We start from the raw sequence: 144,179 nt of genomic DNA on the forward strand, positions 1-144,179 counted from the left end.
GCTGCTCAGTTTTTTCAGCCTTGTGACAAGCAGCTTGTGTCTTGGGTAGCTTCTAAAGCACCCACCAGAAAGTTACTTGCCGATTAGTATGACATATTTTTATTTTGCAAAATATATCAAAGAAAAAAGGAACAGCTGTGATAGTCAACCTTCATCCACAATATGGCTAAAAAAAAGAGACAATTGCATATATACTGAAAAAGCAGCACGTGAAAGAAATTGGGATTGTTTTGATCTTTTAAACCAAAATGAGAGTGCTGTATGACCTTCTCTGCTTCAAACTTGAACATTCAGAGAAAAAATTATTGAATTAGAAAGATATCTGGAGATTATATGGGATATGTAGTAATAGACAAGAAGTGAATGATGCCCTAAATGTTTGAACATACATTAATATTACTTAATTAATTAAGATATAATAGTGACTTGAGAGTAATTTATGAAGATATTAATATACCGACCAGAATTAAAACCAAGGCATAGAAATTCCAAAGAGACAAATGTAGGCTTGATGTAAAGAAAAACTTCCTAATAATTTAACTGCTCAAAATGGAAAAAATAAAACAACAAAAACTGCCTCTCAAGCTGGTGACTTCCTTTTTAGTGAGGCTCTTTAATTTCAAGGTAAAAGAACACTTTTAAGGTAATGTAATAAGGATTCTTTTTTTCAGGTGTAGGTTGGACTAAATGACTTTTCCACCATTAAAAACCAATGTCTATTAGTCCAATAAAATCATAGATCATAACTATACAAAGCTATACATATATTATATACACACATACATGCATATTTAATAGCTTAGAATAGAATTAATATAGTTCTTTAAGGTCTGCAAAATATTTTGCAAATATTACCTCATTTTCTAACTACAGTGATCCTGGCAAGTAGGTGCATTATTACTGCCATTTTACAGATGAAGATATTTAGGTAGACAAAAGTTTACTGATTTACTTAGGGTCATACTGCTTGTAAGTGCCTAAGAATTGATCTGAACTCAGGTCTTCCTGACTCTAGGCCCATCTCTCTATCTAATGCACCATATAGCAATCTGGGGATAGATAGATAGATAGATAGATAGATAGATAGATAGATAGATAGATAGTTGGATGGATAGATGGATGGATGGGTAGATGGATGGATGGATGGATGGATGGGTGGATGGGTGGATGGATGGATGGATGGATGGATGAAGTCTTTCCATTGTAGCAGAAGAGCAACTCATCTCTAACTAATATTCTTAAAGAGTTACATAATATACATTCATTTCAAAGAATATTCAGAGTATTCATTTTCTCATTTTAGGGGTGCAACATATTTCCAGGAGGCCTATATTTGAATATGAATATCAGCAAATATTTATGTGTTTTTATATCACATCAAAGTAGCCATTTTCAGTCAGTTTAATTCAGTGGAGGGAAAGGGTAGTAATCAATCAATACACTTTAGAAAAATATGGAATACTAAATTCTTGGCATTTTGTAGGCAAAGAGGAAAATACTTTTTTTAGATGGATGCAAGAGCAGCAAACAGAAACTCAGAGTCAGAATTCTGTCTCTCAGCACAAAGTTCAGTCTTATAAACAATGTCTTCTTGAACATAAAAAAGCAAAACAAAATAATTGCTTGATCTGCTATTTACTGATCAAATTAAACCCCAAGTTCACTGTTGAGTAAATATCTGGAGATAATGCTAGCAATTAAGTTACTGTTTTTAGAGTTGAGATTGTGTCTCTTTATGAATAAACAATATGTAACAAAGTATTATAAAAACAAATCACAGCCTTTCAATTAAAAAAAAAACTGCGATTTTTCCCTTCTGGTATTAAAAAGCTGTTCCAGATAACTACATACTACAGTTTGGAGGACACTGTTTTGATTTTGTTTTGTTTTTCAAATACATGTGTATGCATATGTATACATAGGTATACACACATATAGCCAACAAAAGAAAAAGCAAAACATTTCACCTGCTGTGAGAGAATCATATCTTTTATTATCATGCCTAATGGATACATGTAGATTCACTCAGCCTTTACTTTGTTGAAAATGAATGCAAAATAGGTGAGGGAAGAAGATAAAATTACAGGGATAGGGTAAAAAGAGAGGTTGAGAAAGAAAATAGTGAATAAAAGTAAGAGGGAGGCAAATTCACAAATACTGATTATAACTTTGAATATGACTATGATGTTTATAACAACTCTCTTTGTGGTGTCAAAAAACTGCAAAGATTCAGGGCTCCCCATCAACTGGGGAATGACTGAACGAGTTGTGGTGTATGGTTGTATTGGAATGCTATGATGCTATAAGAAATGATGAGTTCAATGATTTTAGAAAGGCATGGAAAGGTTTACACAAAATGGTAAAGAGCAAAGTGAGCAGAAGCAAGAGAACATTGTATACAGTAACAGCAATATTGTTTTAAGAAAGATTTTGAGTGACTAAGTCATTTTGACTATTATAAATGCACAGATTAAAAATAAAGGATATATGAAGAAAGACACTATGTGCATCTAGAGTAAGACCTGATAAATAGAAGTATGTATAGAATAACTTTACATATTCACACATGCAAACACATAAATATATACATATATGTGTGTAGGTATATACATACACATACACACACACACACTTATTTGTGTCTAATGGCAACCATCTCTAGGCTGAAGGGAGGGAGGGAAGAAAAAAAGGAAAAAGAAAAGAAATTTTTTATGAATATGAATGCTAAATGGAAATAAGCCATGGAAGCTTAAGGCAACTTGAAGATTAGGTCCTCATTCTTACAACCATCTTTGACCTTTGGGAGAAGGTTTGAATCTTTCTCTGTCTTTCTGTCTCTTTCTGTCTGTGTGTGTGTGTCTCTCTGTCTGTCTCTCTGTTTCTCTATCTCTGTCTTTGTCTCTGTCTCTGTCTGTCTCTGTCCCTGTCTCTCTGTCTTTACTTTGGATTTTATAGGCCATGGCATAGTATTATGTAGGAAATAACAAGAAGCTAGGCTAGAAACACTTTAATGTAATTGAAATCAATATGGCCGAGAAGTTTTGTGTTCCCAGGTATTTGGCAGAATTTTTATTTCCCTAATAAAGACAACATACTATTTGAAGTACATAAATGATTTTTTTCTATTCATAGAAATGTTTGTATTTTTACATTTTGAAGACCATGAATCATTCAAAAATGTTATCAAATTATTCTGTATAAGATAAAAGTTGTTGGAGTCTTCAAATAACATTTCAGTGACTACTATTTCACAGGTTGAGAAATATTTCTAGGAAAGGGATTTTTTAAAAGTTATCCTTAAAAATAGTATTCCCAAAAATGTACTTTCTATATTCTAGCAGCAGGTGATGCCACAGATCTATTATCTGAAACTTTCAATTGTTGGGATGACTGGTTCTGTCTAATGATATGCCAAAGGTCAAACAAGTTAACTAATGCCAGAGGCAGGACTTGAACGCCAATCCTCTGACTCCAAATAAAACACTATGTATTTTACCAAAGTCACCTGCATTTTGACCCTTTAATGTCTGTGGAAAGTATACTGTAGTATGAGTCACAGAAAGAGCTTTTTCACTTAACTCTATGAACTTGGTCAGACATGTCATTCGCTAGTCCTCAAGTTGCCCACTTATAAATTTATAAATTTCAACTAATTGATCTCTAAATTCTCTTCCATTTCTAAAACTATAAGATACATTCACAATCCCTTTTACTCCTATGAAGAAAGGTGAACACTTGTGAGATTAGCCTAGTTTACTTCATTCTACATAATCAGGAAACTAAATTTTCACCATGTAAATGTCACTGACTCACGCAAGGACTGTGCTAACAATACTGTGTAGCTTAAAAAAATGATTACTGGGACAGATAGAATTCCTAATAGAGATGTCGGGAAACCCACTATATTCTGGGAAATTTAAGAAAAATTTAAAAGAGAAAAAAATATTGTTGGAAGGCCACTATTACCTGATGCTGATCCCTTTTATAATGATGTATTTACTGATACTTTATTATCATAATAACTCATATTGTGGAACATTTAAGTTTTGCAAAGCACTTTCCTCACAACAACCCATTGCGGTAGCTAGTACATATACTATTATGCCAATTTATGGATGATGAAACTCTTCTTCTTGTATTTATTCATCTATTCAAATACTCTATCACCTAGTAAAATATAACAGCCTTGAGTAAGGATTGTTTTCAATTTTGCCTTCTCAAAGGTGTTTAGTAATAAATGCTTGTTGATGAACAAATGAGAGGTCAAATGACTTTGTAATAATCACACAACTAGTAAGAAAGCAGGATTTAAACCCAAACTTTCTTAATCCAAAAATAGTAATTTAAAATTTGTTTATAACCATTAAAGAAATTTGAGACAACACAATAAATAGTTTTTCATCCTTTAAACATATTTAGATTGAAGAGGAATCTTCCATTTCCAGCTTTCATTTCCTTATTCAGATTTTACTGGTCCTGGCACAGAATTTGATCCCAGTCAGTAAATAAACATGTATTAAGTTTCTTCTATGTGGCAGGCACTGTACTAAGCACTGGGTATGCATAGACAAACAAAAGACTTTTCCTGCTCTCAAAGAGCTCATATTCTAATTAACGAAGAAGAGAGCATACAAAAAACTACATACATTTACAATATATAAAATATAATATGGAGATTATTTTAGAGAGAATGAATCAGAATTAAATGGGATTAGGAAAAGTTTCTTCCAGAACATTTTTTCTATCTGGAACATGAAGAAAACCAGGGAAGTCAGGAGACAGAGATGAAGGCAGAGGGAATTCCAGGAATGAGAGACAGACAATGAAAATATATGGAGGTGAGAGATAAAATATCTTGTAAGAGGAACAGCAAGGAAGCCATTGTCACTGGAAAGCTAAGTACAATTTGGTGAGTAAGGAGTAAGAAAACTGGAAAGGAGGGGGCAATAGGTTATGAATATCAAATAGGTGATTTTATATAATATCCTGGAGGTGATAGGGAGCCAATGGCATTTACTGAATAGGGGTGTGACGGTGTGTGAAATTGTCAAACCTGTACTCTAGGAAAATCACTTTGAGAGCTGAGTGGAGTAGGAACTGGAGTAGAGAGGGAACTAAGACAGAAAGACCAATCAGCAGCCTATTGTAATAGCCTAAGCATGAGATGATAAGGGCTTGGACCAGGGTAGTGGCTGTGTCAGAGGAGAGAAAAAGGAGTCTATGAGAGATGTTATAAAAGTCAGATTATAGGACTGGGCAATAGATGGGACATGTTGAGTGAGAAAGAATTAAGATTCAAGAATGACATCTAAGTAGGAAGCCTAGGTGGCTGGGAATATAACAATATTCTCAATACTAATAGGAAAGTGAGAAAGAGGAGAGGATTTGGGGTGGGGAGAGGAGGGAGAGGTAATGCATTCAATTTTGGAGTTTAAGATGTCCATTGAACATACGATATAAAATTTCTAATATGCATTTGGAGATGTCAGACAAGAGATCAACAGAAAGTTTAGGACTGGATAAGCAGAGAATTATCAGCATAAAAATGATAACTAAATCCATGGGAACTAATGGCATCATCAAGTGTAGCATAGAGGGAGAAGAGAAGAAAGCCAAGGACTGAGCCCTGTGTACCACACATGGTTAGCGGCCATGACCTCTATACAAAAATCCAACAAATGAGACTGAGGGGGAGCTTCCAGAGAGTGAGAAAGGAAACCAGGATTAAGAATGCCCCCCTAAAAAAAAAGAAAGAAGAGACTATCAAGGAGAAGAGGGTGATGGAAAGTGGTAAAGTAAAGAGAGTTCAAGCAGGATGAGGATTGAGAAAAGACCATTAAATTTAGCAATTGAGATATCATAGATAACTTCGGAAAGAATAATTTCAGTTGAATAATACTAGACACCAGACTTAACATGTTAAGAAGATTGTGAAGGAAAGAAAGTAGAAGCACTTATCCTAAGACAGCCTTCTCAAGGAGTTTTGTCACAAAAGCAAGGAGAGACACAGTATATAGCTAATGGGGGTAGCTAATCTCTATAGAGATCAAGTTAGTATCTTGTTTTGTTTTTTTGAGAATATAAGGTAGATGAGCATGTTTCTAGGTAATAGTTAAGCAGTTAACAGACTGGGAAAGATTAAAGGTAAGTGAGAGTTGGAATAATGGAGAAGAAAGGATAGAATGGGATCATTTGTAAATGTGAAGGAATTTACCTTGGCAAGTAAAAATGGCACCTCATCATGTGAGACAGAGGTGAAGGCAAAGATAAAGGCAGAATGCATCTGAGCCATGTGAGATTAGAGAAAGGAAGAAGAGGAGGCTCTTGGCAAATGGTCTCATGTTTACTACCTGTGAAAACTTGAATAAGCCACTTAATATTGTTAGGCATCTATTTCTTCATTTGTAAAATGAGTGAGTTAAATGAGTTGGTTTTTAATATCCCTTCTAGTCTCACAGCAATGATCCTAGGAAGTTGGAAAATTTTAGGAAGACTTATATAAACTAAAGAAGAATCAGGAAACAATACACATATATAATACAATAATGCAAATACAAATCTATAATGTAAATATATGTAGTATAAATACAAGAAGTGAAATTAAATGCTGAATAATGATAGAGATTAAATTTTGCCTTGGTAAAGACATGAGACAGGATATCTTTCCTTTCAGGATTGATGTTTAGACTATCAATGTGGTTACTGAATTAGTTTTGCTTAAATATTCTCTTTATTGTAAAGGAGGACATATGTCAATTCGTATCTATGTTTGTAGTAGGTGGTGGCAGCATATCCAAAAAGCAATTGTGATTTAACAAGTAAGATCAGCAATAATTTTTTTTTAAAGAGAGCCTGTCCTTTGCTTTGGAGAAGGATCCCCTGTTTCTCAGAGTCCAGATCAAACTAGAAAGAAATTTTGGTTGAGGTGGATGAGTTTTGAAGAATGAAGAAAAGAAAGCTCATGACAGATCTCTATTTTCTTAGTAAAGTCATGGACAAGATCCTTTATTGAGAACAAGGTGGGAGAAGGGAGTTCTTTTACATACCTGCCATGGAAAGTATCACAGATTCAAACATTGAAGAATAAAATGGTTTCTAACAGTATAAGATTATTTTACATTAAATTTAAAAAAAAAAACCTTTGTAGGAAATTAAGTTAGTATTATCTTGTAACTCTCCAGTAATCCCAGCAACATACTTTGGATGTATTACTAATTTGACTGCCATTTGCATTCTGTACTTTGTCTCCTAGGTCTCATGTTTATACTATTAATCAAATTAATACTTCATTATCATCATTATCCAATACCCATTGAGTGATTACTGACATCCAATATCTAAACAAGATATATGAGTCACAACAAACACACACACACACACACACACACACACACTATAAGAGCTAAGCAATATCTGCCCCACAAAATATACAGTATTGGCAAATCAAGAGTTAATAAGATCCAGAATATTTGCAGGGTTTATGCTATAAAGTACAGAGGCCACTTAGTTGATATACAGTAAATATGTCTATTATGTGCAATACTGTCCTTTAAAATGAAAGCTGATGAAGAATTATAGAAATTAAAAGTATACAAATTTTATATGCCTCCCACTAACGAAATTTAATGACAACTTGTCTGCTGAATTAGCCTGTTCAGTGAATAAATCTGAAATGCACCCATTATGCAAACTCAATACAGTACATACAGTGAAATATTCATAAACAAGTACCTGCTGTGACAAAAGTTTTCTATCATTATTGGTGATGGTCCAAAGTCAATCTCACTTAGCAGTTTCTAGGAGGACAAATGCTGCCAGCTCCCCTTTCTGAGAACTTTCCCAACTCCCCTAAGGCAAGCTGACTGAGGAGATCAAGAGCTTAATTTGATTTTCACTTTTTATGTAAGTAAATTTGTTTAACAATAGCAAAAAAATGCCCCCAAGACCTCAGATGAAGGCAATTCTTGGCATTTAGGGTTTTTTGCATTTTCATGTGATAGTTTATGGAAACATTCAGAGGGAAGTAAAGAAGGAAAAGATCAAGCACCTATAATATTCCAGTTACTCTACAAATACTATCTCATTTCATCCATCAGTGGAGTAATAAGTAAACCCATGAAACTGAGAGTAAGGACACCTGGATTCCATTTTTGACTCTGTCATTAATAGACAGAATTGTCTTCCCCCATTAGAATGTCAACTCCATAAGAGTAGAGACTGACTTTCTTTTTTGCTTGTATTTATATTCCGCCCTTAGCACAGTGTGTGGCACATAGAAAGCTTTTGATAAATGGTCATTGGATTGATTATATTTGACTAGAAATGTGAACTTGGGAAAAAGTCTTAAGTTTTTTTCATCTATAGTTTCCTCAGCTATAAAATTAGTGATTGAATAAGTTGATCTCTTAGTTCTTAAAATTATTTTTTCTAATGGTAATTTACATATGCATACAAGATTTGAAGGTTTACAAAACCTTCTTCAGACAACAATCCCATAAGGTAGTTAATATAATTATCCCCATTTCACAGACAAGGTGACAGGCCCAATGAGTTTAATTTACTTGCTCTTGGTCACATCATGACCCATATTTTCCATTGCAGGTATTCAAATTAATTCTCTCTTCCCACCCTTCACTCAGCAAAGAACCGTGCAGTAATTCAAACTCAGGTCATTTAACTCTGGAATATATTCTCTTCTCACTACACCAACAATAGGGACAGATGAAAACTGTTTTATTAGGTAGTAGATTAGCTGTATTGCTGTTAATCTGTGCAACCAAGAAGGCAGTGTTGACATATGGGTTCCCCAGCTGTTTGGAGTCAAGGCCCACTCCTTACTGTGAGAAGTTTCCCATGTATTGGCCAGTCATAAGAGCTAGGTGCCACAGACACCTGCCACATGAATAAAACCTGACTTAATTCCCTTACTAGTGAAATTTCTTGCTGGACAACTGTAATAATATTGCTAAGGAAACCAAGATGCCAATACTATTAGATACTTAACCACTTCCCATACCCAGAGAGTAAAAAGCATGAATATTAGACTCGTGTTTGGGCCCTCCCTGAATAGGATTTTCTTCTGCCAGAATTGTCTATTATAGGGCCCTACTAAGTCCTTTGTTTATGTTTTAATGACCTACACAGCCAGTCTCCAACAGATGTTCCTATACTCACTGCTCCTGAACTTTTCAGTTCTAACAAACTGACCTTCCACTGCCTAATTCCCCATATACAAGCCCTACGCAGTTCCTGCTTTGAGGGAGAGTTGATGAAGCAGTGTGCCAAATTAGAAAAAGCATACACTTCTAGCCATTTTGTTGTCACTAGATGTATGAGCTTGCACAAATCTTCTAACCTCAATGAGCCTGTTTCCTAATCTGTAAAATGGGAGCTTTATTGCTGTTAATTGTGGTTTTAATCAAATATGATAATGTATTAAGCAATTCAAAAAGAAAAAAAAACTAAAGCAGTACATAAAGGTGAATTTTTTTAAGTTAGCACACAACTTTTTAATAGGAGAATATAAAACACCAAATATACCTTATTAGAAAGAAACATGATAGGTAAGTGAGACAATAGATTTAGAGCAAAATAATATCTAGTCAATAAACAATGAATATGTATTAAGTACCTGCTCTGTGCCAAGCACTGTACTAAGCATTGGGCATACAAAAAATGGAAGAAAAAAAATTCAGACCTGGACCTTAAGCAACTCATGGTCTAATAGGGAAAAACAACATACAAAAGAAAGCTGAAAAGGGGTGAGAAGGGAAAGTGTCTAGCATGATGGGAATGTGAAAAAAAAATATCCGAAATGAGTACAGCCGGAGAAGCCAATGAAATCCAAATATGAGTGCAACTAAATGGGAAATGAGGAGATGTCTGACCTGTCCCACATCCATAAATGGAGGCTTAGGAATTCATGATTTTGTCCTCCAATCAGAGGGGCAGAGGGGAGTGTTGAGGTGTGAATAGTAAGGCTAATTGGAACTTGCAAGATGTTGAGATTTGTCAATGCTAAGTTTACTGTGTACTGGGGAAAAAATTCAAAGAAATGCAAAGTGAATGTCACTGTAGAAGGTAAAGAAGTCTAAAAATGAGTGCAACCAAATGGGAAATAAGGAGACATGCCTTTGTTGCTGCTGTTTATTCATTTTTCAGTCATGTTTTACTCTTTGTGACCCCCTTTAGGGTTTTCTTGGCAAAGATACTGCTGTGGTTTGCCATTTTCCTTCTCCAGCTCATTTTACAGATGAGGAAACTGAGGCAAACAGGGTTAAATGAGTTGCCCAGGGTCACATAGCTAGGTGTCCAAGGGCAAATTCAAACTCACAAAGATGAGTCTTCCTGACTCCGGGCCTGGTTACTGCCATTTGACTTACTCTGGAGACCATCTAAACTACCAACCCCATTTACAGATAACAAAACTATATTAGCATAAAATATAGTATATTTGTATTTGTATCTAAGTGTATATGTATGTAAGGAAATAAGCAGGTAACAGACAAAGAATATAGAGTAAAAGTGTGGCGTAGTTATCTTAAAAAAGTGTCAAAAATTCTAAAGTCCAGAAAGAACTGAAATTGGCAAGTAAATTGAAGAAAAATTTTTAAAAGTTTTTTTTTAAGGTCTATTGGGACAATGAAAGGAAGATGAGGCTGCTGTTCTAGGACAGAATACTACCAAAAAAGATTGAGAAATATTAATTGTAGAAATAAGAGGAAATCAGAAATAAGTAGTGTCACAAATACTCAGAGAAAATATAATATCCAGGAAGAGGGGAACAACAGTGCTACATGCTGCAGAGAGAACAGGAAGGATGATGATTGAAAAAAGGACATTAAATAAGGAAATTAGGAGAGAGCTTTGGAGAGGTCAGTTTTAGGTGAGATTACAGAGTGTGCAGAAGAGAATGAGAGGACAGTATAAACACCTTTCTTAAGAATTTTAGCTATGAAGAGGAAGAGAGTTAAAGAATGAAAGCTGGGGGAGATGGTAGAAAAAAAGTTGAATTGTTTAGGAAGCAGGGAAGGAGAAGTCCAAAGGGAGGGAATGAAGATTAGAAGAAAGATTCAGATTTTTGATGAGTGCAATCTCCTAGAGAAGGCAGGAGAGAATAAAATCAAGGATTCATGAAAGGGGTCAGCCTTGACATCTAAGACAAGAGAGTAAAGGGAGATATAGGGGGAACCAGGGAGTGTGGAGTGGGAGGAGACGTGATGTGAGATTAGGAGGAGGGAAGAAGGAGGAGCTCTATGCAAATGGTCTCAGTGTTTTCAGTGAAGTATAGATAGACTCCAGTTCTTCTAATACCAGGGTAAAAGGATTGGGTACCACGGGAGACTTGAGGAGAGATTTGGATCAACTTCAGTAATCTTGACTCCTTGCTGCTCTTCACTGTCGTATGCAATCAGTCACAAGACCTTGCTGTTTTTATCTTCATATCTCTTTTATCCAAACCCTTCCCTCTATTCACACAGCTACTACGTTAGTTCAGGACCTCATTCCCTCTCCCTTATATTATTGCAAGGGCCTCTTGCTCTCCCTACTTTAAATGTCTTACCTCTCCACTCCATTCATTCACAAGCTGATGTCAAAATATCTGGATTTGACCATGTAATCCCCTCAATCAACTGCAGTGGTTTTCTGTTACCTCTACAATCAAATGTGAACTCCTCTGTTTAGATTTCAAAGATTTATATAACTTGGATCTAATCTATATTTCCAGCCTCAATGGATTTCATCCTATCCCTGTCTCATGATATATGCATTTTCAGGATAGCCAAACCCACCTTTTCTTAGTTACTCCTGCATAGCACTCCAGTCACCATCTATATACCTTTGCACTGGCCATCCCATATGCCTACCAAGCCTTTCCTCCATACTTTCAGCAGATTGAGTCACTTTCTTCCTTTAAGACATAGATCAAAAAACATTTTCTACATGAAGCCTTTCCCAATCCCCCCCCCAAAATTTCTTGTACCCTGCTTCCTAAACTATCCTGTATTTGATCACCTGGCATATATTTTCATTTATTCACATTCTATGTATGCTGTATACAGTTACATATGTCCCTATTGTCCCCTTGCACACCATTGAAACTCAGGCTCCTTGAAAGGAGAGATTGTTTTCATCGTTTCTCTCTGCATCCTTGTACCCAAGAATAAAGAGGAAAACAGACACAAAGCGGTTGCTTAATAAATGCTTCCTGATTGACTATCAATCAACTCATCATTCAGCAATTGATCATTAGTAAAAATGAATGCTTTTGTCTGCTTGATGAAAATGGAATATTGCAATTTTAGTTAGTTCTCAGGTGAGATTATACACCACATGAATTTTCAAACTTTTTTATTTCTTTCTGCTTCTAACATGTAATTGTTGTTGTTCACTTCTATCATAAGAAAAATCAAGAGCAGTCAAACTGAAACAGGTACATTTTCTAACTAATTTGTTTCACTGGTAAAGGATTGGTGATTGGAAAGAGGTATTAAACCAATAGAGCCAGCTAATTGTAAATATTTTCATCCTTTCTGCTCTTAAGCCACATCCAGTCTCCAATTCTTTTCTTTCCTTCAAATGAGGGGGGAAATACTCCATTCAGAATTTTTAGCGTCCTATTGAAGAAGTTTTAACAGCTCTCCTTTTACATTAGGTAACTCCTTAGTCTTTCCCAAAAGGTTCTGCACATTCTGGTAGCACTCCATTTTTTTCAGCATTGCTTCAGAATTGTTACCCATCTCCCTCTCAATATTCTAGACGGTTTAAGTCATTAGCTTTCTGCTCACCTGCTCCCCCCATGTCATCATGTAGGCTGTCCCCCCCATGTTTAAATGATTAGTACAGACTAGATACAACTCCCCTCATTAATCTTGCCATCTAAAAATTATCTCTCTCTGTCTCTCTCTTTGTCTCTCTGTCTCTGTCTCTCCCATCTAATTTCATGTAGTACTTGAAAATCTCTCCTTTTTTGTGATACTTATGTCCATGCATTAACACCCTCCCAAAACACACACGTACATAGACATACACACATGCACACAAGCTCCTTGTGCCTCTTTTATATTTTTTGTGTGCCTCATCACTTATCCATAGTGCTTTGCACATACAAATTGCTTGTTAGGTTGCACACAAATACTTTTGTTCAAATCTGGCCTCAAGCACACATTAGCTATGTGACCTTGGGCAAGTCATTTAACCTCAATTAGCCTCAGTTTCCTAACAGGATAGGGTTGTTGTGAAGATAAGATAATAATTGTAAAACACTTAGCATAGTACCTGGCACATATTATGTGATATATGAATATTGTTATTATTAATCATCATTATTATTATTAAATGCTTGTTAATTGAATTGAATATTGGTTTTCATGCAACTACATGGGTAAAATTTCTATCATTCTTGGCTTCAAAATATGCTGCCTTTCAAAAATAATAGATACTAGTAAAGATAACATAACATAGCTAAAAGAACATTATTTTTGGAATCAGATGAATTTTGACTTCAGTTTAGACTTTATCACTTGCTAATTGTATTATCTTGGGCAAATCATAACCTCTCTGTGCTTCAGTTTTCTCATGAATGCAATGAAGTGGTTAAATTCAATAGATAGTGACTAAGGTCCCTTCCAACTCTTAATATTATGTCTCTATGGCATATTGTGGGAGGATATGCAAGAAAGACTAATAATGAAAGAGAACAATGGTTATAAAAATGCAAACTACTTATTTGAATGCAAAAATATGCAAAATACTTTCTCTCAATAAATATTTTGTGCATGGTAATTTTTGGGGGGAGGGTAATGATTTAGATAGTATTTATTTTTTTTCCCTACCAAAGCAATTTCACTTAATGGGCACATCCAATATTTAGACCAATATGCCAATCAAGAGAACCTCATTCCAATATCTATTGTTATGAAACTATGACATTTCTGTCCTAAATTAAAGAGAACAGCGCAGAAGCAGTCTATTGACTCAGCTTAACAAATATCATCTCTTAGGTATAGCAACACCTCAATATGGCAGCAGAACAGCTGCTGGGAAATGAAGTGATATGTTAACTGCACAGGTGTGTAAATAACCTAATCACAGACTGAGGGTCAGAAGGGTCAGAAAGGACTAGTTGTTGTTTTTCTTCTTACATCAGACACCATTAGTACTACGATATATTAAAGTTCTAATTTGCCATGATATTTGGATCTATTAAAGAATGGGGGTTCCATTAAAGGCATCTGCCTTTTGTTTAAAGTCTACTGTATTTAAAATCTGAGCATTTAGGAAATTAGCAATGTAGGGAGATTTTCTAATGCTTACCCACCTCAAATTTAAACTCCCATACTTAGTGCTGTGGATTTTTCCCACATTTTAGTTTTTATGTCCCTTCATCTTTGATCTTTAGAATCGAGACGACCAGGTCCTGGGGGAATTAAATTACTCATTTTTGGAGCTCTCTGCCTAGGCTTAAATCAGTTGATTGTCGACCAAGTTACTCTAAGTTATCATACTTAGCCCTTCATTTCTACTAACTGGCCTTAGACTTCAGACCATGCTTTTGTTTTTCATCCTATACAGTCTTCCAGCCATGCAAACATACCAGATCATCTCATCATCTGCCTACTACAGGAGGAATTCTCTCTCTCCTTCCTCACCCTTTACATCTCTTTTTCTGGGAACTGAAGTCAAATTGATAATAGTTGAAATATAATAATAACATAATAATAATATATTATTTATAATATATTATATATATAATATATATTATATAATATAATATATATATATAATATAATAAAAATAATTGAAAAGGGGGTGGCATATACATAATGTCATCACTTCTGTTACTACACAGATCAAATCTCCATTTCCTGGATACCACTCTTCTATATATGCCTTGTGTTCCCCTATTATATTGTTAGTTTCGTGAGAGCAAAGACTATCTATCATTTTTTTATCTGCAGTCCTTAGCTCTGTACATGACACATAGTAAGGTTATGATTACTCCTTGTAAATTTATTCATTCTTTCATTCAGTTTGTAATCTGGATTCATCCTACTGGCCCAAGCTCGTTTCTCATTACCCCCCAATATGAGCCCCCTGCTCTAGTTACACTGGCTACCCCGTTTTCCTTTGACAACATCATATGCAAATCAGCCTTTATGCCTTTTCACCTGTTGCTTCCTCCACCTGTAATTCATCTATCCCTTCTTGCTTGTTTTCCTCCCTACCTTTAAAACCCGTATCAATCTGTCTAAGCTTTCTCACCTACTTCTTCCATGGAGTCTTTTCTGATAATGCCAAGGCACACTTTGCTCCATTTTCTTTATCTCCTTTCATTTTTACTCATACTTCTATTAAATAAAGAAATGAATTCCACATCACAATACACTCACATATGTTTGCATGTGTGTACATATATATGCACATATATATACATAAATGTGCATATAAATATGTGTATGGACATATATGTGTATGTTCATATGTATGATGCTACCTATCTCTTCCTGTGTTGCATAATTTAGCAATTGATTATACCATTATTCCATCAATACCATTACCTATAACATTATTGTTGCCCGTAAATTGTTTCTTGTCTGTATCTCTTACTGTTTTCTCTACCAGTATCATAGGATTTATATCTGGAATATATAAATATTATAGCAAATTAGGGATCAATTAGGCTAACTCTCTAATTATGTAGATGGAGAAACTGAGGCTCAGAAAGTTAAAGTGACTTCCCTATATTTAAGCAACTCAGAAATGGCAGAGCAAGTCAAACTCCAACACCATTTTTTAAAAATTCATTTTTTATATTATAGTGTCTAGTGTTATAAAAGGATATAAATCAAAGACTTTCAATAAATAGGGCTTTATTGTGTAGTAGTATTGGCATAATAATCATGATCTTTTTTTTTCCTCCTGAGGCAAAGTACCATACTGCTATTAATTTCCTGAAAGATCTGCTATTTTTTTTTAAAGCCTGTACAAATTGTAGCCTATGTCTATCATCGGTCAAGTGTCATCTTCTACATGAGACTTTTCCTAATCTGCCCAACAGCTTATACTGTCCCCTAAAAATAACTTGCATTTTGTAGGATCACACAGTTCTAACTAATGAGAAAGTTGATTCATTGAGGACTCCACCTCAAACTCTAATCAGTATTAATCAGTTCATTATGATTCCATAGGGGTAGTGATTATTAAGTTCTGTATATTTGGCCCCAGAGCTGTGAGTTGCAGATTTTAAGTTCATCTGCTTAATCATAGGAAGTTAACCAGAGGCCCTCCACCCTTGTCTTTCCTTGTTATGGTGACTAAGCCCAGTGTGGCAGAGGTGACTCAACTACATGGAAATTCCCCCAATTTATTTTTTGTGCCTCCAGACCATTCTCTCTTGTCCAGCATGAGCAGGTGTCCATCTTATGACTATATTATGACCACCTAGTCAGTGGAAATATTCCTTGCTTCACTCAACTCATAAACCTGCTGACAGATCATTTTTGCTTATCTATTACATGTCAACCAATAGAATTATTCTATATTTGCTATAGCCATTCTTGAATGTCTAGATTATTAACCCTATAAAAACAGGGCCCTGGAAGGAGGGGACATCTCAGATTATAAGGAAGATCTGAGATCCACTTCATTAGAAGGGATCACAGATCCTTTAATAAAGTGCCATTGGCTCAGAGCTCTGCCTCAGATTCTCTTATTGTAGGTTGAATAATTTTTATCTCCACACTAGAAGGAAGGAATGTTAAAATCCATCTAATGCAATCCCTTCATTTTAGAGGAAACTGAGGTACAAAGAGTTTATAAATGGCTTGCCCAAAGTCACACAAGTGACAAGAGGCCAAATTTATGTTTGTTTGTTAGTTTGCTTTTTATATATACTGTATATATGTGTGTACATATATGGGTATATGTATATCCATCCATGTTTGGTGTCTACTGGTCATCCAACTCTCCCTTGTGGATACAAGAAGCTAAAGCATGTGCAGTGGCCACACCTCAGTAAAAAACCATCTTAACAGGTGAGCTAAACCAGGTTGAGGGTAACTGACAGGTCTTAAACCCATCAGTGAGTTACAGGGATGTCTACACCAATTTGTCCCTGCAAAAAGGACCAATGAAAACAGTTTGCTACAATGACCATGAACATAGCTGAAGAAGGCACTGTGTAGTGCTTAGAGATTGATCAGACATTGAAGACATTAAGGTCATCCACTACACCCCAGGGCCATCATCAATTGTCCTGACTTTTGTCTCACCACTGAACTCTGGTGACTTTGGAAGAGAGAGTCAAGCTGACAGCTTTGTGCAACTCGCCCTCACTTAAATCAGATTCATGCAAAAGTCAAGATATCACACTATAATGCCTTTGGTCCTCTTTGGAGAAAAAATGTGAATAACAACAACAACAACAAAAACAAAAACAACAATAACAACAACGCACATGTAGAACACAAACTTCTTAAAACTAGAGACTGTTTCAGTTTTGTCTCTGTACCTTTTAATGCCTGCTCCAGCATCTGGAAAACAGTAGGCATATAATAATTGATTTATTGATTAAGGCAATTGGAATATACTTCCTATGCATTTTGGGGAAAGAAAATCCTGGTGCTGCCGCCTTCTTGAATCCCTCTTCGAAATTAAATGTATCTTCCTTAGCAATCTTTCACGACTTACACATTCATGACCCAACCACACAAAGAGCTTAACCGCATTGCTTGTGTTTTGCAAGTCATGTAAGATGTTACATTCTATGTTCTATGCCATATGTGTCTGGACTTGGAAGTTAGCAGAATTCTAGCCTAGAAGCTAGGAAATCTGGACTCAGATCCTAGCTCTACCACTATTCAGCTCCATGACACTTCACCAGTTGCCTTAATTATTTTCCTTTCACTCTTTCATTTGGAAAACCAGAGGGCCTGAATGCATATCTATAATTCCTTCCAGAGGTGTCTTGAACATATGTGTATAGCAGATTTCAGAAAATGACTGTAATGGAAGTGATGCTTTGAAAAACAAAATTTAAAATGATGTCTCCTGACATCTTTAGAGTTTAATGATAAGTAACTTCAACCCTTTGTATATCCACAGAAATATCTCCTTGTGACAACTGCTAAGATTTACTTTTCTAAGACTAGGTATGTAAGTAACAACAATACTTGTAGTTTGTGTTATATCCTGGGAATTTATAGACTGCTTCAATGACTTCTACATGATTTACTTCTACAGATTTGCTTCCAGTTTGTACATGTAAAAATAAGGAATATTTGTTTGTGTCATCTAGCTGGGAGCTGATTTACCATGGAAGACTGGTTAGCCAGGCAAGAAGCAACAATACAGTCATTCTGTTCCCTGTGAATAATTCAGGTCCCCAATAATGAATAGATGAAGAAAAGAACTTTATAAAGTACCAGACCCTTTTCTGGGGATACAAAGGCAGAAGTGAGATAGTTCCTTCCCTCAAGGAATTTGTATTACAATGGAAATAGTAGACAAGACATTCAGAGGAGTGGCATCCAGGAAACACTTTCCCTTGGGGAGTCACAGAAATTATGAGTGGAACTCTATTGTAGTTGATTGACATATCCTTTTCTCAAAGCCATGGTAGCATTGATTTAATTACTGTTCCCATAATAGGATAGAAAACAAAATCAGGAGTGTCTTATGAGATATGTGTGGTATGACACTGCAGGTGTCATAGGCTGTGTCTGAGTTCAAATGTAATGAAATGTCAAGTCCAGGGAAATCAGCTGAGGACATACTTTATAAGTAGTTTGTATATGCCATATCCAAAAATGGAATTTTATGTTTCCACTCCCACCAGGCACAGCCATGGAGTTAATATGTATAAGTTGAGGAAGAATAAAGAATGGCATTAGATCAAATCATCATTCAAATACAATATTATGCTCACAGATGACAAGAGCAGAATAAAGTACTGTACACAGTTCAGTGCACTGAATAGAAGCTCAATGAATATAATTGCTGATAAGGGCTTTCCAATATTTTTAGATGAATATATTTAGGGATGGTGACAGAGCGTCTTAATGTCTAAGTGAGATGTTTGAATGCTGATCATTTCCCTTTCAGCTTGATCTGTGAAGAAAGTTCAAATCACTGCTCTACTTGGATGGCAAAGGTAACCTGGATCTGGAGAGGGAGGACAAAAACTCAAATCCTGACTCTGTCACGGGCTAAATTTCTTTGTGATTCATTTTCCTTATCTATTATATAAGGAGGTTAGACTAGATGATTTCTAATGTCTTATCCAGTTAAAATATGATGTTGTTATCCTATGATCCTCCTTACTATAATTAAATGGAGTTTCCAAAGGTAAAAAAGACAAGAAAGAAAAAATGATCACCTGGTAGGAGATGCTCATATATCACATGAAATCTGGGGAAAAAAAGAAGAAGAAATCAATTTAAACAATATCTTTAGTTCAGGATGGCATGGTAGTTGTGAAGCTGATATTTTAACAGCTTTAATTAGGCCTCATCTCTAAAATAGCTTTCCTGCAAAGTAATAATTAAAGTACTGCAATGGCAGAGAAAGAATTTCATCTGATAAATGAAAATAGACAAGTGTTCCACTCCTGGAACAGATGCCTTCTGTCTCCTTTCCCTCAGACCTTGAGGTGTGTGTGGGAGGGAGGTGTGGAGGTAGGAGGGGTGGAGAGAGATGGGAGGTCATATGCTAATCCTCAGTCAAAGAAAGAATATGAAACCTGCCCCCATCTTAGTCTGAATAAAGACTTCTTTTCGGTCTTTTGGATGAAGGACTTCATTCTACCTTGCAATGGGCTATGAAAAACGGGAGAGAGACACACAATAATTTGCTATAAAAGCAAGAGACAGGTAGCAGTCAGATGTCAAGTCCATCTTTTCTGACTTCTTTAGCACTTGTCAACACAACTGTGAGAAAATGGACATGTTCATTTATCCCATATTAGCATCTGCTGCCACAGTCCACAGAAAAAGAAAAATCAGTTTGAGAAGTTGGGTGATTACATGCGACAACTTAGAAAATATTTGTCAACATTAGTCATTGTCCTCAAGAGTATCCATTTTGCAGTGCCTGAGTTCAAACATCAAATTACTTCTGATCAGAGACTCATGTACCTTTGAAGCGAATATAAACCAGGTGAGATAAAACAAATTTAAGTCTTGAAATGGCAAATGCAGTGAATAGAAACACAGAGTTTCTCATCTAAATGAACTAGAGCTGTTCTTAATAGCCCCATTCCTTTTTGAAGGCAGTCCTGGTGATCTGTACTGTTACAGTATTACCTCTCCTATCTGCTTACATGTATTCTTTAAGGAACAGAGAAAGAAGGAAAGTAGAGATTTATGTTGGCGGGTTCAGCCTGTCCTGAGGAAGATTCAGTTGCTGCTATTGTTAGAGCCAGACTAGATAAAATGCCCATTATATGACAGAGTTACAGATAACAGGCAATTTCAACATCAATGGAACTGAAAGCCATCGAGAGCTAGAATAGAGGGTCATTTCATTTAAATGTCTGGGACCATGGGGCCGCTGGTTTGGGTTTCTGAACCTTTGCCAGGATAGCCAATTTTTGTCAGGGAAAACTGATAAAAGAAACACTGCTCATACCACACAGGTGAATATGAAGAAAGCCAAAGTCAGAAAAACAAACATTGGCTGAATTGAACACATCACATTGATAGATTTCTGAATACCATTCAGATGTTCCCCTTTATGGGCCCATGTTGCTTCTACCCCTCCTTTGGAATTCTTTGTGCAAAATTTGTGGTCATTCATTTAGAAATATTTTCAGATAGTGATTCAAAAATACTGGCATTAGATAACATCAAAATAACTGGGAAGCTATCTTTTGAGCAATGGGAAAGCAAATTTGGTATGCTTTATTGTGGAAGAATGAGGTATCACCAAGGAGTTCTTGTGGGTAAATATATCACCCTACAGCCAAATTCAAAGAAGTGATTTCTTAATATTCTTAGAGATGAAGTAATACTATTAAGCATTTATTTCAATATGCACAATCTACCTTTACATGAATATATAATTATACTGAATTTCTGAAGTCCTTTACATCAGACCCATAGGATTATAGATTTAGAGATGGAAAGGACCATTAAAGTCATCTACTATAACTCCCTTATTTTATAATTAAGGAAACAGAAGCCTGGAATTAAGTATTAAAGGTCACACTGGTAGATAGCGGCAGAGCCATACTTGAAATCTGGTCCTCTGATACTGAACCAAACAGTGATCCTCCCCTCACAAAGAGATTTTTAAAAATTTATTTTGATCAATAAATCTTGCTTCAAGAAGAAAATAAAGATTTTTAATTTGAGTTTTTGTTTACTCTCTCATGTTCAGTTTAATTCATTTGACACTGAGCCTACACAACATTAACAAAAAATTTGTAGGACAATGAAAGTTTGATACTAACAGAGCTTATAAGCTGGTACAACCAATCCTCAACTTTCATGTGGTATCATTCCTACAAAATGGTGCAAAAGTAAAAAGAACCATCTATATCTAGCATGCATTATTCAGTTCTACACACCAGGGTTTCTGAAAAATAATTATAAGCTTGGGGAGGGGAGTACCAGAGTAAATCAATCAGAATCAATCAATCATTTATTCAATTGACAAGTATTTATGAGTTACTTATTAAATGTCAGACACTGTGCTAGGTATAAGAAATGCAGAATGAAACAATGTCTAATCTCAAGTAATTTACATTCTAATGGGAAGATAATAAGGTTTTATATATATATATACATATATGTGTGTATGTATATATGTATATATATGTGTATATATATGATACTTATTTTCAGAATAAATATAAGGTAGTTAAGGTAAATGAACATTAAAAATTAGGAGTCAAGAAAGGCTTTATGTAGAAGATGGATTTGAATTCATGCTATATCCATCAGTCACTTTGCTAAATTCTGGGGATACACAAACAGAAAAGAAAATGTCTTTCCTTCAAGGGGTTAATAAATTTATGAAGGAAATAATATGTAAGTATGTGTGGATAGATAGATAGATAGATAGATGACATACTCAATTCAAATACAAGTTAATACTAGAGAGGATGAAGCTCCTACTGGGGATGGGATTCAGAGAAAAGGTTCATGAAAAAGGTAGTGCTTGAGCTGAGTAAGAAGTAAGGCTGCTTCATCATGTGAAATAGGGGTGAAGGAAGAGAAAGTGGTGGAATGAATCTGAGTGATAGGAAATGAGGAAGAGGGCAGTAGAGGGAATTCACAGCAAATGGGCCCATTTTTTTTTCTGTAAAATATGAGACAAGGTTCTCTACTGAAAAGTGGAGGGAGAGGCAATCATGAGAGGCTTGAGGAGGGATGAAAACGCTTGGAAAAGCTACTGTAGAGAGTGGAATAGTGAGTTTTTAAGGAATGTATAGTAGTATTTCCTGGCAGTAATGAGGGCCCAGTTGAGGTTATATAACATACATTTGGACTTGGAACAGTTGTGTGACTTTCTCCACCTTCATTTAGCAGCACATGTATAGGTAGGAAGACATCAAATGGTGGGAGTGGTTCAAGACTGAGGTTGTCTAGGCATAATCTGCAATATGATAATGGTGCTAGGGATTCAAGATAGGAAGACAGCAGAGAATTGAAGTATTCCATCAGGAAGGCAAGATAGGGAGAAGAGAGAATGGCCAGAGCTGGAGAGATGGCCTGTGGGAGAATTGAGGGCTCATGGGATTGAAGGTCATGGTGCAAATGAAGAGTAGATTTATGTAAAGGAAAGCAGAGGGAGAGATGAAAAGCTAATTGATTATTGTCAGATAAAGATATTTCAGAATTTTTGACATGGAGGTGGTACATTTGTGGGTGATGGCAACATCAATGATATAACCATCTTTGTGTGTGACTGAGGTGAATTGGAGGAGTACCTTATGGGAGGAAAGTAGGTTAAGAAAATGAGGATACTTGAGGGAGAATCAACTTGTATATTGAAGTCCCCCAGTGTCAGGAGTTGGGGAGTGGAGAAAAATTAAAGCCATATATTAAACTCATTGAAGAAGGAAGAGAAATGACCTGGGCATCTGTAGACAACTGCTACCAGGAATTTTATTGGGTGGTAGATATGAATATCATGAAACTCAAAAGAAGAGAAGTAGTATTGACTGAAGGAGAAAAGAAGAGAATCTGGAAGTGGCAATGGGGAACAAGGCATATTCCAACTCCTGCGTCTTGACTAGTGAGCCAAAACTACTCAGGAAATGAGCTCATTTGAAAGGAATATGTTTCCTCTTTAATAGGGTTCTTTAAGCAAAAACAAAGTTATCATTAGATGTGGATGTTTGAGAGAATATTCTTATTTATATGGATTGGATAAGATGGTTTCTGAAGTCTCTGCCAATTCAGAGATTCTGTAATTCTGTAAAATTGACTTAGCATCTTCTTTCCCATTAGCTCAGCTTTCTTTATTCCCTTTCTAACTTTAAATCACTTCTAATATTTATCATTCTCATATATGTCCCTCCTCTTTCAAAAAAATGTTCTGTAACTCCATATTGTCTGTTGAATAAAATTCACATTTCTCTGCCCTCCAATGAAGGCACTCTACTACCTGGTGTCATTCAAATTTGGTAGCCTTTCCTCATACTGTTGCACTAAATGTACTTTGCTCCAACAAAACCAAACTGTTCTATACACTCAAATACACCATGCTTCGAGTCTGCCATTCCTTTGTTTCAGTTGTCTCTTATGCCTAGAATTTCCTCTTTCATTTTTCTTACCTTTTGAATTCCTCTCTGTCTTTAAAACTCATTTAAAGTTCCTTTTTCCTATATTAACCTTCCATGATTCCTTGACTAGTAAATGGTCTTGGCTCTCAACTCATAAATAACAATTTATGTTTTGATTCTAGTATACTTCTGAAAAATTACATATTATAATTGTTGAGTTTGGTATTTTCCTCCCCTCATATGCTTAAACCTCTTCAATGGCTGGGACTGTGATTTATTTAGAATTCTGTTTCCTTAATGATCTGTACACAATAAGTACTTAATAAATATTTGCTATATTCTTCTACCTGGGTGCTGCCACATATATACTCATTTTAGAAGAGAGTTTTATGAAGTATATCCCTGTAGACACTATAGCATGTATAAATATGATCTGTAGAATGTCAGTAGACAAAGATTAAGAAGAGGAAAAATGGTAAGAGAAGAATTAGAACTTCTCTGTTGCACTAGAGGGAAGGATTAAGACCAGTGCAGTAAAATTGTTGGAATGTTGTTTTAAATTAAATATAAGAAAAATGTAAGAACTTCAAAAATCCAAAGAGCTTCTATGTTTAGTAGTAAGTTCCCCATCAAATGTCATGTATATTGTAGAGAAATACTGCTTGGGTTGAAAGATTGGATTAATTATTTTTCAAGTTCTCTTTAGATGGTAAATGGCTTTTATAATATGTAACATTGGGAATTAGTGACTGAGCCAGGACTAGGACTTATTTCTCTTAGGTATAATAATGTTTTTGTTATGCTACCTTGACTCTATGTTAAGTATAGGAAAAGATTGTGTTTGTATCTCTTAATGAGCCAGGGAAGACTTTCAGGAAGAGGCGAATTCTATTCTGAATTTTGAAAATTAAGAAATAATAATCATAATTCACGGGATAGAGAAACGGATCAAAGGGGATGGAGGCTCAAAAAAGACAATGATTTGTTCAGAACACAATGATTGTGTTCTGTTACACTTATAAATAAACACTTAAAAATAAAGCTCAATTACCTAGGCTTAAAATGGTGCATATGACTTTCTTTTAATCGTTATGATCTCTGCACAATTAAAAAAACATCTATTGACGGAATATGGAAATTCACATAAGTAGGTTACCATCATAAATCCTGCAGACTGTTATAATGTTTTGGTGTTACTGCGAATGACTTCTGTAGATTGATGACATTCAGGTAGGATAAAAATGTTTCACATCAAGTGTGCTCTATTCATTTTTTAAATCATTGCTGCTTCCCAATCTCACTTTATGTATGTTCTCATTTGCTTTGTGAAAGCTATCTATAGTTGACTGGAAATGGACGAGAAATAACTCAAAGTTTGTCATGAATATCACATTTTAAATATGAGAGAGATTTTAAATTCCAATTCTGAGAAAACATTCTATGTAGAATATTCCAGAAAAATAACAAGATGCCTACACACATATGGCAATGACAAGGAAAGCACTTTGTATTATCCTGTATGTGAGGGGAAGATTGAGAGCTATGAGTCAAGTATCAAAGAGTAATGGTACAATAGTTATATTGCTCTACCGGATAAATGTATACAGCATTCTATATATTAATTCAGCTTTTAAATCTATACCATGAGTAACTTATTCAAAATAAATTTTTATCTAACTTGAATGAAGGCAGAGATGCCATGCTGATATGATTTGAAGATGGAACAAGGCAAGGAGTGGTAGCTAATACACTGGACAAGAGAATCAGGATCTAAAAAGATGTTAATAGAAAAGAAACAGTGGGCTGAGTCTAAGATGATGAAACAGAATAGGAGTAGGTATAAGAAGTGGCATTTGGGTTCAAAAAATCAACTATACAAGTCAAGACAGGGGAACACTATGTGGCTAAGAAAGAGTAAAAAGAAAGGAGTAAAAAGTTAAAGAACTTTGTGGTTAATTTGAGTCATTAGTGTGAAATAATAATAAAAAGAATCTAATGGTAAGCTGTATTCATTAGCAGAATTAGTGTGCAAAGTAGAGAAGGTGATAGACCTATCATACTGAACAATTGGGGGGAACAATAGGAGACGGATTAGAACTTCCTTGTGCTAGAAAGAAATATTAAGAACAGTGATGCAAAATTATTGGAATGTTGATTTAAATTAAATATAAGAAAAATGTAAGAACTTCAAAAATCCAATGAGTTACTATGTGGGGTAGTAAGTTCCCCATCACATGTCCTGTGTGTTATAGAGGACTTTGGTTGAGGGATGGTCATAGTCCTCTTAACTGCATAATATCTGGGGTACTCTGTCCAATTTTACATGCCACACTTTAGAACTGCTGACAAATTGAAGTTAATTCAAACAGAAATTACCAGCATGTTACTGTATAAGAATTAGTTGAAAAAAGAGCTGGTGTTCATCATGGGGAAATTGAAACTCAGGGAGATATGTAAAAGATATTTAAAAAATATTTAACAATTTGTCAGATGGAAGAAGTATTAGATGTTCTCTGCTTGATTCTGAAGGGCAGAAATAGGACCAGTTAGCAGTGATTAAAGTTACATAAATTGCAGTCAATAATTTTGAAAAAAAACTTCTTAACAATTAAAACTATCCACATGTGGAATGGTTTGCCTTGAAGACAATGAGTTCTTCCTCATCATGATCTTTAAGTAGAGACTGAATGGCAATATCTAGGAAATATTATAGATAAAATTTATGTTGTGAATATGTTGGTGGTGTTGGGGTGATAGAAGATTGAACTAAATAACCTCTGAGGTCCATTGCAACTTTGCAATTATAATGAGCCTAAAAATCCTATGTTTACACAGTGCTGCATACAGGGCAATAATAAATCAAAGAATAAGCAATAAAAGAAGAGAATTACTATCAACTGTGATTTTGAGACAAAGATTTCCAGATGTTTGTCTATTAGGTCAGTGGCAGTACAATAAGCTATGCCTTAGGCTAGCCTCTCCTTTTCATTAAAATTGACAAGAACAAAGGTAGCAAAGAGGTGGATTAATTTATTTCAATTACAGGCCAGGATAATAGTGACTGACATTTAGATAGCACATTGTATATTTTCCAAAGCACTTTCAAATTTATTATCTCCTCCTGGGTTGTTGCATTATTTAATAAAATTTACATATTTGCGTATTTGTAATTATTTTCCCCACACAAAACAAAAGCCATAAACTTTCTGAAGGTATTACATCAAATTTCTTTTTAAAAAAATACTTTCACATTTTTATTGCATAATGTGTTTTACCCTTCTGGCCAATTCTCTTCCTGGATTTTTTAATATTTATATACTTCCTGTATATCTTCTGTCCCAGAGAGTTCTTATTCCCAAGATTATGATTCTTTGCTCTCCTCTTCCCCTGCCTATAAACTCTTTCTTTGTAAACATAACTTCTCTATTCTATTTTTTTCCCTTCATCATCTTGGTTATCTCCAAGAGCAAAAGACTCCCACAATCCTTTATACTGATACATTCAAAGACTTAGTTTTTATGTGTCTCTTTCTCCCTAACATCCTTCTCTCTGGCAGGTTTCTCTGCCCTGGTACATTATTTTGGTTTTAACTTGTAGTTTGTTATTTGTGTAAGATGTGGCAAGAAGCCATGATGCAAGTCTTCTTCACCCTAGTTCTTCTTGCGTCTGTAACTTCTTTTATATAGTTTTATCATACCCCTATTTTTCCAGTTTTACATTATAAGTTTAAGCCTCCTTAGATGTTTCTAGATACACTATTTTCTTTTTAAGGTCTTGGTCTTTATCCTCCACTCTGCCATCTTCACATTCTTTCTCTTGCTTGAATGCTTTTGAAAATTCTTTTTTTACGGGAACAGTTTTGTTCCACTCTCAAGTGTGAGAAGTAAGAAATTATTATATTTCCATATAAGGAAATTGACAGAAAAGTAGCTCTGGGTCAGGAACTTCAAGAACCAGCTAAAATTGAGTGAAACTTCTTGTTTGATTAAAGAGGCTGGAACTAGGACAAAGGTGAAGCTTTACTTAGAGTGCACATGCTTGAAACTTACCAAGAGGAACATGTGGTGGGCATTTGGGGAAGTCTCCAACCTGTGCTGACTTCTACCAATGAAAGTCAGCTAGGAAGGACTTGTTGCCAGGAATAGGGGTATACATATTGCTCTCACTTCTGTAGTGTGTGTGCTCATCTCGAGTGTCATATTCGCCTCCTGCAGGAAGCCTATCAAAGGTTTCACTACTTCACTCATCCCGAGTCTATCTAACTTACTGTGCCTCTTTGGGCACCAGAGGTTATTTCAAACACCAGGGTCGGTGAAATTTGAAACTCCTTCCTCCTTATTACTCCTCCCCCAATTGTTATTACTTTCTGCCTTCTTAAAGTTAAACTATAGAACTATTAAACTGTATACCAATGCTGGGTTGATCCTACCTTGTCCCTTGTCTGGGGTATGGTTTGGTTAAGTGACTCCATTTCTCCACGGTGACTTCCCTTGTTTTCTAATGTTGCTGCCTAAATGTTCCTTGTTTATGGTCTTTTCTTTCTTTAATTTTTTTTCCCATTTTTTCCCCCTTCATCTTCTTGCCTGCCTGAGTATATGCCAAGAATTCTCACCATCTCATCCACTTCTTTTAGATCTTCAGTACTATCCTATCTGTCCTTTCCCTGATTTCTCTGTATTTATTTGTTGTTGACTCTTCTCTTAATTTTGGTAGTTGCGATATAGGTTTTAAATAATCTCATTTTTCTTTTTTTTTCTTTCACAGAATCATGTCTATGCATATAATTATTCTCCCCACTACTTTTTTCACTTTTACCATTTTCTTTTTAAATGAGAGGATTTCAGGCCATATGTATGGTGAGGAGTTAAGTCAACAGCCTTGCCTTCTTTTCTTATTCACTATGTATTGAAAATTTGTTACCTTGCTATGCTTATGTATGTCAGCAAGTGCAGCTTGTCTTAACAGTCAATAAGTGTCCTTTTTCTCCTGTTAAATAGAAGAGATAGAATAGTGAAGTGAGAGCCAGCCTCAGAGTCAGGATGGCCGGGGTTCAACTTCTACTTCTGACAAATGCTGGCAGAATGACACTAGGTGAATTTAACCTATCAATGCCCCAGGTAACTCTTTAAGATTATAGGTTAAACAGTCAATGATCTGCATAGCAGAGGAAGTCTCCACTTTGGGAATCCCTCACACCTATGTAATCAGAGGTCTAAACAAGTAAGCAAAAAAACAAAACAAAACATGGATATGTAAATATATATATATATATATATATACTATATATATTTATTTATATACACACACATATACATACATACATAGATTCATACATACATATATACATAGATCAATATATGTATATATGTGCTGTGAAAAATGATTTCCTTGGTAATCTGTGTTTTGGAGACTCAGAGCTCCACTTTGCCAGTCTTCTGTCCAAAGTTGATCAGAAGGACATCTCAGATAATTGAATCTTCTTATCTTGGTCAAACTACAACCCTGGTTGGAATTTATTTTTATCCTACTCCAGTTTGGGTGGAGACAGACATCTAAGACTAGGGGTGCTATTTCCTTTGGTGGCAACAATATTGGCCCCTGTGGACTGAGTTATACAAGGAACCCACCCACCCCCTAGTATGTTGACCAATCACAGTTGATTGACCCCCTTAGGGGGCCAGTTTTGGATTGAACTCCCATGCAGTGCATGTCAGGTCACTTTGAGAAATTAAACTGGACACATGCAGCCCAATTTCATTTGTCTCTTTCTTAGAGCAGACTCTGTTTCCGATTGGAGTTTGTGGGGTTTGGGGTTCAAAGTGTATATGTATGTGTGTATGTGTGTGTGTGTGTGTGTGTGTGTGTGTGTGTGTACGTAAACTCACTTTACTTAATACACAGGTGGACTTTAAGAAATCCTCTTATTAATTGGAAATTATATGGGAAAAAGTGACTAAATGTAAAAATTGGTTATAGATAGATAGACATAGAGGAGTGTGTGTGTGTAAAAGATCCTATGTCTCTGGTGCATTGACAGAGTGTTACATGACCATAATCTTGATTAGAGTATCCCACTGTAAGTCAGGTAGCCCAAGGGCATCAAAGACAAACACAAAGGTTCTCTGTATAACAAAATGTTCATGGCAATAATTTTGGGGTAGCATAGAACTAGAAAAAAATAGATATCCTTTGGGAAATTGCTAAGCAAATTGTATTATGTAAATATAATGTAATATTGCTGCAGTTTTAAATGTGAGAAATATGAAGAAATCAGAGAAGCAACAAAAGATTCATATAAACATGAAGAAAGAAGTAGTTATGATGAGGATGGGATGTGGACCCCAAAAAGAAAAACCCTGGACTTTCCCACAGGGCCAAATCTCTGGAGTTAGCCTGAAGCTATAATCCTATCAACTGGCCTTTCATTATCCAGCTGGCCCTTCATTATGGCCTACCCAATCTCCCAATTCTGTTACCTAGCCCTCCATTGTCTATTACCTCCAGATGGCCACTGGCCACTTCCCACCCGCAATCCTACAGAAACAGGTCCAGGTCCCTGGCTCTGTTCACCCTTGCTTACTGGCCACCCCCATGCAGATCTTCCTGAGACCCCTCCAGTCACCCCAAACTACTTGGCCACTCCTAGATCTCTCCCACAGTCTTTCTGTATATAAGGTCCATCTTGTCTCCATTAAAGTGCTCAGATTCTTAAAATCTAGCCACTACTCAGATTCTTATAATCTAGCCAACAAGGTCAGTAATGTTCAGATTCTTAAGGGTCAGGCCAATATAGCAGATGTTCTAATAAACCTTGTCTTTGGCTGAAAGAAGGCTTGGGTCAAATTCATTTGGGCAAGATTTGTATATTGTGATTTTGAGGACCAAAGTACCCTTAAATCCCTAAATCTCAACAGTTAGAATTAGGAAAAGAATACGCACAATAACCACAACAACATAAAAGTCATAGGAGAACTTTGCCTTGATCCACTCAAAATGGTGGACTTCAAGTGCACAAGTAAATTGATATTGGAGGAGGGCTATGTTTAGCAAAATATATTAACAAGTTATCTTGTTCTTCTCCTTGTTTTTTCTCTGCTCCAAAAGAAAACTCATAGTTCCTCTTTCATGTTTAGTAAAAGAGAAAGACAAAAGAAGAGGCAGCAGCAAACTTCCTCTGTTATTAGCCCCATTCCTCCTTAATTCATAAAAACAGAATCATAGATTTAGAGTTCAAAGGGACCTTGGAAGTTATCTAGTCATTACAACCTTCTCATTTTACAGACAAGCAAAGCAAGTTTCAAAAATATTAACTGGTTTGCCTAATGTCACAAAGGTAGATAGCAAGTGACAGAACCCATATTTTTTTCTCCTTCATATCTGTTGTTCAATTATTTCCTGATTCCTCATGATCCTGTTTTGGTTTTCTTGGCAAAGATATTGCAAATATTTGCCATTTCCTCATGCAGATCATTTTCCAGATGAGGAAAGGGAGGTAAACATGGTTAAGTAACTTGCCCATGGTTACACACTGTCTAAAGCCAGATTTGAACACAGGGAAAATGAGTCTTCCTTACTCCATGCATGACACTCTATCCACTTCAAAATCTAGCTGCCTGATCTAGTAATCATCGTTTCACTGCACTACGCTACCCCTCAGAACCAGAAGGGGCCACAGAGAGCACTGACTCCCATCCATGCCTGTACAATAATTATTGATAAAAATATCCACAAAGAGATCAACAAGCCTTCACCTGAACCTTGAGGAAACCAAGTTTCCCAGAGGTGAAATGACTTGTCCTTAGCTACATCGCTAGTAAGCATCATTGAGATTAGAAGCTAAGTATTCCTGACTCCAGGACTAGCCCAGAAGTCATCAAGTCACTATTTTCTTCAATGGCATGAGAGTAGATACTCAACAAGTAATTATACGAAGGTGACCATTCAATTGGGATAAACCAAAGGATTATATCTGCAATAGTTTAATTTCTAGTGAATAGAAAAAAAATATAATGAAGAATTTGAAATTAGCAAGAGAAAATGTATTGAGTGAGGAAGAACTTACTGTCTTACAAGGCAGCCAGTTCTGATCTTGAATAGTTCTGATTGTTAGAAAGTTGTTTGTTTGTTTGTTTGTTTTTAATATCAAACTTAAATTTGCCTTATTGAAGCATGTTAAGGAGAAAATAGGAGTTTATCAGATAAGGAACTTTTTTTTCTTATGCTAAGCTTGAGGAAAAAAAGTCTTCTTACCTTATATATATATATATAACTTTGGCATATATTATGATTTTTCTAACTACCTCCCCCCCACCATTACATTCCTAATAGCCTGTCCTTCACTAAAATCTTACTTCAATGATTCACTGTTGTGTAAAAGAGACCATGGATTTTAAAAGCTTTTGCCAGAAGAGTGCAAGATTTAGATGGTCCCACCAAGCTGGGAAGACTAAGAGCATAGGACTAATAAGATAAGACTTTCATCCAAGGAATAGTTTATGACTGAAGAAGAATAAGATCATTGAACTCTTTATAAATAACTAAGTATCCCAGACCCTCATCCTGTCTATGCATCACATCTTTTACTGTTTTTGACATACTTTATAACTAAAATATGATCCAAAATATAGGTTCTGACTTGAAGTGTAGCACCCTCTAGTTTTTAACATACTTATCATTACTCATTTTATTTTATGCTATTTCTTCATTTTCCATATGCCATGGAAAAGAAGTTCCCAAGTTGGGCATAGGAGCACATACCTGTTGTACATGCTACTAGGAAGGCTGAGGTTAGTGCATCATTTAAATTTCAGTAGAGCCAAAGCCTTTCAGGTGTTCATAATATATTTGAATCTCTATGAGAGAGGGGCCACCAGGCTGCCTGTGGAAGTCAGAACGATCCCAGGTCAAAAAAAAATGGAGATCAAAACTTCTGTGATAATCAACAGTGGATAGGCCATGAATGTCTACTACATTTTCAGCCTGGACAAGACAGCGTGACTTGGGCTCAAAAACAAACAAGAAAAAGAAAAATAAAGGAAGAAAGGAAAGAAGGAAAGTAGAAAGGAAGGGAAGGAGGGAAGGAGGGAAGGAGAGAGGGAGGGAGGAAGAGAGGGAGGAAGACAGAAAGAAAGGGGAAAAGAGAGGGAGAGAAAGGGGTAAAGAGAAAGGGTGGGCCACAGGATTACCCAGGTAGACTTGAAAAGCCTTGTAAACCTCAAAAGTGAGACCTTTAGAGGCAGGAACTAGTTCTCTACTGCAGCTTCATGATACAGCTCATTTCTTGACTTGTGAAGTCTGCCTTTTTTTTTTTAATTTTTTATTTTATTTTTTGGTTAGGCAATGGGGTTAAGCGACTTGTCCAGGGTCACACAGCTAGCAATATGTGTCTGAGCCTGGGTTTGAACCCAGGTCCTCCTGAATCCAGGGCTGTTGCTCTATCACTGTGCCACCTAGCTGCCCTGCTGTCTGCCATTTAGTGATTTATTTCTCTTTCTTTTGATTGGATGTCCTTAGACCCAGTACATAAGCTGCTTAGTTTTCTGGTGTTACTGTTTTCTTGATTTAAAAATTATTTCATAAATAACGCCTTATGTTTACATTCTCTTTAGCATTATTTAAATCTGACTTTTTATGCCTTTAGCACACCATCCCTTATTCTCTTTTTTAGGCATACTCTAAGAAAATATGTTGGTTGTACCCTAATTTTTGGTTGTTATCTTTCTAATGTCACCTGAAGTCTCTCTATACAGATTTCTTTTATTTGCTCACTGATAGTCCCTATTTTTCCTTCATTTTTTTCACCGATGTGTTTTCTTTCAATGCACTCCACTAAATGATTTTGTAGCTGCAAATATCTATGCTGATCTTTTAAGCCTTTGGCTTTACCACTTCTCCTGAAAGATTTCTTAATACATAATTCAATTCTACAAACATTTATTGAGTGTTTACTTGATGTAAAGCCCTGTGCTGGGTACAGGAGATACAAAGAAAAATAAGATATGATCAGTCCTTCACCAAGGAGCACAGAATCTAATTGAGGAGATGATAGGTAGAACCTTAATTGTAACACAAAAGAGAATACTTAAATTCCTAGAAGATGTATAAGATATTGTAAGATATGCAAGAAAAGTGTCGATAAAATACTTTTAAAAAAACACAAAGGAATTTTTTTTAAAAAAGGGCAGAAGGAGACATAAACAAATAGAACAATTTTGTTATTACCTTTTTAAATTTGATCCATATCATAAAAATGTATAACCGAAGTTCATAGTCTTATGTACTGTTCTTTTTCTTTAGCTTTGTGCTTGTTTATGTTTGCTAATGACTACTACATTCACAATAGAAATTAAACTAGAAAAGATAAACACAAGAAGGTAGTGATTACTTTTCATTAAGGGAATCGGGAAAGATTTCATTGAAGAGTTGGCAGCTGAACAAAAATGATTTATAGCACTTAATCTGCAACTAGTCTTATCACTCTTAAATCTTGGAAAGGGGACAGAGTTTCCCTACCTTTCACCACTCTTCTTACTGCATTTTAAGTTTCTTCATCTTAATTCCTTCTGTTGTAACAGATTTTTTTTTTGTTTTGTAATGTCAACTAACTAACTGGCGCAGCTGATAGAGTGTTGAGCCTGGAACATGGAAGACCAGGATTTGAAAATTTCTTCAGGCATTTTGATAGCAGAGTGATTCTGGCCTAGTTATGTTACCTCTTTCAGCTTCAGTATCATCTTCTGTAAAGAGATGATGATACTAAAACCTATCTTTTAGGGTTGCTGCAAGGTTCAAATACGACACACTTTGTAAATTTTAAGAAGCTACATCAATGTTAGTTATTATTATGGTGCTCCCATCTACCTGTGCTCAGTTCCCCAAAGTCTGAAGAATTAATTCTGATTATTACCAAAATAGGATGAAAAATGAAGTCTTTTTTGTGCTCACTTATTTTTTCTTACTTTTACTTTCCATCAATTTATATTGGTCTTACTTTGTTTGTTTGTTTGTTTGTTTTTCTTTTTTGAAACCACCCCCCCATCATTTCTTATACCACTATAGAATTTCATCATAATCATATACCGCAACTTGTTCAGCCATTCCCCAATTGATGAATATCACCTCAATTTCCAATTCTTTGCCACAACAAAAAGAGCTCCTATAAATATTTTTTGTGCATATAGGTCCTTTTCCTTTTTCTTTGATTTCATTGGAGGACAGACCTAGTAGTGGTTTTACTGGATTAAAGGGTGTGCATAGTCTTATAGTCCTTTGGGCATAGTTCTAAATTGTTCTTCAGAATGGTTGGGCCAGTTCACAACTTCACCAACAATTTATATGTACCTATTTTCCCTCATCCCTTTCAGTCTTTGTCATTTTTAATGGGTGTGAAGTTGTACGTCAGAGTTGTTTTAATTTGCCTTTCCCTCAATAGTGCTTTAGAATATTTTTTGTGTTGCTACTGATAGCTTTGATTTCTTCTTCTGAAATCTACCTGTTCATATCTTTTGACCATTTGTCAATTAAGGAATGACTTATATTCTTATAAATTTGACTCAGCTCCATATATGGTTGAGAAATAACACTTTTATCAGAGAAATTTGCTATATATATGTATGTATGTATGTATGTATGTATGTATTTACTTTATAGTCTATGGTCCCTTTTAGCAAAATATGGCTTCCTTGTCTGTCTTTTAATTAGGTCTGGTTTTGCCTTTATTTTGACCAAAATAACAATTTTTACCTCTTTATTTTTCACTTCAGCTGAAACACAATAGATTCTGCTCCAGCTCCTATTTTAACTTTGTGTGCATCTTTCTGTTTCGAGCATGTCTCTTGCAACAACATATTGTTGGATTCTGCTTTCAAATCCATTCTATTTCCTTTCTGGTAAGATAGATTTTTATACCCAACTGAATGTGTGTGCTTCTATACACACATGTATTTATATACATACATAGACATTATGTATATTACATATGTATGTATATTCTTCCCTCTTTGAACCAATTCTGATGAGAGTGAAGTTCAAGCATTGCCTGCCACCCCTTTATTTTTGCCTCCACTATAAAACATCTTATTTGAATATTTCTCCTGTGTGAGAAAATTTTCTCCATTCTACTTCTCCCATTTCCCCCTTCTTCCAGGGCATCTCTCTTTCTCATCTTTTCATTTATTTTTAGATCATCCCAACATAATTGACTCAAACTCGTGCCCTCTATCTATGTAGACTCTTTCAATTGGGCTAATAATAGTAAAATTCTTAGGAGTTACATGTAAAATCTTTACATAGGGGCAGCTAGGTGGTCCAGTGGAAAAAGCTCCGGCATTGGAGTCAGGAGGACCTGAGTTCAAATCCGGCCTCAGACACTTAACACCTACTAGCTGCATGACCCTGGGCAAGTCACTCAACCCTGATCACCTCACCAAAAAGAAAAAAAAAATCTTTACATATAGGAATGTTAAAAGTTTAAAATTTTTGAATCCCTTATGATTGCTTTTTCATGTTCACCTTCATATGCTTTTTGTGAATCTTGTGTTTAATGCCAAATTTTCTATTCAGCTCTGGTCTTTCATCAGGAATGCTTGAAAGTCCTCTATTTCATTAAATATCAATTTTTTTTTCCACAAGGGACTACACTTAGTTTTACTAGGTAGTTCATAATATTCCTGGGAGTTCTCATTTGGAAATCTCTTTCAGGAAGTTATTAGTGGATTCTTTCAATTTTTAATTTACCCTCTGTGTCAAAGATATTGGGGCAGTTTTCCTTTATATCTATATCTATATCTATCCATATCTATCTATCTATCTATCTATCTGTATATCTATATTTTAATATGCTATCTAGGCTCTTTTTTTGAACATGATTTTTAGGCAATCCAAAAATTCTTAAATTGTCTGTTTCTAATCTATTTTCCAGATCAGTTCTTTTTTCTATATTTCCAATTTTTTTCTATTTTTTCCATTCTTTTGATTTTGTTTTATTGTTTCTTGATGTCTCATGGAATCATTTGCTTCCACTTGCCCAATTATAATTTTTAAGGAGTTCTTTCCTTCAGAGCATTTTTGTGCTTCTTTTACCATTTGGCCAATTCATTTTTTTTAAGTTGCTTTTTTCTTTAGTATTTTTTTTTCTGACTCTTTTATCAAGCTGCTAATTTTATGTTTATTATTTTCTTGCATCACTTTCATTTCTTTTTCCAATTTTTCTTCTACCACTTTTATCTCTTTCTTCAACTATTCAAGGGATTCTTGTTGGGTTTTGGTCTGATTAACATTTTTCTTTGACGTTTTGTTTGTAGCTGTTTTCACATTGTTGTCTTCTTTTCATTTTATGTTTTAGTCTTTGCTGCCACATAGTAACTTTCGATGATCAAATTATTATTATTTTGTTGTTTTTGTTATTTTTCCATTTTTCTAACCAATTACTTGACTTTCAACTTTATGTTAAAGTTAGACTATGCTCACCTGGGGTAGGGAGGCACTGTCCCAAGTTTCTGGGACAGAAGTTTTTTCAGCTTTTTTGTGCTGGTGTTTTCAGACATTTTTCTGGGGGTCTGAAGGTTTTCAATGCTTCCAATGTGGTATGAACCAGGAAGAAGTGTCACTGCTCTCCTAGTTTGTGCTTCGGTGTTTTTCCTAGGAAGGCCCCTGCTCCCCTGCAACTGCAAGTGCTCGTACTCCCCATTGCCTTGGAGCTGTAACCACGGCCCTAGTCCCTTGTGACTAATCACAGGTACTTCTCTCTGCCCTGGAACTGTGACCCAGAACTGTATATAGGCAAGAGAACTGCCTATCATCACCAACGGTACCCAATGCCAGCAAAGGATCCCCTGTAATCTCAAGAGGTCCAGTTGCCTTACCATTTTTGGGATGAGAGCTCCCAACACTGCTGCTGATGCTGTTGCAACCACCTTTCAGGCCTGCAACTGGTGCTGCTCCCAAAAGTGGGTCAGTTCCCACCGTGGTGATACAGATCTCTCCTATTGACCTCCTAAGTTGTATTAAGCTAGAAAAATATCTCACCCTGACTTTTTGTTGGCTCTGTTATTCCAAAATTTCACCTGAGCAGTTATTTTTAAATTGTTTGGAGGGGATAGTTGAGGAAGTTCATCTGGGTTGCTCTCTCTGTTCTACCATCTTAGCTCCACCTCCCAGTGGTGTCTTTCAACTCAGATTTCATATGTTTTGAACTTGTGTAAATTATAAACAAAAAGCTTGTCTCGTGTGGATTCTTTACCTTATGCAGCTCTTAGCCCAGTGCCTGGCACATAGTAAGTGGAGTTTTGTTTGTTTTTAACTCCACAAGGGGGAAGAACCTCAAACCTAGGCTCTTGTGTGCAGTAAATTTCTTTCATCTTCACTCTTGTTTGTTTTGCTCAGCTCAAATTCTCTTTTCTTCTTTTTTGAAATTGACATTTTCTTTCCATCAGAGAAACATGAGCTATATTTTGAAACATGTTTTTTATGCTGTTTGTGATATATAAATAGATTTTTTTCTAATATAAGCTGTCCTTTCTTCCTTTAAGTGACTTGAATAAGTCTTTCATGAATTCTGTAGATTTCTATTTTCTCATTAATTCCTCTTTGGCTATTTTTTCCTCTCACTTCACAATTTCTTTATTCCTTTCTTTATTTGTTTGTTGGGATTATGGCTTTATCTTCAGTGGCCATATTACTCTCACTGCTTAGGACTTTTCCTCCACCAATTTGCTGCAACTTTCTTCCTCTCCTTTTTCACCCATCTGGACCTCTGACATTACTATTTCTTGTGTCAGTAGATTCAATTGTCTTTCCTCTACTAGAAAGACCTTGCTGCTCTTTTCTTTTTCACCTCTTGTGAATCCTTGTATTTGATCAATTTTCTTTCTGTTCCCCCCCCAGTCACAATTAGTCATCCACCTTGCCCCCTCTCCAATCTCTTCTTGATGTGGTGTCCTTTTCTTATTGCTCTGGGAGACTTCATTCATTTGGCATATGTTACCTGATCAGTTATTTTTTTCCTCTTTTGTTTTGGGCCTTTCATACTATTCAAGTAGTGTTTTATTCCTTTTTATTACCACTGACTCTTTTATTACCAATGGCTCTTAGTCATTTTGCATAGATGTACAATTTTTACATATATCTGTCTTTTAACAGGGGTCACTGCTGTGACCTCATTCTCCAGATATCAAGCACCTTTTTCTGATTTCATGTGGCCCTGAAATATATTTTTAAGCAATGGTGAATGACAGTGAAGAATAGTAGAAGGAACATAGGATTTGGAGACAGAATATCTTAGTTCAAGGCTTGGTTTGATACGTACTAGTTATGTGACCCACGGCAAGGCATTTGACCTCCATCCCAGAGTCTTATTTTCCTAACCTGCAAAATGGGAATCATAACAATTGTACTACTGCCTTCAAAAGGTAATTATGAGGAAAATGCTTTATAAACTTTAAAGGGCTCTATGATTTTTGGTTATCATTTGATATCATATATCATGCTATTTGTAGCATCACTTCAGTTACTTCAATTCTCAGTCCCTAAAGGAAAAGTCTCTGGAATTTGGTTAACTGCATTTCTTCTTGCGGTAGATTTCTGACTTTTTAACTTGTTACATCTGTGACTGTTGGTAAGTCATCTGATATCTCTGGACCTCAGTTTTCTCATCCATAAAATGAGGGGGTTGAGCTATTCCTAGATCTGCTGCCCTGCCTGGATTCAACTTCTAGGAACAAGATGGCCTTCCCTGGTTAAGCTCACAATTTCTAAACTCATCAGCATGCTGCCAAGTCTGTTTAGAGGGCTGGAGGGCATAGTATCAAACCTCTCCCAATGTTTTTCTTTATAGGTGGTTGAAATAGGACATTTTGGTTCACTTAACTTTGTATTTTCTACCTTTCTGTAGAGCACAGAACAAGATGCCTCTATGCTAGGTACACCTACGTATACCATTCCCCTACCCCCACCCTGCTTTCATTCCCTTTTTTGTGTTTTGTCCCCACTTTTTTGATTTGAAGCACCTTTAGGGCAGGAGCTGTCTTGCTTTTTTTTTTAATTGTATCCCCAGAACTTAGCACAATGCTTAATATATAGTAGGTGCTTAATAAATGTTTATTGGATTCGATTGGATATAAGATCCCTTATAGCTATAGATCTTAGGAATTATTTAAGGGAAGTAAGATACCTGGTACCTTTTCTTTCTTGCTTTCTTGCTCTTTTTTTTTAAACTGGTGTATTGTCAAAAAAATTCACTATCTATGGTAATCTCAAACTCATTGCTTACTTCTCAAAAAAAAATTCACTATGGTAATCTCAAGCTCATTGCTTACTTCTCAAAATTTAAATTATTGAAAATACATTCCTTTGGTTCATTCCATTTAAATGGAGAGATTCCCCTTCATAAAATTTTCTCTTTATGAAAATGTAATCTTTTGCCTTTGAGAGACAGAATGACATCACAAACAGTGTGCTGGATGCAGACTTAACTGTACCTTGGTTCAAATATCATTTCTGATATTTAACAGCTGTGTATCCATGATCAAGTAAAGTCTTTTTGCTGAGCCTCAGTTTTCTCATCTACAAAACAGGAATTGCAATAATCCCTGTAATACCTATTTCTTAAATTAAAGTGAGACTCTCTGGTTTGTCATGTGCCTGTCATGCACACACATCAGAAATCAAGCCAGGCCCTTGAAAATTTTACTTTTATATAATAATAGCTCACATTGATATAGCACTTTAAAGTTTGTAAAACACTTTACAAATATTATCTTGTTTAATACCCATGGCAATCCTGGGATAAGGTGCTATTATTATCCCCATTTTATAGATGAGGAAAATGAGGCAGAAAGAAATGACTAGTCCAGAGGATCACACTGATAGTATTTGAGTTAGATTTTAACTTCTCTTCCTAAATCGAGGTCCAGAATTCTATTCACTGAACCACCTAGCTTCTGGAATCTGGAATTCTTGCAATAGGAGTGTGGGTGGGATGGGATATGAACATTGCTGATTGATGATTACTTCAGTCACTCACTATATCCAGGACAAGCTCCAAATATTTCACTTCTCAGCCCTCCTAGCAATCCCATGCCTCCTTCTTTTCCCATCATCAAATCAATTCTGCCCTTACTACTGGAAAAAGTGAGACAGTAATCTTATGGTTCCACACTCCATTTTACCAACATTCAAAATTAAAATATATATCCCTACATGTGTTGTCTTCTGTTAGAATGTAAGTTCCTGGAAGACAGGTACTTCATTTGCTCTTGTATGTTTTTTTTTATCACCAGGACTTATTCCACTGCCTGGCACCTAGTAAATATTTAATGAATACTTTTATTCAATTAATTAAGTGAATGGCATAATAAAAAATATTAATTTGAAATGCTTCCTTACAACATTTTTTTCCTGTGAGGGCTCTTTCCACTAACCTTTTCTTCTTCCAGAAATAGTAGAGGTTGTCTTATATTTTCTCTTCCTTTTAAATTCCTCTCTTCTAGTAATCTTAAAGAGGACAAAATTGGCAAATCAAAAGTATCTGTTTTTTTCCCTTTTTCCCATTTTCTTTCTTTTCCTCTTATCTTCCACTTATTTTTCTATACTGCCCTAATTCTGTTTTTCACTGTATTATCTTCCGTCAACTCTATTTTCTGCTGATCGTGGACACTTGCTTTGTGCTTAGCTAGTGGGGTGAGAGATGGGCAAAATTCTGAACTTAGCATATGAAAACATCCATAACTCTGTTCTTGCAATTTGTTTTGCAATTTTATTTTATTCATCAAGCTATATGTGGCATTTGGCCACATGATATTCTCACTGTCCTTCCCTTCTCCTCATTTTAGTCTGTCTGTTTGAACTACTACAAATAGCTCCATGTCTTCCTTTGCTTCCTCAGTAACCCATGCTGACTTCTTCCCAGAAAGTCAGTCATCTCTACTTCTTTACCTGAGAGGTATATTGGTTACTCACAACAGAATAACAAAGCAGATTCACAGCACTTATTTCTAACAAGGACACTAGATATAGCATAGTCCAACTCTTTCAGTTTATGGATAAGTAAACTAAGTCACAGAAGAGTTAGTCTATAAAGCACATCTACTATAGAACTATATAAAAGCTAATAGCTTGGCATTTTATCTTTGAGGCAAAATCACAACTTTGTTCTTGGTATTGAAATGAGAAATTTCCACAATCAGCTTACAGTGTCCTTTCATGTTTCATGGCTATTCATTGGGTATTTTCATTCTTACATAGGCAATATTTTTAATGTTGGCAAATTCTTCTGTTAGAATACTAAGACACAAACTAATCATGTAATTTTAAATGATACTTGGATGGATCTATGACATCATTCATATTGGTACTCTTTTTAATATGCACAGCACAATCCAACCATGTTTCTTGTATCATGGGATATTTTCTCAGGGGCTCTTGTCCATGTCTCTCCAGACCCTTACAGGTCCCACTCAACAGACATGATGTCATGAGTTAATCAAAGAAGTCCCAGAGTAGTGTAGCCAGGTGAGAGATGAGAAGATGTCTAAGTTGAGTTTCCTTATTAAATTGATTTTGGGGATTTCATGGCTCCCCCATCCAATCAGAAGGATGGAAAGTATTGATGAGTTGAATACCAAAGTTGATGGGATATTGCAGGATGATGATTTTTTCCCCAAAATGAGCTCTCTGGGACATGGTGGAGAAGTCAAAGAAGTCCCAAAATAATGTAGACAGGTAAGAAATAAGATGTTTTGACTTGGACTGCCTCCTTAAATGTAAGTGTAGGAGTTCATGGCTCCACCCTACAATCAGAAGGACAGAGGATGGTGATAAAGTAAAGGCTGAAGGATGTTGAAGGTTGATGAGGTTTGCCCAAAAGTGAGCTTCCTGGGGCATGATATTAAAGGCAGATAAATTCCAGACAGCCAGTTGAAATGAGAACAGGTGGTCTACCTTCTACCCCTTGCTTTTGCCATAAGACTGGTTCACCTCCCTTTCTGATCATATAGTTTTCTGACAATATTCTTTACTCAAAGCTTTCTCTACAAGTCTTTACTGATAATAACCTGATGCCTTCTCTCACTAACCATCTACCTTTCTAATGATCCACACGTGACCCACAACTTCAATTCTCTGGAAAGTGTGGTAGTCCATGACTCAAATCACAGATTAAAGAGGATGGACTTTGTTTCCAGGGAAAAGTTTGGGGTTATTAAATGCAGTTTAAATAACTAAAGCAACAAAAATTCCAATAAAAATCTCTAGAATGATAAAAGTTAATTTCTGAATTAATAATTTGGGTAATTAATTCAATGGTCCTCACAGCAAAATGTGACAAAATGGTTAGTGTTTTGAAAAAAAACTGGTAAAGAAGGCTGCACAGAATAAAATGAGGACAAGGAAAATAGTAAAAGGCAGAAGAAAAAATGAAAACATTTAAAACAATAGGTGATACTCTATGACAATGCTTGGAGGTTTTGGTAGAAAGACAATGTGATAAAGGGAAGGGTCCCCATATTTGGAAATTTAAGAGTTCAGCCACTTGTCCCAGACAACATTTACAATAAGAGTTAAATATATATTTGTCAACTGATTCATAGACTTTTCTCCTTCCTCCTGGGAGAGCAGCTCCTCAGTTACTGCTATTATTCCACTTGGCATGCTCAGTAGAAAACAATAGAGGGGGGCAGTCAATGTGATTCACATGTAACCATGCTCCTCACCAGACAACCCTTGGTTTATGGCTCATGGCTTTATCCTTAGGGGCAGAAGTCCCACATATATCTTAAATTCTGCTTTGGGGACATTTGTCAATAGTTATTGATTAAAAAATGAAAACTACAATATCCTCTCACTCTTCTTTGGGGAGGGGAGGAAATAAACATTTATATAGTACCTGTTATACTACTGAGAACAATTTACATATATTATCTCATTTGATCTTCTCAACAGCCCTGTGAGGTAGCTGTTTTTATTATCTACATTTTATAGTTGAAGAAACTGAGGCAAACTCAGGTTAAGTGACTTGTCCAAGGTCAATTATCTAATATGTATCTGAGACCAGATTCATATTCAGTTCTATCTCCAGATTGAATGCTCTAGCCACTGTACCACATACTCATCCATTTACAGCTTAGAATCTCCCAAGCTAGAATTTTAAAAACAAAACCAAAACAAAATCTATCTATTTTAGAAAGAGGTTCAGACCTCTTTCCTTTTTGGTTTTTTGTACTATAGGTCATACACTTGGCTCCCTCTGCATGGAATTAATAATGGACATTGGTCACAGAGAAGTTATTACAATCCATTATTTTATGTGAGAAAATAAATCAGGAATTAGAAACAGCTTAAAGAAATAGAAAAATTGTAAAGTAAATCTGCCATCTGTGGGGAGAAGGAAAAGAGGGTAAATTAAAACTTAACCAGCATTTTGTAGATTTCAAGGAACACCAGTTCATTTATATTCAATCTGTTTCATCTGTATCAGGGGTTGTTTCTTTCCTTGCTTTTTTATATGTTTGTTTAAACAAGAGAGAAATCTTGGCCATTTGAGCCTAGTCTGATCTAAGAACTCAAATTTCAAAACACCTGTAGGGACTTCTCTTTCTACCTGGCCACTGGTCTGTTGCTCTTATGTCCGCCTCTTGCTAAATTAAAATCCAACTTCTTATGTAACTACCCAATCAGCTTGGTTTAACATTCACCCTATCCCCTTCCACTGCAGTAGTGGTGCTTATTTTCAAGACCACAATCCCAGAGGTACCCTTGAGACCTATGGTACTTCAACTTGTCATCATTTTTCCCCAATCCAAAGGCACTCAAATCACATTTGAAGAGCATTTTTTTAATTTTCTAAAGAAAAATTTTAAAAATGATATAGCATAATTTTATTCAACATTTGATTCAGGCAACTCCACCCCCTTCCCTGATTAATAAGAAATTTTCATTTATTTCTAGATTTATTTTATGTTGGCATGAAACATTTAACCTTACAGGATGCAAACTTGGTGTGGATATCAACTTTTCATTTTCTTTGCCCCCTGGATTTCTTCACTCTAAAAAGATTGTCCCTAATTTAATCCTCCAGTTATTGGACTATAAGTTGTTTTACCTCCATCTGATTAACTAAAGTTTGTTGGATTCAGCTTTGATAAGGAACACATGAATAGATTTAGGTTAAACTGCTGCTCCTTATTCTTTGGAGACAAATACATGTCAAGGAGGTAATCAAGGAACCTTGAATCTAACTAGCCAAGCAAGCTCCAAAACTTATGGAGGGTCTAGACATTGCAAATGTCTATGTGTAGAGGACCTGAGTATTGTATTGAATACAAAAGCAGCTGCATATATATGAGTGACCTATATTATGTGTAACTAAGCAGATTGTATTACTTCTCTGCTATGAAAGTGTTAAAATGATTTGGATTCCAAGAAGACTTAAATGTATGTGAAACAATTAAATCAATTCTAATTCCTTTCAGTCTAGCCTAAAATATAAGCGTTAAAAAATAAATGAAGAGTATAAAAAAGCTGGAGATTTCTTGAAATGCCAGTGCATATTTTGCAGATGACAGAATATTTGTGAGAAGTATGTGGAAAACACAGAACATAAAGTCCTTCAGTAAGTTTGATTCTATTCATGTACTACATTCAGCAGAAAGAGTGACAAACTTGGAAGCACACAATCTAAGACTTAACTCAGGCTCAGTCATTTCTCACCCCAAATGACTTTGGGAAAGTCATTTGACATCTCTGGGCTGCATCATTAGTAAAATGAAGTGGTTGAATTAGATGACTTCTGAGTTCCTTTCTACCTTTAGGTCTATGACCCTATAAATATTATTATTATCATCATCATCATCATCATTATTATTTATTCCAATTATGTGTAAAGATAGTTTTCAACATACTTTTTAATAAGATTTTGAATTCCAATTTTTTTTCTCCCTCCCTTCCTCCCATACTCTCTCCCCAAGGTGGCAAGCAATCTGATCCTATAAATGTTTTGCTACAATTTCAGAAACCACAAAACTGTTTTAACCTAGGGAATTATATTTATGAGGCAAATCATTACTGCAAATCCTCATTAATTATAATAGCATCAGAAATAGGTTCATTAAAATTAGTATACACATAACAAGAAATTGTAATAGTACCTGTGTTATGAGAGGTAACTTGACATAATGAAAAGAACACTTAGATGAGTGACCCTGGACAAATTACTTAACCTCTCTGACAAGTGTCAGAGCTATCAAATGAGAATAATAATTCTTGAACTTGACACCTAAAAAAGGATATGGTGAAGAAAATATCTCATAAATCTTAAAGCACTATATTGAAAATGAGTTGTTGATGTTACTGTCATTATGACAGTCTCCAAATGCAGCATAGGAAGAGAAGGATTAGCTTCGAGGAATAGGGAATTGATAGTCCTACTGAACTGCCCTGTTGTCAGATATGATACAAAGCACTAAAGCTATCCCTTCCATATCATGACTTTCCCTATCAGAGTTTTGATATATCGTGGGTCAGCATAAGAAATTAAATGGGAATTTTTAGGGAGTTTTGTGAAAGCCACAGACAACACATGAAGGCCAGTAGACAACACAGAAAAACTTTAGAAATTCAAAAATGCATACAATGTATGTATAGTATTATCTAAAATCAACACATTTTATCTTTTAATACTGTAAATATACATAATTTCTTTTTTAAGATTAAAAAAGTAAGAAGTTAAGGTTTGCAAAAAGAATGTGAAAGGCAGTGGACATAATTTTATACAAGTTCTCCAGATCACTGGGGTGGGAATGCAAGGAGTGGGGCATGCCCCTAGCCCCCATAATGTGGAAAGGATAACTACATTCAGATTCGGTTACTATAGGTTCTAAAGACCTTTGATGACCTTCATAGAGTGCAGAGGAGAAAAACTAGGATGGTCACAGGTCTTGAACCCACATCATATAAGGATTGATTGAAAGAACAATGGCTATTTATCTTGGATAAAAGAATACTAGGGATTGGGGGTTGGAATGGAAGCTATCTTCAAGTATTTGACGTGCTATTATGTGAAATCAGGATTGAATTTGTTCAATCTGGCTTCAGGTAGCAAAGCCATGAACAATGGATGGAAGTTATAAAGAGGAAAATTTAATCTCTGTATAATGAGAAAAACAAACAAACTTTCTAACATTTAGAATGATATAAAAGTAGAATAGACTGCTTTAAGAGGTGTTGGGATCTCCCAGTTAGGGAATTTTCAAACACGTATGGGTTAAACTGGACGGTTTTTCAAGCCCTTTCAAAATCTCAAATTCTGTGCTTCTGTGGAATTCAGTTTCTTTGAATCACCCATGCTGTCATGCCTTTGTTCATTCATTAGCTCATTCATTCAAAAAAAAAATCTTAAGTATTTAACATGAATAACCAAATGAGACTATTAGAATTAAATGTGATAACATTTAAAGTGTAAAGTGATTTTTAAACCTTAAAGTGTCTTGTAAAAATGATGATGATGATGATGATGATGATGATGATGATGATGATGATGATGAATGACAGTGTACACTCAGAATCTCAAGATAGAATGGAACCTGTGGGCCCTCTAGTAAAACCGTTCTTTGTACAGGAATACTATCGCCAACATTCCTAAGAAGGGAACATTTGGTCTCAACTTGCAGCAAAAGGGACTATTTCATCCATTCCATTTTGAGACATCTCTAATTGTGGGGACATTTTTTCATTACACTAAGTCCAAAGTTGTTCATTCATAATTTATACCCATTGTTTCTAGTTCTGTGCTCCGGGACTAAGCAGAACAAGGCTGGAATCACAGAAGCATATATTCAGTGAAGAAAAGACCTATGAATTCATCTAATCTAATCTCTTCATTTTGAAACTGACAAAACTGAGACCCAAAGAGGTTAAGATATTTTCTCTACGTCACTCAGCTAGTAAGATTTAGTGCCAGGATTTAAAATCAGGTCTGCTGAATACTAATCCAAAGTTCTTTCTATTACATCATACCAATCCCTCCTCACATGAAAGTTATCCAAATGTTTGAAGGCTATCATCATCCATCCTTTCACTTCTTTAAACTAAACAAGCAGTTATTTCACTTAATCATTATATGAAATTTATTTGAGATCTTTTATCATCTAATTTGCTATCTTTTAGGTATAATTCAGCTTATTGGTCTCTTTTCTAAAATGCAGTTTCCCAGAATTAAACATAATATTCTAGGTGTGTTCTAACCAGGGCAGGGACAACAGAATTATCTATCACCTCTGTCCTTCTGGCATTATATGATACAATACAGTATATATTTCTATTAACCCTTTTTGTAAGCCATGCTGTCTGTTGAATACTATTGAGCTTGTAGTTCACTTAAACTCAAAGATCTCTTTTATATGAACAGTTACTGTCTAGTTGTATGTTGCCTGACTTGACTTTGTGCAATTGAATTTTAGAGCTCATTAGTAGTACTTTACATTTATTTTTATTAAATGCCATTTGTATTAGATTAATCCCATCATTCAAGACTTTTAAGAACTTTTTGGTTCTCAATTATCATCTAAAATATTAGCTATCCCTGCCAGCTTTGTTACATATGTAAAGTTAATAGTCTTGCCATAAACTCCTTCATTCAAGTCTCATAAAAATGATAAAGAATTTAGAGTTAAAGACAGATCCCTTATATACTCTACTCCTTCCAAGCTTACACAGACATTAATGATGATCACTTTAATCTGGACATTTCAACTGGCCATCGGCCAGCTTTGAATTCACCTAAATATACTATTATCTCTCTGTGCTACATGTGAATAAATGAACAAATGAGTAAAGCATTTAATAAGCACTTACAATGTGCAAAGCACTGTGCTAAGTTCTGGGGATATAAACAGAGAAGTAAGCTCTTAAGGTTCTAACTTTCTAGTGGGGAAGATAACAATGTAGAAGGTTTCAGGTGCAAGTAAGATGCAACTATCTCATGGCCCTTAAGCTACAGAAGTAAAGGAAATGACAATGTCATTTGAACATTTAATTGCAAATTGCCTTGAATTGATTGATATATTTTTGTGACCAGTAGCATGTGATTGGATGTATATTTCATGATGGTGCCAAAGCTATAACTGCCCACGCTAAGATCATTCCCCTACTTTTTTTCAATATGCAGACAAGCAGGTTCTCATTTAATCCTGTAATGTCTCTCCCAGCATGAACTCTATGACTCTAGGAACTAATCAGCCAACTATGGAGTGTAGTATTTATTTTATCTGTTCTCAGACCACTAGCCCAGTTGCTATATCAGATGGCAGTCAGTGCACAGGCTTTCCCAAAATCTCCAGTATATCCTACTGCTCATCAAAATATACTCAGTTGATTTACTGATCACCTTCCACAGCATCAGTCCCAGGTGTCCCAAGCTTTTGGGTGCCATGACTAGTACATGGCTATATATAATACTAAGAACATGATCTAGTATATGCAAAAATAAGGGGGGAGAGAGAGAGACAGAGAGATAGAGAGAGAGGAAGGAAGGAAGGAAGGAAAATCTGTCAGTGTAAACACCCATCCCATTTTCTTCTACAACTCATAGACTTCACTCATAGAACTAAGGAAATTTGTTTTATTATGGTCACATGATTTTTTTTGGAGGGGTATTGTTTTGTTTTGTTTTGTGTTTTGAAATACAGTTAAGGTGACTATAAACAAGTCATAGTCTCCTTTGATCTTCCTGCTCTCCATACTCTGTCTACTCAGGGTCTGGGTAGAAATGTTATAGAAGGCATTACTAGTTTGAACCATTACTGACATTGGCAAACACTTGGAGGAGCTGAGAAGATCTTCTGGAGCTGGACATTATCTCTGCCTCAAATTTTACTAGAACTACAGGGTTGTAGGGCAATTGTCAGTCTCATCTATCTTCTACCATCTACTCATGGGTCCACTCTGATTGTCTCTGCTCTCAGATCCCTATTATGTATGCCTCAGATCTTCAGGACCATTCCTTCCTCTACTTTTGCTCTGTCCCACTAAAGCTTCAATAGTACTACAGGATGAGGCGTGCATGTGTGCTTGCTTGAGTGTGTGTGTGTGTGTGTGTAAAATAGGGGATGGAGTAACAGAGAATATAGTCAAATGGTTGCAGCCATTTTGACACCCAGGTGAGGGGGGCATCCTCTTAGAAGGATCTTCTTCTTTGTTTGTTTCAAGGAAAGAAAAAGGTACAATGGTGATTGGGCATCTTGTCGTTTCATGTCTGAACTCTGATGAAATGCCAGCTCTTATATTTATATTTATCTTTCCCCCAAAGAAGCCCAGGAATCCATTCCAAGGGGCAGAGCTTTACTTGAGTTCTGGAACCCCAAATCTCTGATGTTTCCTTAACTTTCAAGATCACTCATCCTAATCTCAATCTCGCATCCATGCTGGGGTGAGGAACAGAAAGTGAGGAATAGTTCTGAAAAGAGGAAAAGGAAAATGAGCATACTTCTTCCATTCAAATGCATCATGCGTGTCTAGAGTGAGGTATCCCCTACACTACGAACTGTACCCCTGGAAGAATCAAGATATGATTTTGCTTTTCATCCATCTGATCAAGTTCAGAAGGAATGTCCTAGTTCAGCTTCAGGTTGTTTCAGCCATCTGTTTAATGACAAATAAAAGCTTTGCTAATAACTTTTGATTAGTAGAACATGCATCTACATTATCAAAGAATGTTTTTTGGGTTTTTGTTTTTTTTTTTAAGAAATATTTCATTAGATGTATCCAAATTAAGCATTTAGGCCAGATCTAAAACAGCTAAATGAAATGGAGACCTGAATCAAGTTTCTGGAAGATTCAGGGGGAAATAAAAGACTTACTTCAATAATCAGATTTAATGTAGGAGAAAATATGGTTATTCTTGATTTACCTCCTTAATGATCTCAATTTTCCTTTTCTCTTTACATTTATAGATCCAGTTCAAGACACCCTTGATTGTACTTAGAAGTCTAGTACATATACCTTTTTACCAAAAATTTTAATACGCCATTCATAAACTTTGCCTCCAGTTGTCCTCCCTTGAATGTACAACCACAACTGCTCTCTCATCCCTCTGGGCTGGAAGGAAATTGATGCTTCAGCATGGTGTTAGCAGATACTTCGGATTTCAGAGATTCTGCATTCTGGAGGAGATAAAAGAAATGTCTTACCACTTGTGATCACTAAGGGCTAATCATATGTTAGACCCACATAGGCATATTAACCCCAGGATCCTGGCTACACTCCAACTTGGGCAATTACATTCTGCCTACCACAATTCCCCCTGCCATTTCAATTAATACATTGTTCTGCTTCATTTCCTGCCCTAAATTGTGGCACAGTGTTTAACAGCTGCCCTGCAATAGTGGCTTTGTTTTTATCCCTGAAGAGTCTGCACTCCATTGGTGCATTAAGTGAACCCTGAAAATCCACTCCTGAGGCTATAAAGGCTATCTTTCAAGATAAAAGTTCTTATTGCAGCACTTGTTGAGATAATCTCAAAAGTAGTCTGCTCTTGCAAGGAGCTCTTCTATCCTTCAAGACAGAGGAGTTTCTAAGGATGCCTTCATTAAGTGCAATTCTTAACTCTGCAGTCCTTTTTTTCTTTTAAACAGTATTCTCCCTCTTACTCTTCATAAGTTTGAACATAGCCTCTGTTTCTTACATGGCCTTCTCCCCAATATCCACTGCTAAAAAGAAAACTGACAAGATAAACTCTTGATGGCCCTTCTGTACATAAGGAATTTTTGTCAAGTTTGCTAATTCTGTAGGCATAGTTAAATGTTAGTAAATTGAATTAATTGGGTAGAAATCATTTGATTTAGTAGAAATCTTAAATATTCAAAAGAAATGAGTGTTATTGCTTTAAGCTTAACCCAGCAAAAATAAATCAAAAAGTCCAACAACAATTTTATTGAATACATAAAGAAAATTTATAATTTGAATACTTCTCTCTTCCCATGTTTTCCATTCCATGGAAGCACATAGTCAAAAGTTGCTCAAGCTGAATAGGTATAGATAATCCACATTGATGGAGGAGATTTCTAAATCTAAGGGATCAGATACACATTTGAGTATTCAAGCTTATTTTCTTAGCATCATAGACTTTGAATCAGATTAAGTAGGGGCACAGTGAGAGCAACATATGATTACCTTTGATGAGGTCAAGTGAACTACAAGTAAACCACATTCTGTACTGCAAGAACTGGTTCATAAGATTTTTAAGCCTCTGTCATTAATCTTTGGAAGGGAATAGAAAACAGGGAAGTGTAACAGGATTGGAGCTGGACAAATATTTACCCATTTTTCAAAAAATGGATAAGAACGAGGCCTTCAAACTATATGCAGTAAGTTTGACTTTCAATTCTGACAAGATCTAAAAATGTATCATAAAAACTTTTCATATAAAAATGCTTCCTTTTCTTTTCAATAGAAAAGGGAATCAGTGATCACAAAGAACCAGCACGACCTCAATGAGAATTGTCATGGCATACAATCATTAGTTTGGTAGAGTAGGGACTTTACTATAGAAATAACTTATCTAGATGCTAGTAAAATATTTTTTCAAAATGTCTCATGGTATTCTTCTTTTAAAAATGAACAGATATAAGCTAATAGTATGATTGATTGGACACAAAGATGTATGATTATCCAGATTTAAGTATGACTAAAAAATGGTTCAATGTCAACTTAGAAGGAGGGCTTCAGTGGAGTCCCTGGAGGAATCTGTGTTTGCCCTTGTGGTGCCTAACATTTTTATTCATTATTTGGATGGAAGCCTGATTATCAGAAGGCATGATTATCAGATCTGCAGATTAAACAAAGCCAGGAAGGATAGTTAACCCACTGGATGTCACAAAATCCCAAAAAGAAAAAAAAAAGATTTCAACATTCTTGAACACTAAGCAAAACACAACAGAGAAACATTTACAGAAATAATTGCAATATTTTAAACTGAATTAAAAAATATGACTTCACAAGTACAAAATAAGAAAGACATTGCTAAGAAAACAACTCAATGGTAAAAGATCTGGAGGTTTTATGGTCTGGAGCTTAATCTGAGGCAGCAGTTTGATATGGCCATAGCCAAAAAGGCTTTTGGAATATTAGAGTGCATTAGAGAAGCATGTGGTTAGAATCGTGGGTGGGTGGGGAGGGAATCCTAATTGTTTAAAATTCCTTTTTTGAAAACTCTTCATACCCTTTGACCACTTCTGTCTTAGGAAATAGGTTGGCAGTCATATATTGTCAGAACTCAAGTATGGATCACATGTTTAAAACATCTGTTCTGGACATAAATTGGCTATAAATTGCAGAAAAGGTGCTAGATTGAGTATTCTTACCTGGGAGTTTCCTATACCAAGGATAACATTGTTCCTTTACCTTACCTAGGTTATAAATTGGACTGTTAGGATTTGAACTCCATTTCTTAACCAAATGAGCCTAGTATTCTTTACATTAGATCAGTACTAAACATATAAATATAGCTATTTAAAATTCCCTCTCCCTTAATTGTCTTTAAGTCACCAATATACATCATTCTTTTAAATCACATAAGAGTAATGCTTACGTCAAATTAACTTTAACTTAAGCTAATAAGAATAAGCAATAATTTTGTTGTTGTTCCTTCTTGTTCTTGAAGAGGACCAATGACATAACCATTGTGATGTCTTGACTTGCATGTGAATTGGATTTAATTTAAGTGAGGCAGAGCTGCAATAAGTCCTCATTCTCACCCTCATCTCCAGTCATCAAAACCCACTAGTAAGACAAAGGTAAAGATGACTGGCCTAGGATGCAGTGGGTGACCTTGACCTTTCCAAATTAGGGTATTTTCCAGGTCTCTGTTTGTCTAAAGTCATGTCTATTCCATGAAAATGGGCTAGGTAAAAGTTGAGACAAAAGATGACTCAATTTACCATCACAAAGACATCAATCTGGGAGGGGAAGACTCTTAGAGTTTCTGGCCAGAACAGAAAACAATTGCTATTTACACTCATTGTAAGCATGAAGACCTAAAAAAAGATTCAGGGAGGCTTCAGCTGGGACTATTATTGGCCATTTAATGAAAGCCAAACTGATTTGTTTTTAAAGGTATAGTCAAGTAGCTCCATTTAAAACACAATGGGCTTTTTAAAAGCCTGTTTTTTAAGAGATATATTTCACGAAATCAAAAAAATGAAAACTGCACAAGATAAAAAGTAAATTGTCCCAGCTTTTGGGGAAAAAAAAATAAAGAAGATGGCACTAATGAAAGATTCAAGCCTTAAGTTTTTTTTTAATTAATTTCAAAGGTAGAGAAAGGTAACTACATTGATATTTATTTAGGTAAACCTTATTTATGCTTTAAGTAGACTTAATGTCCTAAATAGTTTAGCTATATCTATTTTGAAATCTGCAATCTACATTTGAACCAAAAATGCAATTAATATAATATATTCATAATACATGAGTGCTATTTCCATAAATAGGTAAGGACTATTTTACACATATAATACTTATTAAACTTGGGACATTGTAGAGTGTATATGTTAAATTCTATATAAAGAGGCTAAACCACTTGGAGATTAGTATATTTAACTATCAATAGGTGGATTGTCTTTGTTCAAATTCAAAGGATTATTCAGTACCTTTAAAAAAAGGCACAGATAGATTATTGAAATAGCTTCTAAATGAATCTATGAGCCTCCTTTCTCTTCCCCTTCTAATCTATTTATTCATTTTACTGCTAGACTAATTTTCCAAACATGCAGAACTGGTTATGTCACAGGAAAGTCTGCTGGAAAAGCTTTAATGTTTTGCTATTACTTGCCACAGAAATTGCCAACTCTTTTGCCTGGCATTCAAGGCTTACAATTATCAATACTACACTATTTTCAGCTTCACCTCATACTATTATTTTCCATATATTTCATCTTCCAGTCAAACCAGACTATTCTGTGTCCCCTAAAAACACTCTGTGCTTTCCTAACTCCAAGTTTTGCTTATAACATTTACCTCTGCCTTTTATGTCCTTCTGCCTCATCTTTCTTAACTGAATTATTGTTCGTCATTTAAAGCTAAATTCCATTCTTCATCTTCCGTGAAGCTTTCTCTGATCCTTCCTGATTGCAATGAACTTCTAATAATGCTTTGCTCTATACTTATCTTATCCATTTGTCCTGTAATATTGTATAATATAGTTATGTGTTTATGTCTTATCCCAGTATTAAAGTATAAGTTTTATCAAGACAGGGGCTGTTTCTTATCAATCTTTATATTTTCCACCTGCATATAGCACAATAGTCAGGACAAAATATATAAAATTCTATTAATGCTTGCTGAATTGAATTGAGACTGCTCACAAATAATCTAATATTTAATTTATTTTAGATCTGATTAAAATAGAACAAACAAATCCTTGTCAAAGACGAGCTAATTACCTTTTCTTTTATTGCCTTTTAAATCTTTTTATTTCATAAAAGTGAACTTCAAATGATTCCATTGTTTTGTATATTCATAGATAATAGAATGTAGTAGAATTCTAATCTTCTTCATGGATCTAGAACATACTGTGCTCAAATAACCTAGGCTTTGTAAAGCTTGTAAGGGAAACCAGAGGTCTTTTACTGACTTCCCTCCCCTTTCAAGAATCTCCTTTAGAAAAACTAAACCCCTTAGGTCAAGTTAGAGACAATTGCTATGCAAATGACAATGGATTTACTTTTTTATTTATTTTAGGTTTTATTGATGTGTTTTGTTTTTACATTACATTTACAAATTATTCCCACTTCCTGAGAGTCTCTTATATCAAAGTAATAGAATTAAGTAAAACTAATAATATAGTCACTTCATCTGAAAGTGTATATAACTCTTCACATTGGGCAGAACTGTTATAGCTATTCCCAAGTAGACATTACCATCTATAAACCACCATATATCCACAATGAATTGAACTGCCCTCACAACAAGCTTGACTACAATTAGAAAATATTATCTAGTCACTTTCCTTTAACTTAACCACAGGCAGTATTCAAAATGGATGATTTCCACATAATATTTCTGATTGGAAATAAAGCCATCCTAGTAAGATATTCCTTCCCACATCCCTAGGAATAAATTTGTTTTGTTCCTATTCTATTTTCCACAAGGACAGTCAGTGTCTTCCTCATCCCCAAAAGGTAAACGATTGATCTAATGTGCCATTTCTATTTCAAATCTACAAATGAGTAAGGTATCAATTCATACCATAGATCTAATTATATGAAGAGAATCTCTACTTAAAATATTATAAATAACAAGATAATTGTTACATTCGAAGAAAAATAGGCAGAGCTTAAATATACTTGAATCATTTCTAATGGTTGATGAAGAAAATAACTTAATGACAATACTGAACAATGAGCAAGTGGTAAAAAATATAGCAACTCAGCGTCATCAATAACTGCTCTAGCTAAGTTTGAAGGTAGTGAACAAAACATTGATGTTATTACGTCGAAGAAAGCATAGGGTTAGAAAATTTCTACAGCTGCCAAGACAAGGATTATTGGTGTGTTTTCTTCCCTATTCTTTAATTTAAAATTTTCAACATAAGTGTGCATAGAATATGGACTCAGTGATCCAGCATACTGTGTGGGTATATTTTTTTTCTCATTTCTTCTTTGATTTCCTAAGAAGGAATCCCTGCAAGGTCCCTTCCTAGGCACCCGTGGGAGGGACAAAAATGACACACTATGAGGATTAGAGACTATACTAAGAAACAGAGAATATACAGGCCTAATGGGAAATTCAAAGAAAAAAGAGAGGTACATGGGGAGTTCCTAAGAGATGTGTCAACACATTGGCCCATGTGCTATACTCACCTGTAATTTCCAAACATAAACAGTATAATCATTAAAGAAACATTTGAGTCATTCATCATTCAGTATGTAGTAAAGCAAAATTAAATTTACTAAAACTTATCTCCAAGGTCACAGTATGCCATTGGGAAAAATGGAATGTGTCAGCCTCCTGATGAAACAACAATGAAAGAAAATACAATGAACATAATAGCCATCATCAATCCATATGTGGGCTAGGTGATGGGGAAGAGCCAAGATAATGAAGTGATAGGAGGCAATGTAGTGAACTATTCTTCACAAACTCTTCCCAAAAGATCTAGAACAATGTACCAGGCTAAATCCTAATTGAGAAAAGTCACAATGAGTCCATTATCCAGACCAGTTTGGCATAGGGAGATGGACAGGGAAGCCTTCAGACACTTGTGGTGGGTTCTGCCAGGAGCATGATGAAATCAAAGCACATCAGATCCCAGTGGTAGTCTGTGCATCAGGGCAAGAGAGGATCTCAGACCCATACCAGGGCATCACCATACCCACACTGGGGCTCTGCAATGGAGATAGGTGCCAAGCATAGTGGAGTCAGAAGGATATCTGTGCACAGCAGTGACAGTGGTGTTTTGGGGTAGGGAGGCCTTGGGCCATGTAGACAGAAAGGAGCAAGATCCAAAGACAGCAGCAGTAGCCACAAGAGCAGACCTGAGGTGCAGGACAGGGTCTCACTTTTAAAGTCTAGCCCAGCCTTCAGATCAACAAGCAAGGCAGGAATACCAGACCAAAGAGGAGTCTACTATTCTGCCACTTTGAACCAACAAAGCTTTCCAAATGATCCATATGTTTTATGGGGGTACTTTTAACAGCAATCCAAAACTGAAAGGGATCATACATATTCATTTGAGGAAAGTATAGACAGAAGATTACCCTTTTGGGCAACATTTATTTTGTTTAAACATGTGGAAATGTCATATGAGGTTTAGGTGAAAGTAAATAAATCTAAGTTTAAATCATCATTTGGCCAAACTGAAACTCTGAAAGACACATTATAAGCAAGTAGGCCTATACTTGTTCAGTTTTTTTTCTTTTCCAAATTATTCATTTAAAATAATTCAGAATATTAAAGAAATGTAAGGTATATCTAGACACTATCCATTTATGCCTTCTCTATGTTCAAGAAAAAAAAAATAGATGGCTATAGGATAAAGGGAAAGTGGTTGGTTTTTTGTTTGTTTGCTTCTTTGTGTTCTTTAATATCTTTGTAGTTGGACTGGAAATAGTACAGGCTCCCCTAGTAGCACATTTCCATATTTTACCAGTATGCTAGTTTATATGATGTTCACTGTGTCTAACCAGAATTGCACCAGCTTTGATGTAAGCCCCATGTCCTTTCCTTCAGTCTCCTGTGGACATTCAGAATTGTTTAGAATCCTCCATAATTAAAACAAAACAAAAAAAAACAAAATCCTTTACAACCTTAAAGAGAGTAATTGGCATTCCTTTTTCTAGGCTAAAGAAGCAGGGTTACTTTGTTGTTCCTTGTGGAATTCAATTTCCATCCCATTGTTTCTCTCCTTTGAGTCTATTTTTTTTCTCCCACATGCCCTTTTAAGTATGTTGAACCAAAGGGGTCTAATGTAGAGATTTGACTAATATATATAACAGCAGGATTATCTCCTAGACCTTGCTTCTCATATATTATTGGATACATTCAATTCAACTGAACAAATCTGTATTAACAACAGATAGCTACTATGCACCAAGCACTGGACTATTAAGCTAAGGATTTAAAGAAATCAATTTGATCACCCTTCATTTCAAGGATCTTCTGCTTTCCTGGATGGGTATACGTGCACAGATGAGTAAATACATGGGAGTTTGAAGTGGATTAAAGGAAAAAAATAGCAGTTTATAATCCTAAGGCACTTTTCATTTTTTTTTTGTCTAGACTACAGACTTCATCATTGTGATGAACTATAAATGAGACTAATTCCTCCACCGGGATTTACCTATATCTTAGAGTCATGTGGGATACTGTCCGCTAAATGAGAACTTTAAACAAGCTTGAAATATAGAGGTCCAAGGAACAACTCACTTCATACCAGTATAAAATGTTACCCAAAGAAAGAATTCATTCTTTTTTTTCTTGACTGATTGATATTTGGAGTCAGGAACACATACATTATTTGAAAGAGGTTTGCTAAATTTCATCCACTTTACATATATCACTTCATTTGCTCTTTACAATCCACTTGTATATCACACCCATTTAGCCTACAGGTGACTATGCCTTCCAAAGTTTTTTGTTTATTTGTTTTTTATCTTGCTCTACTTGTGCCTAGTCATTCTTTTCTCATTCTGTTTTTTTTTTCCACTATTGGTCTTTTGCCTTTTGTCTTGAGTTGTTCCTACTGAATTAGTTTTTTTCAATTTGAACAGTAAAACAAGGATTCTTGATTTTATGAGAAGACCTGCAATGGGAACATAGGTTAGATCATATTCCTGAGAGCCACTTCTCATCTTTGTTTTGAAGAGAGATATTATCCATTTCCACAGGACTCATTTTGTATTTTCCTCCCATCTTCAAATAAATCTGAGATTAATATCCACCAAAGAATGTATAGAGTAGACTCTGATCCTATCATATTCAGTATAAATATGTATGTATATAAACTCAACCCCCCCAAAATGGGCTTTGCATATTTTCACAGGAATTATAACAATCAATACTCACAGCATTAATGCAATTGACCTCAATACCTATCTCACCTGCATATTTACCTCATGGGATCTTCACGAAGATCAAATAAGAATACATACAAAGAGTTTTATAACCAAAACAAATGTGAGTTGCTATTTTTAAATTTTAAGAATTGACCAGCAGTCATAGTGTTATTGCTTATAATTAAAATAATTATAATTTATCCCCTTTTAATTAATGAATTAAAGAAGACTTGTGCATGAGCATATCTTTCAAAAACATAGACATCCTTTTTTTTAAATTTGTTTGCTTGTTTTTTTGTAAGGCAATTGGGGTTGAGTGACTTGTCCAGGGTCACACAGCCAGCAAGTATCATGTGTCTGAGGTCAGAGGATTTAAACTCAGGTCCTCCTGACTCCAGGTCCAGTGCTCTATCTACTGTGCCAACTAGCTTCCCCATAGAGATCCTTTTTGAAGGAAATACAGAAGAAACATAACTTCTGTACCTCCAATTTCTCTATGAAATATATAGGGCAAAGAACCATGTCAAAAGAGACTAGATACCTTTAAAAAATCAGATAATAGTTGTTATAGATATACAAGGAATTGTTTAGGTACTTTGGCAATATCATTAATGCAATGACTTGAGTTTATTATTATTAATGAATAACACCTTCAGAAAGTAATGAACTTAACTTAATGCCTAAAAGTTTTTAGTTCAATCAGAATAATATAGTAAGTAAATTAATTGCTGTGCATTGTCCTGGGCCTTCTCTTCTGCTATACTACTTCACTTCATGATCACATCAGCTCCCATGGTTTTAATTATCATTTCTAGTCTGATGATTCTCATATTTACCTAATCTGCTTCAACCTCTCTGGTGACTTCCAATCTTGCTTCTCAAATTGTCTTAATCTCAAACTGAATGTCCAGGAGACATTTAAACTCATTATTTCCCACCCTAAATTCCATTCCCCTTCTTTTCTATTACTCTAGAGAACAAAATCATTCTCCCAGTCTCTCAAGCTTAAATCCTAGGAGTCACCCTGAACTTCTCACTCTCTCACCCACATAGCCAATCTGTTGCCAAGGTATGCTGATTTTATCTTTGCAATATCTCTTGTATATGGCCCCTTCTCTCCTCTGACACTGTTTCTACTCTAATATAAGTCCTTATTACCTCACTTCTGGATTGCACAAGGCTACTGGCGGGTCTGCCTTCCTCAAGTTCTCTCCCCACTCCAATCTATCCTTCCTTCATTCAACAAATAAAGTGATTTTTCCTAAAGCTTGGGTCAAATCATGTCACCTCCCCCCCCAACCCCTCACTATACTCCAGTGGCTCCCTGTTTACTCCAGGATCAAAGATAAAATACTATGGTTGATATTCAATGCCATTTGTAACCTAGCCCCCTTTTAGCTTCCTAGTTTTCATGCAATTTACTCCTCAAATTGCATTCTTTGAAATACTGACACTAGTCTCCTGGATGTTCAATGATCAAGACACTCCATCTTTCTTTTCTAGGAATTTTTTCTGACTGTCTTACACACCTGGAGTACCCTCCCTTTTCTACTCTAGTTATTATCCTCTCTAACTTCCTTTAAGTCTCAACTAAAATCCCGTCTTTTAATGGAATCCTTCCCCAACCCCTCTTCATTCTAGTGCCTTCATTAATTATTTCCTACTTATCCTGTATATAACTTGTCTTTACATATTTATTTGCATGTCATCTTCCCCCATTAGATTGCAAATTGCTTGAGGGTAGAGACTATCTTTTCCCTCTTTTTGTATCCCAAGTGGTTAGCATAGTGCTTGGCATGTTGCAGGCACTTAATGGATGTTTACTGATTAATTGATTGATGATCAGTTTTGGTAAACATACACTAGTGGAGGAACATGTCCAAAAAGGTGAGATGTTTCATTCAAATTGATTCTAATAGTCACATAAGTCCAAGAACCTCATTTCAGTAAGACCATATGGAATGTTCTATTTTACCTAAAGTTTTCCATGTTGACCAGGATAGTATCTGGTATTTCAAACTAAAAATAATGAAAGGCTTTTCTCTTATTCTTTTCAGTTACAGTGTCCTAGATATGACCTTTCTTTTTCAGTCTTTCTGCCTCAAAAGTTCTCCCTTCTTTCCAATGCCTCCATACACAAGTAAATGCATGCTGCACTCACAATCATTTAGTGACCATTTCTGTGATCTTTAAACAGGATTGAAACATACTTCCTCAGAGAAAGAATTCAGTCTATTGTCTAGAATATTTGATAGTTAATATCAGGAAGACACACCTTCTCTGAAAGAAGTGTAGTAAATTTCATCCAAAAATTCAAGCACATTCAGCAACCATTTTAAAGTACCTGCTATGTGTCAGACATCTTGTCAGTGTGGGGCAATATCAAGACAAGAAAAAAAAAGAAGAAATAGTTCCTTCCTTCAGGACAATTATTTTCCACTGAACTGGGGAGTGTGACAATAAGTACACAAGAGTATTCATGTGTAATTACTACAGCATAGGTATTTTATCTACTTGCCATAAATATAAGTGGATAGTGGGGGATTAGAGTAGTATATTTTGAGGAACAGCATCAGAACTTAAAATTAAATTCACCAATAAACATATTTAAGCCTCTAATTTTGGATAGAGAGATTAAAATATATGGTACAACTCACAAATTCTACATGTAGTAGGGGTAATAAAACAGATCTACAAATTAGATGTAAATTTTAAAGCAAATTAGAATTGTAATGCAAATTAAATTTTGGTAAGTGCATGGAAAAGTTATAAGGATATGTGAAACTCAAAGAGGAGGAAATTACTTTGAATGGGGATGAAAGAGAACTTTTCTGAGCTCTATTTTAAAGGTCTTTTTTTGGGGGGAGAGGGTGAAATGTGGGAAAAGTTTCAGACATTTTCATAACCAACAATCAGTGAACATCAATCATGGTTTGGCACCATTTTCTAGATGTAGCCAAATTTTTTACCCTGAAGTTAATTCTTCAAAAGCTTATTTATATTATGGAAATTAACTGTTAAAATCTAGTCATTATATAAGGTGCTTAAGGAACACTTTGAAAAAGGGGAAAAATTCAAGCAGAGGAGAATTGATATACAAAGAGGTTTAGACCCCCCTCTGCCCAAATGACCTTATTTTTAGCATCTTCCTCATGATAGGGAGGGAAAAAGAATAAAATTAACAGTATTTCCAACTCAATACAATTTTATACCATCTACATGGTCAATTAAAACCTCATTTTCATATTAATATGTAGTTTTAGGAACTTTGATAGCAATATGGTTTTTTTGTGAGGTTTTTACAAAAGGTTCCAAAAATGGTTAGGAAATGGTCAACACAAGAAAGTTTGTTAGGAGTTATAGCCAGGTCATCAACATGCAATGAAATAGCTAGGTGGTGCAGTGGATAGAGCATGAAACTTTGAATCAGGAAGACCTGAGTTCAAATCCTGCCTGAGGTGTTTACTAGGTGTGTGAACCTGGGCAAATCACAACCATTCCTTGCCAGAGTTTCTTCATCTGCAAAACAGGGTTAATAATGTCACTTTCTTCACAGAGTTGTTGTGGGAATTGAATGAGTTACATATAAAAAACTTTTTGCAAACCTTAAAGTGCTAATGAAATGATTGCTATTGTTATTAGTTATGCATAGCTACATAGAAGAGTCTATCTTGATGAAGATCATGAGACCGGAAGCAGATCTTAGTACTGTCATATATGTAATATCTGACTTCTAGAAGCTTTCTTCAGTGATTTAACTAGATAATCTCTAAGAAGACTTCTAATTCTAAAGGTAATATATTTCCATACATTTACAAAGGTATACATACACATATATTTATGTATATATACACTTGTAAGATGCTGTAATTAATGACACTCACTATTGATATTTGTGTATAAATAGAAAAGAACTTTTTCTGTCCCATCTGTTCTGTGAAAGGTAATGTTGTCATACTATGACCTTTTCAGTATTCTGTAATTTGATTCGCTTTCCGTGCTCATCATTTGATGTTTACAAACCCAGTAACCTATGATTAGAACCGACAACCAGTCAAAATGGAGAATGTTGAAAAGGTCAAAACAATAGTATGTACTATACCACTTTCTTCAGACATATGAGAGAATTTACCTTTTGAATTCTGTCTCTGTTCATAAACTTGCCCAAAAACATAAAAAAGGGCTGAATTGTGCCTATTTTGTGACAACAACTGTGTCAAACAAAGGAATATAAGATAACTGTGTAGTTAGGAGAAGCTGGATATGGTAACATTTAGCTTGTCAGGATCTGCCTTCTTGCTTGCCCACATTTCTCTGGATCATGAGTTAAATAAAGAACACAATACTCATTTAATTTCATTTTTTCCAACAGGCAATAAATTTAATAATGCATCTTTTTAAAGTTTACTGGACTTTAAATTATTTTTCTTCTCCATTTCATCTGAGTGAATAAGTAAATGAGGTGGGAGCTATACAGTCTATTAAGATATGTTTGTCAGGATGGGAAATCATTATACAGTTAATGCACAACATTTGCAGTGGCCACAGTCTCCATAATAAGGGTTTATAGCATCATATATTCATACTTGTCAAACAGCTCTAACTTACTTTCCACAATTGTATTTTCTGACTCACATATTTTTAAATTACATGACTGTATGCTGTACATTTTTAAACTCAGAAGCTTGGTTGAGGCGTATAGGTTTTAGTATAAATTTGTATAAAATTTCACTCATTCAATAGAAAGTTAAGTGCTTACTATAAGCAAGTTTCTATTTCTAGTTTCTATTGAAGATGCAAAAATGAATGACATAACTCCTGTCTTCAACCAGCCTAAAATGAAGTAGGGAAGTAGAGACTAGCATAGAAATAATTTTGATAAATGACTGGATTAGGAAATCATTCCCTAGAAGAAGTACAAATCACATGCAATGTGCTTTAGAGGAAGAAAAATAACATCCAATTGGTAGCATTGGAGAAAAATTAATGAAAAAGGAGTCATTTTCCAAGACTTATATAGTGCCCTACAGGTTCTATTACAACATGTCTTCTATGTGTTTAGCAAGATGATTCAGGATTCCTTGGAAGATATAACAATGAAAATAATCTTGTTCAATTACCCTCTGATAAGATCAGGTGAGGCATTAAAAACAAGAAGATTTATATTCACCAACAGTATTCTTCCCTGTGATGAAAGTGATCCAGTGCAAAATACAAATTGAGGAGGTATTCTCTGTGAGTGTTGATGTCTTCAACATGCTTTTCTTTTCATATGACATTGCATCAATTGTATTAAGCCCTAAGACATTGAAAAACCTGTTGAGAAAGATCTATAATCACTCAAAATAGTCTGGTTTGGATATCCATACAGGAAAGACAAATGGATGATGAATGTTTATTGCCCTAATTTTAATATTCATGTGAATGAACACCCTGTAGAGTTTATTAAGTAGTATGTTTATCTGGCTGCTGCCAATAACATGGATGTCCAATTATCTTGACCAAGAGTTTGAAAAGAGGACAACCTTGACTATTTTGGGGAAACTATCAAGCACTTTTGTTGAACACAAGCTTCCCAAAACTTTAAAGATTCACCTTTTCAATACACACATTTTACCTGTGATGCTATACGACAAAGAAACCTAGAATATCATTGTCTCCAAAGATGTATGTGTGTGTGTGTGTGTGTTTTCCTGTTTGCATTAATATATAGTTCTATAAAAACATTAGCATAGCAATAAGAGAAGAAAAAGAAATTATGAGAATAACCATAGGAAGAGGACAAAAAAATTACCTTTATTTACAAATGATATGATGATTTAGGTAAAGACCCCTAGAGATTTAGCTAAAATTAATTGAAACAATTGATAATTGTACTAAATAGTACAGTAATAGGATATAAAATTTCCATACATATCTGATAACATTAGACAATGTGACCAATATGTTGATTTGTTTTCCTTGAATATCCAGATATTTTAATGATGAAGGATTTCTACTGGGGTTATGAAAGTGGATTGGTGTGTAGTGATAAACACAAACAAAATAATAATAAGATATTAAATGTTACACAGAGGGAAAGCAAGAACAATGCAGAAAACAGCATAATTACAGTAATTTGTTACTACCTTACTAAGCCTATACATATACATTTTGTAGAACGAATAAGCTTGGTAGAAGAATTTAAGCTTTTTGAATAGTCTTCTTTCTTGTTCTCTACATCTCAAAATGTTTGTGAGTTTGTTAATTTGTGAATTCACCTCAAAAAAAGAGAATATTTTTAAAGATGAAAATTAAAAGTCAATCTGAAGTCATTCTGGAGTCATGGAGAATGTTTAATTCTGAGATAAGAAAGTTAGACATTTTTTTCTTTAGTCATAGAGAATCTCTTAATGGTTTTGAGGTAGAAAAGGATTATGAAAAAGAATTATCAAATATTGTACTATAAGAAATTATGAGCATGAAATTTCAGAAAAAAAAAACCTGGAAATACTTATATGAACTGATGCAAAGTTCAGTGAGCAGAACCAGGAAAATATAGTACACAGTAACACCAATATTGTATGATGATCAACTGTGAATGACTAAGCTATTCTCAGCAATACAAAGATCCATGACAATTCTGAAGAATTTATGATGAAAAAATGCTATCTGTCTCCAGAGAAAGAACTGAATAGGGTCTGAAGGAAGATCAAATCATACTATTCTTTACTTTATTTTTTCATGAGTTTTTTTGTCTGTGTTTTCTTTCATAACATGACTAACATGGAAATATGTTTTGCATGACTCCACGTGTATGACCTTTATTAAATTGCCAACCTGCTCAGCAAGGAGGAATAAAGAGAGAAAGACAATTTGGAACTCAAAATTAAAAAAATGTTTAAAATTATTTTACATGTAATTGGAAAAAATAAAATATTTCTTTAAAAAAGAGTTAATGATAATTTCAAGTTTTCAAGTCCATATCACTGAAAGAAAAAATTTTTTTAATGCAAACAGTATAATCAGGAGAAATTGTTTTTATGGGGAAGATTGATGACTTAGATTTATGGCAGTTTGAGTTACAGGCTGGGACAAGACAGTCAATTAGAGATATCCAGTCATCATTTGAAAATTATAGATAAGAATTAAGTATAGAAGTAAGTATTTGTGTAGAGATTTAGGAGTCATTCAGATAAAAGGAAAAGCTAAAGTCGCTGACCAGATACAATACCCAAAAGAGAGATTCTAGAAAATACCTGAGTAGTAAATATTAAAAGGGAGATTTGAACTTAACTAAATTGCTGAACCCAGTGCAGTGAGGGATGATTACCTTCAGAATGTACAAAGAGGCAGGAAGAGAGTAGTCAGAGATGAATGAGAATTAGAACATGACAGGAATAGGTGATGACACCCTAAATTTAAATTCAATTCTGTTTTTGACAGTTACCAGGTGAGGGATATGATGTAGATACAGTTTATCTAGATTTTAGTGATATATTACAAGAATTGTTTCAGGGTATTTTTTTCTTTTTCTCATTTTTTTCCAAGTTGAAGAGCAGAAAAAAGTACACATACATATATAGACATATTTCATGATGATTTTACCTTGTATTGGCATGATAGATTACTGAAAATAAAAGGATTGAAAATAGAGAGTTTCTTTTATAACATTAATTGAGTTTATTTGGTTGTGAATTATTTAACTGAATTATGAAATTATAACATTCAAGAATTTCTGTTTAACCTCTATGTTATAGACATTTCTTTGTTGTGTTTCCATAAGAGAGGGATATTTTTTGTTCCATTTTAATAAAATTAAATGATTTGTTATAACAGAAATACCTTTGATCATTTTACAAGGTTTAAGTGATTATTAGAGGAAAGTTAACTCTTTGCTTCCCCTCTTTTTTTTTCCTGAAGCTGTGATATGTAGGTTTTCTTTTTAATCAACTTTTACTTAATATCATCAATATACATTTTATTGTAGGAAAAATATTTTTATCAGGGTGTTTTAGAGATGAATATAGTATGTTTTTCAAACATATTCAAAAAATTATATTTTAAAAAATGATTGTAAGAATAAAAAAATGCATATATCCCACAGAAATATTTTGAATGTCATTTATGTAAAATGCTTTTAAACTATAATTTTGAAATTGAAAAGTGTGCCATCTTATTGTTAAATGAATGTAAAACAGTACTAATATTTTAAAATAAAATTTTATCTCAAATAATAATTTAGGGAAATTTAGAATGTTGACATTTTATAAAAGTCCTTTTTAATTGAATTAAAAAAGAGGGGAGAAAGGACTCATAGCTTTAAATATGTTTTCTGACTTGATGATTTAGCATCCTTAGTTAATACTTAGGTACCCTTGAAACTTTGATAACATTGTAGCTATACCTGTATTTAAATTTTTACTAATTTCTTATTTTCTAAAAGGCCATTCCATTAATTAGAAGCTCTTTCTGTATGGTAGAGGGTACAGGAAATCCTCACTGAAAGCATCATGGTATTCCATTGATTATGTTGTGCCACAGATTAAAAAGTTGAAGGTTTTAAAAATAATTTCTGTGGGAAAGCATTAAATAGAAATTTTACAATTAAGCTAAAATTGAAGTTGAAACCATAATTTTAGACTTAATAGAAATAATTGAATCTTTAAAACATGATAACTAGATTTCACAATCAGACTAATTTTACAACTATATGAGTGTTATAAATTTATGAATAATTTATCCTATATATGGAGGTTAACCATTGGTCATTTAGAACATACCTTAAAAAGTTAAGTGGAATGAGATTCAGATCAAGAATGAAAAAGGTTTATTAAATAACACATAAATAATTACTAATAAATAATTTAGTAATCATTCTAAATAACTGACCTCTACTTCTTTGCCTATTCAAATGATTATGTTTAGGCTTTTCTATTTTATTATGGTGCTTTTGAGAGTTATGGTTTTTTTGTTTGTTTTATCTTTCCCTCTTGCTCCCCTCCTCTTCTAGTCCCCTTTCATAGCAAGAATGATACACTGGACATTTAAAAACATTTTAGACACCATACCAGGAATAGATATGTTAGATTATATTTCCTGGATTGTTTAGATTTTGTAACTTTTGGAGTTAGCCATTAAAAAAAAATCTTGAATTCAAATCAGCACATACTTGGGTTATTAAACTCTGAACTCAATCATGTAGCTCTCTAACACGGTATAACTTTGCAAAACCAAATTTTCCTATGCAACAACAACAACAACAACAATACAACAGTTCAATATTAAAAAGATATTTTCACTGATAATTTGAATTAATAGAGATCTATAGTTGTAAATTGTTTCTATGTTTTATTTTACTTTCTAAATAGCCTGTCTTGAGCTTTATTTAGAGTTAAGTTCAGTTTGCATTAGGATTTGCTTTTCTAAATCAAGATGTGAGAACCCCAAAATTAAGATGTCTCAATGTAATGAGTGCCACAACCTCCCCTATATTTGTGAGTTCTGAATTGTTCTATTTGTTTTTGAGAAGCAACCCTTGTGTCTTGTATTATTAATGATAATGCAGCAACAACTACATTCCATCATGATGTATAAGCAATGAAATTTACTGTCTCTTGAGACTGTAAATTTAAGCTTTGTGCCAACTTTGATGTGAATAAAATTGTTTCTGCTGACACATTAGCAATCCACCATGCCAGCATAAATGCCAACAACCCCTATATGGTGTGATGCAAAGCACCAGCAAAGTGTCAATACAGTTATAGGAGGATATAAATTTCTGAGCAGATTAAGGTGCTGGCCCTGAAGATAATGGCAAGGCAATCCTATTTTCTCTCTCTATTGTCTTCTTTTTCTAAGGGAAAAAGTAAGCTTTCTACCTGTGGTATCTTGGTTGCGGCTATTAGTACTTTTGAGTAATGGGAAACAATACTACTCTATCAATACTCTACTTTTGCCTTTACAATTAAGATCAGTGAATGTCTTATAAAATCAACTTAGTCCCATAGTGATGGATATGGAGATAAAATCATTCTTTTGTAAAAAATCAACCATTTCTTAATTGTTTTATGGACTGAAGTTTAAGTAGTCCCTAAAGCACAACAATTTCAATTTTTGTTATGTTGTCCAGTTAAGGAATAATCCTAGTAAATCTTAGTCAAATAAATGACTCAGAGACCTCTAAGAGATTGTGCTAATTCTTGGACACTTTTGACCCATCCTTCCTTAAGTGTAATTTCTTACCCTTTGAACACCATGAGAAAATGAGCATGAAAACACACACATGTGTGTATATGTACATATGTGTGTACATATATATGCATATGCATATTTGTGTGTGTGAAAATAGTTGCTTTAAACTTTTTTTTATGTTGATGATATTTCTTGAACTTCTAAATTTATAATGTGAATTGTGAAATCTGCAAGGTAAAAGAAGTAACTGATTCCCCCACTATAAAGAGCACTTTTCAACATGCAGACCAATTTTTTTTTAAAGTCAACAGTGACTGTCCTGGAATGTATTTGTATGAATTCATAATTGTTGATTGATATTTATGAGAGACAAGAGTTTTTCTTGTTTCAAAAAAACAGATATTGTTAGAGTTACTACCATATGTTCAAGGAATTTATTGATATATTTTCTATCCCCCTCTATGTACAAGTAGTGACAGAGGTAGACCCTTAACAAAACAAGTTGTGAGAGAAATTACGATATTTTGCAGATTCAACAGCCTTCTCACTGGCTACTGCAACCTAATTTTGCAGGGTATGAGAATGAACAAATGTAATTCTTAAAAGGAATACAGTACTTTAAAATTAACCTTATTATAATGAGCATTCTATAATACTTGATGTCCATGTAAAAATTTTTCAATTTAAAATATACCACAAAAGATAATGTCTATAAAAATTGATATAACATGGGACATTGTTTCAGGGAGTCAGTTTAAGCCCTTCTGGTTCTTCCTATTCTTAAATCTGTTATCCTTTCTCCTAAATAGAACAGAATATGGCTTACAGGTAATATTAATCATGGATACAAGAGGATAACATCTAATTATATGGCTCTATTGGAAAGAAAAATACCCTAACTAGGTTTCTTAATCTCACAGAAACTTTCTCCAAAGATATCAGTATGTCATTTGGATTTAATAAGTATAATATTTTTAATATGTGTCCAGGAAAAATAGAAAGTGAAAGCTTTGTCTTTAAATCCACACGAATTAAACCAAGGAACTAAACTTTTAGTTGCAAATAACTTGTTCTTTTCCAGGCAAGCCATATTAAATATAAAGCTACTAAAGTTAATGTGATAGTAGCACAGGTCAAGAGACCTAATGGCATCTTGAAGTCAGACTCCTTAGGAATGACACATTTAGAGCAATTACCACCTATGCAATGACAATTTTAACTCACCCTTTTTAAGAGTAAAATAGAAAACAATTAACTTAATAACAGCATTAATCTAATAGTTTAAGGTTTGCTATGCATTTTATAAATATTTTCTCATTTTATTCTCTCAACAATCCTCAAAAATGGGTGCTATTATAGTCGCCATTTTACAAATAAGAAAAAAGAAAGTAGATAATGCTTAAATAGCTTGTCAAGAGTCACAGAGCTAATAAGTTTATAAGGCATCTGAACTCATCATGTCTTACTGACTCCAGATCCAGTGTTCTCTCTGTTGTTCCATTTAACAGCTTCTATATTTAGAGTTATCTATATTTGGAATTATATTTAGTTTATAATTATTATATTTGGAATTATCAAAACAAAATCCCACATATATTGACAAAACACAGGACCCTTCATGCCAAAACTATTACAAAAAGAATAGTGTTTCCTCCTCAAAAAAAAAAAGGATCGATAGATGTTCTAGTAAAAGATGATATATGAATTCAAAATTTTCAAAAACATTATGGACATATCAGGTAACTGAGCAACTGACTCTCTGTATATACATACATACATACACACACATATATACATGTGTATGTGTGTGTGTGCGTGTGTGTAAACATGGTACTTGTGTAATGTTGTTGAAACTGATTTACCTCCATATAGAGCCTATGAAACAGTGAAGATACAAAGGTAAAAACAAAAAAAACCATCCATGGACATAATTTTCATAATCTTGACAAAAAAGAAGCAATGAATAGCAGAGTCATGCCAATTTTCTTACAAAAATACAGGTCATGGTATTTGATTAGGACTGGAAATTATAGAAAGCTAATCCTTATGAAACAAATATGATACTGATATGTAAACCAAGAAGAATAAAAACAAAAAAAGAAAATTATAGACAAATTTCATTAATGAATATGGATGCAAAAATCCTAAATAAGATACTTGCTAAAAGATTATAACAGTATGTTACAAATATTGTACATTATGATCAAGTGGGATTTATATCAGGAATGCAGGGATGGTTTAACATAAAGAAAATATTAACATAATTGATTACATTAATAAAAAAGTAAAACAAAATCATATATAAATAGATGCAGAAAAAGCTTTTGATAAATTGATAAACCATTTCTCTTAGAAAAACAATTAAAAGTAATTGTATAAATCAATTTTCCCCAAAATTTAAAAAAAAGCATTTATCTAAAATCATCAGCAAGCATTATTTGTAATGGCAATAAACTAGAAACCTTCATAGTAAGATCAGGTGTGAAGTAAGGATGTCCAATGTCACCAATTCAATATTGTATCAGAAATCCTAGCAATAGCAATAACAAAAGAAGTAGAAGAAATCAGCATAGGGAATGAAGTAATAAAATTATCTTTTTTTGTAGGTGATATGATGATATATTTAGAAAATCCCAAAGACTCAACTAAAAAGTTGGTTGAAACCATTAATAATTTTAGCAAAGTATCAGGATATAAAGTAAATCCACATAAATCATCACCATTCCTATATGTCACAAACAAAACTCTGTAAGAAGAAATAGCAAAAAAAATATTAAAATAACTCTACACAATATAAATACCTGGAGTGTACCTGCCAAAACAAACCCAGGAACTATATAAACAAAATTATTTTTAACTCTTTTGTCTTTTTTATAAAAATAAAAACAGATTTACTAGATACATGACCTAGATATAAAGAGATTTTACAAGAAAATTAGATGAACATGGAACATATTACTTATCAGACTTATGGATAGGTGAACAATTTATGAATAAATAGAAGATACAGAAAAAAGTTAGGTGTAAAATGGATAATTTTGACTATATTGAATTTAAAAGTTTTTATACAAATAAAACAAAAGGAGCAAGATCAGAAAGAAAGCAGAAAATTGGGGGTGAAATTTGTAGACATTTTCTCAGATATAGGTCTCGTTTCTAAAAAATATAAAGAATTTTGTCAAATCTAAAAGTATATGAGTCATTTCCCAATTGATAAATGGTCAAAAGATATGAAAAAACAGTTTTCCATTGAAGAAATCAAAATAATTTATAGTTACATAAAATGCTCTAAATCATTATTGATTCGTAAAAAGCAAATTAAACAATCTTGAGCTATCATTTTATATATACCAGATTTGCTAAAATGATAGAAGAACAAAGTGAAGAGAATGTAGAAAAAATGGGACACGAATTCACAGTTGGTGAAATGGTGAACTGATCCAACCATTTTGGAGAGCAATCTGTTATTATGCCCGAAGAGTTATTAAAGTACCTTTAACATTTGACCCAACAATACCATTGCTTAGCGTATTTTCAAAGATGATTAGGTAAAAAGGAAAAGAACTTCTATGTTCTAAAAATGTTATGACATGGATGCCCATCAATTGAGGAATAAATGAAGAAATTGTGGTACATGATTGTGATGGAATATTACTGTGCTATAAGAAATGATGAGCTCAATAATTTTAGAAAAAAAATGGAAAAACTTGAATTAAATAATGAAGATCAAAATGAGCAGAACCAAGGGAACATTGTATACAGAAACAGCAATATTGTTTTAAGTATGACTTTGAGTGAATAAGTTATTTTGACTATTATAAATAGCCAAATTAACTTATAAAGGACATATGCAGAAAGATGCTATCGGCATTTAGAGAGAGAACTGATAAATAGAAGTGTGCATAGAACAGTTTTACACACATGCAGACACACACACATATCTATACCTATTTGTGTCTAATGATAGCCATATCTAGGTCGGGGGAGTAGAGAGGGAAAAATTGGGGGAAAATAAATTTACATGATAAGTCATTATATATTTGAAAGGAACAACAATTTATGCATAAGAGATTTTCAGTTTCATGTGCAATCATCTTATTTCACTGTGTTATAAAAATGTTTGTTTTATTCCATAAATAAATTTTTTTTTAATTTAAAAAGTAAGTAAGGGGAAGAAAAGAAAGCTTATCCTTGTGAATAGTTTGGACTTTTTAACTGATGTCAGTTTATGCAAAGAAAAAGTAGATACAAATCACTCCAAGTACAATCATTAAAGGCCTAATAAGGACAAACTGACAATCAGTTAATTAAGAACTTACTACATGTCAATCACTGTAAGTGCTGGTGATTTAAAGAAAGACAAAATATAGTCCCGGGTGCCAGGGAATTTATCATCTGATAGGAGAGACAATAAGAAAACAACTATGTGCAATGATTCTACATAAAAGATAAACTGGAAATAATCAATAGAGGGAAAGCACTAGCATTAGCAGGGTTCAACAAAGGCTTCTTTCAGAAAGTAGGATTTTAGCTGGGCTTGAAGGAAGCCAGAGAATCCAGGAGGCAGAGTTCAGAGAGAAAATTCTAGTTATGGGACACAACCAGTGAAAGTGTTCAATCTGGAGATGAAAAGTCTTATGTGAGGAAAAACAAGGAGAAAGTGACACTGGATCATATAGGGGAGTAAAGTGTAAGTAGACTGGAAAAGGAAGAAGAGAATATGTTTTGATGGGTTTTGAATGGCAAACAAGATATGATAGTTCTCCAGAATTGTACATAAGAAATACACTATCCTTCATTAAACTAACAGATGAACTATAAAACTGGGACATTATCACAAATAAAACTGTTTCTTCAATCACCCAAATAAAACATTGATTCATGGAAAATGTACAAAAACACTTTTTAAAAGATGTCATCATATCAAATATGCATGATCTCTGAACTACATGCAATGAAAAGCTTTCAAAATATAGAGACCTTTCAGAAGAAGTCCTAACTTCATGGGAAAAAGATGAAGTACATATCATCCCCTACCCCATGTCTGCTACAAGAGTTTTACTAAATAGATTTTCATTGAGCTGATATGAGACTGTACCTGCATTCTTTTATTAAATTACAAAAGATAGTCATTTCATCCAGTTATATGATAGATTTTTTTTTCAAATGATAGGTTAATATCATGTCCAAGGACTGTTTCTAACTGAACTGTAATAAATTACATTGAAATATTATAAAAATAGCAATTTTAAATTTTATTTGAACTATATACTATATTAACAGCACTCAGAAATAGCCTTGAGATTTATTTTGAACTTTAAGGTTTGACAAAAAACATTATGTCTATGTCCCATTTGACAAAATCCTATGAGGTATTGTTTTCCCTGTTAAAAAATGTGGGCAAAGAAGGCTTCAGAGGTCCTTTTCAACAATATGATTGAGGTTAAGTGACTAACTCATGAGAATAAAACTAATCAGTACTAGAAATTTTATTTCAACCCAGAACTCAGCTGACTTCAAAATTCAGTGCTCTTCCATTTACATCATTCTGTTCCTGAAACCACTAGAAGAGTTGGAATTATTGAAATTTAAAGTTAGAAGGGATCTTTGTAATCAGAATTGAAGAACATAAGATCGAGCCAAAAACAAAAGAAAACAAAACAAAAAACAAAATAAAACAAAACAAAAAAAACAAGGTTTTTTATTTGACTTCTAATTCTTTGTAGTATTGGGCTAGTCACTTAAACTTTCTTATTGGTAGTTGTTGTGAGGACAAAATGAGATAATAATTGTGAAGGCATCTTTGAACTAGAATGTTTAGTAGAAATGTGAAAGAGACCTTAGTTATCTACTCCTCTCAACAACATCAGGCTGCTGCTGAAACTAAGAGATGAGCTAAAACTATTGACTTAAAATTAGGTGCATTTATAATTGTTGGAATGACTGGATCTAATCATCCTGGATTGATTCAGTGGTGACTATCTTTAGGTGGAAAAGGGCTTAGATTTGCTCTAACACCAAATATTAGAATTAGGAGCAAGGGCTGGCAGTTGGAGAGAGGCGAATTTAGGATTGATTTAAACAGCCTCCTAACAATATGAATTTTCTGAAAATGGAATAAGTTATCTGAGAAGGTAATGACTTCTTCCATCTAAGACATTCAAGTAGAAGCTGAATGGCTACTTCTCAGGTAAATTATAAGGAGCAGGAGAGATTCTTGCTTAGGTAGAGGTTGTAATAGCTGGCCGGTAAGGTCCCTTCTGATTCTGTGAATGTATTCATGTTAAACTTGAGGAAGATCTCCAGTGGAGGCAGGATTTTATTCTAATCCCTATTCTGTTCAATATTTCTGTCATTTAGTTAGATTAAAACATATCTGGTATGTTTACCAAATATGAGAATTTTCCAAAGCTGACAAGGATAGCTAAATCATCAAATGATAGAACTGGCATTCAAACAGTTCATTTATTACACACTAGAATGGTGGACTAAATCAAATAAGATGAAATTAAATAAGGATAAACATATTTTTCTTTGCCTAGGTTTAAGAAAAATATGCTCAGGATGTAGAAAATATGTCTAGAAAGTAAGTTCATGTGAAAATTACCCTATTAGATTTAGTGAACTACATGCATGCTCATTATGAGTCACTGATTTGCCCAAAATCTATTGCCCTTCTGTGAAAGGGCATAGCTATTTCCTGGACAAATAAAAATGATATGAACCATATGTATTTGGCATTGTTAACTTTTTACAGACTAGAATGACTTGAGTTGTTAAAATTAAATAACACTTGAACAGGAAAACACTATCCAAAAATGTAATTTGTATTAAACATCAACACTTACAACAAAACTACCTGATCACCTTTCTAATCTTTTCATGCTCTAGTAGTGCATCAGTGTTTTCATTTAGAGTATTTCCTACAGTAAGAACTGTTCTATTGTTAAGTTCCCTCACACCTACCTTTAGGATATGTGAGCAAAGTATAATATCCTTTCTTCATATCTGAGGTATGTGTTTTTCATCAGTGCTTTAAAGGGATGCAGGTAAGCTGAAAGGAAGACTAGATACCTATCTTTTATCAGAATTGTATTTTGGTAACTTATTTGGAAGGATTTTCAAAGTTTTATGCACAGGAGTGAACTGATTTATGACTAACAAAGGTGTTCATCCTTTATTTCCTAAATAATCTTGTTCTATCTCTATTGGAGTGCTAGTGTATTTCACCCACATTAAACCAAGGAAACTGAAGGTTTTTGATGCTGCTATTGTTGTTTTTAAAGCTGGGGCAACTGACACTCTGGTAATTCTTCATATATTAGGTCTGACCCAAATTGTTAAGTATTTATATCAGACATGTATTTCATTGTACTCTTTCATATTCAGTGATGATATGTTTTCTTCATTTTGTTACTAGTAATCAATTTGCCTGAAATGTACAATCCTTCATTATGATGTTTTTTTTTTAATATTGATTCACCATGGTTACAGAAAGCATGACAGCTATAAAAGTGAATTTCATAAACATTACATTCAGATTTTTTTTATTCTTCTGCTTTTAAGGACTTTATCTTAAAAAAAAGTTTAGGCAACTTTTGTTCACATCATTAGTTTTATATATAATACAGATATGTACTGGCATTTCAACATGCCAATAAGCTTGTCTAGCTTTAATGAAATAACAAGGCAAGTTGGACATGATTTCTATGCATGTTAGACTTATTTTACGCCCTCATCTCTTTTTTTAGTACAATTTCTTGAGTATCTTTACATGAAAAAAACTGACTGTACTCTAGGAGTAAATTAACTATTTGACAGAGTGCTAAAAAGTCTGTGATTTAGACTAATTTTGTACAGTTTAATTGTGGTGTTTAGAGTATTTAGAAATTCTCTTGAAACACTCAGGTTAAGTTCTTTGTTATAAGTTGTTGCTGGTCAATGGCTTTGCATTTCTTCTGAAAGAGGTGGAAATGATCAATCTCCTCACTGTTTCTTTACTCTTCACTAATAAATCAAAATATTCATGAGGTTCATTTGTAATTAAAGTTACTGTCAGGAGATCTGAGTCTCTTAAAACAAGGGACAACTTTTGTTTCTTGCTGCTCACTCAGATGAGTTGCTAATAGGAATGAATTTTCTTTCTATCATTTTAATCTTTTTATCAGTTCCTGGTCAATTGGTGTGTAGGGGATTGTCTCCAAGACTGGAACTTAGCTGACTCACTGTTACTCAGAGGGAAGGGAGAGAGGAGGACAGGGTCTTTAAATCTAAAGGAAAGATTTCCCTTCTGAAGAATTTAAAGACTTAATTATTACATTCAACTCAGTCTCTCATTACTGAAGATATCAATGCAGTTACCTCCATCAGATTTTACTGGATTATAATAGAACAAAATATGAAACCCTCATGCTATTAGATATAATTTGTCTCATCCTAAGGCATTCACTGGCTTAAGTTGTTTGTTTTTTGGTGGTAGTAGTAGTGGTGGTGAGGTTGTTTTGTTTGAAACAAATACAAGGTATTTGGTGATATTTATCTTAATTATGTGCTATTTATATAAATTTCAAAACAGATGATGAAGGAGACACATTAAAATTCCTCGGGAAATTCTATTTCCAATGTATACATGTTATTCTCACTAATAGTAAAGAGTTATGCTCTCATTCTTAATATGATATGCAACTTAAATATGTCCAACTTCAGTGAAATAGAGATACCAGTTACATAAATTACTGAAGGAGCTTCTTGTAATGCAAAATCATTTTTTTTCAAAGTACCTCTTTAACTTTGCATGGGTATATTTCACCTAAAAAAAACTCCTAAAATCAGTAGTCCTGATTCATCCCTAATTTAGAGGGGATATGGTTGGACAAACAGATGATATGCTTTATGCAATTCTAAAGGATCCAACTGAAAGTTTCAATGACTTTTTCCCCCCAAATCTCATTAGTCCATCTTGGGCATTACACTCCAACTTTAAATTCTTTACAATCTGAAACTAATGAGAGTTTTATGCCATTTCTAACAAACCATCCAAGTAAAACTAATTGTAAGATTATTCATGAAACTGTCAGCTTCCTCTAGTCATCGTAAATCACCTTAAATTCTCATTGAAAAGTTAGACAATTTTACTTTAGTTCATTAGAATGCCACTAATGTGTATATTTATCTGTAATGAGTTCTGAAAACATGTTCCTCAGTGTGACATTGTGACATGACATCTGATAAATTGATAACTTCTCTCAGTTGCTAACATTACATGCTATTTTATTTTTTTAAAAATATTTCAAACTGATAATTGATGCTTTTTCTGTGATTTTTCACCCCATTGTTTGTTAGTAACAATTATTACTAACAAGGGTTATTACCATCTCAAGAAGAAAACTTTGCATGGTTAAGGGTAAAAGATACTCCCTTCTCCCCTCTCTCTCAATCTCCCCACCCCCCACCCCCACCAAAAAGCACACACAATTACCAGCAGCAATATTAACAAAACAACTACAGCAAAATAAAAAGGTAGTGTTAAAAATTGAGAATACTAAGTGACTATTTGCGACTAAAACTCTAATCTGTAGTCCCTTAGCTTTAAATTAAGCCTTAGCAAAGTAAACAATTGAAATTATTGAAATTTCTTGTGTACTGCACAGAAAAATAGCAATGAATATGTTTTTTTGTAAACCTAGTATTTTTCCTCAGTGGACTGGCTACTTCTCCTGGAATGAAAATGAAAACTAAAGTTCATTTCTGGTGCTGGAATGAAATATTTTTTGTTCACAATAATATTTCACATCATTAGATCAAGTAGTTTATGGAGGATTTAACCCCCCTGAAGCACTTGAGAAGAAGTAAACAAAATTGAGATGCCTGGCTCTGTCAGAAACAATAAAGGACTAGCTTTTCTCAGCTCTGTGCATTATGTATATGAACCAAGAGCCACATTGCTCTTGGAGTTAAAGGCCCATTTATATTTTTCCCCCATTTTGACAGATGGTGTGGGGTTATTGCCACTCATCAAAATTTTAATCCCATTCTCTTCTCAGTCAAAGGATTCTACCAACGGCTCTTGTGTGCAAAATGATGGCCCTTGATAGGTCATTTCTTTTTTAATTCATATTACTCAAGACATAAGCCAATAGCTTTAATGTGACTGCTGGTTCATTTTCTGGCTGAAAACTTGGTGAACATGTTCCCTATTTCTATGTTTTATCTTCTATAGGGTTGCTAGACTATGCATAAGGAACCTTTTCATTACTCATGATATGAATATTTACAAGCAATTATTATTTCATGCTCTCTTTCTTTTTGTACAATATATGTAATGATTTATTAATGATTGTGCTATTTGTTATGCAGAATAAAATTTAGGTGAAATGGTGTGCAAGGAAAGGGGAGTTAGCAATGAGGACTGAGATAAGATGAAATCATGGCTTATAAAAGAAGTGATAAAAATCATCATTATTTTTCATCACTCAGAAATGAATTGTACTAAAGTTTGGTAAACAAAATGTGGGAAAAATAGGCATGAAGTAAATGTATGCAATTGATTTGATTTATGCTCAAATTTTTTTGGTCTTTAATATATGTTTCAAATTACATCACTGAGGAATATTTACTTCATATGTTGAGGTTAGTCATAGTTAATAATGGCCCGAAAGACAATAACATTTGTTAAGTGTCTACTGTGTACATAATACTGTCCTCTCTACTGAATTAGAATCAATACATAAAAACAAGTTCCTGCCTTTGTGGAACTTATAACCAGTAGAGGGGTTATTAATCTTTTCTATGACATTAACCATTTTGGGAGTTGGATGAAACTTATGGATTCATTCCCAGATTAAGGGTTCTAAATGTATAAAATATATAATATTATAAATAAATTATATTAAAATGCAGTGATCATAAACAAACCAAAAACATCCAGCAAAACAAACAAACAAATAGTTTCCTGGCCTCAGGTGAAGAAGCCCCTAGTCTAGAAGTATATAAATAGCTACACTATACAAGTAGTTACATGTATATAAAATAGTACATGATATCTGCATAAATCATTTATTCAAAAAGTATGTTTAAGGATCTATTACATGCATGGCATTCTATTAGACTCTGAGGAAAAGCTAATTATTCCTACTCTCAAGGATTTTATGTTCTTATTGAACTAGAAGGTTGTATTAATGTATCTAAAATTTTGAAAATGGATTTTAATAATGAATTACTAATTAATTTGTAAAATTCTTAAATGGGGCAGACGTATCTAGTATTTTGGGTACACATCAGGAAAGACCATGATGGAGGGGGAGGGGGAGGCTTCAAACATACTTTAATAAGGCAAAGAGATTTCAAGGGCAAATGGCACAGAAAATGTAAAGACACACAAAGCAAAGGGGAAGAAAGGATAGAAAATTAGGCAACATGGGGGAGAAAATGGAGTAAGAAAGAATGACATATAACCATGGATTACAGTTGGGATTACTCAGCAACTTAGATCCTTAGGAGATGGAAGAGGGCTGGAGGAGGAGGGGTTATTATTTTTATTATCAAAGATTCTGTTACTGTACCCAAGGCACAAAGGAAATAATGAAAATGCTTAACAAAATCATGTGGCTGGAAGGCACCTCTGTAATGTTCTAGTTCATACCTCTCCTGTTACAGATGAGGAAATATAGTATTATGGAATTTATGTGATCTACCCAAGGTCAAACTACTGTGTTGCAGGACTATTTTCATTCTACTACACTATGACCCCATTAATGGAAATCATGAAAATAGAAGGGCAAAATTGAGTTGTTTTTGCACATACCTCAGTCAGTTTAGGATAGTGATATAAGAATTTTTCATTCCTACTTCAGTCGACTAGGTGCTAATGACTCAGTGAGAAAACAGAAATAGAAAATTGAATCTCAAAAGGCTTAAACTGTAGTTTGCTGAAAGGAATAATCACATGGTTTGTTATTAGAGGTCAAAGATGGTGGTTTGAAAAGTTGGACTTTATATCAAATAATGAGCAAATAAAAATTGTTTTCCTTACAATATTTTCTCTTAGTTCTTCAAAGCCTTCATCAAGAAAAACAATTTCAAGAACAAAAGAATAATTACTTTTAAGTATGAAATTAAAGTTAAAAGAGGGTTTATTAATATTTTATATTACTTTGGAACATAAGGAATTCATGATCTGCAAGCACCTGAGATAAACTCCAGATATCCCAAGTAACAGCAGCAGAACACCAAATGTTGTTGATAACTTTGAGGGTCTTTTGAGAAATTTTATAAATGTAAAATCAAAAAACTGTAGGAATAGATTGGAAATGAAAAGTGAGAGATATGGAGACACTGAGTATGATACCAAGATTGTGATTCTGGAGAACTGAGAGGGCAGTGGTACCTTTAACTGTAAAAGGAATATTTGGAGTTGGGAAGGGTTTACGGTAATTATAGAGTTCAGTTTTGGAATATGTTTAGTTTAAGATATCTACAGGACATTCAGTTAAAAATATCTAATAAGTAGCTAGAGATGTGAGATTGACAGTCAGCAGATAAGTTATGGCTGAATAAACAGCCTTGAAATTCATCAGAATAGAAATGATAATTGATTTCATAGGAGCAGATGAGATCACAAAGTGAAGCAAAAGAGAAGAGAATACATGTAGAGCTCTGTAGGGCACCCAAGTATAGTAGGTCTGATTTAGATGAATATCCGGCAAAGGAGACTAAGTAACAGTTGGATAGATAGCAAGAGAACTTGGAGGGAGTAGAACCCTGAAAATCTAGAAAAAATAATATATCAAGAAGAAGAATGTTAACAATGTGAAAGGCAATAGATTGATCAAGAAAGATAAGGATTGAGAAAAGGCCTCTGAATGTGGAAATTAAGGTATGATTGGCACAACAAAGTGGAGAAAAGCAGAAATATTAAATACACCCTATTCAGATTACAATGCAATAACATTATATTCAATAAAGAACCTGGAAACATAGATTAAAAATTAATTAGAAACAGAATAATCTTATTCTAAAGAATGACAGGATCAAAGAACAAATAATGGAAATAATCATTTCGTTAAAGAAAGTAACAATAATGATACAACATACCAAAATTTGTGAGATGCAACCAAAATAATACTCAGAGGAAAATGTATATCTCCGAATTCTTACATCAATAAAAGAGAGAAATAATAGATCAATGAATTAAGTATGTACCTTTAAAAAATAAAAAAGAACAAATTAAAAATCCTTGGTTAAATACCAAAATAGAAAACTTGCAAATCAAAGGAGAGATTAATAGAATTGAAATTAAATAAAAAAATACAATTGAACTAATATATACAACTAGGAGCTGGTTTTATGCAAAAAAAACCCAGTAAAATAGACAAACTATTGACTAATTTGCTTTTAAAGAAGAAAACCAAATTGGTAATATTAAAAATGAAAAAAGTGATTACACCATCAATGAAGAAGAAATTAAAGAAATTACTAGGAGCTATTTTACTCAATCATATTCCAGCAAAACTGACAATCTAAGTGAAATGGGTGAGCATTTATACACACACACACACACATACATATACATACATACACACATGTATGTGTGTATGTATATATATGTATATCTGTATGTGTGTGTGTGTGTGTGTATACTGCCCAGATTAATGGAAGATGATTTAAAGAACCCTATCTTAGAAAAGGAAATTTAACAAGCCAGAAATGAGTTCCTCAAGGGAAAAAAAAATCTCCAGGTCCAGATAGATTTACAAGTGAATTATGCCAAATGTTTAAGAAACAATTACTCCTAATACAATATAAAATATTTGAAAATAATAGATGAAGTTCTACCAAATCATTTTATAATGCAAATTGGAGTTTGGTACCTAAACCAGGGAGAGGAAAAACAGAGAAAGAAAACTATAGAGCATTTTCCTTAATTAATATTAATGCAAACATTTTAAATAAAATGCTAGCAAAGAGATTATGGTCATATATCACAAAGATTATACACTTCGACTAGGTGGGATTTATATTGGTAATGCAGAGCTGGTTCAATATTAGTAAAACTATCAGAATGATTGAACACATAAATAATAGATGCAGAAAAAGGCTATGACAAAATCCATACCCATTCCTATTAAAAACACTAGAAAGCATAGGAATAAATGTAACCTTTCTTTAAATGATGAGTCATATGTATCTAAAACCAAGAGTAAGCGTTAACTGTAATGGGGATAAACTTGAAGAATTCACAATAAGATCAAGAGTGAAGTAAGGATATCCATGATCATCACTGGTATTCAGTATTAGGTTATGAATGCTAGCTATAGCAGTAATACAAGAAAAAGAATTGAGAGAATAAAAATAGGCAATGAGGAAAAAACCATCAGTCTTTGCAATTGATATGATGTAGACTTAGAGAACCCTAGAGAATGAACTAAAAAACTATCTGAAACAAATAACAATTTTAGCAAAGTTGTAGGATATAAAATAAACCATATAAATCATCAGCATTGCTATATACTACCGACAAAAGCCAGCAGGTAGAAATAGAAGAATTAAGTCCCTTTAAAATAACTGCAGACAATACAAAATATATTGAAGTCTACATGACAAGACAAACCCAGGGATTATATGAAAATCATTACATAACACTTTTTACACAAATAAAGACAGATCAAAACAACTGGAGAAATAGTAATTGCTTATGGATAGGTCAGGCAATATTAGAAAAACAACAATACTACTTCAGTTAATTTACTTATTCAGTGTCATACCATGCTACCAAATTATTATTTTATGGAGCTAGATAAAATAATAACAAAATTCAATTGGAAGAACAAAAGAACAAGAATTCCAAGGAATTCAATGAAAAAAAAATGTGAAAAAGGTAGCCCGGCAGGACCAGCTTTCAAACTGTATTTCAAAATGGTAATCGACAAAACAATCTAGTACTGACTAAGAAATAGTACAGTAGATCAGTGGAATATGTTAGAGAAACAATAAATGCTAATAATAAATGACAGTAGTAATCTAATGTTTCATAACAAAAAGATCTAAAATTTTGAAGTAAGTACTTACCATTTGACAAAAATCATGAGAAAACTGTAAAGCAGTCTGGCAGAAATTAGGCATAGAACAACATCTCATACTGTCTGCCAAGAAAAGATCAAAGTGCATAAATTATTTAGACATAAATGGTGAGATCATAGGTAAATTAGGGGAACATGGAAAAAGGTACTTGTCAGATCTCTGGAAAATGAAAGAATTTGTGGCCCAAAAAGAAATAGAGAAGATAACAGGAAAAAAGATAGATAATTTTGATTACATGAAATTAAAAAGCTTTTAAAAACTAATGCAGCCAAAACTAAAAGGCAAACAAGAAATTGAAGAAAAATGTATGGCAAATTTCTCTGACAAAGGCCTCATTTTTCAAATACATAGGGAACTGGGCCAAATTTATAAAAATAATAACTATTCACAAATTGATAAGTGGTCAAAGGACATGAGTAGGCAGTTTTCAGAAGAAGAAATCAAAACTACCAATAGTCACATAAAAATGCTCTAAATTACTACTGATTACAGAAACATAAATTAAAACAACTCTGACATATCACCTCACACCATTCATATTGACTAACATGACAGAAAAAGAAAATGACAAATGCTGGAGGGGATGTGGAAAAATTGGGAAACTAATCCCCTGTTGGTGGAATTGTGGACTATTCTAACCACTCTGGAAAATATTTCTGAACTGCACCCAAAGAGGTATAAAACTGTGCAAAGCCTTTGATCTAGCAATTCCACTAATAGACCTATATCCTAAAGAGATCAAAGAAAAGGAAAAAGAACCTATAGGTATGAAAATATTTATAGCAGCTGATTTTGTGGTATGAGAGATTTGGAAATCAAAGGGATGATCAGTTAGAGAATGGCTGAATATGTTGTGGCATATGATTGTGATGAAATATTGTTGTGCTATAAGAAATGACAAGCAGGGTGTTTTCAGAAAGAAAAAAAAACTGGGAAGACTTATATGAACTGAAGCAAAGTGAAGTGTGCAAAACCAGGAAAACATCATATTCAGTAAAAGCAACATTGTAAGGATGATCAACTGTGAAAGATTTTACTACTCTAATCAATACAACAATCCGAGACAATTCCAAAGAACCAATGATGAAAAACATGGTCTACGTACAGGGAGAGAACTGATTATCTAAAATTCAGATAGAAGCACTCTGTTTTTTTCTTTTTTTTTTTTGTCTTTTTTTTTTGCAACATGCTAATGTGGGAATATGTTCTACATTACATCATAGGTATAATCAATATGAAATTGCTTGTCTCCTCAAAGAGGGGCAGAAGGGCAAGAGGAAGGGAGAGAATTTGGACCTAAGAATGTTAGAAATGAATGTTATTTTTTTTTACATTTAATTGGGGAATATTTAAAAAAATAAAAATATATTTAAATAAAAAGAGATTCTTGGTAACTTTGGAGAAAGCAATTGAGGCAGAATGATGCAGTCAGAAGCCAGACCATGGAGAATTAAGAATACAGTAAAAGAAGAGGAATTAGAGGCACCTATTATAGAGAGCACTCTCAAAGAGGTAATCACAAATGGAAGAATTGACATGGAACAATGGAACAATATTTAGTGTTGATGAAGGGATTAGATGAGGGTTTTTTGAGGATGAGAGAGTCATGAACATGTTTGTAGACAGTAGAAAAGCAGTCAGATTGGGTAAGACTGAAGCTAAGTGAGAGAGTGGGGATATTGGAATGGACAATTTAGAGACAGGACAGACTGTAATTACTTGTGTAGGTAGAGGGGTTTGCCATGTCAAGAGAATGGTTTTCTCTGACTGAGGCTGGGTTGAAGGAGGAGAGAGTCACAGAGGGCATATGAATGAGATGAGATGAAGAAGAAGAGAGAAGAAAGAGTTCTTATCAAATAGCTTCATTTTTTTTCAGTGAAATATGATGCAAGGAATTGCATGAGAATTCATGAGAGGAGTCAACATGCATTTGTTAAGCACCTTCTATGTGCCAAGCAATATACTAAGTGTTGGAGAGAAAGGCAAAAAACAAAACAACAAAACAGTCCCTGCTCTTAAGAATCTCACAGTCAATGTGGGTGACAACATGCAAAGAACTGTGTGCAAGTTATATTTATATATTTATCCTTAATATATTGAGGACAAATTTTACATAATTAATGTAGCAAATATTAATATTTAGGGGAATCAAGAAATATTTCTCACAAAAGGTGGGATATTTAGCTTGGACTTGAAGGAAACCAGCAAACTTATTAAGTGAAGATGGAGAAGGAGAACATTTCCTGGCGTGGAGGAGAGACAGTGAAAATGCTCAGAGTTTGGAGATGGAGTGTTAGTGGGAGGGATAGCAAAGAAGCCAGAGTCACTGCATTGCAAAGTATGTGGGGGAGTTATTTGTAAGGAAACTGAGAATGTAGGAAGTTAATAAAACAAGAGTAACGAAAGGTAAAAGCATAATTAAGACAAGGGAAAGGAAGCTGAATAGGCAGTCATGAGATTGCACAAGTCTTGGGAGGTTCTCTTAATGGCTTATATACAGCAGAAATGTCTATTCTTAATGTCTAGCTGATGAATTATTTTTATACACTGTGAGCTCCTTGAGAGCAGACTGTCTTTGTTTTCTCCCTTTTTCATATCCCCAGAGTTTAGCACAGTGGCCTAATACATGTTTAGAGACTGACCATAATAGTCCTCAGCAGGTAGTCATTAAGTACCACCACTACAGGTCTCTTTCATCTAACTCTTACTGGATAATACATCACCAGGTGGGTACCATTGATATCTGCTATCATTCCTTAAAACATAAGTTGGATCTTCTCATTTTTTTTCCAGGAAGAATTTATTACTTATCTACCCTGGTTTTCTCCATGTCACATTCTTCCAATTCTTCCATTTTAACTTGAAAGTTGAGAATAAAAGTAGCTTTAATTATTTAATATCTTTTTTCTTTGATAGTGGAGGCCTTACTCCATTCCCACTCCCCTTTTCAAAGAGAGTAGAGAGGTGTACCATGAACTGCTTTATCTCCTTTTCTATTGGGGAGTTGAGTATGTACTTTGAACTTGGTTAACTTTCACTCTTCTGAGAAGTCATTTTAACCAACCAATACATATTTATTAAGCACCAGCTATGTGCCAGGCACTGTGTTAAGTGCTGGGAATATAAATGTAAAAAAGAAAGGCAGTCTGTTTTTTTTTTTATTTTTTTAACATGTGTTTTTAAAACTTTGGGTTACAAATTTTCTCCTTTCCTCCCTCCCCACCCATCCTCATTGAAAAGGCAAACATCTTGATACAGGTTATAGATGTGTAGTCATGTAAAACACTTTCATAGTAGTCATGTTGTGAAAAACTGAGTATATTACCCTTCATCCTATCCTACCCCCATTTATTCTATTCTCTCTTTTGACCCTGTCCTTCCTCAGAAGTGTTTGCTTTTGATTATCCTCTCCCCCAATCTGCCCTCCCCTCTGTCAACCCCCTTTTATCTTGTCCCCTTCCCCCCTCATTTTCCTGTAGGGTAAGAGAGATTTCCATACCCAATTGAGTGTGTATGTTATTCCCTCCATAAGCCAAATCCTATGAGAATAAGATTCACTCATTCCCTTTCACCTTCCCCCCACTTCCCCTCCAATGTAAAAGCCTTTTCTTGTCTGTTTCATGTGAGATAATTTACCCCCTTCTACTTCTCCCTTTCTCCTTCTCCCAGTATAATCCTCTCTCACCCTTTAATTTTATTTTCCAGATATCACCCCTTTATCTTCAACTCACCCTGTGCCCTCTATCTATCTATCTATACACACATACATATAATTTTTTTTCCCTCCCGCTATCCCAATACTGTCATAGGACTCATGAGTTACAAATATCATCTTTCCCTACAGGAATGTAAACAGTTCAACCTTAATAAGTCTTTATGATTTCTCTCTCCTGTCACCTCTTCCATGATTCACTTGAGTCTTGTATTTGAAAGTCAAATTTTATATTCAGTTCTGGTCTTTTCTTCAGGAATGCTTGAAAGTCCCCTATTTCATTGAATGACTATTTTTTTACCCTGAAGGATTATACTCAGTTTTGCTGGGTAGGTGATTTTTAGTTGTAGTCCTATCTCCTTTGTCCTCTGGAATATCATGCTCCATGCCTCTGGACCCTTAATGTAGAAGCTGCTAAATCTTATGTTATCCTGATTGTCTTTCCACAATACTTGAATTGTTTCTTTCTGGCTGCCTGCAATATTTTCTCCTTCATCTGGCAATTCTGGAATTTGGTTATAATATTCCTGGGAGTTTTCCTTTGGGGATCTCTTTCAGGAGGTGATCGGTGGATTCTTTCAATTTCTATTTTGTCCTCTGATTCTAAAATATCAGGGCAGTTTTCCTTAATAATTTCTTGAAAGATGATGTCTAGGCTCTTTTTTTTTCTTTTTTTGATCATGGCTTTCAGATAGTCCAATAATTTTTAAGTTCTCTCTCTTGGATCTGTTTCCCAGGTCAGTTGTTTTTCCAATGAGATATTTCACATTCTCTTCTATTTTTTTTTCATTCTTTTGGATTAGTTTTATAGTGCTTTGATTTCTCATAAAGTCACTAGCTTCTAATTGCTCCATTTTAATTTTTAAGGAAGTATTTTCTTCAGTAATCTTTTGGACTGCCTTTTCCATTTGGCCAATTTTGCTTTTTAGGGCATTCTTCTCCTCATTGGCTTTTTGGATCTCTTTTGCCATTTGGGTTAGGCTATTTTAAAGGGTTTTTTCTTCAGTATTTTTTTGGGTCTCCTTTAGCATCACTCTCAGTTTTTTCCTCTACTTCTCTCACTTGCTTCTCAAAATCCTTTTTGAGTTCTTCCATTGCCTGGGACCAATTCATATTTTTCTTGGAGGCTTTGGATGTAGGAGCTTTGACTTTGTTTTCTTCTGGTTGTGTGTTTTAATCTTCTTTATTACCAAAATAAGGTAATATAGTCTGACTCTTTTTGCACTGCTTGCTCATGATCCTGGCCAGTTACTTGAGTTATAAACTCTTTGTTAAGGTAAGGATCTGTTTCCAGTGTGGAGAATGTACTGTCCCAAGCTTCAGGGGTTTTGTGCAACTGTTTTCAGAGGTACTTCTAGGGACCTGTAAATTTTCAGTTCTTCCAAGGTGCTATGATCAAGGGTGAGGTGTTTACTCCTTTCCTGGCCTGTGCTCTGGTCTATAAGTAACCACAAGCACTATTTTCTGTCTTAGAACTGTGAGTAGTATTTTCTCTCCACAGCCACTGCAAGCTCTACTATGCCAGCATTCCTCCTTGACCCAGGACCACCACCCAGAACTGTGACCCATATCCAAGTACAGGCAAGGCAAGAGAATCCTGCACCAGCAGAAAGAGCCCTGCAATCCCCCTCTGATCAGCCCCTTGATTCCCCCTCAGTCTGTGGGCTGGAAGCTAAGGAAGCAGCAGCCACCATAGGGACATGTTCAGGAACTGGGGCTAGGACCTAACTTCCCTCTCTCACAGCAGAAACAGACTTCTCCCACTGACTTTCTAAGTTGTCTTTGGCATTCATGGGTTGAGAAACTGGAAACTGCCACAGCTGCCCATGATTCAGTCCTCTGAGGCCTGCTCTATGTTCGCTGCAGCCTGCACACCCACGCCGACCTGTGCTCCTCTCCCAGCCCAGCAAGATATACCTTTCTGATCAACCATTCAGGTTATCTTGGACTGGAAATTTGTTTCACTCTGTCTTTTTGTGGTTTCTGCTGTTTTAGAATTTGTTTAGAGACATTTTTATAGGTATTTGGAGGGGTTTGGGGCAGAGCTCAAGCAAGTCACTGCTTTTACTCTGCCATCTTGGCTCTGCCACCCCAAAAGGCAGTCCTTTTCCTCAAGGAGTTTACAATCTACTGAGGCAAGGCAATGCATAACAGGAAGGTAAAAGGCAAGGATGGGAGATGAGAAATAGAGAATATGTAACGAAGTTTAAATGAGTTTATACTGGTGGGAGGGTCAGAAATAGCTGGTCTGCGCATGTTCCTTTAATGAATGTTTGGGGAGGAGCTCTCCAATCCACTTTCTAATCAGAGGGGTCCCAGGGGCAGAGGGTAAAGATGAGGTGTGAGATCCAAGGTTGATTTGATGTTGCAGGATAAAGATGTTTCTGGGCAAAACAGCAAGTCTAAAGGAGTGCAGCTGGGTGAAAAATGAAGGTAAATATATTTGAGGCATATATCTTCCTGAAACATAAATATCAGTTCCTTGAGGTATATTCATATGCTTGTGTGGGTGTGGTTGTATATGTGTGTCTGTGTCTCTGGGTGTGAATATATATATGTGTTTCTATCCACAGTACCTGGCACTTATAGGCCTTCAATAAATGCTTGTGTGATGAATTAGTTGGTGGAGACAATAACAAACTTACTTCATAGGGTTGTGAGACTCAAATGGAATAATATGTATAAAATGCTTTGTAAACAAACACCACATAAATATAGCTATAAATTACACATAAGAGACTCAGCAAAGACAACACCAAGACCTACTGGTTATGTTGAGGAAAGTTTAAAAGGAAGAAGAGACAGTAAAGCACTGGTGCATCCCAATTCTATCCCTACCTCTAATGATTTGTTATGGACTTAACCACAGGCCTCATTACAGTTTTGTGTTAACCTTGGATTAGATTAGATGTTTGGGTTATCAATCTGGTTTGTGGGGCATCATGACCCCAGCAAAATTTTACCTACCCTTAACCTTCAAAATTCCCTCATGCCATTGTGGTATGCATCTATGAAAGAAGGCACTGAAAAAATAAAATTAATTAACCTCAATTTTGACAACAAGCAGGGCTAGAACACATTTATTCTTTTAATAAGGGCTTCTACATCTTCACCTTTATGAACCCAAGAACTATTTTGGGACTGGGACCAAAGAGGATAATTTGGACCAAAAAAATGTACATTGAATTAATTCCAGAGTCTTGCTATAGTTTACCTTGAGGCAGTACAACAATATCAGAAATTCCTTCTATTTAAAAACAAGTAAAGGAACAAGGAAATGGTTTGTCAATGTTATTTTACTCCAACTTTTTAAACAATGCATTTTTAATAAAGATTTCTGAAAAGTGAATATAACAACTATTAACTACTTTTTAGTTTGATTAATTCATCATATTTTTTAGGCAAGCACACAGATTAAAATGCAGATATATGATGGTCAAATCAAATCAACAAGCATTTATTAATCTGTGCCTACTATGTGCCAACACTATGCTAATCCATGGGCATACCAAAAAAAAAAAAAGGGAAATTGTCTATGCCCTCAAGGACTTCATACTCTAAAGCGAGAGACAACATACAACATACACGATATACTCAGAGGTAGAGTGAAAGTTGTAAAAGGGGTAGGTTGTGCAAGGAAAGATAATGTCATAAGGTCAGGGAAGCTGTTTACAACTCATCTATTCATTTCTATTCAATGTGTCTCTGTCTTACCTAAACAAAAAAGATCATTAATTGGGCTCTTACTGTATACTGCATATAGCCATAAGGTGATTGTGAGGGACTGGAGCTTAGGGATTTTCCAGAGAATGTCATAATAGATGCTACTGTAAGTGACTGGGTGGCAGTTAGACTCTAAATGCCCTGAGAAAATGATGCTTAGCTAGAAGTAAGGGACTGATCGCTCATACAGTAGAAGATGGTGGTAGAGTGGGTTTGTGGAGGAAGTTATAACTCACTTATAGGGATAGTCAGTTGTGGCCCATCTTCAAAGCCTCCGATTGGTTTATCACTAACCTCCTGGATACTTGCAGACCTGGTCTTGACTATAAATAGTTTTAATTATTTTTGATTTGTCTTTGTGAAAGAATGAATAAATGAATAATTACTAAATGCTTGCATTATTTCAGGAACTATTCTAAATGCTAATGATATGTATAAAAACAAAGCAGGCATTCCCCACCCACATGGAGCTTATATTTTAATAGAAGGCTATATATACAAGGAGCAAAGGTTAGAAGTTGAAAGGATGGGGTATGACCATGAAGTTAATGACTTGGGGAGAGCTGGAAGGTTGTATTCTATGTCCTCCTGGATTGGGTAAGATAAGGTTCACCAATCAATTTTCAAGGTCTGAGGGGCTGAGATTCCTACTTACAGTGGGAGAAGCCAGAGTGAAGGTCACATTACTTGGAGTCAAGTCAAGAAGCACTTATTAAGAACTTACCATGTATTGGGAACTGTGATGATCTAAGAATACAAATACAAGCAGAAAGATAGTCCCTGCTCTCAAGTAACTTACATTCTATTAGAGGAAAACATAAAAAGAAGCTGAAAAGTGGGAGGGAGGGAGGGAGGTAAATGAGGGACAGTGATAGTGAAAGTCCAGAAGGTCAAGAGTACAATGTGGAGAGGAATAAGAACATGTCTGACCTGGGCATCTGCCTTAAAATTGACATTCTGGATAAAGCCAACCTATATCCACTGGACCACCTAGCTGCCTTTGCTTAGCAACTTGAATAATAGCTTACTGAATATTACCTTGTATGATAATTTTTCTCCCATGGACTTGCTAATGGAGTAGTAAAAGTTTCTGAATCCTTTGGTAGAAAAAAGACATAGTTAATACATGGAAATATTGTTATCTTACAAACTATAACTAATCACCTTAAATATTTACTGAAAAAGTCATTGAATAGTAGAACTTAAGTATCATTTTAAGAAAGATTAATCAGAGTTGAGAGTAATTTGAAATCATGATGAAATTATTTTCAAATGGAGAGTTTTCAAAGTTAAGTGGACATAACTATATATCATAATATATAACATACACATGTGTGGACATATACATATATATGTGGACATAACTATGTAACATATAACATATAACTATATGTTATAATCCGTATAGAAGCCCCATGATGGAATATAGTCTATGGTTTGAGGGCCAGACCAGCAAAGTTCAGAAAGATTCATCACCAGCATGATCTCAGTATGACAATTACCTTTTTTTTTTTTTAAGACACAGCAACTCTTAAATGCCATCTACAAAGTCTTGGGTTAGTTATCTGCATTATTTAGGGTATAGTAGTCCTCAGATAATTTAATTACATGTCCTTTAAGTATTGAAGAAATAGTTTATAATATTGGAGATTTTCTAGATGACTAAGTATCCAGGCTATGATGAATCATTTGTGCTTATGTTTATCTGTATACTATAAATAAACACTCAATTTGGACTGTCTGAAAACAGCTTTAATTCTTAACAGGAAGATGGCAAAGGATGGTAAGACCACAAAGAGCTTTATTTGTTTGTTTGTTTTTGTTTTATTTTATTTTCCTACATTGGGGTAAAGAAGGTTAAAATGTAAGGAAAAAAGTACCATTGTACATGCCCTTCTCAGAAATTATTTAGAAGTTTTTTCCTGAGCTGTTTTGGATATTAAAGTGTTTAATCAGATTCCTTTCATTCCTATCCTGAATCTACTGTTACAGAATCATTTGGGGAAAATGTAGGAAATTTAACAGATATATATTTTAATTATCAGCTATTATTTCTAGTATATAGAAGATTATGGAGTGGCTAATTTCTTTTGACTTTCTTAAAGCATTTTGGAAATTTTAACAGGCAAATAAATCAATGTAATTTTGCAACTGGTCATTTTCTTTATATGTTCTTGCAAAAGTCTTTCTTTTACTAACAAAGCTCTAGAGTTTGATCACAATATGTCTGACTGAGTTGAACTGACATATATCTATAAACACATCTAGTTAATTCTCTTTGTCTATACTTTTAATCATTTCCTTACTTTATCTTCCTTAACTTTTCTGGATTATCTCATTATTCTTTTATTATCTCTTTCAGTTCTGTCTTGGAATTCTGTGACCTTTGCCTACAAAATCCTTAACCACTTTTTCAATTGTTTTCCTTTTGTCTTATTTTGTTGAATTTTCTGTGACTTCTGCTGATTTGTTGTTAGTCTAATGATTTTATTTCTTATACATTTGATTATGTCATTCAAATTTTACAACTTTTCCCATGTTGTTTACTTTTGTCAACAAGATGCTTTGCTCCCTTTTAAGTTGTAATAGATTTACCATTACAGATGCTCCTCCCACTTCCCCTCCCCCTTCTGTCCTTCTCTTCCTCCTCCTCCTTTTCCTTTTTTTCTTCTCTTCCTCCTTCTTCTTTGTCTCTTCCTTCTTTACCTTCTTCTTTTATAATAACTATCATTATTATTGACTATCTTATCACACAAATGACTTAGGAGGAACTTGCAGTGTACTAAAAACCCAATATTTCTTTAGCTGAAACAGTGCCCAGGAACTACCAAAGGTATAGTACCATGATAATCTTCCCTAGTCTGACTACCACAAAAACTAAAGGTCATGTACTGAGGAAAACAAGTTTGCCCATAAAGTTTATATCATGATACACATTTAAATCTATCACTTAATTATTTTACCTTTGTCAGATATCATGTAACATTTATAATAATTTGTTAGGAACTATATTTTTTTTTTACTGCATGGATTTTGGAAACAGAGAGTACTGGCTTGGAGTCAAGGAACTGGCATCAATATCATGTTTCTGAAATTTATCAGTTGTGTGACTATGGGTAAATCAGTTAACCTCTGTTAACCTTAATTTTCTCATTTATAAAATGGGAGTAGCAATACTTGCATTACTTTCCTAATTAAGACCATCATGAAGAATATTTTAAAAATAACCTACAAGTGTTATTTACATGTGTTATTATCAACATGAGACCCCAATTATGGTTCATGCCTGGTGCTATTAAAGATCTACCGTTTAAGTAACTTTTCTTTGAAATACTTCAGTGTCTGGATTTCTTCAAATTGATATATTTTATTGTCTGGAATAAATAGATAGTGAGTCTATCTTCTCAATTTTCCTTTGTAGAGACCTAGACCTAGTCCTACAACTTCTTGCTGTTCCTCACAAACAGTACTCCAACCTCTACCTCCATCCTTTTGTTTGGCTGACCCCCCATTCCTGGAATGTGCTTCCTCAATACCTTTGCCTTTGAGAAGAACTCTTGGTTTCTTTCAGAGTTCAGTCTAAGCACCACTTTCTACAAGAGTCTTTTCCTGGGCACTGCAGATGCTTATGCCTTCATCAACAAAATTGACTCTGTCTGTTTTGTATGTATTTTCTCTATATCTATGCCCATATTTTCTCCAGCTTCAGAATATAAGCTCCTTGAGGGTGGATAATGTTATAATTTTGTCTTTAAATTCCCAGAATTTAGAGCTGTGCCTGGAACAAAGAAGGTGTTTAATAAATATTTATCCACTAATTGATTATTAAATACATTTACTCTTTTGGTTTAAAATCCCCAGTCTTTCCACAGTTAGAAGGCAGGTATCAAAAAGGAAACACTTTAGTAGTGGTGATGACAACAATAAGTTAAGAGGCTTGGCTGATGTATAGTTTTCCATGTTCACAAAGGGTGCTCATCATAAGCCTCATTTGCTTTGCCAGACAGAGATCAGAATCAGTTATGACAACTTCTAATGTTTATGAGCATATGCCACCCTTAAGGAAGAAAAGTTAAGCTAATGATCTATTATCAAGTACAATCATTTGTGTATTTTAACTAAGTTCTTCTTAATCTTTTATGGATGTCATTTTCTGCCGAATTAATATAAATATTAATTATTTCCCACAGCATCTATTTTTTTGTTTTGTACTAAAGGCACAAAATCAGCTCTCTTCACCTTTGTCACTGTCTCTCTCTGTATATCTCTCTATCTCTGTAAATCTGCTTCTGTGTGTCTCTGTGTCTGTGTCTCTGTTTCTCTTATCTCTGTCTTTGTCTCTCCATCTCTAAGATTTAAATGTCTCCATGGCATAGACCTTAACTTAAATATTCTGGGCTATGTAACTTAGCTAAAACTATTAGACTTCATTATGTAAATGTGTATGAATGATATCAAAATATCCAGTTGAAAGGTGAATCAACAGTTTGCATTGTCAGTATAATCTGTTTAGTTACAGAAATACAGACTCTACAAGTTGAGAGGGATTTCAGAGGCCATTCAATCTGATTCACACCTGAGCAAGAGTCATAAAATTAGAGCTAGGGGATTTTAGAAAACATCTTATCAAACTCTCTTTTTCTCTTTTGCAATATTCTTACTAATATGCCCAGGTTCTACTTGAAGATATCTCATTCAAGAGACCAAAGTACATCCCCAGGCAGCCATTTCACTTTTGAATACCTCTAAAGTGGTGTGAGAATTACTTGGGTCAAGCAATTATTTTCAATTATTTCATTTTGTGAAATCAGTAGTTATGTGTGTGTGCTTCTACTTAAACTCATAATATCTGACCATGACTAGATAAAATTATATTGAGCAGGTATTCCCAATTTTATTTTTATTATATTTATTCTTATTTTTTTGGCAAGGCAATTGGGGTTAAGTGACTTGTCCAGGGTCACACAGCTAGTAAGTGTTATGTGTCTAGCCTGAGACCAGATTTAAACTCAGGTACTCCTGGCTCCAACACTGGTGTTCTATCCACTGAGCCACCTACCAGCCCCTGTTCCCATTTTAGTGATTTGTCAGGTGAATATTATATTTCCTGCCATATACATGTATTTCATCATTCTTTTTTGATATGTTTTTATTTCTGTAATTTTAAGGAATTTATATTGCTCTAAGGAAATATATAAAAATTGTAGGTCTTAAAGAACATACTGTAGTGATTGTTAGGAATATTTTACAAACTATTAATATGGGGAAACCAAGAGTTTCAAGGATTATTCAAGCCCACAGTGAAACAGTTTTAAGTTGAAGTGAAGCGAAAAACAAAAACAACAAGAGAAAACATATTGTTACAAAATCATTACTCAGAAAAGAGGCAGATACCTTCAGAGAAACATGGCAACCAGGGATGTTGTCATTAATTTCTCTACAGGATGGTATAGGCTTTAATTTGAAAAGGTAACAACAAAGTTAAAAATAAGCAGAAAAAGTACTAACAATTTATTTGAAGAAAAATATTCATTTATTAATCAATTAATCAAACAACTTACAGTCATTTACTTACTATATACTTACAGACATAATCCTGGATCACAAGGAGAATGAAATATAATAAGGAAACACTAATCAGTTTGAAAGTGAGATAGATGGACAGATAAAGTGATTTAAATAGATATAGCTAGATATAAATATCCATACATATATACAATGTACACACACACGTATAAGCATATGTAGCATAATACGGAGTGAATAGGTAGAAATGAATACAAGAATAAATAAAATATTTTAGGAAGTGGAACAATAGCAGCTGGGTGAAATTAAGAATGGTTTCATACAGAAGATGGTGCTTGAACTTCATCTTAAAGAGAGGTACTCTATGAGGCAGAAGCAAGAGGTTCTAGTATATTTCAAAGATGTGGGATAGCCAGTGAAAAGACTGACTGAAAATGGAATATTTTCTGAGAAGAATGTTTGAAAAAATTGGCTAGATCACAGAGTGAAGGACTGAATATATCCAATGAGGCTGGAAAGATACATGATGTCAATTATTTCTTAATTCAATTTTTATTTCATTTCAGTTCTAAATTCATTCCCTCCAACCTCTGCTCCCCCAACTTTTGAGAAAGCAAGAAAAATAAAAATTTAAAAATATGTATAGTCAAGCAAAACAATTTCTCACATTAGCCACATTTTTTTAATGGTTCAAGCTGCACTCTAAATTCATCACCTCTATCTGGAAATGGATACTATGTTTCAACATGAATCCTTTGGAATTGTGGTTGGTCATTGTAATGATCAGAGTTTTTTAATCTTTCAAAGTTGTTTATCTTAGCTATATTGTTGTTAATGTATAATTGTTCTTCTGGTTCTGCTCACTTCACTCTATGTTAGTTAACTGAAGTTTTCTCAGGTTTTTCTGAAACCATTCTCTTCATCATTTCATATAACATAACTTGTACAGTTATTCTCCATTTGTTGGATATCCTTATCATTTCCAGTTGCTTTTGTCCCCACACAAATATATTCCTCTCTTTATATCTCTTTGGGGTATAACCTAGCTGTGGTATCATTAATTCAAAAGTTAAGCTCATTTTAATAACTTTTGGGGAATAATTCCAAATTTATGTCCAGAATGTTTGGACCAGTTTGCAACTCCACCAATAGTTCATTAAACCATCTGCTTTTTCGCTGCCCTTTAGCAACTGTCATTTTTCTTTTTGTCTACTTTTCTAACACAACAGGTGTTCAGTAGTAGTTCTCTAATTTTAATTTGTGGTTTTCTAATTGTTAACAATTTAAACTTTTTAAAATATAGCCACTGATAGCTTAGATTTCTTTCTTTGAAAATTGCCTATTCATATGCTTTGTTGATTTACCAATTTAGGAATGGCTATTTATTAATTTGACAGGGCTTTCTATCTGTCTTAGAAATGAAAATTTTATCAGGGAAAATATTTGCAAGATTTGCACCAGGTCTCATACCCAGTAAATATCTGAGGCCTGGGACAAATCTTTTAATCTCTATCTGCCTCAGTTTCCTCAATTGTGAATGGAGATATCACCTACTTTGAAGGTTTCTTGTGGGGTTCAAATGCAATCATATTTGTAAAGCCCTTAGCATAGCTGGTATATAGTAGGTGGTAAACTTATAGTTACTTATACAAATCCATATTCCCTACCCCTTTCCCTTTTAGTTTTGGTCACATTAGGTTTGTTCATGCAAAAAGAACAAACAAACAAACAAAAAACAAACAAAAAAAACTTTTAATTTTATGGAAGCATAATTGTCCATTTTACTTCCCATAAAACTATCTCTTGTTTAATCATGAACACTTCCCTTATTCACTGATCTAATCAGTAATTTCTTCCATGTTTCTCCAATTTATTTTTGATGTCATGTTTTATGTCTTAAGTATATACCCATTTGTAGCTTTTCTTAGTATACAGTTGTGGAAAAAAATGGTCTATACCTAGTTTCTGTGAAACTACATTCTAGTTCTTTTTTAAATCAAATAATGAAATCCAATCCCAATAGGCTACTGTGTTCATTTGATTCTGTATATTGTGTCTCTCATCTGTTTCATTGATTGATTCCTCTATTTTTTATCCAGTGCTAAATTATTTTAGTGATTACAGCTTTGTAGTATATTTTGAAATCTGATATTCCAAGGACTCTTTCTCTCTTACTTTTTAAATTAATTCTCAGAAATTCTTGAGTTTTTGTTTTATTTATGTATTTATTTACATATTTATTTATTATTTTGTGTTATTTTGTTAACTCTGTAAACTAATACTTTGGTAATTTGATTAGTATAGCACTGAATATGTAATTTGCTTTAGATAGTATTATCCCTTTTATCATATTGACTTGGCCTATCCACTAACAATTAATGTTTCTCCAATTGTTTAGTTGTTTTATTTGTATAATGAATGCTTTTATAATTGTGTTTATATGGTTCTTATGTGTTTTTTGGTAGATAGATTCCCAAGTATTTTATATTTTATGTAATTATGTTAAATGGAATTTCACTATTTGTTCCTGCTAAATTTTGTCAGTAATATACAGAAATGAGGATAATTTGTGTGTAATTGTTTTATTCCTGCAATGTTGCCAAAGTTGTTAATTATTTTTATCAGTTTTTTTTAGTTGACTTTCCAGGCATCTTTATGTAAACCATTATATGATCTGTAAACAAGTGATTAAAAAAAGTGATATTTTTTCTTCTTTGCCTATGTTTATTTCCTAAATTTCTTTTTGTTGCCTTGTTGGTATAGCTGATATTTCTAGTAAAATATTAAATGTTACTGGTGATGATGGTGATCTTTGCTTTACCCCTGGTCTTATTGTAAAGGCTTCTAGCTTATCCTCATTATAGATAATGCTGATTATTGGTTTTAGGGAAATATAAATCATCTTAAGGAAAATTAATTTATTCCTCTACTTTATAGGGATTTTTTAAAGGAATGGATATTATATTTTGTCTAAATATTTTTCTGCATCTCTTGAAATAATCATGTGATCTTTTTTGCTTTATTATTAATATGATCGATTATGTTTATAATTTTCCTAATATTGAACCAGTCCTGCATTCTCAATATAAATCCAGCCTAGTCATAGTGTACAATTTCTAAAAATATATTGCTGTAGTCTCCTTGTTACAGTTTTATTTAAACATTTTATATAAAAATTCATTAGGGCAATTGATACATTGTTTGCATTCCTTGTTTTGAGGCTCTCTGCTTTAGGTATCAGGACTATATTTGTCACAGAAGGAATTGTGTAGGGCCCCTTTATTTTTCAAGTATTTTATACATTTTTGGAATTATTACTATTTTTATTATTTTAGTCAATTGGGATTAAGTGACTTGCCCAGAGTCACACAGCTAGTAAATGTTATGTGTCTAGCCTGAGATGAGATTTGAACTCAGGTTCTCTTGACTCCAGGGCCTGTGCTCTATCCACTGTGCCACCTAGCTGCCCTGAATTATTATTTTTTTTAGTGTTTGACAAAATATACTTAAAATCTTCCTGGTTCCTTTGGCAGTTACTCTATAGCTTGTTCATTTTTTTTCCAAGGTAGGATTATTTAAATATTCTATTTCTTATTCTATTAATCTGAGCAACTTATTTTTTTTGAAAATAGTCATCCATTTCATTTAGATTGTCTTTTTGTTGGCATGTTATGGTAGGTCATGAAGGACTTTAAAAGCTAAATAGAGAAGTTTTACCTATATCCAATAGAAAACCATTCCTAATGATTGAATAATGGCATCCCATGATCATATATGCACTTAAAGAAATTTACTTTGATAATATTGTGTAGAATAGAATGGAGTGGTAAAAGATTTGAGGGAGGAAGGTTCATTAAAAAGCTATCATAGTTATTTATTCTAGGGGTGTTGAGGGACTAAACCTAAGTTGTAGCTATGAGTAAATAGAAGGAATCAAATGCAAGATGTATGGAGATTAAAATAGTAAGATTTGGCAAATTATTGGATTTGTGGATTGAAGGAGAATAATGAGTTGAATGTGATGTCAATTTATGTATTTGGGAGACTTAAAGGATGGTAATGCCTTTGGCAGAAATAGAGAAGTTAGGAAGACAGTTGGGTTTAAGGGAAAACACAAATTCAGTTTTATACATGTTGAGTTTAAGATGCTTCAGTACATCCATTTAGAAATGCCCAATAAGCAACAAATCATGTAGGGTTAAAGTTTAGGGGAGAGACTGTGGCTAAACATAAACACATATAATTTTCACCTGATATTTTTATCCCTACTGAGAGCATCGATAAAATCTGATACATAAATTGACATACATTGTTTTTGAATTGCCAGATTTCCTAAAAGAAGATGGAGTATGAAAGCACAACCTTGTACCATACCATACCTCACATGCAAAGTTAAAAAATTATTTCAAGATGGAGAGATATACATGTTTCAGTGGCCTAATAACTCAAATATTGGCTGTAACCAAGAGTAGACTTCAAAAATTGACTTTTGTTAAAGGCGCACAATATCCACTATGTGTGGTTTCAAAATCTTGTGAACTGAATGGCAAATAATTTAAAAGGATAATGCAAGAAAAGCATTGCATATTAAATATTTAATATTGCATATTAAGTATGCTTTAAAGTTATAAAATTTGGCAGATTTACTGTCTGGCAATACATTTAATTTAATTATTTTACTTTGTCCCAGTTAATTTGCACACCCTTTTAATCATAAGGGTATCTTCCCTCACATGAAATCTAATTCTACCTCTCTATTAGTTCTATTAATTTTCTCCAGTTCTGACATCTTGGAATGAGTCCAATTTATACTTCAACTATCTGAAGACAGCTATCACATGTTGCTCCAATCCTTCTGAAGGCTAAACATTACGTGGTCCTTCACCTAATACCCACATGGCAAAATTTGGAGGCCCTTTCTTTATCATCTTGACAATTTCCTGATGGAGATTTTCAATTTATAAATATCCTTCCTTAAATATGTGCCTCTTAACTATACACAGTATTCACTCCAGGTATGCTCTGACCAGGTATTGTATAGCAGAATTATAAACTGACTTTGGGTGAACATTATACTTCTATTTCTAGAGCCTTAGAAAGTACTATCATTAATTAAAACTGCTCTTCTATGCATGTTTCTTTAACTTTGGGTTGTGGCTTCTCTTGCTCCCATGTTTCTATGATGTGTGCAGATGTTTGCAATGTCATTCATTCAAGGAACGATGGGTAGAAGTTGTATCATATTTTATGTGGCTACATCAGAGCAATGATATGCTAACGTATTTGCCTCAGTTCCTTTCTCTAATGGAATTGTGGTTATCCTCTATCTTGAGGTTTTGAAATTCACTTCATCCTCACAATAACTCTCAGGTTTGATGATGCCAGCTACCTTTGTATTACTCTATTCAGAATAAAATATTGCTGTAAGAACTGCACTATTAATACAGAGCACATTACCTAAAGCCTAGGTAATTTGAGGACTGGAGTTCTTTGTCATCTTTAAAGGCTTTAGTTGAGTTCACTAAAATAACACATTAAATTTGTATATATTTAAGCATACAGTCTAATTGAAACCTAAGGAATTGATGACACCATAACTAGCCCAAGTGATAAATTAGACACAATCATAGTGTGCTGATGGTTAAGAAAGTTATGAATACAGAGATAGAAATACAAACAAATACTTCTTCTTGACTCAAAAAGGAAAAAAAAAACTGACACTGCTTAGGGAATTTTCAGATTACAGATTAGTAGATGCAATGCAAAAAGATTAGTGTGGTAACCTAATTTTTAATTCTAAAAGGCACTTGTGCTCTAATTGCCCATCAAAAAAAAAAACTATGAAAAGGAAGATCTACTTTGATTTCATTGTCCTACATCAATCCTGGTTGGAAAATGAGTTTTCAATTCTCATCTCTCATCAGATATAGACAGACACTTCAAGAGTAAGTCAATGTGTGAATGTATACAATATTCTCCAAAGCATAAGATGTGGCTTTGAAATCTCTTAACAATCAGCCATTAAGCCAAGGAGGGAGAGGAGATCTACTTATTCAAATGTTTGAAAAGGGACTAGTGAGATGCCAGAAGCAGCAAGGCTTCTCTACTTGTGAAGGTTTAATTCCTGGCCCAGATCCCTCAGCTGGCTCTTACCTGCCTTGAAGAATTCCAAACATTGTTACCACAAGCAATAATTGGGTACTTGAGTGGTCCCAGAATTTTTCATCAAGCTCTAATTGGATGTCAGATCTCAGTGGATGATACTTATGATTTAATACCAATACCATCACACGTCCATCTGGCATAAACTGTGGACATCCTTCAAGATATGATTTTACAGTTATTGGGGTATGCATTTATGCATATGGCCAGTGAGTTCCATTCCCAGAATTCCTTGAACATGGGACAACCTGCACTATTATTACAAAAATACATATGTGGAATTAAGAAACAGAGATAACCCATTATTGCAATTATGACAAGGAGCATGTCATCTGGAAACAAAATCTTGAATTTTCAAAGACATTTATATATACTGGGAGACTGATGTAATCTCACTTTATAAATTGGAAAAAAGACTGTTATTATTATGATCCTTTAAGTTTAATGAAAGAGAAAACTAATGATAGTTATCCAGGAAAATAGTTATAAAATTTAAAAACATTATCATTTGGTATCATTTGCGTAATCTATATTTTATTATGGTATATTTAGGATATAATTTGCATAATCCATGTTTCCCCAATGTTCATCCTTCCCTTTCCTGTCAATAATTTAATAAAAAATAAAGGAAGTAATAAAATAATAAACATAAAGTAAAATATAAAAATGAAAATATAAGTAATGAAAAAGGAAAAATTCAGCAATGCTAACTATGGAAAAATTCTGATATTATATGCAATCTTTTAAACCTATAATCTCTCACCTCTATAAAGAACTGCGTGGAGGTACTTTCTCATATCTCTTCTCTGGGGCTGCTTTTGATAATAGATCATTTTGATCACTCCATTCACTTTCAAGTGACTTTTTGCTGTTCTTTCCACCTAAACTGTTGTACTTATTGTGTTTAGTGTTTTGTTTACTTTACTTTGCATTCATTTAAATAAGTCCTCTTGTTTTTCTTTGTATTTTTTTCCTTTTTCTTATTAAGCAGTAATAGTCCATTACATTCATATACGATGATTATTTAGCTAATATCTAAACTATAGATATGGACAATTAGATGGCACAGTAGATGGAGTGTCAGCCCTGGAGTCAGGAAAACTCATCTTCCTGAATTCAAATCTGGCCTCAGAAACTTACAGTCTATGTCAGACCCCTGGGCAAGTCACTTAACTGTTTGCCTTGGTTTCCTCATCTAAAAATTGAGCTAGAGAAGGAAATGGCAAACTACCGCAGTATTTTTGCCAATAGAACCTCAAACGATGTCATGAAAAGTCAGATGCAACTGAAACGACTGAACAACAACAATAAAACTATGTATATATACTTTATTAGGAAAGCAATCATAAAATTTGAAATCAAAGACAACATCAATGCCAATAATATTAATAGAGAAAACTACAAAATTAGTGCCTACAAATGTGCAGTTTAAGAATGTGTGACCATGTCATCAAACAACTAAAATGCTTCTAAAATTTGGAGTCTCCATTAAGACCTGATACATACTCAGTAGTCGGTAAATAAATTAAAAAAAAAACCCCTTCCAGCCTTATGACAACAACAACAACAACAAAGCAATAACAATAACGTATGTTTCTATATGGGCAGCTAGATGGTGTAGTGGATAGATCACTGAGCTTAGAATTAGGAAGACTCATTTTCATGAGTTCAAATCTGGCCTCAAATCTGGTCCAACTGTGTTACCCTGGACAAGTCACTTATCCCTGTTGGCCTCAGTTCCTCATCTGTAAAATGAGCTGGAAAAGGAAATGGCAAACCACTCTAGAACCTGACAGAGAAAACTCCAAAATGGGGTCACAAAGGGTCAGATACAACTGAAAAACAACATGTTTATATATAAGCAAAAGTTTACAAACAATTTCTAGACAACAACCCTTTAAGGTATGATATTCCCACTTTGCAGATGAGAGAAGGGAGGTTCAGGGAGTTCTAACAGATAGATAGATAAATAGATAGATAATCGATAGATAGATAGATAGATAGATAGATAGATAGATAGATAGATAGATAGATAGATAGATAGATAGATAATTTAGTGCTTTTTATGCACCAGACATTAGGCTAAGCACTGGGGGTATAAACAAGTGAGACAGTGGCTGACTTCTAAAACTTTACATTGTAGTCAGGGGAGATTTCTCCTATAGGGATAGTAGAAGGCCACACAAATTTGAGTGTCAGAGCCAGGTCTCAGAAACTAGTTTTCTGATTCCAAGATCAAAATACATTAATGATGCAACATTAACCAATTTAGCCAGTGACAGTAGAACTATATGGTTTGTAATATTGTGATCGACAACCCACATGTATGGGATTCCCTTGTATCATAGTGTCCGTTGTAACACACTCAGTTTTATATAAACATTTGAGCCTGGGAAGACACCGATGCTATCACATTTTTTTTTTGCCAGTCCAACTTTGTCCTCTCTTTCTTCCACACAAATCTAGCCTTTATACCTAGGTTTCTTTTCAGAAATCCATTTTCTAATGGGGGTCTTATTCATGTGTTTGTATTGAAAAACTATAACTTTTCATTTGCTACTAGGAGTCACTATAATTTTACCTATTCACAATCAAATAAAAGGGAATGATGACCAGATATGAACATTTGGTCAGAATGTTATAAAGGGACTCTAATTTACAGAGAGGCTAGATGAGATACTCTCTGAGGTCCCTTTCAACTCTGAGATTTTGTGATTTTTTTTCTTCTCTATTAATTTAGACTGCATATTCCACAAATGTCAAAAATTTGAGGACTAAAAGAGGTTTAATGCTGGAATTGCTCATATAGACCAAAAGGTTATTAATGTCCTTTCCTCCACCATATCTGTGTTGGGTAGGCAGATTGTGGCTTCTCCCTTGCTTTCAATTAGCTGGTAGTTACCAGTAATAAAGATTGATTGAGATGAGTGAGTCTTTAGTCATCCTATATCATTTGTTCAATTATCATAATTTTTGGTGCACCAAGAATAAATTGAGTATTTAAAGAATTATCCCTTGTGAAGAAATTAATAAAACACTAAAAAGCATCACAATGAAAGCATTAGTATAGCACTGGAAAATATTATTAGAGTTCCACTGAAACACTAATTTAAAATATTAAGGTAAATCAGATTAATGAAGGTTCTTTACAAAAGACAAAATATGATGTTAATAAAATATTCTCAAAATGAAGATGATATATGATGCCATGAAGATATGTAATGCAGAAACTAATCTTAAATTTAGAACTAATACAGGTCTTTAATTTTGGAAAGGGAGAAAAAGTAGGACAGTCAATAAGCAACTACCATTATGATGTGATGCTGAGCCCAAGTGAAACTTTCCATCTACTATGCTACTTAGCCTCCATTACTTTTATTTTTAATGTCAAGCTTTGTCTTCTTAATTTTGCTTGGGTCTAATAATAAAATTAAAATGAATTTCTTAAGTCTATACCAATTAAAAATTAAGGATTTGCTGCAAATAATATGTAGAATTATTGACTGTACATAATCAAGTGAGTCCTGTGTATGTAATCTCCAAACTTTATTTGATTAAAGAATAATAAAGACTCTTTCCTCAATTCCAAGTCTTAAATTCTAGGTGTATATTTTGTCAAAAGTAATTTTCTAGCAGACATATATTCTAGCACATCTCTCAGTGGATTAGTCAGAGCTTGGCTCATTATATGAGCAAAATCTTATTCCCTTAAATCACTGTTTTGTGTTCATGTTATTCCACGTTAACTGCAAGACCACACAGAGTGTATGATTGAAATGAGTACCCACTGCACAGACAGAGAGTTTGTGTGGAGAGATGATTAGAAGGGGAAAATAAATCTGGTTTTCTGATACCTTTTTGGTTGCATTGGGGAAAACAGTTCTGTAAAATAAATCTTTCACTTTTCTGGTGAAATACTTTTAGGGCATCTAATCTTTATTTTCCCTGACCCTATAAATGTTGTTTAATTCAGTAAATCAGATTCTTTCCAGAGATTAAATCATGTAAGTCATGGCTTAGTGTAAAGTTATACACTATTTAAATAGGTGCCCAAAGCAGTCATCTCATCATTTTCCATCTGACTGTACTCCTGGATTATTTTCATTATATTCTCTGGAATCTCATCTTCCTCGAAGATGACATCAAAAATGCAGCTCACCTCTTCAGTATCCCTACCCCTGGGACACCTTCCTCACTCTGATGAGAGAGTAGAGGGTAGAAGGTAGAGAGCTCCTCTCAGATCCTCCATTTAAGGAGGGTGCTCAGGAAAGTCATTATCATTTCCTAACTGGCTGTAGTCATCTGGACTTTGGACTTCATACACTGGTGCAAGGTAAACTCTCTGCTTTCCCTGCTTTCCAGCTTCTTTTTATGTGTTGTCTTCCCTCATTAAGCTATGACCTCCATGAAGGAAGAGACTGCCTTAGCCCCCCCTTTTTTGTGTATCCAGCAGTTAGCATAATATCTGGCACATAGTAGGCACTTACTAAATGCATACTGACTGAATGAATGAATCATGTATTAATTCAGGATGTATTTAATTTCATGCTTGAATAGGGATAATTTATTAACCCCATATCCCACACATGTAAATAAGCTTTAATAATATTTGTTATTCTATGAGAAAATTTATATGTCAAAATGTTCATGACAAATACTTAGGAAACTTTGAGAAATTCTTTGTTAAAGCAAAAAGCTGCTGTTACTGACAGCTCTGCAGTTACACGAAAAATGCCTTTGGTCTTTGTGGTAACCTCTTTGAAGCAGCAAAATGTAAGAATGCTGTTGGTTATATTGTTGACACTCTTACTTAGAGAACACTTAATGGCCTTTTCTATCACCATGTTTCTTTAATTCATTGTCAAATTACAGTGTATTAAGTGCAAATGCATTGAGAGCAACTGTCAGGTTTCTGAACAATCAGACAACTGGGGCCATTGTCAATAAGACAATTTTTCAAGGCTTAGTTTGTATTTTTTTCTTTCTTTCAGTTCATTGTCTAGGTGAACATTTAGTCAAATTAAAGGGAAAAATAAGACACTTATTATCTAATCTTTGAGACTTCTTGTGAAATAGCAAGAAAGAGATCTCCAAAAAGTTCAAACCCTTAATAGCTGAATATATGATTTTAGTTATCTCCATATGCCCCACAAACCACAGTTCAATTATTTTTCCAGGTTGAAATACAGGCATTGTAAATTATTCAGAGATGTTATTCAGAAGAATACTCTTATGGGCACCTATCTCCAGAAAACGCTGGTTTCAATCATCATTAAAAATTTCCTTAGCCTATAATAGATGCCTTTAGGCAAAAAGAGAACTTTTCATTCAGATTGGCATTTGCCACCACTTCTTTCTCTTAAATCCTGAAAATGTGTGTTTCCTACAGATCATACATCACTTGATAGGTGAAAAGTAGATTTCATTTCAGTTGCAATGGGTACTTTCTTTCTTCAAATTTCCTCATAAGCTTTTTCACTGTATCTTAAAAGAGGCAAGTCAAGTACATTTTATTGTTCTTAGTGGTGCTTTTACTTACTTTTTTGAACTTTCTTAGCACAACCAAGGCTTGTTCTTAACATAGACTCAGTTGGGCCAAGAGCTCATCCAACACACTTAGCTCCCCTATAGAACTTTAACACATCCAGTTTTACCTACAATGAAATAGATTTACTTTGCTTCCTGCCCACAAGTTGCACTCAGTATTTGATATTTGCTTGGCACTCATAAGAAATGCTTATAAATTATCATAATGATTAAAGGACAGAAAACAAAAGGCCTTCAAATGAGTCCAAGGCACCATGTACAAAATTTCTGTAGCATGCCATTAAATACACACAGATGGACAGCATACAATTCAAGCATATCCCTTTAGAAATCAGTTTGCCATCAACAGATTTGAAACTGTGATTAATGGGGTGTGTTCCACTTTATATGAAAAGTCTTGCTTTGTGAAAGAAGTGTGTCATGGCAAAAAGAACACTCAAAAATTATTTAAGTAGGAAATTATCATGTTTTCAGATAGGATCTCTGCTTTACTCCCTTCTAAATCCCTATGTAGGCAGATCTTAGCTATAATGAAGTGTAGAGTGTATGTGTTTGTAATTCCAGGAAATAATACATGCTCAGGAAATTAGCTTCAAAATCAAGCAACAAATTCCACCAAAGAAATTTCAAACATTCCTAGACCATGTAGGGCTTCTTTTTCAGTTGAGTAAATTAAGGACCAAATTAAGATCAGCATCACCTTTCCCTTAACCTTACAAAACATTATTTCAGCAAGATGGTAAAAATGTGGATGCTAATTGTTCTGGCAAGTAATGTAAGAGTTGTATTCCATATATCATTGTTTATTCTGAGCATTGTGCTAGTTACTTAAAGGCCAAATCAATCCCTTTAACAGTACCAAAATTAGACACTAATGCCCAGGAACATTCCATTATGTTTACTAAAGTAATTCAAATTAGAGAGTAGAGGATACAAGTGTGGGTGGAAAAAAAGTATTCCTACCTTAAGCAGAGATCCTTGGCATCTTAAATGGGTAAATTTTAGTTATAGTTGTTACGTACATATCACTCATGTCTATTTACAGGATAGCTACGTGGCCTTGGGCAAGTCATTTAACCTCTCTCTCTCTCAGTTTCCCCATCTGTAAAAGGGGGATAATAATATCATCTATCACCCAAGATTAATGTGAGAAAAAATGAAATAATATTTATAAAGCAATTTGCAAATCTTTAAGTGTTTTATAGTTATGTATAAATCTTGAAGTTAGCTATTATGATTAAATAATACATTAAGGTTGGATAAGTGCTTTACATACATTTTCTCACTGGATTCTCACAACTCTATGAGGTAGGCAGAACCTCTACTTTCCAGAAAAGGAAACTGATGCAAAGAGAGGTGACACATTTGCCCAGGATCCCACAACAAAGAAGTACCCAAGGCTGGATTTCAGCACAGAACTTCCTGAATCCAAGGCCAAAAGTCCATCCACTACTCTAGATTGGTTCATATAGATCCTTAGCAGATACTTGTTGAGATGAATTTTCCCTTTTGCAATGTTCATGATCAAAAGAAGTAGGTTTTATTGAAATGACAAAATAATTAAGATATATATTTATTCATTCTCAAAGTCCAAAATATAGTACTATGTTGGCAATGAGAAGAGCATTGCTTTGGTAATGATTCTATCATTGATTTATATAATTATTGAATAGTGCCTTTAAATAATGTGTGAAAAATGGAGTCTCATAGTTACATTACAATTACCTCAGGGAGGGAATTAATCCAATGATATCTATAAGAAGTTCCAGAAAGAGTTCATTGACAGTGAAACTAGATGAAGTATAAAGATGTTAACTGGCCAAAATCTTTATATCATATAGACCTAGTAAAAGGTTGCGTCTTTCTCCTGGGGATCTGAACTATGGAAAGGATCATAAAATCATTGATCTAGACTAGAGTAAAAAGTGGCATTGGAGGCCATTTATGAAACCCTTTTATTTTACAGTCAAATTAACTGAAAATCAAAGAGGTTTCATAACTTGACCAAGGTCACATAAGTAGAAAATATAAAGAGGAGAATTTGATTTTATTTGCCCATAAAGTCATTGCTCTCTACTGTACAACTCTTCACTCTCAGGTAATTATTAGGATTTATTTGGTAAGGGGGAGGGTTAAGGAGTGAGGAGAGACATTAACAACTGATTAAATAAAAACAATTACAAAATTACAAAATGGGCCTTGGTCCTATGCAGGTCCCTTTAATCTCTGCTTTGATGGTAGAATCACACAGATCTTAAATATTCTAAAAGCATTCATTTAACTTGACAATATTCTTAACAAATATAAAGTACTCTGATATTTAATGCTCAGTACAATTTGGCTCCAAACTACCTTGATAGTCTGCTTATACAATATTAACCACCCCCCTCACACATGCTCTCTGTGTTCCAGTCACACTAACCTACTTGGTTCTTCTCACAAATGGTGATCCATTTTCCATGTCTATGCCTCAATGCATAGAATGCACTCCCTCCACACTGTACCTCTTAGTTTCTTTTCCCTCTTTTAAGACTTATCTCAAATCTCTACTTTGCAGTGAGACTCTCCTGGTAACCTCAATTGCTAGAGCCTTCATCTATGAGAATATATTCCATCTCTTCTGTATATACTTTGGATATACCTATTTGTTTAAGTGTTGTTGCTTCCATTTTAATGTAAAACTTCTGAGGGCAGAGATTTTTTTTTCCCTTTCTTTGTGTACACTGTGATTAGCACAGTACTAATAAACATTTAATAAACGTTTTTTGAATGATTGAATATATGTATTGAATGTGTCTTATATGTATGCGATATATGGCTTGAATATGCAATTTGTATATAGAACATATGAATATATATCTTATATGAATGATGTATATACACATATACATTCATACAAATATTACACACACATACATACCTACACATATGTGTTATCTTTCATTGGAATGTTATCTTTGAGGGCTGGGATGATTCTTTTTAGATTCCTAGTATTTGACACAGTAACAGGCATATAAAAATGATAAGTACTTATTGATTGACTGATTTGTTACTTAATATATGATGTTTATAGAATTAGTATAAAAGCATCCTAACAGTTTATGAATTCTAAAGTTTCTACATTTGACTTTTTTTTGCTAAGGATTATACCAGAAGACATTAAAAAATTTCAACTAAATGGACAGATTGCTCCAAGTTTGAGCTCAGAGCAGTGAGTAAAGGAGCAGCTTTCAGAGGATATTAAAAGACAGTAAGAAACATCATTTTATATGGTACTTGGTCATCTTGCCTTAGAGTTTGTATCTTGATTTTAAGGAAATACATCAGCATAAAAATAATTTAAACATGTAAGGAAACATACATTGTAGAGAATGAAGAAGTAGGAAAAGATCTGAAAAGAGCCTTTGAACATATATTATTCCTTGATGTCTGATTTCAGTGTGAAATGAGGCACAGGGAATATTGACAGAGTTAACTTTGAAAAATACTATACAAACTCATAGAATTAAAGCAGACAAAAATTTGTACACTACTCATAAAACTTAAATGGGCACAGCATGAACACTTTTTTGAAAAGTTGGAATGCTTTGAATGTGATAAGCATTAAACAGCACCCAAAAAGTTCAGTATATCTTAGTAGATGGTAAACAATGAGTTAAAGACAGAGCCATCATTTTAGACACAATGCCTGTGTACAGTCAGATTATTGACTGGTTAGAGCAAAGGTCAAAGTAAATACCAAATAAGAAGCATAAAGATCAGAAGAAAACACTACTTGATTCTATGTCAATGATAACCCACCTTGTTTAAACAAACTGTGAACTTTTAAAAATAGGAGATGAACAAGAGTAAATAGCTCAACTTTGACCATTAACCTTACTTAAAGTGGTTCAAATGATGTAAGAGTGGCTACAATGAGGAGCTGAAGAGTTCACATTCTTTCTGAGTGAATAAATTGAGTTGTAAAATTAATGGACTAGCCATAGCTTTTTCTCAGGACGTTGAAATTTAGAGAGCACTGGGACCTTGAAATATCTAGTTTAAAAGATTAGGGGCAGTATGATATAACATAAAGTCAACCTTAAAGCCATGAAAAAATTAGTTTCAAGTTGTATCTCTGACATGTAAGGGCTGTGTAATGAAGACTTGGATGAGATAAGAGGTATGAGAAATATTCTTCGAGGACACATAAGCTAAGAAAAGGAACTGGGACAGTCACAAACTGAGAGTAAGAATCACCAGAAAGATAGCCTAAATATTAAACTGAGTGGTCCCCAGTTCTCTTAGTTGTTGATCTATGGAAAATTCAGGTAAAACAACACCGTGGGTAAAATCACAAAAGTTTAAAATATATGGAGTAGTTGTGATATGTATCACAGGATACAATTTCCAAATTTGTTTTTCATAGATTGATCAAAAAGTTAAAGTGTTCAAGAATGTGATAGCAACAGGTCTGCTTCCAAATTTGACTCTTGAATCCTTGGGATGAGTGAAAGAAGGAAAGAAAGGAAGGAAGGAACAAAATGGCAGTAGTTTGCTGACCTTTTGTATAGAACAATAGAATAATTTCTAGTCATAATGCTTGAATTTTCTGCCTAATATTTGAACTAAAACCCCATACATGAAAAACAAACTTCATAGGATCCAAAAGTTATTTGGCTTTCTGCCATAAAAAAATTAATATCTTTGCATATCTCTTTCATGTAAGATATGATACTAGATACTGTGAGGGAAAAGAAAAATATAAGGGATAATCTCTGACTTCCAGAAATTTAAAATCTAATTGGGTTCACAAAGTACATGTATCTGTTAAGTACGATATGAGACAAATTCAATTCAGGAAATAGACATTATGTTGCAAGGCAATATATAATTCATTGCCATATTGCTATAGGATTTTACAGGAGAGAACAGTTGAGGACAGCTTCACGGAGAATGTTGCTGAGCACAACCTTGAAGAATCTGTAGGATTTAGGTGAAAAGAGAATCAGATGAAAGATTCTAAAAGAAAGGAGATCCCTAGAAAGGAAACCATAAGGTATTTAAACTATCATGTCGTGCTGGTTTTTGGACCACTTTGGATTGGGATGTTTTGACAGGGGAAGTAGGGAAGATAAACTATTCTTTTTAGAAGAAAGGAAGAAATATTTGATTGAAGGCCAAGGGATGGTTTTAGCTTTTTGTTAGTTGTTATTTTTGGAATTAATGCTTTTTTTAAGTGTAGGAGAGAACTGTACCCTTTTTTTTAGACAGTAAGATAAGAATTAGAATAGAAAGATAAAAAATGTGAAAGATGGAATAAATGTGGAGTAAAATATAAGAAGATGGTATCTAAGGCACAAATAGAGCAATTCTTTGAGACTTCAGAATAGATGAAGAAGAATGAATTCATGGAACAATTTGAAGGTGTGAAAAAAGAGAAGTGAGGAAGATAACTTGTGTTCTTAATAGTTTTTCATTTCTTAATGAGGGGATTAAATTAAATGATCTTTAAGGCCTCCTCCATCTCTAGATTCAATAATTCTACAATTGTTAAACAGGAGATAAATCATTGATCGAAGGATATTTGGTTATGGAGGTGGAAATGAGGGCTTAAGGAGAGAAAAAAATGTTTATTATAAGGACAAACCATAAATCAAGAGTTAATGAAAGATGAATGAAAAAATTGTCATACAAGAATGAACTCCTTCACTGTGAGGTTGAAGAGGGATTTGAAAGAAGTGAAATAATGAAAGAATTGGAAGGAAATGAACTTGTGACTGGAGAAGGGAATTTGAAAGTTGCAATTAAATTATATAGGGTCTTGTGGGACAGGCTAAAGAGTTTCTGGAGCTTTTTTAGGCAAAAAAGAGAACCACTGAAAGTTTGTAAATGGATATATTCAATGATGAAGGTAGTATTTTAGAACAACTAATCTGGTAGTGGTAGGAAAGGCAAGCTGAAGGGATGTATGGACTAGTTTGGAGGCCAAAATATGATTGAGAAAAGCATGCAAATCTGTGGGTAGGAACAGTGGAGGCTAGTGTGGAAGTCTTGAACACCTAAAAACTGTTCTGTTAACTACTAATCACATCAGTGCTTAGGTTGTCATCATAAACTGCTATCGACTTTCTTTGGGCACTATAAATGGTGCTTTATGTACTTTTAGAAAAAGGAATGCTTTTTTTTAAATCTCAACTAGCTTATAATATGTACTGAGAGTAAAGAGCCTATTATTTGATGTAAAATAAGTTTCTATACTTAGTAGACGTGATAAATATTTGGTGAATGATTGAATGAAAGATCTCATTTATCTAGTTGATAATAGCAAGTACAACATCATAATAAGTTAGCAGTTTGGGGTTAGTTTCAGTGCTTGAAGAATAAAAAACAAAACAAAAAACCAGGGAGAACAGAGAGTAAAAGTGGAGGACTTTGCCTCAACCATTTTTCCATCATTTCTTTACTTGTCATCAGGGGAAAGATGCTGTAATGAATCAGAAAATGACAGAAGATGGTTCTTTTATTAACTTTTTTTTGGTGTGTGTATGTGTGAAACATTTGACCACTGCATGTTGTTCAACAAAAGAATCAAGTGCTGTAATTGCCATGAAAAAAAATGAGAGGATGACAGTATTCTGTAAAAAGAAATCAGGTGATTCAGAAAGGAATACAAAATTATCTAAATGGAAAAGGGGCAAGAAGAACAAGCAATAGATTTTCATATTAATAAAGGATATTATTGACTGGTAGGCACAAATAGAGTCAGGTAGGGTTGCTTATTATTTTAAAAAGAACATTTAGGACAAAATATATAATTGCAAAAATTAATAAACTGACCTTGAAAGTTAACAATGATAGAACTTTGATTGAATTTGAGTTTAGGGGATGGAGGAATCATAAGAAAGATAAACATCAATGAACTTTTTTTATTAATTCTCTATGAAATCATTTAAGTCAGATAAACAGAATTTATTCAGTACTTACTATGTGTCAGGCACTGGACTAAGTGCCAAGGATACTAAGAAAGGCAAAAAGTAAAACAAAACGAAGACCAGTCCCAACTTCCAAAGGTCTCACAGTTTAATATGAAAGACAACATGCAAATAACTGTGAACAAACACAATACAGTTATCCCTTCCACATCCTGGATGTTAGGGGTGCCCTGCACTTGAGATATGTAAAATCCATGAAAATTGTTTTTGGCCCTCCCTTTGTACCAAAGAGGAAGTCTGAAGTTTTTTTTTCTTTTTCTTTTACTGTTACCTTATTGTAAAATTTTGGTTAAGTATTTGATCATAGGTTCTGTGTCATCTGCTGGCCTTTGCATGTCCTCTGTGGCTTCTGCAAAACTCCTAAAAAAACCCATTTAATTTCTTATGCCAACCCATGATATATCAAAACCATGATGGGGAAAGTTGAGATGTAGAAGGCATAACTATATATACAGGATAAATGGTGGGGGTGGGTTATCTCAGAGATGAGGACAAGGAAAGGATTCTTACATAAGGTATGAGTTTATCTGAGATCTGAAGGAAGTCATATGAGTTGAAATTAAGCATATTTAAAGGTAGTAAAAATAAAATTATTAGCTTAATTCTTTCCTTTAAAATTTAATGGATACAATCAGACACCTGGTGCATATGGAGGAAGATCTTTATTTTACCACTAGAACAGGGTGAGGGAAATGAATTATTCCTTATGTTACTTGGCAAATGATTTCCCTTCTCAGCACCCTATAGAGAGTTTTCATAATCTGGTCTTCAATATTTAGTAACAAGAAAATATCATCAGAAAGATATATTCCTTAGGAATTTAATTATTGAAATGAAGATTCAAATTTGGTATAAAAAGATGTTTTATTTGTTTCAGGGAAAAGCTTGCAGTTGATTAAAATCACTGCAAGATTTTCCAAATGATATTCAGTCTGTTCTATTTTTGAACCTGCTCTCTAAACTGTCCATCTGACTGCTAATAATATTTTGGACAATGAGTAGCCTTCATCTTATTTGTCCTGAGTGAAGAGTTAAGCTGAACACTTTTGAGTAATTATGTCCCTTATGAGAGCCTCTGAAATGTTCTGGGTCTAAGTGTAATCTCTACATCCATAAGCACAAGCACCTGTACTATTTTTATTATTAATCCCTTTTAGTGTTAATCACTTCTATGTCTGAAAGCTATTTTCAACATCTTTTGTGACAGTGATAAACACTCTTGGTAGGCATGTATACCTCTGTTTTAGGCTTTGTGCTAAATTAATATAGAGCTAATTATCATAAAGATATTACTCTTTTGTGTCTTTTATGGAATCTTAAGTTTTTAACAGTATAGGAACTATCTTGTTAGAGGAAAGTCTTACAATAAGGTGTGTGTGTGTGTGTGTCTATGTGTGTGTGTGTGTGTGTGTGAAAGAGGGAGAGACAGACAGACAGACAGAGAGATGGATAGCTTTGGCAGTGTGATGAACTCTTCCCAGAATAATGTTTTAAATACACAATAGAATTACAAAAGAAATCAATTTTATTGAAATATAATTGTCAAAATTAAAAAAAACAAACACAAACATTTACAGCCCCCAGATTAAGTACTTCCAAAGCAATACTTTGCTTTGTTGAATCAAATACTCTATCTTATTATACTACCTTCCCTCTGTTTATTATCAATTTACAGATGTACAAATCTTGTTTATACATAAATTTTTTCATGTTTTCTCCCTCCTTAGACTATAAGTTCATTGAGAACCTTTCTTTGAATTTCTAGCATTTAGTACATAGTAAGTGATTAATAAATGTTTACTGACTGACTACTGAATGTCTGATATTATACAGCTGCAGACAGTGGTATACAACAATCTGTAAAGAATTATAAGAGAGACAACATACAAATGAGCAATAGGAAGGAGCCAAGATGGCAGAGAGAAGTCAGAAAGTTGCTTGAGCTCTCCCCAAGTTTCTTTCAGAAACAATCTTAATTCAAGCCTTTAAATGTATTCTTGATTGACAGAACCTATAAAAACACAGAGTGAAGCAATTTCCCAGCTTAAGCAAGATCATTTAGAAGGATTTTAGGAAAGGTCTGTCTCACTGGGCTAAAAGAGGAGTGCAGTTTGGTGCAGACAGTGTTGGGACAAGCCAGCAGGAAGCTCTTAGCCACAGCACAGATCAGGAAGTGAGGCCCTTCGGTCCTGGCTCAGCAGGCCATTGGCACAGCATGCCAGTTGTGAGGCCTCCAGTCACAGCACAGAAAATGAGTCACCAGCCCTGGAAACCGGGAAACAATAGGCAAAACTAGACCAGGCCATCCCAGCATAATGAGCAAGCCCCTAACACCTGAGGCCCCATTGCACATAGTCAGTGACTAAGCCTCTGGCCCCCAGTATGAGAAGGTTAGGACAGTGCCCCCTGTATCCCTGGAGGAGAGCTTAGCTTTAAAAGTCATGAAATAGTTAAAAAATGAGCAAGAAGCAAAAAAGAAGCTTGACCATAGAAAATAAATGTGGTAACAAGGGAAGATCAAAACACAAACTCAGAAGAGAACAACATTGTCAAAATGACTACATGTGAAACCTCAAAAGGGAATGTGAATTAGTCTCAAACCCAAAAAGCCTTCTTAGAAGAGCTCAAAAAGGATTTTAAAAGTCAAATAAGAGAGGGAGAAAAAACAGGGGAAAGAAATAAGAGTTGTGTAAGAAAGAGTCAACAATTTGGAATAGGAAGAACAAAAATTCACTGAAGAAAGTAATTCCTTAAAAAATACAATTGGCCAAATCGGAAAAAAAAAATCCACTGAAGAAAGGAGCTCTTTAAAAAGTAGAATTGACCAAATGGAAAAGGAGATACAAAAGCTAGCTGAAGAAACTAATTCCTTAAAAATTAGAATTGGGCAAGTGGAAGCTAATGACTCTATGAGACATCAAGAATCAATCCAACAAAATAAAAAAAATTAAAAAAGTAGAAAAAATGTAAAATATTTCATTGGAAAAAAGAAACCTGATCCAGGAAATCTAAAAGAGATAATTTAAGAATTATTGGAAGTGGATAGAGCACCAGCTCTGGACTCAGGAGGACCTGAGTTCAAATCAGGCTTCAGATACATAACACTCACTAGCTGTGTGACCCTGGGCAGGTCACTTAACCCCATTGCCTAGCCAAAAACAAAAACAAAAACAAAAACAAAACAAAACAAAAAGAATAATTGGACTACCTGAAAGCCATGATCAAAAAAAAGAGCCTGGATAACATCTTCCAAGAAATTATCAAGGAAAACTGCGCTGATATAGAACAAGAAGGTAGTCATTGAAAGAATCCACTAATAACCTCTTGAAAGAGATCGCAAAATGAAAATTCCAAGGAATATTGTAGCCAAATTCCAAAATTATCAAATCAAGCATAAAATATTGCAAACAGCCAGAAAGAAACAATTTAAATATTGTGGAAACACAGTCAAGATTATGCAGTACTTAGCAGCTTCTACATTAAAGGACTGGTGGGCTTGGAATATGATATTCCAAAAGGCAAAAGATCTTGGATTACAACCAAGAATTAACTACCCAGCAAAACTGAGCCTAATCCTTCAGGAGAAAAGATGGATATTCAATGAAATATGTGACTTCCAACAATTGCTGATAAATAGACCAGAGCTGAACAGAAAATTCAATCTTTAAATAGAAGACTCAAGAGAAGCATAAAAAAGGTAAACAGGAAAAAATATAATGTTATCCAATAAGGTTAAACTGTTTTCATCCCTACACAAGAAGATGATACTTGTAAATCTTGAAAACTATATCTTTATTAGGGCAGTTAGAAGGAGTACACATAGACAGAGGGTATGGTTATAAGTTGACTTTGATGTGATGATATAAAAAATAAGGGGTGAAAAAAGGATTGTACTGGGAGAAGAGGAAAGGGGAAGGCAGAAAAGGGTAAATTATATCACATGAAGAGGCACAGAAGACCTATTACAGTAGAGGGAAAGATTGGAGTTGGCTCAAAAAGGGAATAACATACACATTCAGTTTGGTGTAGAAATCTATCTTACCCTATAGAAAAGTAGGAGGAGAAAGGGGAAAGAAAAGGGATAGAGATGAATAGAAGGGAGGGTACAAGTAGTAGTGGAAAAGGGAAAGAAAAAGGAGGGGGGCTGAAGGAAAGAGGGCAGATTGAAGGAGGCGATGGTCAGAAGCAAAACACTGATGAGGAAAAAAAAGTAAAAGGAGAGGGAAAAAAGTATAAATGGGGAAAAATAGGTTAGAGAGAAAGACAGTAATCATAACTGTGAATGTGAATGGATAAACTCTCCAATAAAATGGAAGTGGATAGCAGAGTGGACCAAAAAAACATAATCCTATGATATGCTGTTTACAAGAAATACATTTGAAGCAGAGAGAAACACACAGAGTAAAAGTCAAATGCTGGAGCAGAATATATTATGCTTCAGCTGAAAAATTAAAAAAAAGCAGGCTCTCAGACAAAGCAAAAGCAAAAATATATCTAATTAGAAAAGATAAGGAAGAAAATTACTTTTTGCTAAAAAGTACCATAGACAGTGAAGTAGTGTCAATACTAAACATAGATGCACCAAGTCGTATAGCATCCAAATTCCTAGAGGAGAAGTTAAGTGAATTACAAGAAGAAAAAAACAACAAAACTAGACTAGTGGAGGACCTCAATCTCCTGCTTTCAAAACCAGACATATTTAACAATAAAATAAACAAGAAAGAAGAGTTAATGAGGTGAATATAATTTTAGAAAAGTAAGATCTGATAGACCTCTGGAGAAAATTGAATGGGGATAGAAAGGAATATACCTTTTCCTCAATGGTACATGGCAACTACACAAAAATTGAGCATGTATTAGGGCATAAAAACCTCACAATTCAATGCAGAAAGGAAAACAATATTAAATGTACCCTTTTCAGATCATGATACAATAAAAAATTATGTGTAATAAAGGGCCATGGAAAGATAAGACTAAAAATTAATTGGAAACTAAATAATCTAATCCTAAAGAATGAGTGGGTCAAAAAACAAATCATAGAACCAATCAATCTGAAACAGGGATGTCCATTATCACTACTGTTATTCAATATTGTACTAGAAATGTTAGCTTTAGCAATGAGAAGAAAAAGAAATTGAAGGAATTAGAACAGGCAATGAGGAAACAAAATTATCCCTCATTGTAGATGATATGATGGTATACTTAGGGAATCCTAGAGAATCAACTAAAAAAACACTTGAAAAAATTAACAACTTTAGCAAAGCTGCAGGATATAAAATAAACCCGCATAAATCATTGGCATTTCTCTATATTACTAACAAAGCCCAGCAGCAAGATATAGAGAAATTCCATTTAAGGTAGACAATATAAAATATTTGGGAGTCTACCTGCCAAGACAAACCCGGGAACTATATGAACACAATTATAAAACACTTTTCACACAAACAAAGTAAGATTTAAATAATTAGAAAAATATAAGTTGCTCATAGGTAGGCCAAGCTAATACAATAAAAATGACAATTCTACCTAAATTAATTTACCTATTCAGTGCCATACCAATCAAACTACCAACATTTATTTTTATAGGGTTAAAAAAAATACAATTTAAAAAAATCATCAGGAAGAACAAAAGTTAAAAAAAAAAATGAAGAAATTAAAGAAAAAAATGCAAAGGAAAGTGGCCTATCCGTACCAGATCTCAAACTATATTATAAAGCAGCATTCATCAAAACTATTTTGTACTGGCTAAGAAATAATGGTGCATCAGGTTAGGTTCACAAGAAACAGTAGTCAATAACTATAATAATCTACTGTTTGATAAACCCAAGCTTCTGTGACAAGATTTCACTATTTGGCAAAAACTGCTGGGAAAGCTGGAAAATAGTATGGTAGAAACTATGCATGCACCAACATCTTACATCATATATCAAGATAAGGTCAAAATGCTTACATAATTTAGACATAAAGGGTAATACCATAAGCAAAATTTGGAGAGCAAAGAATAGTTTACTTCTCAGATCTATGGAGAAAGGAAATATTTATGGCCAAACAAGAGACAGAGAACATTATGAAATGCAAAATGGAATAATTTTGATTATATTAAGTTAAAAAAGTTTTTGCACAAAAAAAGCCAATGCCACCAAGATTAGAAGGAAAGCAGAAAGCTGGGAAATAATTTTTACTGCCAGTGTTTCTGGTAAAGGCCTTATTTCTATAATATATAGAGATCTGAGTCAAATTTGTAAGAATACAAATGATTTCCCAATTGATAAATCATCAAAGAATATGAACAAGCATTTTTCAGATGAAGAAATCAAAGCTATCTATAGTCATATGAAAAAATGCTCTAAATCACTATTAATTACAGAAATGCAAATCAAAACAACTTTGAGATACCACATCATACCTCTCAGATTGGCTAACATGACAAAACAGGAAAATGATAAATATTGGAGAAGAGGTGGAAAAATTAGAACACTAATGTGTTGTTGGTGGAGTTGTAAACTGACTCAACCATTCTGGAGAGCAATTTGGAACTATGCTCAAAGGACTATAAAACTGGGCATACCCTATGATTCAGCGATACCACTTCTAAGTATGTATCCTAAAGAGATCATAAAAAGGGAAGAGGACCTAAATGTACAAAAAAATATTACAGCAGCTGTTTTTATGCTGGCCAAGAATTGGAAATTGAAGGGATGCTCATCAATTAGGGAATGGCTGAACAAGTCGCGGTATATGAATGTAATGGAACACTATTGTGCTATCCGAAATGATGTGCAGGCAGACTCCAGAAAATCCTGGAAAGATTTACATGAACTGATACTGTGTGAAGTGAGCAGAACCAGGTGAACATCGTACACAGTAACAGCCATATTAGGTGATGATCAACTTTGATAGACTTAGCTCATCTCAGCAATGCAATGATCTAAGACAATTCCAAAAGACTCATGATGGAAAATACTATTCACATCAAGAGAAAGAAGTATGGAGTCTGAATGGAGACAGAAACATACGATTTTATCTTTTCTTTGTTTCTTCTTTCTTGTGGATTTCCCCTTTTGTTCTGATTCTTCATTCACAACACAACTAATGTGGAAATATGTTTAATATAATTGTACATGTATAGCCCATATCAGATTGAGTGCTGTCTTGGGGAGGCAGGAGTGCAGGGAGGGTGGGAGAAAAAGAATTAGAACTCAAAATGTTATGAAAGTTAATGTTGAAAATTATATTTACATGTAATTGGAAAAAATACTGTTAAGTAGAAAACAAAAACCAAAGAGCAATGGAAAGACAATTGTGGGTATAATCATCTAATCAATCAAAATTCAGTCACTGTATCCCAATCACTTTGCTGAAAGCAGATAACATAGTGAAAGGCATGGGTATACACTTGCACATGCTCTCTCTCTAGAACTAATGGTGAAAATAGTATGAATATAACTAAGTACATATAATAAATGTACAGATTAGAATGAAGTTAGCCTTAGTGGGAAATTATTAACCCTTAATAACTGCTCAAAAAGAGACTTATAAAATAATCATTGAAGAGATATATATGAATGAAAAAGAAATGCGAGATCAGGCAAAATGAACCAGTAAGTATTGGTGACTAGCCCATGTGTTACATTGGTACCTGTTTAATGTCATAAGACATAAAAAGAGGTGTCAGCATGTTGGCTGGACCTCCATGGTTAATTTACTAAAAGGCATGGATAAGAGTTGTGAAGGAACAGAAGATTTCAATAGACTGTGACTTGAATCGAGTACCTAAATTAGTGAGATCAATGATCTATACAAGTAGAATAACTCTGTATAAAATTCCTCAAGAGTTTCCAGACAAACACATGGAAATTAAGTGACTTTTCCAATATTACATCATTAAAATGAAGGGATTGAACTCAAATCTTCCTAATTACTATACCATGCTACCCTTTATCTAAACTACAAGAATGCTAATTCACAAATAGAGAAATCTAGATGGCTCAGTAGATAGCACTGAGCCTGGACTCAGAAGAACATGAGTTCAAATATGGTCTCAGACTCTTATTAGATGTATGACCCTGGGCAGGTAACTTGGCCTCTCTCTGCCTCAGTTTGCTCAACTATAAAGTAGAAATAACAGTAACACCTATGTCATAGCACCATTGTAAGGATCAAATTCAATATTTATAAAAGAGCTTTGCACAGTTCCTGACTCATAGTAGGCACTTCATAAACATTTATTACCTTAATTTTCCTTCATAGACAGTATGGTAGGTCCCTTCACTTCAGAAGTGAAACATAAGCAATAGAATTCTATTTGCAAGTATGTATGTATTTGGGAGATTTTTTGTTTGTTTTTGTTTTTGTTTTTTATACCACTTTTCAGGTTTTACCTTATATAGCACTAGACCAATCTATTTCCTCTATATCATTCTGTTTATGAATTTTATTCTATTGCACTCACATTCTTTCTTCATGCCCTGTCAAATATTTCTAACCAAGGCATTTCATTACTTTTCTTCCAGTTCTTCTTCTCTGATCCTGATTCTACCTTGTTTATTTCATTTTTTTTAAAGTTTTTTTTACGCAACATCATATATTTACAAAATCCTTCACTCATATGATTGATAACATCATGTATATAAAGAGATTATACTACTATCCACCACTGTCTTTCTTGTTCAGGACAGACTTTACCTGCAGACAAGGAGCATGGATCCATTTTATGGGATATTTTCAGAGACACCAAGGAAATTCAACAGATAACTTGCCCCACCAACTGTAACAGATATACTGATACTTGAAATTTCTTTACAGATTTTTGTCCTCTCCCTTCCAACTGAAAAAGAACAACAATGACAACAGTTATAACTTAAAATTTAAATATTCCTGGGAGTCTTAAGACAATAATTCTGCAATATAAATGAGAAGTAATGAAATCTTCCTGAAAGCAGATTTTTTGGAGGGAGGATAAGTGGAGAAAAAGAGTTGAAAAACACAGGATCATCGGGTGCTAGAATAAGGAAGTTTTGTGTGGGAAAGTCCAGAAAAGAGAGGGGGCCTAAAAGCACAAATAAGTTATGAAGGGCTTGAGACATCACAATTTCGCCAAAGGGAGAGCCTTTTTCTCTTTCCTGGATTGGAAATGGTAATTAAATGCTTTGACTTAAAGGCCTCATGTTAGGCTGCAGATCACGTTTGCTTAAGATTGATGGAATAATATAGCATAGTTATGGAACTGCTCACATTATTTTTGAAATATTGTACCATGGGGAATCAGAGATAGTGGTTTACTTCAAATCTGATATCAATCTTCAATAAAAGTTAGGCTTTTGAATTATTGTTTCGTCAGTAAGATGACAATATCCAATAAAATAATGGAACAAATATTCACGTGTGAAATGTTATCAGGATCTGAAATCGCAAACAATAAATAATATAGATTTATAGAAAATAAAGTATATAATGTTAATTTGATAACTGGTCATTAAAATTGGAAAATTTTATTTGTAGTTAAAGACCTCATGAAACAAGTCATATTCATCATTTATAGAACATTTGGCAAAATTACTCTTTTATCTATAAAGTAATTTTAATTTCAATTGGAGTGAAACCCAGTTAGACCAATTAGAAACAGCAAAAGCAAGGAAATTTAATTCCCTTAAAAAATGTCCCTTACCATGTTTTAAATGTGCCAATTGTACCTAATGAAGCTGGTTTTAGATATTTTTCATCTGTAATTTCTTTCTACTCTGAAACTATTTTAGAATTGAGGATTCAAACAAGTGGTGAGTCAGATGGAAGGAAACCTTATAGCTAACCCCCTAAGAAGGAATTCCTTGGAGGAGGAGAGTGAAAAGAGGGGAGAAAATCCTAGGCTTCAGCCTTTGTCTGTCTCTTATTCTCCACCTTGACTAGAAGAAGAACTAGGTGAACTTTGGACCACTGGAAAATTTTGACTTTTTCAATACAATCCTAGCAATGTCCTTCCAAAAAGGAATAGCTGGCAGCAGTGTATGAATGAGGAAATTGAAGAAAGGTTGAACCGGATACTATGATAAAAGACAGATTCAGAGCCCTACATACATATCACCAGAAAAGCTACCCCATACCTAAGGGGAACACCTTGAGGACTCCAGCAGAAGAATTTCCAGGAGCTGTGTTTTCTTTTTCCTACATGTACACTGATTTACAAAATGAGGTTATAAAATGAAGTGATTTTATTAGGTGCTTTCTATTTTTGAAAAGATCTAATTGACTAATAGTTATGTTTATATTCACCATGTGGTTCTCTGATTTTGGTATCTATCCTACATTATTCTTTGTATCTCTATGTAGCAAAGATATTCTGTGCTTTGGAAAAAGAACCAGCCCTAAGCTTGAAGTCACTAGTCCTAGACTCGCAATGCCCTGGTAGAAAAGTAATATCATGGACTTTGGGGTGATCTTTCATATGAAATGCTATTATTATAAGACCTTAGTAAATTAGCCTTTCTAAATGATAATTATTGTCTGGCTAACTAATTGATATCAACTAATAATAAAAGGTGAAGTGCACTAGTGGGGGTCTATAAATGAATTCATTAGAAAACAGTGAGAAATAAGGTTAGTCTAGTACAACCTGCTCCTGATAAAGCTATGCTCACTCTTTTTGATCACCATTTCCAAATCACTGAATATCTTTAGCACATAGAGTTACTAAAAGTAATGTCAGCAGGTTGGATACCAAAATCAGTGATGAATAGGGTGAATATCAGCATAACTATTAGTCAATTAGATCTTTTCAGAACTAGAAAGCACCTAGTACAATTTATTTCATTTTATAGCCTCATTTTGGAAATTAGCTGCTCTGAACCTTGGATTCCTAGAGAGATTCAGGTAGTTTATGAACCTGATGGTGATGGGGTTATGCGCCCATCATTCAGTTTCAGAAGCAGAGACCTTTACCCCTTTTCACCAAAAGGAATTTGGCTCCCATTTGTTTATAGACCCCAGAAGACCCTTAAACTTTTAGATTCCTTATAGATTCCCCTTATCTCCCTTCCAAAGCCTTAGCTTTGCCTTTTGATCTTATTCAGATGCACCTTTGCCCCTAGCCCTAAAAAGAACCTGGCTCCAGTTTGTCTATGGGTCCCAGAAAAACCCTTAAACTTTCAGGTTCCTTATCTACCCTTTTTATCTTCCTTTTGAAAGCGGTAGCCCTACCTTCTGATCCTTTCAAACTTCTACCTTTCAGCTCCCTTCATCATCTATTCATTGTGGCCACACCCAATCTCCCCTCCATTGTTTTACCTCCCTATGGCCCCTGGCCATTTCCCACCCTTAATCCTAGCTAGGCTCCAGGAAGTCCACCTCGCAGGAGTTCAATTCACCCCAGCTTACTAGACACTCCCATCCAGATCTCCCTAGGCCCTTCGTCCCCTCACCCCAAACTACTTAGCCACTCCTAGATCCCTCCCCCAATCTTTCTCTATATAAGGTCCATCTTGTCTCTCTATTCAGAAGCTGAGAATCTCTCATGCCCAGAGGCTGAGACTCTCATGCCAGCTCGTCCTTAAGAGTGTCACCTGGCCTATATGATTTATCTCTAATAAACTTTTTCTCTGGCTGGAAGAAGATTTGAGTTGAACTCTTTCAGGCAGGGTCCAGTGCCATGATCATGGGGTGCCTCTGTGCATCTAGGAGTACCCCAAAACCTCTAGACCTCTTCAATGGGAAAAAAAGTAAAAATAGAAACAAAAACATGTTTATTTCAATATATTTTTTCTTTCTCTGTATTGCTAGATATTTTATTTTATATACTTAATAACATTGTCCTCAGAGGGGTTCCATAGGCTTATCCAAATTGCCCAAGGACAAATGAAACAGAAACAGATTAAGCTCCTGTTATAAAGGGAATGAGATTCCTTTTAAAAAAAATTAAGTAGTTCACCCAATTTCTTAAGTTAGTTACCATAAGGACTGCTACTAAATGCTCCATCTTTGGACTTAATTTCTTACACTATAGTCTAATGCTTTGGGAAATGTTTTGTCTGACTTAACAGAACAAAGAACATACTCACATGCCAACAGCATTTATTTGCTGTTAAATAAACAATTTACTTTTATTTAGATCATATGTCTAATTATTTCAATTTCCTGCTTCAAAGACCTATAAGACCATGGTGACAGAGGCCCAGATCTTCTGCATTTGCTCCCTCAATGTCTATTTATTTATTTTAGCATTTGAGTCTTGACTATTAAAAATGCCATGTCACATACAGGTTTCTTACTGTAGCTAAGCTCAGTTCCAGGCAGTTACTCCTTGCTATATGCCTACTTTAATTATTCCTCCCCTTGCATGTACTAGAAGAGAATGCCTTAAGGATACCATGATGGCAGCGCGGATGAGTAAATTGTCTTTTGTCTGCTGATGAATCTTTCAGAGGAAGGCACTGAAATTGGCAAAAGAGAAAGGAGTGTTTAATTTACATCCAATAAATGTGTTAAATACAAATGAACTGAGGATACTAAGGCCTATTTGTCTGTATCTTTTTGTTTTAGTTGAATAGGATTTGGGGACCCTGAGCCTTCATCCTATCAGTATTCAGGCCCATCTTCTTCAGCTTTCTGCTTTTCTCCACTCCAGACACTGCCTGTTATTTTAGCATCACTCCTTTGACAAAGGGTCAAGATGTGTGGCACACTGCAAAGCCATTTCTTGTTGTTCCTCAGTGTAACAAAATGTAAGCAAGATGATGTGACCTGTATCATCTTCCCAGTCAGGCTGATCATGAGTCCTTCTTTCAAGAAATTTGTTCCCTCAGGTCTCGGAGAGAGAGAGAGATGCTGTAGATACCTAAGAAAGAGCACTCTGTGTGTGTTTGTGTGTGTGTGTGTGTGTGTGTACAAGAGAATAGAAACTCCTTAATGAATAGAATTTCACAGCATCAAAACATTGGTTTTAAGGCTATAATCTCTCTCTCTCTCTCTCTCTCTCTCTCTCTCTCTCTGTCCCTCTCTCTTTCTCCTTCTTTCTCCCTCACTCATCAATGTAAGAAATTCCCTTCTCTATTTCAGCTTTTGTCTCACTTTCTGCAGGGAAGTTTTTCTTTTTTTTCTTTCCTTTGTGCTCTCTTCTTTTTCAAACTAGCTTGCATTTATTTGTTTACATAATGTATGACAATTAAATGTAATCTCCTAAATGTAAGGGACTAGCTTCCATTTTGATTTTTACATTTCCTGTGCCAAGCACAGTTCCTGGCACATATGAAATACTTGATATTTTTGTGTTGAATTTAATTGAATTTTTTTTAACAAGCCCTTTAAATTTTAAATATTGGATACTCAAAGTTTCACGTTGACATTCTGAAATGGAACATGGCCAAAATGTCACTCTCTATACTGGTGAAGTCTTAGAATATGGTACCTTGTCAACCCCATAAAAATCAATAATAGATAACTAGCAGAATAGTTTTCATTTCAAAACTATCTTCTGTACCTAAGATCACCAGTTGGTAAAAACAATAACTAATAGCTTTCTTTGTGGGTATAAATTATCACCATTAAAGCAGTCACCACAAATTCATTGTACAATAATTTTGGCTCTTTCCTACTTTTATGTAATATTTTATTTGATGAAATCAACTCCTTGACTTACTGCTTCCAAACTACTTCCCTCTTCCCTAATCACACTCCAACCTACTGGCTGTGTGACTCTGGGCAACTTACTTATCTCTCTGGGCCTTAGTTACCTCATTTGTATAATGAGAGATTTGGACTTAATGACCTCAAAAGCCCCTTTCTGCTATAAATCTATGAGGCTATTTGTTGTTGTTTAGTTATTTTCAGTTGTGTCAGACTCTTTATGACCCCATTTGGAGTTTTCTTGCAAAGATACTAAAGTGGTTTGCCATTTCCTTCTCCAGCTCATTTTACAGATGAGGAAACTGCGGCAAACAGGGTTAAGTTACTTGCCCAGGGTTATAAAGCTAGTGTCTTAAGCCAGAGTCAGGTCCTCCTGACTCCAGGCCCAGTGCTCTCTCATGTTTTGCAGCCTCCCACTTCACTAAGCCTTTTGAGAAGAGTTTACTTAGCTCCTATCCTCCCTTCTTCCTCCCGCTCTCCCACCTTTCCACTCCCTATTGTCTGCACTTTGTTTTGGTGTTAGGGCATGCCAAAGAATCAGGATGAGATTAGATCAGGGTGGTAGGAAGGCCCAGCTTCTTCTAGTCATGTTTTGTCCTGGGCCTCACCAACAGGTATTATCCCAGTCCAGTTTTGGGACCTACTTGCTGTGGTACAGGTGTGCATTGGGAGTAGACCAGATGCTTTGGCAACCTAACTTCATCCCCCAGGCAGTACCTCTCCAGGAAATCTCAGACATATGGGTCACCTTGGTGGGAGCCTAGGGCATTCTCCAGGGTCAGTGTAGCTTCCATGGCATCCAAGCTGTTGCTACACTTGGGCAGGATTCTGCACAGCTGGAAGAGGAAATGGCCCCCACACTGGTTCTGGAACCCAGAAGGTGCTAGGCTACCTCTTTCCTTTGCCAGAGCAAAGAAAAAAAGTAAGATAACCAAGTTAGGGAGAGAAACCATGGAAATAGAAATGCAGGAAAAGGTAGGAGTAGGAAACGCACAGGGAGAAGCTGGACAGCAGTAGCATCATAGAGAGAAGTTTTGGCTGATCTGGGAGGTTGGAGTTCATGGCTCCTAAGCCAGGAAGGCAGAGGCAAAGGAAAGAGATGATTGGTTCAGGAGGCAAGAGAATTCAGAAGAGTGGGCATCTGGTTCCAGGGGTTGGTGACTAGACAGATGGAGCTGGTGAACTGCAGAAAGGCACAAGTCAAGGTTGACTGGGGCTGTATGAGATCCCTGTCAGTTCCATCCAAACACTGGTAAAGTAAGAAACAGAGCTTCAGGGGGTATAGTATCCTCATAACTTCTTAGGATAACCCCATTTCCTTCCCTTTGGTGACAAGATGTATATTTACCTTTCACTCAGGCATAATGGTTGGTTCCATTTACTCCCACCTTCTTCAGTACCACACTTAGATGCTCATGTATCTTACTTGCAATGTTGCTATTTTTTTTCCCCCAGAAACATTCTCAATTCTTCTCAGTCCTTAAAATAAAGAAACATCTTTGTATCCTATTTGGTTATTCTCCCATCACTCTCTTCCCCTTTACTAATAAATTTCTTGAAAATTTCTTTATTACTTAACTCGTTCAGCATCACTTGTGACTGGGCTTCCACACAAATCACTTTAATGAAACTATTTTTTTCAATGACCATAGAGAGTCTTCCAATAAATATCTCATAGCTTTTTTTTTAACTCTTCAGCTTTTGACTCTATTTGGTATATATCACTATCTATTGTCTACAGTGGTTACTATCTCCTTATATGCCTTAATAAAGCATATTCTCCTGCTTTCTTTCTTACAATTTCTAATTGCCCCTTTTCTTAATATTTAGATGGTCCTTCTTTTTCCCTTCTTCTTCTTAATCTTTTAATGCAGGTACATCTGAGGTGTCTATTCCAGGCCCTCTTTTCTTCTTTATCTCCATTTTTCATTTCATATCCCCAAGGCTTTACTATCTTTATTCAAATGACTTTAAACTCCAGACCCCTACATCTAGCTGCCATAGGAGGGGAGGGTTTATCTTCACCTAGATGTTCTAAGAATACCTCAATTCAAAATGTCTAAAACCAAACTCTATTGAACCCATGCCTCCTTCTGCCTTTTTATTGCTCTCTGAGGTAGCACTGAACTTGTACCTTCTTCTGAAAGTGCCTTTAGTGAAATCTTTCTCTTTTTTCATGTCTACGCACTTGGGTTTATATTTGACTCTTCCCTATCCCTCTCATTAAGAGATATGGATATATCTCTTAATATATCATTTTGTAAATCAGCAGTTCTGAACCTTGGATTCCTAGACAGATTCAGATATTTGCTCTTCCCTGACCCTTAACTCTCACGTCTGTTTACTAGTCTCCTCTATCTCTGCAATATTTCTCACGTACACAATAGGCAATTTTGTATAATAGTTAAGGTGGTAAACTTAAAATCATAAATATATCAAATATATTATATATCAAATATACAATATATATGTACACACACATACATACACATGTGCACATGTGCATATATGTGCATAAACATACATATATGTATATATTTATATATACATGTATATATGTGCATGTGTATATACATATGCATGCATGTATGTGTGTGTATATGCATGTATGTGTATGTATGTGTGTATATATGTGTGTATGTATGTGTGTATGTGTATATATATATTAAATATATATATGATATCAAATCATCCCTCTGACTCTTAGTCTTTGAACCTGGACAAATAACAACCTTTCTGTGCCTCAGTTCTCTCATCTGTAAAATGAAGAAATTGAACTTGACTGTTTATAAGATCCCTTCCTACTCTGGCTTTATGATCCTTCAATGGCTTTATCCTTTCCTGAAATTCCAGGCAAAGTAAAATTCAGTCTCCTTTGATCAGAATTCAAGACCATCCACAAGCTAACACTATCCTACCTATCCAGGCTTTTCTCAGAATATCAATACTACCCTCTCCATTCATTACATGAGATTGTCAGATTTGTCTCTTATATAGAAGCTATTTGTCATCTGTCAACCTCTGTGCCTGTGTCCAAGATATTCCCTATTCCAGGAATGACTTCCTTCATCCTCTTCTGCCATTGAACTAATTGATTTTTAATCCTCTTCTTAACTATTAGCTCCTTCAGTAAGTCTTTCCATGAGAGTGCACAAGTTCCTGCACACAAACACACACACACACACACACACACACACACTGTTGTGTTAGTAATGGAAGCTTGCACACGTTAAGTGACCTGTCCATGACTATACAACTAGGATGAGTCTAAATAGGACTCTACATATTATGTTTATCTCAACTCCTCATCCTATACTTTAGACCAGGGGTGGAGGAACCTGGGGCCTTGAGGCCACATGTTGCTCTCTAGGTCTTCTGAACGTGACGGAAACAACTGAACGACAACAACTATGTTTCAGTATTATTAACCTTTTAAAGTGTGTTGACAAGTTGATTAATTTTGAATGTATGATCTTTGCAGATAAATAATATGTAAGATGATTTCTACATGGATACTGTGTGTGTGTGTGTGTGTGTGTGTGTGTGTGTGTCTGTGTGTAAAATTGGGATCTGGCAAATGTGTAGACCTTAGTAGTTTGATAAGATGCTGTGCTACCATTGATATGTTGGACAATAGCAATCTGTTTTCAAGAGAATCAAGTTGATTGGAGCATCTGTACTCTGTAACTGCTTCTGCTTGGCTTCCTACATAATTGAAAGCTTTATTTCCACTGGTGTTATAGCCAGAACTGTTGGTATCCCAAGAGGGCCTGAGTCAGCTTTGGTCATCTTTCTTTGATTCTTCTGCCTCTTGGGGGAGAAAGATAACTTCACTCACAGTCAGTAACACTATGCATTAAAGGAGAAGTAGTTTAGGGCCTACAACATCTTGAGGTCTTATTGCATCCAAGAAACAGGCCCTGACTATTGATCTTCTTGTCACTTATTTTCTTCGTTTTGTGTAAGAAGGCGAGTTGCCACCCTTTATATCTAAATCATTTACTCATTTTGACCTTATCTTGGTATACAGTGTGATATGTGATATATTGGTTTATATGTGACTAGCTATTCTTAATGAAACCATATTGATGCTTTTTTCCCCTTAAGGAGCAATTGGGGTTAAGTGACTTGCCCAGGGTCATACACCTAGTAAGAATCTGAATTCATATTTGAATTCAGGTTTTCCTGACTCCAGGATTTTGTCTACTATGCCACCTAGCTGCCCTGATACTGGGCACTTTGGGATCACTACTTTCTTTTCTAGATGTTCCTTCATGTAACCATTTCTATACAGAAGGGAGATAACATTCCATTCCAATTCATGTAATTACAAAAGGTCCACAAACCTCAACTGAATCAATCACCCACAAAAAGTAAAAACTAGATGTGAATAAGCCCTTAACAGATTAAAAATATGTATGTATGTATATATAAATGTGTATATGTACAGGTCAAATACAAATATACATATAAAGCTATCTATAAAAATAGATATACATATTAATATAAGCATGTGATTTTGACCATTGAATGAAAGGCAATTAAAGCAACACAGGATACATTTTGTGACTTGTTGAAAAATGAGACATACTTCTGGGCCTATAAATGAAAACATTACTCAGTTCAGTAATGTGTCAGTCAAGTTGTGAACAACTTTGGTAGTGGAAGTGTTCCAGTTTGGGGGAGCTGGAGCTAAATCTCTCAGGGGAGGTGTAATGAAAGGGGAAGGAAAGAATTTCTATCTGTCTGTCTTTCTGTCTGTCTGTCTTTCTCTCTGACTCTGTCAACTATCATATTCACTCTTTCTCTGTCTGTATCTGACTGTCTTCCTCTCTGTTTCTGTTTCATTCTTTACCTCTCTCTCTTATATCTCCCCCCAGGCCTCATTGAGCAAGTCATCAGTTTCTTTATCTGTAGAAAAGCAGGTTGAACTAGACGACATTTGTAGTCCCTATCAATTCTAAATGTGTGATTTAACGAACATAGATATCCTATGTACATTTCAGTTCTATTTCTGTTGTTTTTGTTAAGTTGTTTTTCAATAGTGTCCAATTCTCCATGACCCCATTGGCAGACACATTGAAGAGGTTTGCCATCTCCTTCTCCAGCTCATTTTACAAATGAGGAACTGAGGCAACAGGGTTAAGTGACTTATCCAAGGTGTTGCAGCTAGTAAATGTCTGAGGCCAGATTTGAACACTCAAAGATGAGTCTTCCTGACTCTAGGCTCAGCACTTTATACACTGGGCTACCTAGCTGTAGGCTCAGGAAATATCGTAAATTAATTAGGCAACAGAGAAGAGTCTACCTATAACAGTACATGGATTAAGAATCAGGGGTCTTCTATTTTGTCTCCAATGATTAACATTGGTCAAATCAACATTACCACAGAATTAATTTATTTTGAAAGATAGACTATGCTAGATGCAATTATAGGTCATGTCCACCCAGTAGAAAACCAACTTACCTTGAAAAGGCATTTTTACAATATTAGTTATGGACAATGATTCATGTCCAATGAAACATGAAAGGGAGAATGCGTAGTACAAAATGGGAATGCAAGGATGAATATAAGCAATTCAATTCAGTCAATATTTACTAATTTTCTATTATTTTCAAGGCCCTGTCCTAGGTGTTGGGGATACCTAGAAGAAGGTGCTTACAGTTCCTGCCCTCAAAGAGATTACAGATCTTTCATATAAAGCAGAATGAGAGGAATGTAAACCAGAAGTCCACTGAGAATACTAATGGAGATTTTAAATGTAATGGTGGAGAGAACATTTTGCTCAGGAAAAGGAGGGGTAAGTAATCTTTTGGAACAGTTTCTTGAAATCAGTTTTCAAAAAGTTTGCCAAAGGTAGGATGGAGAGCATGGAGATAGGAAAGGGGCCTCAAGAAAATAACAATAAATATCACCAGAATCAGACTTTGCCTGCTTTCCTGACTCTGTCAATCATCAGCATTCTATTGTTAATCCCGTCTTCCTTCTCTATGCCCTTCCATAGAAAATCTTTCAATTGTTTAAAAAAAAAACAAAAAAAAAACAGAATTGCAGACATGAAGATTACTGGGAAAAATATTTATTGATCACTTTGTTAACTCAGTGTTCCATTTCCTTTTTCACATTTACATATAGTTATAAAAGATGTCCTTTACTTACGAAATAGACTAAGGAGGCAAACCATGTGAGAATGAAATATACCAACTGAAGTCAAAAGTATTTTATTGGATAAGGGTAATTCACCTGTTTATCATCTCTAGAAAAGTAAGGTGCCTAAAGGAAGGCATTATAGTTGTCAATGAAAATTGGAAGGCCATTTTTCTTTTCCTTAAGACTTAACTAATCTATAGTGAATTAAAAAAAAGTCTTAGTAGATGTATGTATATGGAAGTAATGATTTATATAAGGAGTAATATATTTAGTATTGATATTTTCATATCCAATTTTAATTAACAAGAAATACCTGCAGCAGAGGAAGTTGAATATGTGAGTGTCCATGCTGGGCTGCTGCTGAATCATAATTCATCTGAAAAGTCCCAGAACTCATAAATCACAACTCTCCCAAAACTAGAACAAAGAGTTCCAGTGACACTACTGTGATAATTCCTCACAATTAATTCTTCCACCACAGTCTTTTTCATTACTTTTATAAAGTTTTTATAGATGAATCAGAGGAAATATAAGGAAAGAATGTTAAATGTTTGGTCATCAGGTTAGGATAACCATGTACTAGTCATGTCCAGCTGAAATGGCATTACTGTATGCCATTGGGATTTTCTTTCTTTTTTCTTTTTTAAATATACTTTTATTTTGTTAAATATTTCCCAACTACCTATTAAAATTGTAACAATCATTATATAAATAATTTTGAGATCCAAATTTTATCCTTCCCTCTCACACCCCCCCCCTCCTTAAGAAGGCAAGTAATTTGATATCAATTACACATATGAAGTCTTTCAAAATATATTTCCATATTAGTCAGGTTTCAAAAGGAAATAGGCCAAAAACAAACAAACAAGCAAAAAAAAGAAAACAAGGAAAGTTTTAAAAAGTATGCTTTAATCTGCATTCAGAAGTTAGAAGTTCTCTCAAGAGGTAGAGAGCATTTTTCATCATGGGTCTTTTGGATTTGTCTTGGATCATTGTCTTGATCAGTGTAGTCTTTCATAGCTGATCATCCCTACAATGTTGCTGTTATTGTGGATAATGTTCAACTGAATCTGCTCACTCCACTTTGCATCAGTTCATACAAGTCTTCCCAGGTTTCTCTGATACCATCTTCTTCATCATTCATCATTTCTTATACTACAATAGTGTTCCACCACAATCATATCACAACTTGTTTAACCATTCCCCAATTGATGGGCATCCTCTTGATTTTCAATTCTGTGCCACCACAAAAGGGCTACAATAAATATTTCCATACAAATAGTTTCTTTTCCCTTTTCTTTTATCTCTTAAGATACACACTTAATAGTGATATTGCTGGGTCAAAGTATATGCAGTTTTATAGCTCTTTGGGCATAGTTTCAAGATGTTCACCAGGAAGATTAGACTAGTTCACAACTCAACCAACAGTGCATTAGTGTCTCAAAATTTCCAAATTCCTTCTAGTAATTATCACTTTCCTTTTCTCTCATGTTACTTAATCTGATAGGTATGAGGCAGTAACTCAGATTTGTTTTAATTTGTTTTTCTCTGATTGGCAGTAATTTAGAACATATTTTCAAGTGACTATTGAGAGTTTTGATTCCTTCTTTTGAAAAGTGCCTGCTCTTATCCTTTGATCGTTTATCAACTTGGAAATGACTTTTTTATAAATGTGGCTCAGTTTCCTATATATTTGAGAAATGAGGTATTTATCAGAGAAACCTCCCCACCACCTCCCCACCACCTCCAAATTTCCTGTATTCTTTCTAATTTTGGTTGCATTTGTTCTGTTTGTTCAAAAGCTTTTTAATTTCACATAATCAAAATTATCTGTTTTATTTTTCCTGATTGTCTCTATCTGTTTTTTGTTCATAATGCTTCCTTTTTCCACGGATCTGACAGGTACATTCTTCCATGCTCCCCTTATTATGATCTCACCCTTTATGTATAAATCATTTATGCACTTTGACCTTATCTTGGTATATGGTGTGACTGAGGGTTTATGTTTAGTTTCTGCCAAACTGCTTTCCAGTTTTCCCAGCAATTTTTGTCAAATGGTGAGTTCTTACCTGAAAAGCTTAGATCTTTGTGTTTCTCAAACACTAGATTACTATGGTCATTTATTAGTGTGTACTGTATACCTAATGTATTCCACCGATTCACCAGTCTATTTCTTAGCTAGTACCAAATTGTTTTGATGATTACTTCTTTGTAACAGTTTGAAATCTAAAACTACTAAGCTGGTATCCTTCACTTTTTTTTTCATTGATTCCCTTGATATTCTTTATCATTTGTTCTTCTAGTTGAATTTGGTTACTATTTTTTTTCTAGCTCTATAAAATAATTCTTTGGTAGTTTGATTTTTTGTAACTGAATAAGTAAATTAACTTAGGTGCAATTGTCATTTTTGTTATATTGGCTCAGACTACCCAGAAGAATTAATATTTCTCTAACTGTTTAGTTCTGTCTTTATTTGTTTGAAAAGTGTTTTGTAATTGTGTCCACATAATCCCCAGGTAGAATCCCAGTATTTTATATTGTCTGCATTAATTTTAAATTAAATTTCTCCTATTTTTTCCTGTTGGGTTTTGTTGTTGATAAATTGTTTGTTTTTCAAGTGTACTGAAAGAATAATAGAAATTCTGACCTCACATCATGAATATCTCCTCATAGAACCTCCAAATTTGAGCTGGAAGGGATCTCAGAAGTTATACAATATCTTCAGAATTCCCCAAAAATACATGAAAATGGGCCATCCAGCTTTTTTGCCTATCTTAAGTGAGAGAAAACTTGTACTTGTGCACAGTTCCAAATTGCTTTCCAGAATGCCTAGAATCATTCACAGCTACACCATCAGTATACTAGTGTACCTATTTTTCTGCAACCTCACCAACATTTGTCATTTTTCTCTTTTGTCATTTTTTTCCAGTTTCTCATTTCCAATTACCTACTGGACATCTGGAATGGGATGTCTTATAGACATTGTAAATTCACAATGTCCAGAATTGAACTCATTATCTTTGAACTTTTTTTTTCTGGTTAGGCAATGGGGTTAAGAGACTTGCCTCGGGTCACACAGCGAGTAAGTGTTATGTGTCTGAGGCCGGATTTGAGCTCAGGTCCTCCTGAATCCAGGGTCAGTCCTCTATCCACTGTACCACTTAGCTGCCCCTTGAACTTTTAATCCTTATCCCCTCTTTTTCACTTTCTTATCATTATTGAAGGTTCTACTATTCTCTGTTACCCAGATTCACAGTCTAAGGGCTATCCTCATCTCCTCACTCTCTTTTATTTCCCATACCAAATCTTTTGCCAGAGTCCATGTATTTTGCTTTTGTAATATTTCTCTTATCATATCTCCTTGTACCTTATTTCCTCTGGTTACAACTATAGTAATTTGAGTCCTCATCACAACTGTAATAGTCTACTATATGATCTCCCTGCTATGTCTCTCTCCACTGCAATCTAACCTTCACTCTGTGGTCAAAATAATCTTTCTAAATTTTAGATATAACCAGGTCACCACCATACTCAATAAACTCCAGTGATTTCCCTTCAGGATCAAAAATAATATTCTCTTTTTCACTTTCAACTCCTTCATAACTTGACTACTTCCTATTTTTCCAGTCTCCTTACACCTTATTCTTTTTAACATATTCTGAGATCCACTGATACTAGTTTCTTCGGTGTTTCTCAAACAATACATTGCATCACTTAGCTCTGAGAATTTTCAATGGCTATCATGCATGTTTGGAACATTCTACCTCCTCACCTCTGTCTTCTGGGTTCCCTGACTTCCTTCAAGTACCACCTAAAATCCTACCTTCTACAGGAATCCTTTCCTGAATCCTCTTAATTCTAGTGCCTTCCCTCTGTTGATTTCCAATTTGTCCTGTGTACCTGGAGCAGCTAAGTGGTGCATTGGATAGAGTCCTAGACCTTAAGTCAGGAAGACCTGAGTTTAAGTGTGGCCTCAGAAACTAACTAACTGCATGACTCCAGGAAAGTCACTTAACCCTGTTTGTCTCAGTTTCTTCATCTGTAAAATGAGAATAGTAACCCTTCCAGGGTTGTTATGAGGATCAAATGAGATAATTATTACAAAGCACTCAGCACAGTGTCTGGCATATAGTAAGTGCTATATAAATGTTAGCTATTCTAATTGTTATTATATAGTTTGTTTGTACATAGGTATTTTGCGTGCTGTCTCCCCTTAATAGACATTCAGCAACTTCAGACCAGGAAATCTTTTTGCCTTCATTTGTATCTTCAAAGCTTACTACAATTCCTATTATGTGTATGGTAGGTGATCAGTAAATATTGACTGACTGACTGACTGACTGATAAGTTTGAGGTGGAACCCTAGATTTCTTTCATTTTTATTTCTCTATTAATTAATAATTTAGCATTTTTTCACATAATTTTTGATAGCTTAGATTTCTTCCTTTGAAAATTGCCAATTCATATCATTTGACCATTTATCTATTAAGTAATGGCTCTTCTGGGCTGGCACTTTCTAGGAATGGTATAGCAAGGACTCATGCTTTAGATACATGAAGGGAAAACTGATAACATTTAAAGATGCCTCAAATACACATACACACATTCTAGAATTTTGTTTTAATATAGTCAATGAGACGAAGTAAAGAAATTGAACTTTGAAGTTTGACTTTGGGAATGAAAGGTAAAATTCACATTTGACTTTTTCCCCCTCCTCTTAATGAAACTTATAGGTATTTATTTGCATCTTCTTTGAGAATGTTTCTTCTCATACTGGTAAGGTAATGAAAAAATTGTGAGAAATTTAAATAATACTTTAAATTCCTGATCTTTGATTTAAAATTTCTTCGTTGTTATAGTTTTGATGATCCTCTTCCCTAGCACCCTTTATTTAACATATCATTTCTTAGAATTAAGTATACCCTGAATATGATTTTACTCATGTTGAAAATAATTAGAAGGCAATTTTATACTATAAAGAGATGATGTGGAATCTGGGCATCACCAAAGTGTTTGAGAATAAAGAACACTGAACCTTTTGGGAACCTAAAAAAAAAAAACCAGACTGAGAAGATGGGCGTGCCTAATTCACATAAAAAGAAATGCCTCAAGAATTGTTTTCTTGAGGGGAGTGTGGTGGATTTGGTTTTAGTGTAGCAGACTTTGAAATTGAATTACCTGGATAATCACCTTGACCCTCAACTTCAATTTGCTATTATAGACCTCTCACATTTTAGAAAGAGCATCAATTTTTTTTCTAAAAAAAAGTGAATGAAATTTTGCATTAGACAAGCATGAATTGAATGTGTTCAGTCATAACTTTTTGAAGTCCATATCATACAGTGATAAGTATCTCAGTGACACATTATATTCTTTGCAAAAATGACCCATATTGCAGAAGTGCAGTGGACTAGCTCATGCATATATTTGGAATTCTCTTTTGGCAATGAACTTGCTATAGATTGCTTTGTGGAAGAGCCACTCAGATGTTGAAAATCCTTGTTACATGCACTGTCACTGTCTAATGTGAGGAGAAGCTGAATAAAAATTCAGTGTGAAAAAGGGAGAAAATAAAATCAGTAACAAAGGATATAAATACTTTTGCTCTTTTTCTCAAACCAAATCTGGGCACCTGGACAGTTAGTAGCATTAGATTTGCCATCTGATTCATATCACATCAAGGATTGTAGCAGGGTAATGAAAAGGCTAGCTCTAGAGCAAAGTTCCAGTTAGTAAATGAAAAGCTTCCTTTAAGAAAAAAGAAAGAAAAGAAAAAAAAAATAATGGCTTCTACACCATAAGATTCACTCTGATAAAAACAAATAGGGTTATTTCCTCAAGTACAGAAGAATAATTAAAGGAAAATGACCTTCAGGTTTATATTGCTTGCAAAATGGCTTGTGAAATCTTTGTCCCTAGGGATGTCAGATGGTGATTGATGCTGCTGAAATAACTCCATGAAATGTTAGGATAGGGCCTTAGTTTTCTAACCAGGTTTGGCAAGCTCTAGCACTGAAAGACCCTTTTTATCCCCTGATACTGAGGAAGCTCATAACGGATTTTATATGGATAAGCCTACATGAAAACTATTGAGAATGCTAATCTAAAATCTCATTTCAGCAGCAATTCTGTACTTTTAGAAGAAAACATATTCCTGAATATAGATCCTATATCAGATGGATTATCACTTGAGTAATTAATATGTATTTCATTTTTCAAACACAGGAAGACTTTGAGGTATATATAAAACACTGACATTACTGAGTATCATATCCATTCCAAATCACAAACAAAATGAAGCTGGGGTTATTATCACAGCAAGAAATCTCAATAGCCTAATCTATGTGTTTATGTATACACATACAAATCAATACGTATATGTACTATGTATGTATGCATTTATTCAGGTATAAATGGTCTCTGAAAATCAAGGTTAGTTATTTCTAACTCAAACAATACCACCTCCATAAATATCACAGATTTCATCACACATTATGGTGTATACCATATGTATTGTAGATATTAACAGTGAAAGTCATTCTCACATCACATTTTACTTTCCCAACCCAATTAAAGAGTTTAGGAACAATTTCCCCTTTGAAATGAAATATACAAACATCTGGTAATTAGATCAGAATCTCTATTATCCATACAGCATTTGAAATTGATTGAAATTCAAAACATTTCACCTAAATCCAACATTTCTGGTGATTTAAAAACTAATTTATTGGCATATTATTAAGTACTCAACATTGTACTTTGTATCCAAGAGAGCAATATCCCCTCTGGGTCAAGGTAATGAAAGAAATCCTTTTGTTAGAGCTCTTTGGCCAAAAGAAAATCAGGTTTTATACACTCATGGCAGAATCAAGATTCAAGATGCATTCGGAATAGCAGGAACCAACAAAATTAAATATAACAGAATTGTATATACTTCCATTTTTGTTTTAGATTTTATTTTCAAATCAATGTTTCAAGTACAGGATGGTGAAATCTGGCTCAACAGAAGTTCATCCAAAAAATATCTGGAGGTTTAGTTTGGCAAAATTTAAGTAATTAAATTAAAAAAAAAATATCGAAGCACAGGCATTGTGCTGGGTCTAGGGATATACAAAGAACCAGATAATGCAGTGCCTACCTTTAAGTACCTAATATTTTACTAGTGAAGGAAAATTACATCCTACTAGGGAAGTCAATTGCAAGCATTTATTAAGCACCAACTACATACCAGGTAGTGTGCTAGGCACTGGGGTAAAAAGACAAAAGGGAATCAATCAGTACTTGCCCTCAAATAACTCATAATGTAGCTGGAGGAGACACAACAGGTACATATATAGATATACACAAACAGATGCAGACCTTTTTGGGGGGAATGTGAGGGTGGAGAGGGAGAGGGCATTACAAGCTCTGGTAACCAGAAAAGTATATGTAGAATGTAATAATTGAGGTGAAATTTGAGGGAAACTAGGGCCACTAATGGCCTGAAATAAGGAGAGAGATCATTTTAGGCATAGGGACAACAAATGGAAAAGCATGGAGAGAGGAAATGGAGTGTTCATGGGCCAGTTTTGCTTGACTATACAGTGTTAGAATGGGAACAAACTATAATATGTCTGAAAAGGAAGGTGAGGATCAGTTTAAGATAATTCATTGCCAGACAAATAAGTTTATATTTTATCTTAAAGGCAATGGGCTTCTGGAGTTTTTTGAGTGGAGGAGTGACAAGGTAAAATCATTTTCGCAGCTAAATGGAGAATAGATTAAAATAGGGTTTCAAAGTAGGAGGCTATTGAAATATTTTCTCACTTAATCCCCTTGCTCTCCTTTGACACTGCCTCCACCTTGGTGCAGGCACTTATCAGAATACATGTAGACTGTTAAAATAGCCTGCTTGTTGGAACATCTGCCGTCTCTCTTCTCAATCTAGTCCAAACTCCACTCAGCTGTCAAAATGTTTTTCCTAAAACACAGGACTTAACCATATCACTGCAACCTTCTCAAACTCCAGTGGCTACTTATCACCTTAAAGATCAAATACAAAATCTTCTGTTTGGTGTTCAAAGGCCTTTATAACCAGACCTACTTTCCCTTTCAGTCTTTTTGCATGATATACTTGTTGTTCCTCAAATATACCATCTTGACTCGGTATTTTCTTTTTTCTTTATTTGTAATTTTTAAATTTTATTTTAAACTTAATATAAAATAATAAAAGAAACAAACTTAGATACTAAGACTAAAATAATACAAT

This window comes from Vombatus ursinus, unplaced genomic scaffold (genome assembly GCF_900497805.2).
Source record: "Vombatus ursinus unplaced genomic scaffold, bare-nosed wombat genome assembly UNPS02015255.1, whole genome shotgun sequence".
In the NCBI taxonomy this organism is placed as follows: Eukaryota; Metazoa; Chordata; class Mammalia; order Diprotodontia; family Vombatidae; genus Vombatus; species Vombatus ursinus.